We start from the raw sequence: 144,179 nt of genomic DNA on the forward strand, positions 1-144,179 counted from the left end.
GGTACATATGTTTTTCAAGACATTTGAAACTCTTTCACTTGGGAAAGGACTGTGTAAACGTTTGGGTCTGGTCAATTTAATATAGATATTTTTAAACAGTAGGACTAATGGCAATATAACACCTTTTCGTTTGGAAAGATTCTTTTGGAAGAGATGGAAAGATTAAGTGTGTAAGAAGAAACCCTGGATTTTTCAGATTTTGCTGAATATATAGCAGTATCCTTATTGTTTTCAGTGAAACTATGAACAGGAGAATGTGTAATAAAACTGCACAATTTGACAGATTTAGACAGCTGGCTCCCTCACCAGAAGTTCACATTTTGTTAATGTCACCCACGTTGAATAAGGGACGATTAGATGGTAAGGTCCATTTACAAAAATGGTTGTCAGGACATTTTTTTTTTTTAATTGTAAAACTTTCTGTGATGGAATTCAGTAAAAGGGCTATGAAGAGAAAGCAAAGGAGACAAAAGACTGCTATTAACCTCCAGATGCGGGCTACTGCAGGTTCATTGCAAGATTTGTCACACTCTTGGGCCAATGAAGTGTTAGTGTGACTAGAAGGGACCACCCCTTTTCTGGGGTAAGAGGGCAATTTGGTCTCCATGCTCATTTAATCCTGAGACTTCTTTGAATAGACTGTCAATTGAATCTAAATTGTGCAAAATTATGCATGCACTTTTTAATGCAGGCTATTGTTCACTAAGCACTGAACCAAGATTTCTCAACCCATTTCCATTTGGCATGAGGTCACTTGAAACTTAAGCAATCATATATGGAAGACAAGAACAGTGTACTTAACCAACCTTTCTACATAAATGCTCACTGTGCTTTAATTGCAAACCTCTCACTTTAAAACAATAGAGAAATACTAGTTACCCGATTTTATTCTTTTTAATTGAGGTTCATATTCCCAAAGGTAAGGAGTGGGTTTGGAAAGTCAGCCTGTGCTCATATTCTATACTAGTCTACAATTTAGATTCTGGAAGAACAGATGTTTACAGAAGGACAACCCATAGCGGGTGTGTGCACGTCACGATAGATGCTTTCTCAGTAGTGCAAAGAGGCCTTATGACTTTGTTACAATCCAAATGTGGAGAGCTGGCCTCAAAAACCAGTAAGAAAAATGTCTATCAGACTTTTTGCAGTTTTAAATTAGATCATGGCATTTCTTTAAAAACCTGAACAGAACATTTATAGAAATTTATTCATACATTAACCAAAGAGGATTTTCACTGAGGTCTTAAAAGGAACATATACATTAAAACTCATATTTGGCAAGAATTAGTATTTTAAGCTTACATAGCCAAGATTTGTTAGAAACGAGTGAGCTCTTCTCCAGTGAGTTTCATTCAGTGTGAAATCTGCAACGTTCTAATCACATATACTCTGACAGTCTTGCTATGGTGAAAAGCACTTTACATATGTTTAATGCTGGAATTTTATAAGGATTGGCTGTTTTCTTGCTTTTTCATCCGTCGTTAATGATTACATGTTGGCACAGGGGCACATTGCTAGATTAGATCCACAGCACATTAAAGACTGTTTGCTTTCTCACTCCCCTTCTTTCCAATTAAGTTGGTGAAAAATGTAACTTTAGTATTTTACAGGACAGGGCAAAGATGTTTCATCTAGGTGATGTCTATATTATAAAAATAAAATAAAAAATATAAATAGGTAACACAAACCCAGTGCCTATTGTTAGATACAATATATAATAAAAGCAGACCTTTTAGGAAGATTGATTTCAGAATATGCTGTTATGATTTAATTATAAAACGCTTGAAAACAATCTTGAGATTAAACTAGAGTAACCGGATTTCTCTGCCAATAAGAAGGTAAGTGGGTAACATTCTGTAATTGGATACATTGATACAAATGAAGATTACAATTTTATATCGTCGCCCATTTAGAAATTCATCAGGGAGTTCTGAAACATTCTCTCACATTATAATCCTTTAATATAAAAATATTGCCTTTTTTATTAGATCCATCAGATTGCACAGTAATGTTTCAAAACTCCATTAAAGTTGACTTTAGCTATTACAGACAGAAAATTCCTGGGAAGTCAGATAATCTCTTTTGGTGACATAAAAATTCCGTTATCAATTTACAATGGAATTTCTGTGTAAATTACCCCACACAAGGAAATATATATATTTAAAACCCATCTGTTATGCAACCACGCGTATAGGGGTTGTGAGTGTGTGTGTGTGTGTGTGTATGTGCATATGTGAACAAACGTGCCGACATACACACACAGGATCTGCACATTTCTGGAAATTATTTTTAAATTAATAAAAGAAAATGAAATCACAGGAAGTGTGTAGCAGGAGAACAGTCTTTCTTTTTAATGACAGGATAAAAAATAAATGCCCATTGGAAAGGAAGATTCAAACAGTCCCAGAAACTATACAATGTAACTTGTTAGATCCAGCAAATAAGATGTCATGTCAATGATCTGATCAAGAATACCTGCCCTGGTCACTCTGCGGATGTTTCTGTCCACTTGTTCACATTGAGGACCAAGATAGCCTTTTTTACAGAGGCACTTGTTCGGTCGCACACAGACACCTCCATGACGACACGCTGGCTCACATTTTGCTGGCAGAAAAAGAAAAAGCGACAAAATCACACTCTCATTCTGCATGTCAGAAACAGCACCGAGTAACGAGGACAACAAATATCTGATGAGTAAGGGAAAGGAAAGGAAGAAGGAGGTAGCCAGTCAAACAGTGATCCAAAAGACAGTAAATAACAAGAAGGGAAGAAGGTTTCCAGACCCACAGTTATGTGGAAGCCAGGACTCAGTAGAGAATGGGAGACATTTCCAGGGAAGCGGAGATCACGGGAAACCATTTCAAGCCCTTGCAGAACTGACTCTATTTAAAACGAGGATTTTAGTTCTTCAAATATGTCTGCTCCATGAGGGCATTTCCAACAGAGGGCCTTCCAAGTAACTCCGTGTTCCCATTTCTCCAGGGCAGGGCCTTAATGTGGGAAGGGCCTGGCCTGAGAGGGAGACGCGGCAGCTTCAGCATCTCCAGGGCAACATACAGGAAGGGTCAGTTCTCAGTTTTGGTCAGATGGAACAGATCCCTTAGATTCCTCCTGCCTTTAGCTCCCAGGAGGTGCACAGCATCGCTTCATCTCTGTTTACACTTTGTGGCCCTTCTGGGGCAGTGCAGCGGGCCAATCCTTTTCAGGGTGGCTCTCCACACAGAATCTCTTCATAAAAGGATTTTTACCACCACAATATAGGTGGGAAATGTAAAGATTTACTGCTAAAATGAGATGGAGAGATAAAATTGGTTTTAGAAGTTGTCTTTTACTGATGGGATAAATGTGGGCTGTGCAGCCACCGAAGATGGAAACAAATTCCTTGAACACGTGTCTTCATACTTTCAAGGGACAGGGTTATTTTAACCTTTTCAAATGCATTAATCAAAACCCAGGGGTCTGTGGTTGACAAATGGAAAAGAAACAACAAGAGAATAATGAGATGATTTTCTTTTTTACATTTGTGGTTGATGAACTATGTTAGTATATGAATAAAGTTCTCGCTTAGGTCAAAAATATCATGAATAGATTACTTTTATAAAATGGTTCTGATCTTATATATTCAAACTATTTAAACTGATAAGTGGAAAGATTAAAGTACTTTACTGAAATAAAACTTCATGTTATCTCAAAGAATGTCAATTTTCATTTACATCACTTATCATTATTTATAATGGTATGTATAATGCACCTATATTTAAAGTAATTTGTTTACCCTCAGTTTAAACATACTGTTGCTAGAAGGCACTCAGTAAATATTTGTTATCTGATAACTTGAGGTGACTTACGAGGTCAGGCAAAATGCAAAGTAAGGAATAAAACAGAATGGACACTATATAAAAGAAGCAGAGAGAATAGGTATTGTCAGGCATTAAAGGGGGGCAGAATGAAGATACATTATCAGGAATTAGAATATCTGTGCATTTGAACACTGATCCTCATTTTTTTGTCAACTAAGGAAAAAGAAGACAGAATGGGTAAATAAAATGTAAGCAGCTATTTTAACTAATGTAATTACCTAATTTCTGTAGACTTTTAACTATGATAACTCTCTCCTAGATATATAACCATGGTATTAATCAACCAGGTAGTGTTATTAGTGCTGAATCAATTTAAACTTAAATTGTACACTGCGTATGTGACTGTAAATGTGGCCTACGTTTTGTTTGACGATATATAGAGAAGTTACGGTTGAAATTTTTGGAACAAATATGTGTTTCAAATAAAGAAAAAATAACATTTACACATTAACTATAATATTAAGTATGAATTTGTAACACATTTTCATTGGCAAGAGAGGCTTTAAGATTTGAAATATTTGTAAGTAATATGTATATGCTGGTTGTTGAAAACGCATTAAAAATGCATTTGTCCTATGGAAATCTCTTCCAGTTTTACTGAGAAGTAATTGACATGTCTCACTGTAAAAGTTTCAGGTATACAGCATGATGGTTTGGTTTACATATATTGCAAAATGATTTCCCACAATAGATTTAGCTAACATCCATCATCACATATAGATAACATAAAAAGAAAAAAAAAATTCTCCCGAAAATGGATTTTCACCACATACATCCTAGACGCTAGGTATCTGAATCTATCTAATTTTCTTCACACCAAGTAGAATTTAAACATCATTGCATGTAATTGAGGAAATCCCTGGTTAAAGGATAGGGTAACCGTGGAATAAATCTCTTCTGCTGTCTCTGAGCAGCTGCATACCTAGTTGATGGTTCACAAGGGAGTGGCAAAAAGAATTAAAAAATCTCATAATGTGCCCCTAGATAATTGCGTTTTCTCCTTTTTATTTAATAACACCCACTGAAAAACCCTGTTTTTAGTGCACTGTAGCAAGAAGGCAGGCAGTAAAGTTAGGGAGGGCATTTATGGGGTGTCTGGAAAATGCTGGCACTTGGAGAGGGGCTTTGCAAACACTAGGTCATTGGCTGGTGTGAAATCTCAAACCTAGGACTGAGAGCCTGTACAGATGATCTAGTTGTGCTGTTTTCATTTTTCACCATTTGAAAGGACTCAGTTATTTCAGAGTCTTTTACATTTATGATTAACTTATATATGTGAATTGTTTACATTAAGAGAATGGGAAAGATTTCATTTGCAAGTTCAGAAACAGACTGAGCATTCACATTATAAACGGCTAAATTCTGAGCCGTAGATAATTCTAGAAGACATAGCTGATGGTAAGTTCTTGAGTTCCTAAGGACTGCCCCGTGCCCAGCCTTTCCTGGGCACAACAGATATACTGACCAATTCTGCAGAAGTGCCCTTCCCATCCTGGGGTGCAGCAACACTTGCCCGTGGGGGTACAGTAGCCGTTCCGACAGAGCCGGGAACATTCCGAAGTCAATGTCTGTGCAGGCTGTACCGTGGCTCTGCACTCCTCGGGCATCAGAGGTCTGCGTCAAAAGACAATGGATCAAAGTGTATTTGGGCTGAAAACCAGTATCAGAATGAAATCCCGCGAATTTGTAGCTTGCAAAGCATTTCTTTTCCTTTCTTTTAAGTGGGTCAGAAAGACGGACAACTTTTCTGAGAATACAAAATACATGCCAATGAAGAAACAACCTAACCAGTTCTGGACCAGAGAACATCATAATGAACATTATAAGAAATTTTGTCATGATCAAAATTCACTGATTAAAAATATAATTATATTGTATTGGTGTTTTCTATTTGGTAGCTAAACATTTCTAGCGATTAAAATTCTTAAAAAAAGACACATAGTTTAAAACTACCCCCCCCCAGGTTTACAAAAATGTTTAGGAATAACATCTGAGATAGGTTTCACTTGTTATTGGCATATTTGGCAATATCACAGGGGTGAAGGCATTCATCTAAATGGCCACTTGCAGCTCAAGAAAGCTTGGGAATCATTTTTTGTTTAATTTACATTTCTCTTGAAATACCTTTCTCAGACTGATTTTTCTTGAAGGGATATCGTGTGTGTGTGTGTGTGTGTGTGTGTACGACTGACTCAAATTTTCAACCCTTTATGCAAAAAATAAACCATATATACATAGATAGATAGATAGACATAGATAGATAGATAGATACATTTTCAGATCTTTTATTTTGTCCTGCTCTGAAGAAAAATAATGCTATTAGCAGCAAACAGAAACATCGTATCTGCTAAGTAAAAAGTCACAGACTTTGTTTTAATTGCTCTACAACTGCCATCACTTAGAGATGCCTTCAAAAGAAGATGTCTGTGGTTCTTACTGGTTCTGAAATAAGAGGCTGTCATTCAAGTCTAGAAGCATGGTCACAAGTGCTCATCACCTAATGTAGGAGAAACAGTGCACAGTGGGATTCCTCTATCAGTCACTGTTGCCTGGGTCACAGTGTGGGGAACAAGTGCTTTCCAAAAGTTCAGGAATGTAAACAAACACTCAGCACTACTCAGATCACCACCATTAGGATGGCCAAAGCAGTTGGACTCCTTAAGGACCATAACAAAGAAGGTGATAATTATAGGTCAAAGCCACCAGAAGAAGTAAATGATATAGCCTTCTAAGAGAAGCACATAATTAGGCCCTGTTGACTCCTTTTTCTTGAGACAGGTGATCTTGTTCTGTCCCTCTGGCAGTGAAAATACTTTGGGGCCTGACCTCCGGCTGTGTCTACAATGACTCAAACCATATTCAAAATACATAGTGACATCTTTCGCTTCTCTCTCCAATAAAAGTCCCACTCTATGTTGAAAGTACTGAGTTTTGCAACTAATGTGACAATTCAGAAAGCTCCCTTAACCTCTTATTTAAATCTAGAAATGTCAATTTATGTGAAAGGTCCTCAAGGCATTCCATGAGCTGGGCCTATTATCAGTCCGACAATGTGAATAATTTCCATGTGTTCCCCAAGGAAGGGAGTCTTTCTGGGAGGGAGGGCAAGGTGCGATGAGGTGGAGAAAAAATGAAATGGTTATGCCAAGGGAAGTGGGGGCATTACTTTCACCTTCCTGTTTTGTTGTTGAATACCCCAAGTCGGCTCTATTTCTTTCTCAATAAAATTCTTGGGGCAGGTGGGTGGCTCAGTCAGTTAAGCATCGGACTCTTGATTGCGGCTCAGGTCATGATCTCACGGGTTTATGATACTGAGCCCCAAGTCAGGCTCTGTGCTGAAAGCAAGGAGCCTGCTTGGGGTTCTCTCTCTTCTTCTCTCTGTCCCTCCTTCTCTCTCAAAATAAATAAATAAACTTTAAAATAAAACTCTTACTTTGTGAAACAATGGTGGCATTTTCGATCACTAGAAGAGCTGTTTTTCAACAGCCATGAAGTTCTTCTGAGTCACAGGCATTCAATAAACAGGTATTGTTCAAATTTTACTGGTAACCGAATTCTGTTTATCTAATTTCTACTGATTACTCACTCATTCAACCTCTTTCTGACTCATTCAAGAAAAAAAGACTCAGAAGTAGGGTATGTCAGGGACACCTGGGTGGCTCAGTTGGTTGAGTGTCAGATCATGATCTCACAATTCTTGAGTTCAAGCCCATGCCAGCACAGAGCCCACTTTGGATCCTCTGTCTCCCTCTCTCTCTCTGCCCCTCCCCCACTCATGTGCGCACACGCGCTCTCTCTCTCTCTCTCTCACTCTCTGTCTCTCAAAAATAAATATTAAAAAAGTAGAGTGTGTCAAAAATATATCACACATTATATATGATGCAAAATATGCAGGCATGTAGCTCCTACACTCCTTGACAATATGGTTTATGTCTGAGCAGATGAATTTAAAGAGGAAGAAAGAGGACGCTGGGGTGGCTGGGTGGCTCAGTCAGCTAAGCCTCCAACTATGGCTCAGGTCATGATCTCGAGGTTCATGAGTTTGAGCCTTGTGGGGGGCTCTCTGTTGTCAGCACAGAGCCTGCTTCGGATCCTCTGTCTCCCTCTCTCTCTCTGCCCCTCCTTGCCCTCTCTCTCTCTCTCATAAATACACATTAAAAAAAATAAAGAGAAGAGGACACCATTTACATCAAGAATATAAGTGACCAGTTAAACAACAGCCGCCAGAAGATGTTGCCCATTTAAGTCAAAGTGTTAAGCACTGATTCCATGTATACTGGGAAGAGGAATGAGGATGTGACAAAGGAGGACTGGGAATGAAACACAATTCTTCAGGGCAGAGCATCCTCTTACTGTTTCCCTGCTGATCCTCCAATTAGATGCTTTGACTATTTTTCACCATTCAAATATGTGGAAACTCAGATAGGTAGGGGGATTCTAAGTTGGTTTTTGCCAAAGATTTAGTAAATGCTTATCTTTCTGTGGATGTAATTATTTCATATGTGGGCTTGTTTGCTTTAGCTAATCTGAGACTAAGGCTGTCATATATAAACATGATTCCCTTAAGTTTTTATTTAAATATCTAGGAAAATAATCTTTTTTTTTTTCTTTTATGAAGTGGCCAACTAACATTCCTCACTTAGCATGTTAAATAAATGCTCTCTCTCTCTCTTTAAATTGTTATTCTGTTGGGGATCTTTTAATTGAAATTTACATGATGGATAGCCTATCTCTTATAGAACTTGACTTAATGAATGGGTTCTCCTATCTCCTTTTCCATCCCCATTGAAATGAAAGCTTTCTGAATGCAAAAGTGACATATTCAACCCTCTTCAACACCAGTCACTCCCTCAGGCAAGTACTGTGCTCTTCATGGGGATAAGACATAAATAAAACTGGGTTACAGTCCTCATGGAGACACCAAGGGGAAGAGAGACATTCAAACAAGTATACAAGTATACAAACAAGTATACAAGTATAATGCAGTGTGACCTTTGTTATGTTATAGGTGCATTTAAAGCCACACAGGAACACAGACAAAGAAGCAATTAGTTTAGGATTGAGGGATGTTTTAGAAAGATGATATTCAAGCCACCAAAGTATGTTATCTCCTTCAACTACTTATATACATAGGAGCTAGGAAAACACTACAGAGGCATTCAATAAGTGTTTATTGAATGCATATAGTAGAAACTTTCTCAAATGCTTTTTCTGGAATATAAATTCCATGAAGACAAATGTTTCCCTCTCTTCTTTTTGTCTCTCCAGGACCTAGAAAAATGTAAAGCACATGGAAGATTCTTAAAAATCTGTTGAATGAATGAACAAATAAGAATATGGAATTTTAAGAGAGTGTTTATTTTCTGTGCTACTGAGTAAAGACATTAGGAATATATGGGCTATTTAGGGGAGGGATATCATTTAAATCTGTTATACTTTTATATCATAAGCTTAAAACTAAGAAACACTTGCTATATTTCTCTGCATTGCCTAAATTAACTCAAATCTTACAAAATTCTTCTAAGGCATGGTTACATTCATTTTAAAAGAAACATTTTTACACTAATTATAATCATAGTAAATAAACAACAGACCATAAAGTAAGCATGACATAAAGAAATATGATTGCTTATTTCCTCTAGCTGGGAATTAAGCCAATGTATTTAAATTCATTTTTCTGGTTATATATCTGGTAAAGTGTGACAGAGAGTTTTGGTCATCCCAACCATCCCCTCCACTCACTCTTTGTTCTACTAACATTTCTTTTTTCCATTGAAAAGAATAGGGTTCCTTTACATGGAATGAAGAGAAAACAAAAGGAATAAAACAAGTAAATTTGAATTTTATTATTCATCTTGAAATAGACTATCATATGTTTACATGAATACTACATATCCCCAACTAGATGGCATCTAAACAAAATTCTAGAGTACATAGCTGTGATATGTACTTCATTTTTCATTCTTATTCTTACTGGACTGGAAACTTGGGTTTTAATGTAGGTGTGCTAAAAATTGCTTAAATAGTTTTGTTCTTCTTTTAAACAATTACTTTTGGGGCGCCTGGGTGGCGCAGTCGGTTAAGCGTCCGACTTCAGCCAGGTCACGATGTCACGGTCCGGGAGTTCGAGCCCCGCGTCAGGCTCTGGGCTGATGGCTCGGAGCCTGGAGCCTGTTTCCGATTCTGTGTCTCCCTCTCTCTCTCTGCCCCTCCCCCGTTCATGCTCTGTCTCTCTCTGTCCCAAAAATAAATAAACGTTGAAAAAAAAATTAAAACAAAAAAACAATTACTTTTTTTAACTTGTGGATCTTTACCTCTAGTGAATGAAGTCCAAGGTAGCTTTCAAAGTAGAAAACTTACCCAAAAGGATGTTTAGGTTTGTGATAAAGAATACATCAAACCCATTTGTTGATAGTTTTCTCTATAGTCTTCAAACTTAATGTAAATCAGAAAAACACACTTTATAATCTTTTTACACTTGACAATGAAACAGTAGGGCTAGTGTCAGAAAACTGCCCCAAATTCTTTAATGCATAAAGCATTGTTTCTGGAAAAACAATGGAAAAAAAAAAGAGAGAGAGAGAGAATAGCTCTGAACTTATGTACATTACATATCCTATTACAATTTTTTATTTGTACTGTATTATTTCTAGAATTCCAACTTAGGATGGATAAAGCCAATGTTCCCCCACCCCCCACCCCCGAGATATTGCTTTGGATTACTACATTTTCTATTCTGCATTTTCTTAGAAACCTACTTTGTTTGGTAGTATCATAAAGATTTAGATACTTTCCTGAAATAAAGGAAGAAGTTGAGAAGCATAAGTGATTTGTAACATAATCACATGTAATGACTTTTTGTGAGTAGCTAAGGCCAACAGTGAATGTCTCTAGGTAGTGAGATTATAGATGGTTTTAGTTTTATGATATTTAATTTAATCAATCAACCAATCAATCAATAAAGAAGTCCTCTGTGTATCTGTATGGAAGCACAACGATAAATCCTATCTGAGCAGGCCTGTTCTTCAGATTGAATATGTCAGAAATCTGTCTATTGTGTTTTTTACAAAAAGTAAGGGGACTCATTCTGAAACTTTTGTTAGCGGCCCAGATTTTAAATTCATGTTAGTGTAAAACAAGGTACATAAAATCATGAGTAATACTTATTTGTAAAATCCTGACTCATTAGAGGTTTCAGAAGAAGTAATAATTCTATAGCTTCTTTTAGTTAACAATCTGCTTAAGGGGGCAAGGTGATGTAAGAACTGTCTTATTCTTTTATCCACATTCACACTGGGACACATGGAAAAATGTTCCTTTGCAACTGTAACCTTCGCAAAACTATTTTTCTTCCATGCTTTTTCCTATTCTCATGGGAAAGGAAAAACTGATAAATCTAAGTTCTTACGACTCATAGCATGGTTCCAGACCAGAAGAACCAATGTCACCTTGGAGTTTGTTAGAAATATAGAATCTCAGGCCCCTCCCCAGACTTACTGATTCTACACTATAGCCAGCGTGTCAGGTGACACACATGTGATTTCAAGTTTGAGAAGCACTGTTCTCACTTAGGGCCATTTCCTAGCCAGTAGCAATTAATGTGGCCATGAATTAGTGTGGCCAGGAGCTTCTAAGTAAAGAATGCCTTGAAATTGTATGACTGGAGGGAGTCTTCGCCACTGCACAGGAAGGCAGTCTTTGGATGCCACCAAGGATTCTATGGTTTAATGGGTTTCCTCACTGTAAGCATTTTGATACACAGCGATAATCCATAATCATGCATCATCTCTAAGACCAATATTCAGCACTTTTAGCTAAGAAAAGCCAAGGGAATGGAAACTTCTCATAATGGGATAGATTTTACTGTTTCCCATCTGTGTAACTTGGGCACAGGCATAAGCACTAACTTAGTAGAACTGTTATCATCTTTCACATACACATTTTAGTGCTTTTCTCGAAGGTCAATATATAAATTGATTTTTTTTTTGAAGTCTGGATAATTTTTAGTCTGGATGTTGACTAAATTCTTCTTGCTCGTGTTCACATTTCTCTTTTCAGTGTCAATTTATCCACAAGGAGTAGAATTTTGTATTCCACTGGATCTATAGCATGTTTGGGGACTACACAGAGCCATTTTGTGGCAACTAGTAAGACAATACATTATACAAATTCAATTTGACTGTAAGGAATCTTATACATTCATAATGCCAGGTAAAAACATAGCCATGCAATAATGGTCTCACTGGGACTTCATGGAAGTGTAGATGGCTGAATACATTTCCTAACAGTATTTTTCAAGTACTATTTGACATGTCATTAAGGAATGCTGTCCTTGACATTATATTACATGGAGGCTGCAGAAATATCTTTTTATACATGTCTTGAGCAACCTTGATATTGGAGTAAAGGGAAAGATAATTTAAATTCAAGAATAGCTCTGAGGGCACCTGGATGGCTCAGTTGGTTAAGCATCTGACTCTTGGTATTGGCTCAGGTCATGATCTCGCAGTTTGTGAGATGGAGCTCTGCACTAACAGTATGGAGGCTGCTTGGGATTCTCTTTCTCAAGCCTCTCTGCCCCTCCCACCCCCAAATAAATAAATAAATAAACATGAAAAAGAAAGAGAATAGCTTTGAACTTATGTACATTACATATCCTATTACAATTTTTAATTTGTACTGTATATTTCTAGAATTCCAATTTAGGATGGATAAAGCCATTTTTTTTTCCCTAGACATTGCTTTGAATTGCTACTACATTTCTCTGTTCTGAAATGTGCTGAAAAAATGGGGCTGGGCCTTGGCCTTTTTCTCTGAGACTAACGTTGTCTTCATTTTGAGGTCTTGCAAGGTAAACGCTGAGCATATGCTCACTCAGAAGTCATGCTGACTGGCTTTAATACCTGGGCAGTTTGGGATTGAGTGAGCACTACATTCTAAAGGGGCAAAGGCAGTGATGATTTGGTGAAGGGAGCCACAGGTTTAGCTGCCTCGGGCTAATAAGATTATGAGAACTTCCACAAATATCACTAAATTCTGTTCTATGGTTAAAGATGCAACCATAATAAAACCAAATAATGAAGCCACTTACACTTTTCAGTAATTTCCTATTCAACTTTATCCTCATGAGGCAAGGCAAATCCTGTTATTCCCCAAATTACAGGCACAGTACATGTATAAAGAGATTAAATGGCTTTCACGCAACTAGTTACATGTAGTCTGGAACTATCTCCTAGTGTAGTGTTCTTTCCATTCAACTGGTCCTCTTAAGGAAAAAGGGAGCAAAGTACCCATATTTTAGCCCCTATTAATCTCACCATCCAAATACCACCACCACAATACACAAGTATCTATGAGGGTATATGGGTCTCCTTCATTCAACTTCTCAGATTAACTCAGTGTATATATATTTCCATGGAAAAATTGGGAAATGAAAAGTTATGTATTTCCTCAAAGGGAAAACCTAGGAGAAATAATTAATGAAACTAGATGATAATGTCATCTTTTACCGAAAAAAAAAAAGTCCAATTTTCTTAAACTGCCTGCAATGTCTATTGCATTATGTTTTCAATGTCCTAAATTCAGAAACAGGTCTACCCCAATTATCAGCGGTGAATACAGAAAAATAGGCATTTCCACTTTAATTCAACGTACACGTTCCTGAAAAATCTTCTATGGTACAAAACTGCATACTAAAAATAATAGGATTTATGTGAAGACTAGGGTTGGGGAAGATCCCTCAAGATCTGTGCAACTTTGTAACTACAGCGCTAAAAAAACAAAACCTGGAACCTTTGGGAGAGCGCTGGGACAGCTGGAGGCTGCCTCAGCTGAGATTAGGGACACACAAAAACAAAATGGTGGTGAGCTCCTGGGAAGTGCAACCTGCATGGAGCAGGGGCTGCAGGAAGCATCTCTGGGGAGGAACACCCATGCAGGCACTTATTTTTCATTTTACCTCTGAGCTGAGAAGCCTCCTCTGCCTCTGCAACAGCCAGCCTGAGGGTTTGTTCTTTTTCTTCTAATAATGGCCCTACTTGCTTGAAAAGCTACATAATTTCCATGTTATATGGTCATTGTTCTCTTTTATCTGAGAGTTAGTGTTAAAGAAAATCACAGTGTAGCAGAACGCAGAACGGACTGGGCCAGGGAGCCAAATCATGGTGAATCTTACCCATCTCAGTATCCATAGCTTTCTGGACTATTAATACTGTAAGTTACAGTGTACAATGTTCTCGCATAATTTTTTTTGTTCCAAAGTGTTATTTATCTCAGATAATATTATTTATGTTTTTGATAATGTATGTGATCTCCCAGTTTAAGGTAAAAATTAGCTCCTTAGAGGTTGGGACTAAATTCTCATTTATATCCTCCCTCTGTAGCACATAATACAACATCTTGAACACAGGAGACAGGTAAAAGATACTTGTAGATTGATTAAATCTCCTGATTTAATTCTGGAGTGTAACAGTATACTTTGATAAGATAAAAATAAAAACTGAAAAATTGGAGCACAGTGAAAAGTCAATGCCATTGCTCCCTAATATAAAGAAAGAAATCTACTCTGTTCAGAATTTTATGTTCAAAAGCAATTGTTAACTTAAAAACTTAATTTATAAAACCACAATTAATAAAAGAAATCTTAGATACTAAATAAATGTCTGTAATTGGGAAACTAGGCATTTAAAACACCTTGATTACATTATGATTCAAAAGACTTAAAAGCCTACAGTATTTTCTTTCAGAAATCACCAAAAATAAATAAATCTTTTTCTCACTTATAAAGCTGTAGAGGTATCAGTGTTTTAATTTTACATCATAGGAAGGCAGAAATTTTAAATATCACTAAACGTTTTAAATGGGAAGCAAAAATTCAACACAAGTTTCTTTCTGTTTTTAAAAGAACAGAAGAATGTCGATTTAAATTCTCTTTCAAGACCATGAGGGTGACAAATACCCAAATTTTGTTACATTTTTTGATTCATTTGTCAATGTTGACAAAAACAAGTCATGTAAGCAACAGATTTTTTTTGAATTAGTAAAAAAAAAAAAAAAAAAAAAGGCAGGGGGGAAAGGAAAAGATGCTAAGATGAAGTTTTTCCTTTAAAAAATACATCTTTCTCAGGATACCTGGCTGGCTCAGTTGGCAGAGCATGAGAATCTTGATCTTGAAGCTGTAAGTTCAAGCCCCATATTGGGTGTAGAGATTACTTAAAAATAAAATCTTAAATAAATAAATAAATAAATAAGTACACCTTCCTCTAGAAAACATCTTTTTACAAATTGATGGAACTGTTTTATGCAAGGTTAAATCTGCTTTTATCTCAATTACTGCAATATCTGATGACACATTGCCTTACAATGAAACTACAAAATATTCAGGAGATCTAATAATATCTGACTTCACCATTGCCCTAGGCAGGGGAGTAACATGGGAATTAAAAAGAAAAGCTTTTAAGAATTTTCGACTCTTGGGGCGCCTGGGTGGCTCAGTCAGTTGAACTTCCGACTTTGGTTCAGGTCATGATCTTATGGTTCATGGGTTCAAGCCCCGTGTTGGGCTCTGGGCTGACAGTTCAGAGCCTGGAGCCTGCTTCAGATTCTGTGTCTCCCTTTCTGCCCCTCCCCTGCTCATGCTCTCTCTCTCTCTCAAAAATAAATAAACATAAACAAAAAAATTAAAAAAAAAGAATTTTCTACTCAACAAAAGAGTCTTATTTTGAAGAATATATTCTTCATTATTCATATTTTTCATTTTCGGTGGCAATGAAGTCTTCATTGCAATCTGTACAATTAATTCTAGGAATTGATATTTCAACATTTCAAAACTGATAGTTTAAGAGAGACTACAATTAGTATAAAGCAGAAAATTCCCTTGAATGCTGTGGTCATATGTCACATCTCCAGGAAATAAGATACACACACACACACACACACACACACATATCACACACACACACACATATATGGATATACATATGTATATATATATGTGTGTGTGTGTGTATATATATGGAGATATATATGTGTATATATACGGAGAGAGAGAGAGACAGAGTGAAAGAGAGAGAGAGAAAGAACGCCTTATAGAAGCATTTTAAGCGACAATGATTTTTTTTCATAAATTATTAAGTAATATTTTCTATTTATTTTGAAATAGGTGGGGGTTCTAAGCAGCAGGGTGTGGCTTACCTGAGTGGGCTTAAATGTGTGTGCATATGTATCCATATGCAAATCTTAGTAAAGTATGACCAAAATTCCAGTTATTCTTAGGTCATTACCATACATTATGCATGCATGCTCCTTCATTCATAAAAGTTTTTAGTTTGATCTTATCCCATTCTTTTGTAATATTATCCTCAAAATTTCAAATGCTATACAGCAGCTTAGAAAGGATTTGTCAGTCAAAAGTGTGTTATGCATCGCAACATAAAGTATAGCTCATTAAGAATAAAATACAAGCTGGCAGATAAGAATATATCCATTTGTAGTTATCCGATATGTAGAAGAAGAATAATAACAAACATGTAAAACATGCATCCTTGTCTTTTAGACTTCAAATCCACCATGCTGAATGGATTTTTATAGGGCATATACTTGTTCATGACCTTTACTGTTAAGAAATTCTGTCATGTTTGAAAACTAGTCCCTAGTGGAGCCTGTGTCCCTGTTAATAGTTGAAAGGTCAATGGAGCTGCTAAACAGTTTGTATTACTGTCAGGGTGGCCATGAAAACACCGCCTGCGGCAAGAGGACTCGGCAGCTGGGTCAACAGGCACTGTGGGGATTTATCAACCTAGGGGGGCCACTTGCATAAAACTTTGACTGATGAATTGGGACTAGACTGGCTTATTGGGCTAAAGCCTCTCTATTATGTGTGACTTTCCTTAGGATGGCAGGGCTGCGTGCAGGCTCCCTGAGACATGCGAAGGATAAACAACTGATTTCCTCTTATGAAGTGATTTTTTTTTTAAGTATTCTTCAGCATCCAGGATAATAAGGAGTAGGATGAGGATATTAAGAAAAAAATAAACAAAAGGCAGTAAGTAGGGCCATGGAGGGGAGAAATGGGGAGGAGGCATGGGGAGCAGTTTTTGGTACTGGTCACTGCAGGAGTCTGAAGATACAACGTTTCTATAAGATGACTTCTGAAGCCTGGAATTTGCATTGTTAATTTGTAGACCTCTTAAGGGAATGGTCTTGTGTGACATGGTTGGATAACAGATAAGCACTATGTTAAAATAGAGCAAGACTGGCTACGTGGTAATTAAATCAATATGATTAGGAAGAATTTTGTTTTACAGATTCCCGGAGAAATAACCCTGGAAATGTTTCAAAATAAAAAAAAAAGGGGGGGGGGGTCATTTGGTTTCAGTTCATCTGACACAAAAATTAAAGAATCTTTGGCAGCAGTATGAAAAAAAATTAGGTTCTATAAAAATAAATCTTGGACGGTATGTAACTGTTAGAATTCTTTAATTTCCACCCCACAGGAGCATTTGTTTGGTTCTGAAAAGATTTAATTCAGAGCAAGCAACCAGGGCATGATGCTTGGACATTTGGAAACTAAGTATTAAGAGCTCTTGAAAGCTCCACCAACATCTTTACCCCAATTTGGGGAAGAGATCCTGAAAATGGAAGAGATCACCTTAAAATAATTCTTTTTTTTATATACATTTTTTTGTCTTAAGGTTTTATTTAAGTGATCTCTACACCCAACACGGGGCTCAAACTCACGACCCTGAGATCAAGGGTCGCTCGCTCTTCCGACTGAGCCAGCCAAGGGCTCCACATGAAAATAATTCTTGAATGCATAGGATGAATACCAACAATACTACAGAATTCACTATGTTCTAAATGTATTATTTAACTATCTTCAAAGGCACTCCACAGAAATGAGGAAGGGGCAGAATGATCAGCTGTACTCTCTTGATGAGCAAAGGGGCACAGTAGAGTTAAATAACTTCATGCAGGGTCCTTCGGTAAGGAAAATTCAGAGACAAGACCAGTTGACCCTGTGTCCTGACAAGATGGACTTGTTCCTAGTCTTGATTAGTCTTAGATGGCACTAAATTTTGGTGAAACTAAAATTATTGCCCACCTCTTATACTCAGTGTATTGAAATCTGTTTTCTGGAACTGTTGGCCAAAGGAGGTCCCCTAGATGGGGCAGGCAGGACCCAATATTAGAGACTTTTGGGGATCCAGTGAGTTGACTCAGGAAGCTGGGTGATTGGTATTGACTTGATCCTAACTCCACTCTGTCACAAGATGCAAGTGGTTCAACTTTGACAATATTCCTGAAGTGTGTTCAATGTTCTTTTTACTTTTTTAATGCTTATTCATTTTTGAGAGAGAGACAGAGTGCCAGCAGGGGCGGTGCAGAGATGGAGGGAGACACAGAATCTGAAGCAGGCTCTAGGCTCTGAGCTGTCAGCACAGAGACCGACGTGGGGCTCGAACTCATGGACTGAGAGATCATGACCTGAGCCGAAGTCGAACACTTAATTGACTGAGCCACCCAGGTGCCCCTCAATGTTCTAACATGAAGGAAAATTCATTCTTTCTCTACTTTTCCCTTAAATGACTCCTGAGTTCTAGTTAACGTTTAGGAAAACCTGGTTGTAGTGTTATTGAATTTGCATGTTTTTAAATGATAAATAATGAGTTTTGATTTTTCTAACAGGTTATCTTGCCATCCTTTTCTGAGAAGGATGCCCAGTGTAAAATAATTTTAAGCTTACGTAAATGCTTATGTAACAAATAGCATTAGGCCAAATTGTCCTTATAGACTGAGGTTAATGCTGTAACCTAATCTAGTTTTGCCAAAATGACTTAAGAATGTTACATATGGTTTTTAAACTCTCTCGTCTTTGTTATATGTGAGTGTGTGTGTGTGTATGTGCAGGGAAAAACAAAAAACATAAATCTTATAGTGAGTAAGAATGTAATTTCTATGACATGTAATATAGAATATAAAAATTTTATAATTTGGTGTTATTCTCTTCTAGGACCATGAGTCAAGTGCTGTTTGAAAGTAATGATTCTGAAAACATTATTGTTACAAGTCTGGGAACTCCTCCACAAGAATACAATTAACCTAAGATTTTAATTTGAGTTAGATTTTAGGTATAACAAGAAATGTCTATCTATTGTTTTCTTTAGTTCATGAGGCTCTTTCTTCAAATTCTCTCTCAAAAGTTTTGGAGAAACAATTTGGCTCTCAAGCAGACATCCTGAACAATGTTAAGCTAGTAATTAGCTCACGTTTCTAAAATAATCCCATTCACGTACACTAAAGGGTCTGCTTCTATAGAACTTCAACTCATCTAGGGAGAAATACTATAATAATAAACGTTGGCATCCAAATTGAAACAGCATGAGGCTCCCAACAAACGTTTATGAAAACATTTGTTTTCTTATAGTTGGTTTAATCTTAAAATTTATGTCCATGACTGTGTACAAGGACAGTGTGTTTGGGACTGTTACTACCCCCACCTTCTGAAAACCAAACACACATCTGAACCCTGGCCCCACACATGACAGGACTCAGCAGAAACAGGCACTGTAATGAGAAGTCAGGACTTTTCAGGTATGTCACTCTGAGACCACCCTACTAGAGGAGGCCCTCAGATCACAAAGCCAAGGTCCCTTATGGAAACCCTGCTAATTAGACACGAATAATGGATTGAAGGTGTAAAATTCACCTCAGCTCACCACCAGCAGACTAAACAATCCAGATGACGAGAGAAAGATTTTGTGAGAAGGAGGAAGAATTCATTATAAGACTACCAGGAAGCTTGTAAAAGCATATCAGCTTTGACAAACCTAATGAAATAACAATGACTATTTTGAAACGAAGGGCATTAGATCTGAGTGAAATCCCTAGACAGACACCATTATGAATCATTAGAATGCTTACTTTGTGAATTAATGTTAGCTTGATTTTTGTTCTTAATATTGCCAACTTCAACCACCACTGAAGTGCCTGTTATTTTTTTTCATTCATCACTTTGCTTTTCGCAAAGAGGACATTCGTTTCACATCCAAGGAGGAAAAGATCTACAACATATAAATAGGTGCTTCTCTTATCGTGGAAGAAAATGATACACCAAGAGACCATTTAGGACTGATCACTCCTTTTTTTTTTTTTTGTTCTGTAGTACCAATGTTAACTTACATTTTTCTCAAGAAAGTGTTTTGTGGTATGGGAAGAGGACACAACTCTCTATTTTGTTTTCTGGGGGAAAAACATACACTATAACTTACAGATAATATTTTAAAGTGTAAATTTGCTTTTAGCAAACTTTTTAGATATTGGAATTTATTCTTCTAAAAGAGACGTGAGGGACCCCTGGGTGGCTCAGGTGGTTGGGTGTCTGACTTCAGCTCAGGTCATGATCTTACAGCTTGAGGGTTCAAGCCCCATGTAGGGCTCTGTGCTGACAGCTCGGAGCCTGGAGCCTGCTTTGGATTCTGTGTCTCCCTCTCTCTCTGCCCCTCCCCGCTCACTCTCTGTCTCTCTCTCCTTCAAATATAAATAAACATTAAAAAAATTTTTTTAAAGAGATGTGAAATTTGGGAATTTAAATACGCAAATGGGCTCAGGAAGATAAGTTAATACAGAAAGATTTTGAAATTCACACCCTGGTGGAGCTAGAGTCTGGCAACAGTGCATTCAACAGTAGTGGTATTTGAGGACACCTAGGTTCTGTAACAGTTATTTCTAAACTCATGGCTAATATCTATTTGACAGTATATAATTTTATCAGCTTCTGATAGTTCCGACTTATCCATGAAATTAAGAACTGACTAATTATGATTCAAGATAACAATGTTGTGATGTGTCGGTGGAAAAGAGCAAGGGGGATAAATATGTTATTTAAAAGATTAAACATTTGGGGCACCTGGATAGCTCAGTCCAACTCTTGATTTCAGCTCAGGTCATGATCTCATGGTTCTTGAGATCCAGCCCCTTGTTAGGCTCTGCACTGACAACTTGGAGCCTGCTTGGGACTTTCTCTCTCCCTCTCTTTCTGCCCCTCTCCCACTCATATTCTCTGTCTCTCTCAAAATAAATAAATAAACATTAAAAAAATAAAAATTAGGCATGCCTGGGTGGCTCAGTCAGGTAAACATCTGACTTCGGCTCAGGTCATGATCTCGCAGTTCACAAGTTGGAGCCCCCGCGTGGGGCTCTGTGCTGACAGCTCAGAGCCTGGAGCCTACTTTAGATTCTGTCTCTCTCTGCCCCTCTCCTGCTCATGCTCTGTCTCTGTCTCTCTCTCTTTGAAAAATAAATAAACATTAAAAAAATAAAAATAGAAGATTAAACATCAAATCTTCTTCTTGCTGCAGTAAATGACAACATTTCTTTAGTTTCCATTTGTTTAGTCACATTAGCCTGCATGACAGCTGTGAGCTTCCAGATAGTTTTGAAATGAGGCTCAGATGTTGAAACTGCCAAATAGCTTATCTTGATTACCTGACAAAAAAAAATCATACTGAATAGCTATAATGTCTGCCAATATGTTTCTAGTTTTCTAGAAAGAGGAAGGTTTGTTGCTTCCAACATGAAAGCCAATACCTTTCACATTAGGGTCCTCTTCTGGCGTGTAACTGAGGATGCTGATTCCACAAATCGAATGTTGCTCTCCGATGGCAACAAGAATGACATGAGTATGTGGACACAATGGGGCTTATAAAGTTCAGCAGGGTCAAGTCTAGCCCTCATAGACTGGAGTGGAGGGTTCTCCCAGGATAGCACTTGGCATATGGACAAGGCAGAAGTGTTCATCTTTGTTGATTGCTAATTGCAATTCATCATCCTCAATGTGAAGACACTAAAACAACTTGGACAAACTACTTGACTTAAAGGAATATAAAGAGATCTCACCTTTTGGGATCTACAATTTTGTAGAGTTTTCCATTGTGAGTCTGGGTCATACTTTTACTACTTGATAGAATGTAAACTTCACCTGTGAAAAGTGAAATACAGTAAGTTAATTTACAGTATTATAAAGTCTTACTTCCTATTGTCGAAGCAGATTATTTCATATAAATAAATAGATATTTTGTTTTATTTATTTATTCAATTTGTTTAATGTTTATTTATTTTTGAGAAAAAGAGAGTGAGACAGAGTGTGAACAGGGGAGGGGCAGAGAGAGAGGGAGACACAGAGTCTGAAGCAGGCTCTGGGCTCTGAGCTGTCAGCACAGAGCCTAACATGGGGCTCACATCCACAGACCATGAGATCATGACCTGAGTCCAAGTTGGCTTAACCAACTAAGGCACCCAGATATCCCAATAAATGGATATTTTATATTTATTTTTGTATCTATTTGTACATATGTATACGTATGTATGTACATATGTATATATGTATGTGTATGTATATGTGTGTATGTGCATGCGCATGTATATGTCATGTATCTGTATCTCTCTATATATCTCCTCACAGCCTCAAGAAAATCACTTGCCTAAAGATTATGAGAGTCTCTGGGGCACGTGGGTGGCTCAGTCGGTTAAGCATCCGACTTCGGCTCAGGTCATGATCTCACAATTGGTGGGTCCGAACCCCGTACCAGGCTCTGTGCTGACAGCTTAGAGCCTGGAGCCTGCTTCAGATTCTGTCTCTCTCTCTCTCTCTCTCTGCCCCTCCCCTATTCTCTCTCTCTCTCTCTCAAAAATAAACATTAAAAAAAAAAAAAAGATTATGAGAGTCTCACAAGTCTACTTTCACAGTGCATCCAGAATTCAGTCACTTGTCTCCACATCCTACTACTATTCCAGAACAAGCAGATACCAGTGTGTCCTGGATTAGGGCAGGAGCCTCCTAACTGATCTCCCTGCTTCTCCCTTGTTCTTCCATGTTTAATTTCAATATACCATCCACAGAAAATCCTTAAAGCAAGTTACATCATTTGAGTTGGATCACGTTCCTTTGTTTCAGTACTTCCAATGGCTTCTAATCTCTCTCAGAGCAAAAGTAAGTCCTGGCAGTGGCCTATGATGCCTCCCCTTATTGCTCTGACCTCATGTGCTATGCTTCACCCTCTTGTTCACTCCTTCCTAGCCACAGTGGCCTCCTGGCTTTGTACACATGAGGCAGCACCTGTGCCAGTCTCCTGTCTAAGGAGGCCCCCCCAGTTTCAGGCTCTTCGTCAGGCTCCTGACTCAGTTCCTATCTCAGCTTCTGTTCCAGGCTCTACCTGTCACAGCATCTGTCCCAAGTTGTCCCAGCCTCCTGTCCTTCACTAGATCTCCACTAGGTTGGCTTTTCTTTCCCCCTTCAAGTCTGTACGTAAATATCATCTTTTCTGACTGCACTATTTAAAATTGCACTGCTCCCAACCCTCTTCACAATGGGACTTTTCTCCAAAGCATTTACCAGTTGACACTATATATAGATAGATATGTCTCTCTCTCTCTCTCTCTCTCTTTATACACACACACACACACACACACACACACACATACATATGTGTACACCCAACATGGGGTTCGAACCCACGACCCTGAAATCAAGAGTTGGATGCTCCTCAGGCTTTGCCAGCCAGGTGCCCTCTTAAGTAATCTCTACACCCAACATGAAGCTTGAACTCATGCCTCCGAGATCAAGAGTTGGATGCTCCCCCAACTGAGCCAGCCAGGCACCACCATAGGGCTCTTAATTAAAGCCAAAGAGTATCACATTAAGGCATAATTCAGTGAAAGCCAGTTTAATTTTAATTATAAAGTATACACGATGCTGTAGCTTTTGACAGTAAGGATTGTATATGCTTCATTTGTTAGGTCTACTCCCAACATAGTATTAAGTGCAGATAGATGTTTGGATATTTTGACCAACGGTGGTGACACTAACAGGATGACTGATGGTGAGTCATTTGCAGTAAGGTCTGGGGAACTCAGAATGATTCAGTCACAACATCTAAATATTCATTTGTAACTCTGCCACAAACAATTTAATCCTCATTTATATTTTAAAACCAGGGTTTGCCAATGAAATTTAAATTACATTACAGAGTATTTCAGTGGAAAAGGGTATCTCTTTGGTTTTTCTGAGCGGGCTAGGAGATACCAAGGGAAAATTAATTGTAAATGTTTTCAATGTCGGAACAAGAAAAAGAACAGATTGGACTTCTCTTCTTTAAATCATTGTATTCCTGTGGCTCTGAAATCCATGTTAAGTCCCTTGTTAAACTAAGTGAATGGCATAAAACTATTTACTTATGAATTCCCCATTTGATGTAATAAAACCAAAGCTGGACTTCTAGAGAAAATATTCGGATTCAGATGGGAAACACAACTCTTCTTTCTTAACACCTAAAATTCATCTCTCAGCCTGGGGGAGCATAGTAGCCATGGTTTGTTTGGGTGCTGACCTTTAAACAGTGTCATTATGAAAGCTATGTTTATCTCTATAATTTAAAATCAGTAGCATTTTTTCTCTTTGATCGCATTCCAATTTCAACTGCTATTTGCTTGTAAGTTACATACATTTTGATAAAATATGAACAAACATATTATGTGTTATCCCATAGATTGTCATTCAGAAGATCATTTTTATTCTGTTGGAAAGCAGATCTAAAACTTCAGCTTATCTTACACAAATTGCATGTCCCAATGGATTAAAAAAAATCAGAAATAGAGGATAAGGTGAGACTCAGATTGCAACAATTTTTTAAAAATTTGTTCCAAGAGACATGGAAAGGCTTTCAGATAGAGAATAGAAACAAATGACACAGCTTTACTTAAAGTTTAAGTAGATATTTAAGATTTTCTCTCTTTAGGTCTCAAAAATTCTCTTTTGTTCTTGCCTTCCATTTTCCTGCTTTGTTACTTTTATATTTCTGAAGTGGAGATAAGACTAAAAGATGCTTTTTTTAAAGAAAGCTTTTTCAAAGAGCTTTTTAAAAGAAAGCTCATTGGGAAAGAACACGTGACCGGGCCATCTCTAACCTCCACAGTGGGTCATCTTTGCTGCAGGTTACCATTGTCAGCAAATGGAGGACAAGATTGTTCTTCTTATTAAAACAAAGCCTCTTGGGCAAGGGAGTGAGAAAGCAACTTAATAGAAATGGTTTGTACAGTACCTAATTCATCTTCTCCAAATCCCAAGATGTGACCTGAAAAGTAACCTCTACAGGAACCACTGTTGCCGAGACAGAGTGGTTTTTCTTGCCATTGCTTGCTCACGGGACTTTGCTGGAGGGTTAAGAAATTCCTACAACGAAAACATACCGTAAACTTACAGTGAAAATAGGCGTTTGCTTAAAAAAATAAATAAATAAAAGGCTTAGAATAAAGTTCACAATAAATAATTGTTGTGCCATGAACCTGGCTTCTAAAAGGAAAAGTAATATAGCCCATAATGTGTGCAAATACTCTGAAATTCTCATGTAGGGAGAAAGTACTTAAAGATAATATTTTGTTTGGAGGGGGGCACTAAAAGTACCTGAGTATGAGAAAAGCCCTCCCCTTCATCCAGAGAATGATACTTCCTCTCCAGGACTAGACTCCATGCTGTGCTATTAATCAGAGAGAGGGACAGGGGGAAGATCATGGGGTCAGTACACTTTTCTAGTTCCTTTTAGTGACCAAGCATATCAGCTCTGCCATATGCCTGAATGCCAGTGACTCGGGAAACAAGGTTCTTAATTTGGGTTTCATCATAGAGTTCCTTCTAATTATCCACAATGTGACCTCTAAAAATTAGGCTAAAATGTAACTTTGTAGTATTCTTACCAATAAAGACAAACTGAGTTCTATTGTTAAAAGTCCTAAAAAGTATGGCAAAAACAAAAATTCTTAGCCTTCCAATTTCCAAATAATTTGGAAAATACTTGCACAATTCGTGTATAACAATAGTTTTCAAGTAACTCATTATCATGGTAAATTTATGTTAAGGATGAAGGGAAAAGCTTACATCATATGCAAAGTCCATATGAAGACCTCTCTGCTCTTAAAAATTATATTATGAATTTAATCAAATTTGTTTAAAAAGCATCTCTTAGGAAGTTCTTTAACAAAACCACCATAGATAATGAACTAAAAGAAAATAATAGTCTTTATGTGTGTACCTGACCTGACCCCCAAAGGGAGACAATCATTTGAATATTTTATGGCAGTTTGCCCACTAATTGATGGATATGTCATTTGATACATGAAATTATGGTACCAGGAAACCTACCCATTCCGGTCTCCAAACACATAGCTTCCATACAGTCTTTCAGACTGGCATCCTCGGTAAACAAATCCACCCACCAAGGGACCATTACTGAATGGCTTGAATTCTAAAAGTGATGGCTCACTTTCTGGAAAGAAATAAATGTAACATTAGATCAAATGAAACATATTTTTTATGAAATAAAAGTAATGTAGGCCAAGTAATACTATTATGGTCATTTATTTTACATTTGAAGTATGTTCCACAGTACACAAGCAGAACCCTTGTTGTAGATATTTAGTAGAAATAATTCCCGTTGCTTAAACCATATCAAATATTAAGACTCTCCATGTGCATCGTACTGAAACGGGAATGCTCTGTGAATGCTTTGCTGTTATAATTGTCACACATACCAAATTTTCAGTGACATTAGAATCTGGATATTTTGGAAATCATGGTTATTTACTTAAGAACCAAAGACTTTTAAAAAATTATAATTTTTTGTGTTGATTTTTTTTGTAGAAATGCTTCTACATATATGTAGTAAATTAATCCAGACTTCTGTCAAGTTATATAAAATGTTGGAGAGTTCATATTTTAACGGAAATAAAAGGTCCTTAAAACCGCATTTGTATATTTAAAAACATTATCACTCAAGTAATATCTTCATTTAAACTATTTAAAGAGTTTTGTTTATAGAGTTGTATGGTTAACAAAGTCTATTGCAGCCATTCTTTTTAAAATTACATGTGTATAGTCACATATCTCAATCTTTCCTTGCATGCCATTATATACTTGAATTCATGTACACTAATTGCAATGGAAAAGATCTAAAGCCAGTTGCAAATTAATCTGAAAATTGCTACTTATGTGCTTAATGTCAAATAAGTCACTATCAACAGGCAGTATTTTAGGCAAAAACTTTGGTGGAGAGACAGTAATTTTAAAGTAATTGTCCCTTCCCATGTAATTAGGGTGAATATATTATAAAAAGTAGGAAAGATTAAGTTTTAACTAGTGCACTGCAAGGAAGCATAACTTCCAGGTCATGAACTCTGGAGTCCATCAGCTTGGGTTTAAATCCAGGCCCTGCCACTTACGTTGTATGATAATTAACCTTTTTGTGTCTCAGTTTCCCCATCTGTACAATGTGGCCAATAATAGTGCCTATCACACGGAGTTGTTCCGTGAATGAAATGAATCAAATTTATAATGTTACTACAGGGGCTGGCATGTAGTCAGTACTGACACGTGGTTATTTTGTCCTCGTTTCTGTTTTCTGCTTTATTTAAGTAAAGATAACAAATAAAATTATAAAATATTTAAAGTATACATTGTGGTGATTTGATATATGTATACATTGTGAGGGGATTCTGTGGATGTGTTTTGAAAACATAAATATAAGGCTATCAATATTGTAGCCAGTTTCAGCTGAGGCCCAATTAATGTGATTAGAGAATTTAGTTTAATCTACAAATATAGCCAAAATTCCATCAAACTAGTGACTCATGAGATTTTTTTCCCAAACCACATTATTCTTTGGTTTGGCTTTTATAAGATGTGTGTGCGCGCACACACGAATACCTGAAAAAAAAATAAAGTAAAATAACTGAATACCACATGAACTAACACAGCTGCTTCATTCCTGGTGCTAAATAAATATCTGTATTGAATGAGTAAATAGAAGAAGCAATCAATTTAATAATCTTAATCTACTGTGTTCCCTGAATCATAATAATTTTGATATATTGCTTCCTCCAAAAAGAGTAAATAATAAAACACTGAAAAATATTAAGATTTTTGGACTTCATTATTATCCAACTTTATTTTGTATATATATCTCTAAAACATTCTAGTAATCATGTTAGTAAAAGTAATGTCTAAACATTCCATTTTCATGACGTGGGTAGATAACATGTTTTTACATGTCAATTACTTTGTTTTCTTCTACAATGGGTATCTTAAAGAAATTACATTACTATTTGAAACACAATTTTTCTAATTGTTGAGACTAGAATATTGGGGATTGAGGAATTTCTTACCTTTAACTTGTTTTTTTCCACTGTATATAAGATGTTATGACAAGTTCTGCCTTATATTAGAAGTTACTCATCTTGACTCTCAGAGGAGCAAAATATAAACAGCTAATTTTTGAAGGTCCATTAAATTTTTTGCACCTACAGAGCACAGTTTAATCCACTGGAAAGATAATTACCCAAGTGGAATTCCTGGGGCTCATAAGAGTCACTGGACCTTTAAAAACGTGTGCAATTTACTCGCTTACCACTGTTGGGTCAGTGTGTTTATGCCTTCCCAAAAGCTCATTTTGTAGAAATCCTTTTCTCTTCAATGAATATGCTAAAGTAAAACAAAGCCCGAATTAAAGCCAAATCAACAAATTATGTTCTACTTACCATAGTCTTTCCCCTTTATTATCTGTAGGATTCTGGCTGATGATCTGTTCTTTCCATTGGAGTCTGAACAAAGTATTGTTAAATTGATGTTTATATCAGTGGGATGTCGATCAACAGCACATCTGCATAACAAAAAGGAGACATCCATGAATTCCTACCAGGGTATTTTCTAAACTGAGACTGGAGATTCCTGACAGAGGAACCCCTTGGTGGGCTGGCAAGGACCCTATGGGCTATTTCCTTTGGATCCTCAGCAGAAACATCCTGATTTGTTTGTTCACTCTTTTGAAGCTAAATGATCTCTGGAGAATATTTCCTAATATTCCTTGGTATCTCTCGCTAGTATGAACATACACACTGACTTGAAACATTTGTTGGTGCTGTTATTAAGGACTATCGCATATATAATATGCTGGGAAGGTAGGAGAACCTTCAGCAGCAGCAACTCACATCTGCAATACACAAAACAGACTTCGTTTTGGTCTTTGTTTTGTGTTTTTACATGGAATGGCTATATTCTAAAGCTCAAGCTGCAAAGCGTGCACTACAATGTAAGGTATAAAATAAAGCTGGTCCCCACAACCACTGAAGTCTTTTATGTTATATTGACTGTGTCTTCATGTCACCCCCAATCTGGGGTTAGAATATTTCTATGACTTAAGCCACCAACTGTCAACTCCATTAGCGCAGGGACCCCTTCCAACTTCTTTATCACTGTGTTTCTGTTACCTAATTCAAACCCAAGAATATCAAAGGGGCTCAATATGTGTTGACTGTTTAAGTCAATGAGGGACTGGGCATGTGGAGTTTGGGTTGCGAGAAGAATGAAGCTGTATAATATAATTACTTCTGAAGTTCTCACAAATGTGGAAAACAGTGTTGCTTTGTTTTCAGGTTTCTCAACTTTGACATTCTTGACATTTTGAGTCAGACCATTCTTTGAGCGGGAAACTGGAAGGAGGAGGTTCTGTACTGAGCATGTACAACGTTTAGCAGCATGTCGGTGGCATGAACCCCTCCTCCAGAGTTGTGAAAACCAAAAATGTTTCTAGGCATTGCCAAATATTCTCTGGGGGCAAAATAATCCCATTGAGAATCACTCCTTTAGGTCAACAAAATACATTAATGACTTAACAACCAAACCAAATCTTTGGGGCTACTAAATAAACTAGAAAACAAAACAACCCGGGAGTAGGTTCTGGGGCTTAAGACATGTTAAGAGTCACACACAGCAATCATCTCAACAACAATAACAGCCACAAAATAAAAACTGTTGCATCCAAATGATCCCATTCATAATAGGGAAACTCTAAGCCTGACCTGCCAAAGATGAGTTAGTTGTTCCGTGGCAACAGTCCCTTTATTGTCTTTAATTCAACGATTCACAGAGTACAATGCCTGGCAGGGAACATGACACAGACGTGATGTGACTTAAGGTGGAACTAAATCCATGGATGGGGAGAACATTTTCCCATCTTGCCTTTCTTTTTAAGATGGAGGAACTATGACAAAAGAAGGTTTGACCACTTTCTATCAAGAAAAGAACAAATCTGGAAGAAAAGGCCAGGTCTCCCAAAGGTGGAGATGCCGGATGCCATCAGGCCTACCTCTGTCTGAATACTATGTCCACTGGGAACCACTTGACCTTTCTAACCTTTAGTTTCTTTTCAGAAAAAAAAAAAAAAAGAGGTGGGTACACATGGGTACTGGTCCTTATACATCTGTCCAAGTCCAAAGAACATACAATCCCCAGTGAACCCTAATGTAAACTTTGGACTTTGGGTGATAATGATGTGTCCATGTAGGTTCATCCATTGTAACACATGGAATACTCTGGTGGGGATGTTGCTAATGGGGAGGCTGGGCATGTGTGGGGGCAGCGGACATGTGGGAAATCTCTGTACCTTCTGCCCAATGTTGCCGTCTTTAAAATTGAAGTCTTTAAAAAAAAAAAAGAAAGAAAAAGAGTGGTATCTAATGTCAGCAGGACCTCAGAGTACTGCTAAATGTCACAAATGAGATAATGTGCGTAAGATACTGAGTTCAGCACTCTGCCCCAAGGTACTTAACACAAGTCAGCTTTACTTTTAGCCAAGAATTGTTTTACTTTCTTTTCTGCTTTATTAAAAATTTTTTTTTTTCAACGTTTATTTATTTTTGGGACAGAGAGAGACAGAGCATGAACGGGGGAGGGGCAGAGAGAGAGGGAGACACAGAATCGGAAACAGGCTCCAGGCTCTGAGCCATCAGCCCAGAGCCTGACGCGGGGCTCGAACTCCCGGACCGCGAGATTGTGACCTGGCTGAAGTCGGACGCTTAACCGACTGCGCCACCCAGGCGCCCCATCTTTTCTGCTTTATTAAATCTTTCTCTGCTTGAAATACTCTTGAAGGGAGGTGCAGTTTCCCTTAAGCTCTCTGCTGCCGGAGGAGGTAAGACTCTACAGCATAGGCATCCTGCCATATGCAAGGTCTGTAAAGTGCCTCATCCTGTGTTTTTGCACTGAGGGTCCAGGACCCCTGGAAGGTTGCACGAAAGCTCCAGTGGGATTGTGGTGACTCAGGCTGCTCAACTTCAAAGTGCTGCTTTGCGGTGGTATCTGCGAGTTCTGAGCTATAGGAATGGAATGTGACAGTTTCCTCCACATCCTGAACCCACCGTAAGTACTCCCTGTCGCACAGATTTTAAGATCTGCTGAGATGCCAAAAAGGAAATGAACTGTAGACTTGGACTTTGATGGAGGGGAGATGAAGGGCATGAGGGATTATAAAAATAAAAAGTTCGAGAAATACTCACCTTGCACATAGTGAACACTCAATAAACATTAAATAGCAATAATAACTTAGCTAGTAAATGAATGAATGTGGCCAAATATCCCATAGTATGAATAAGAGACCACAGATTGGATGAAGCTTTCATCACAGAATTGCTATATTATACTCCATAGCATTTTTTAAGTGTACCCCAAATTTCTCACTCTACATACATCTCAGTGTTCCTTTCTTTATAGTTCATTGTAGCAAACGGTCAGTATGAATTCCTTTACTACTTATAATTTTTTTTTCAGGTGGAAAAATGTGAACATTGAGCTCAACTCCTTACAAACTCATACTGCATCATCATATTTAAGTGAAGCTGTAATAAGAAACACAATTTATTTAAAACTTATCAGGTGTGTCGGGCACTCTACTTTGCTTTTTTTCTAGATTTGCACATAATCATGACAGCATCCTCAAAAGCTGTTACCACCCCCATTCAGTGCGTGTGGAAAATTTCATTTAGAGGGGTTTAAGGAGAAAAATTAAAAAGTTTATCATCTAAATCTGAAAAACGGAACTCTTAATCATTACACTAGTCCAATAGTGTTTAAAAACAACACTCTAGAACTTTAAGGCACTTTTCCTCCATGAATTTGTTCTGTTCCATATGTCTAATCTGCCGTCTCAATCTGCTTCACACATTAATAGAAGAAAGAGTACTGAGATAATGAGCTGGTGTGATTTTACAGGTGCAACCTTGGACACCACCCGTGGCTGCTCGGTGCCTGGCCCCCCTCATTCTTTTTCCAGTTCCCGAATCCCGGCCGGGCTCGGGTTTATAGCAGGTGCGGGGTGGTGGGGGAGGGGGGCAGGTCGTGTTCTTACCTGCCTGGATCGTGCAGGCCGTGCGCAAACACTTCCGGGGGCTGGTTGGTGCTGTTGAAGTGCGGATTACTTCTGGGGATGGAATAAGGCACGTTGCACATATCTGTGTCCACGTCCAGCCGCAGCACCGACCCTGTGAAATCACTGAGAAATTGGACAAAGAGGGTCAGTGTTTTCTGCTTTTGTTACATAGTTTACCTAACCTAAATGTGGGAAGGTCGCTCCACAGTCAAAAGAATCATTCCCCCATTTGAGACAAAATTATTAAAGTTATGAATTCCATATCGTGGGGAAAGGAAACCGGGGCAGTTTGGTTTCACAGAAACGGCAGCACCTTGACACAGCTGAGTAGTGGCCGAGGACTGCAGCATCAGTAGCGTGCTACATTTTGCAGCTGTTCCTTAGTTTTTGCCAATCCCTGTATTTTCTGCGCCCCCAGAAGCGCCACTGGACTTTGTGCGTTCAGCCTGTGTATTGTGCAAACCACGCAGCGCTGATGCATTCTAGAGCATCTGGGTATAGCGACTTCCAAAAATATCATCAGCATATTACTGAATTTTTCTTCATTTTACAAATGCAAACACCCATAAGAAAAGTTAAATGTTTAACCAAGGAGACATAATTCAAAGACGGTTCTTTTTTTTTTTTTTTTTTCCAAAGACAGCTCTTAACTCACCGCTCTGACCCTTTTTCCCCGTCTGACACTTAAGACATTTGAACATCAAGGGGAACGTTTTTGGTTTTGTTTTCTTTTTTACCTTAACCCATCCATTTCTTCCATATCATCCAGTGTGATCATCCCATCACCGAGAATGATGTACAAAAAGCCCTCAGGGCCAAAGAGCAGTTGCCCTCCTAGATGCTTTCTGTGGAGTTCTGCCACTTCAAGAAATACTCTGGCTGTTCTCAAATCAACTTGATGGGGATTTTTTCTACATTGGGGGAGGAAACAATACCATGATTGTTAAAGGTGTTTAGGTGAATCCACTAGAAGGTAAAAATGGTACACAAATTAGGGGAGCAAACACTTGGCACGTAAATAAGGAAACATGCTTGAAATGGAACTAATAAAAACTACTGAAAAATTACGTTATTTTCTAAGTTTCAGAAGTAGCACCTAAGCTGAAAGATAAGAGAGGAAAAGTGCCAAAGCTATCATTTTTCTCAATTCTCCTTAAGGACACATAGGGGGTTTTTAGCAAGGTGGAGATTGTGGTTTAATTACGGTCACTTTTGTTTCTAAAATAATTAGGAAGAGATAATGAGAAGATAAGATTGAAAAATATTTATGCCTCAGTGCATTGTAGTGAGTGATACCTGGATACTGTGTATTCCACAACTCGAAGAATGTGGTCATGAGGCCCGATAGCCCACCGTTCTTGGTTGGTGGTATAAGACACATACAGCTTTCCATTTTTCTTGTAATTGGGATGGAATGCGAGGCTTAGCAGACCTCTTTCATCTCCTCCCTGCAGTCAAATGAAAAACACAAAGAATTGTGAAGTTAATTATGTTCTTTATTGTGTTTCAACTGGAACCCCAAAAGAGTCTCTTTCTTTTCTTCTGGATAATCTTTGCCCAAACTCTTTTCTTCCTTGCCCACTGCACAAAAAAAGATCATGAAACATTTCACTCTGCGGAACTCTTTAAGGGTTAGAACAAGACAGTTGTCTTGTGTGGCTCTCTGTGCACAAGACCCCTACACCACTTTTGTCCAGTGATTTGTGTATGCAATCTTGGGAAGCTAGGAGGACAAGTTTAACTGTTGTGATTCTTTGCTGGGTTACTAGGTTGCTTGTAGCTCATAGAAGACAAATAAAAAGGTTCATAATCAGCAGTCACTTCTAATCCAAGTCTCCCAAACCTAAAACACAGTGTGGGCTGCCAACTCCCACTGTCTTGGCAATATGTTTAGAAAACAGTTAAATTGCTTGTGTAATATGTAAACCTTTGTTTTACCCTGGAGGCATCTACATCACTTGTCACAACGATGGTGGTCTGTTCATCATAACTAGGTAATAAGCAGCCTTGGCCTATCTACAGAGGAAGGAGGTATTTTTACACGTACCCTTTCACAGCATCGAGCTTTTCTTTACAGAAGGATGGAGAAACGGGAGGGGAGCTAAACACCAGGGCTGGGACGGGGGTGGGAGAAATGCTAGAGAGGAAAGGGGACACTAGGAAATAAAAAAAAAAAAAAATCCCAAACAACTTTCTTTGTTATTACATGAATGTCAAGGATTGTATACATTAGGCATGCCAAATGCTGTAACAATTAAAACATCATTATGTTCTTAAATAGAAAGGCATTTTATCTTTATTTTCCTGCTAATTCAGCTTGATGAAACTCAATATGGTCTTAGCATTTGCTTTATCCCACAAGTAGTCCCGGAATTTCTATAATGAAATTATAGTATCTGAAATTATCTAGATCAGAGACTTAAAAGTTCAAATTCTAGTAAGCCAGTGAGGGCTTTCTCTGTAGTCTGAGGCATTATCCAAACTGGTGAAGAATACGACACAGAAACTGAAATGAAGCAACTGCTAGGACATCACCTTACCCCCGCTACTTCATTACCTGTCTCGTCTCCTGAGGCAAACAGCTAGAAGTTACCCCTTGGAAATCTTACAGGAGGGAAATAAGTCTCGAACACTACAACTTCTTCACAAGTTTATGCTTGGTAATGGAAGCACTCTTTTGCTCTTCTCCCCCAGAAGACCATGTGTTACTACCGAAGCACAGAGCTGTGTGTGGTGGGATTCTACATGGACTGAAGAATTTAAAGTTGTGGGCATGGGGCGGGGGGTAGTGGATGGCTCAGCGGGCTGAGTGTCCGACCTCAGCTCAGGTCATGATCTAGTGGTTTGTGGGTTCGAGCCCCGCATCCAGCTCTGCACTGACAGCTCAGGGACTGGAGCCTGCCTTGGGTTCTGTCCTTCCCTCTCTCTCTGCCCCTCCCCCACTCATGCTCTGTCTCTCTGTCTCTCAAAAATAAATAAACATTAAATTTTTTTTAAGTTGTAGGTATAAAAGCTCATTTTTAATAACCATTGTTTGATTTATCTCTTGGATTAGAGAAAAACTGCTTTCAGAGAGATGCCATCCAAAGTGGAAACACTTTTAAGAGTGTATAAATAAGAAAGTGGATGCAAATATTCCAGAACTACCAAAGCATAATTGAAATGTCAAAAAAGCCAACCTCTTCATTTGTAAGCTACAATATGCTTAATATTAATTTTAATCAAAACAATCTCATTGAAGGGGATGGATCTAATGACTGTGATGAATGAAAATGAGCCTCTATTTTTCAGATGATCTTAGAGTGATTTTTTTTCTTAGAGTGATTTTAGAATTGATTTGATGTTGCTTTTTTAAATAACTTCATTAAGCAAATATCTCTTCTTATGAGATGTTGAAAGCTGGGATGCATGACTAAGAATTGATTGTAGAAAAGCACATTTAAATCTCTTTGATGGATATATAAGAAAGCTGAGGGGTGGGATTTAGTTTGTGATTAATTCCTCTTCCGAATGTATTTCACTTTAAAGCTGAAGTGCAGGGTAAGTACTTCATACCCACTTCACAAATATTTGCGTTCCACTATAAGGAGCTTTTGCTGAAAGCAGTTCTTTTATAGTTTTTAATCAAATCATCTGAGATACAATTTGAGTTGGATAGCAACATGGCTTAGAACTGTACTCACTGCTTTTCAGGAATTAGGAATGTAGAATTCATGCACTATAGAGAGATAGGGAAAGAGATTTAAACAAATCCACAAGTGACAGAAGGTAATTGTTCACTTTAAAGATTCACCTGTCACATAAATAAATGTGGGGGCATCACTGGCATTTGTTAAGGTGCCAAATATAGAAACGTAATGAGACATTTGAATTACAAGAAAATAAATGAAAAGAAAACAATTTTTTTAAAAGTCAGTAATTCTGAAGTTTTTAGGATGTAGGATTTACATTTGTTTAATTATTATATTACATATGATTTCGTATTTTATTTATTTATTTTTATTTTTTATTTTTTTAATGTTTTTATTTATTTTTGAGACAGAGAGAGACAGAGCATGAGCAGGGGAGGGGCAGAGAGAGAGGGAGACACAGAATCTGAAACAGGCTCCAGGCTCCGAGCTGTCAGCAGAGCCTGACGCGGGGCTCAAACTCACGGACTGTAAGATCATGACCTGAGCCGAAGTCGGAAGCCCAAACGACCGAGCCACCCAGGCGCCCCTATGATTTCGTATTTTAAAGTCAGCTAGTGATCTGGTTGGCTCTTAGACACATGACTAATTACTCTTAAGTTATTTCAGAGAAATACTCACTCTCTTAACGATACTGATAAAAAAATTTAATGTATGATATAAATATGCTAGTGTATCTCAAAATTAGCTTTGTAAACTATGTAGCATAACATGGCTCCTAAATGTTCAGAGATTGGGAAGAGGGGGTGTATACCACCACCGTTAGGAGATTAAAGTATCGACAGGCCAACATTTACCTTGAGTTGGCCATCAGAATTAGATCATCTGTTTAAAGTATGTTACCGACACATCATGATTTTCCTCACAAATGCAAACCTATCTTTGAGGTCTGGGTGATTTTTCAAGATCTATATGGAGAAATATGTTGATTGGGCATGAAAGGTTTAATTTTGAGGCAGGGTCTATTTGAGGCCAAAAGGCCAGAAACACCACCGGACATGGGAGGCTTCAATGATAGTCTTCACCAGGAAACTGCCCAGCCTGAGATCCTGAGCGCTGGAGCCTGGAGGCAGGGCAGACCCACAGACCAGCTGTCCAGGCTCAGGGGGAAGCCCTTGTGTGCATGTTACTGACTCTCTTCTTACTACTCCCCATCTTCTCCTCTCAATTATGTGTCGCTTTATGGAATTAAAAATCATGCACTCCTTCCAGAAATGTCAAATTATCAAGTTGTTTCTAGTGAGCATCTGGGGAGAATGAACCTCTAGTGATTAGTTCAGCCAAGCTGGCTAAAAAGGGAGAAAAACAATTAATAGAACGGCAAATGGAAGAGTCGCGGTCTAGGGAGCCATTCCTTTCAAAAACACATTGACTTCTAACCTTATACTTTTGAAAACATTCGCCAAGGTCCAAAATGCTTATCCTGACTCATGTAAAAAGCAGTGATTTATCAAAACGTTCACATTATACTTTGTACTTCATTATTAATACCGAATGCTTTATGTGCGCATTTCACTATGTGCGCACTTCCAGGAACATACACCACTGCTAGAATGCTAGAAATGGGCTCCGAGTAATTTATAAAGAACACTTCAGTGTTCCCTCTGTTTGCGTAGTGCCCTTTTTTGTTTTGTTAAAGTTAACTGCTGGAAACTTTTCATCCAAGCATCCTAGGCTACCATTGGGAACTTCCTTCCCCTTTGTTCAGCCTTCTCAAACTGCACCGACTTTGGGACAGCCCCTCACCAAGCACAGGTAGGTGAATGATTTGAAAATAATGTCCCTGTATACTTGAAAACCTTGAGATTGACCCATGTTTCAGAGTAAATCATAAAATTCTCCTAGAGACTTTAAATGAGTAGTTAACTGCCATTCTAGGTATCGTTCAGCTTTCAGAGCAATTTCACAGGGTCAACAGAAAAGAGACAAAAACTCCAAACAGAGAGTATTGACGACTTTAATGTAAATACAAGATCAGATCTAGTCCTATAGTTTTGGGACACTCTTCCCTGATGAACACATCAAAGTTCTAACCAGTTGACTAATATTCCTCTTCTTTGAAGAAAAGGGAAGTATCTACTGGAAAAAGAAAGGTAATGGTAAAATGATTATAATAGAAAGTATTTTTTCTTTTCTTTTTTTTAGAAAAAGTTTATTTTGAGAGAGAAAATGTGTATGCACGCAAGTGGGGAAGGGGCAGAGAAGGAGAGAGGGACACAGAATCCCAAGCACTGTTAGTGTGGAGCCCAATGTGGGGCTCAAACTCACAAACCACGAGATCATGACCTGAGCCAAAGTCAGATGCTTAACTGACTGAGCCACCCAGGCACCACTTTTTTTCTTTTTTAAGAGAAATGGTGGGCATGGTTTCTCATTGATTTTTAAGAAAAACAGTCCCTTCATACTTTCAATGTGGTTAAAGTTAATTTTTTCTGATTTCTATCTTTAAAATTTGCCTTAACCTTTCTCAGGGTTGTATATTTTAGGAAACAAGACTGGGTAACACTGAACTAGAAGCACCATTTCTCACTTCTGCACAGTTTTTCTTAGTGACTCTTTGGCAAGTGACTAGCTTCAAGCTTGGTAGCCTACAGAATGGCCTTATGGTATTGAGAAAGCAATGAAATGTAAATTAAACTAAATAATGCAGTGTTAAGTTCAAGATATGCCTTGTTATGTATAATCTTTGTAAAAAAAAGTCTGTATTTAACATTCATTCAACAAATATTCATTGAATACCTACTATGTGTTAGGCATTGTACTTGTCACTAGGGACAAGACTAGACGACCAATAAGAACCAATCTCTGTCCTTTGGAAGCTTACAGTATACATGAAAGCAGATAACAAAGTCAGATAACAAGGTAAGTTTTTAGCTGTTTCACTCCCACCATACTTCTTTGTGATGCTGATTTTGGGGTGCAAAGGAGACAGTTAAACACTGCTACACTATTATAAAGGTGCATGGCCCAAAAAAAACGGGTATTAAAAGGAATAAATACATATTCTGGGTAACTTTGGACACACAGGCTAATTAGTATATTAGCATCTCAGGTTTCTCCACTCTAAAACTTGGAAAGGAAAAGAAAAAAGCTTGGTTTTATGATATCTAAATTACCTGAAGAATATCAGGTAGAGTTTCTGCAAATAGTAAGACCATCTTCCAATTTATTTTATGCCCATGACACAGGTATGAATGAGGACCTCTGGTAGAATTCATGTTCTCTTAATAAGGAAGAAGTTTCTGAGAATTAACATAGGGATAGACTGAAGCTATTTTTAATTCCCTATAAAATATATACTTTTATTACAAGGCTGATCATCCCAGCTCCCTTTTTACTTGTTATTCACATGTCTACATTTTGTTGGTGCACACCAGGAAAGGAACAAGAGAACTTGGAAACCAACATGGGCCCCTCCTTTGCTTCTTTTAGACTAGAACCTTTTGCAGCTCAGAAATGAGAAATAGGTTAGTTTGAGAATTCTTCATTCAAACACAATGCCAGAAGTATTCACTTTTCATTGCTGCTGTAAAAAAATTACCACTAACTTAGTGGCTTGAAACAACACAAATCTATGATCTTAAAATCTGTAAGTTAGAATCCAACATGGGTCTCACTGGGCTAAAATAAATGTGTCCGTAGGGCTGTGCTTCCTTCTGGAACCTCTAGGGGATACTCCATTTCCTTTTGCTTTCCAGCTTCTAGAAGTCATCTGGCATTCCTTCGTTTGTCTCCTCCTTTCTCCATCTTCAAAAACCAGTTAAAGGGATGTATCTTTCTCCTATGGCGCCATGCAGACATCCTCTACTCCCTCTTACACTTTTAAGAATTTGTGATGACACCGAGCCCACCCAGGTAATCCGAGATAATCTCCCTATGTGCCATTTAGCAATTCAATTCTGTTGCAACCTTAATTCCCTTTTGTGTGTAAAGTAACATATTCTAGGGATTAGGACAAGAACACCTGTTGGTGAGGGCCATTATTCTGCCTACTACATGGATATTTTAATCAGTTTTTAAAAAAGGATCGAAAGAACTTATGACCTGACTCATCTTGGCAGTGCCCTACTGGGAACATCCTGAATGAGAAGACAAATGAAGTTCATGTACAAGTTCACAGAGATACTTAAGGAAAGGTTTATCACAGCAAGCACTCTCTCTTAGCTGTTAATAATGAAAGAACAACCAACACCCTTCAAAATGAAGTGAGAACACCTTTCACAGTTGAGGAGGAGGAAGAGAAGGGGAAGACCACCTGGTAACATGTGGGCATATATGAGCAAAACTGCTGTATTAATCACAGGATGCAAAGAAGGTAAAAATAAAATGTAGACAAACCATTTCTACTAACTAGAGGATTTTAAGCTCACTAAAACTATTATTTTGTTTTGTTCATAAGTTTTGAAACATACTGTAAAGTGTTAATTTCTTCACAACTCTTGGAAAAGATGAGAAGCATTGCTTTTCAGTAGTTTCAAAAGTCTAACTTGGTCTTATAAGAGGAATCAATTCCCTGAGGACCCTGAGTTAGCTTATGGGAAGGGTAGGCAGGGGTGTCTTTTGTTATTCACAATAAACCCTGCCAACCTTACCTGAGTCTATGCTAATGAAGGGATTCTTGGCAGGCTCTTAGATAGCTTCAGGATGAGGACTGGTAGCCAGAGGAACCAAAAACATGATTAGCAGATTGGAACCTTCAGCCCAACTGTACCAACCCCCAACCCCCACCCCAACCTCCAACCTCCAGGGAAGGGAGAGAGATGAAATTGAGTTCAAACACCACCACACAGGATCTAATCATCACACCTAATGATTTGATCAGTCATCTATAATAAATTCTCCATAAAAACCTTAAACAACAGGGTTTAGATAGCCTCTGGGTTGGTCAACATATTGAGGTGCTGGGAGGGTGGCAGGAAGCTCCACATCTCCCTCCCCCATACGTTGCCATATGAATCTCTCCCGTCTGGCTTCTCCTGAGTTGTACACTTTATAATAAACCAGCAATAGTAAGTAAAGCAATTTTTTTAGTTCTGTAAGTTATTAAGCCTGAGGGGAGGCTAATGGGAACCTCTGAATTTATAGTCAGCTGGGCAGAAATGTGGGCAGCCTAGGCACCCTATTTGCAACTGGTACCTGAAGTGGAGGAAGTCTTGTGGGACAAAGCCCTTAATCAGTACTGTCTGGGCTATTATAGCTAGCATCAGAATTGAAGTGAATTGTCGGACACCCAGTTGGTGTTGGGATGATTGGTTAGTATGAGGAAAAAATTTCTCATTTGGTGTCAGAAAACACTCCAGAAAAAATCTGGGAGGTTCTTTAGCCCATCCTCCTTGCTGGGGAGAAGGAGATCATGATCAACTCTATTGAAAATCTGAAGTTAGAGAGTAGTCAGGAAAAATTTGGTAGTCTTCCAGTCATGCAAATCTTACTTGGAAATTCACATTTTTATAAAATATCTTGTGTCATTTTATTATTCACTCTTTTGGCTTTCCTCACTTTCATTGTTCTCTGGGGATGAAACTAGCCAGAACGTGCTGAGGAACTATCACTTGTGGTATTAGTTTGCTCCTTTTCTTTAAAATTTCCTCTATTTTTTCCCCAGATTTGGCTTTTCTTTTAGGTATGTCCTTAACTCATTCCAATTATTCTCTTGGTTTCATGATAACTATATGCTCTTTGAGGCACTGTCTTGTCTCTTTGAAGCCTCATTTCTGCTTAATCATATTTACTCACTGTTCTAGTTCTCCAAGAAATTATATACAATTCTCAAATGCTTGCAGAACCCAAGCGCATCTCCGCCACACTCCCTTGACAAAGAAAACAGTCTGTCCTGTTTCAAATGAAGTTGGAGAGCTGCTGGAGGTTACCCAGCAATTCAGAGTTTTTAGGAAGTGTTTTGTGAGGTGTATGATTTCTGTTATGTAGCAATTGGTCCGTGTTGCATCTATGCTTAGGATGGTACATTTTGTCTTCTGAAGCGAATGCAAAAACAGACTAAAAAAGTACAAATGGGAGCTATTCTGGATGGAAACCACTAGACCACTAACCTTCCTCAACAATTCTCTTCCCCACTCTTTTTAAACATAAACAAAATAAATCAGTCACGCTGGGTTTAAGTTATGACCTACACAGAGGAAAGATACTAGAAATGGTTCTTTTCTAGAAATCCAGCTTCCCAGTTGCTTCTTAGTCCAAATACTAATATTCTTTTGCTGTCTCACACCTACAGGGAAAAACGTATAAAAATGCTCAATTATATACTTAAAAACTATTATGGTCATAATATTTTATTATGGATGTACATGATTTTATATAAACTTTACATCTGTCAGATGGAATGGTGTTTCATATTTCTATTTTTCCCTAAGCTTTTTACCTATTTTAACCATGATATTTGATACAGTATGGCATATTAGATAGTGGATGGACTTGGACCTTTTATTTTGTCCTGGCAGTCGTGAACTGCTGTAGAACTGGTAATATACGCTGCTCAAGAAATCCAACATGATGCCAGGGAATGGCTTGAACACTAGGGACCATTTGTCTTAATATGTGTCAAAGGATAATGGTATCTATGGTATTCCAAAGTTCAGTTTTCCAAAACAACTTTTCTAAAAGAAAAAGAAGTACTTCAATAAAATTAAATTGTGTGAAGCATCTATTTGAAATAATAGAAAAATAATAAAACTACAAAAAGTATAAATTCTTCTCAAAAACAAAATCCTAGCCCTAAATGCTTTTTAGAAAAAGGAAAATTTATAGAGATGTTGTAAACATTTAGAGAAAGCACAGCTCTTATGCTGTGTGTTTAGGCTGCATGAAAATAAATTAACAAGAGTTTGGCAAAAACTGTAATATTCATGGGAATTAAAAATGAATACAAATGATAATTTAAAAAAAATTGGAGCTATACTAAGCTTTGCTATTACAGCCTAGAGATTTAATACTTGTTAGACCTTAGATTTGAAAATGTACACATTTCTAGATCGAACTGTAAACAGATAAAATATTGGGCAGCTACCTTGTTAGACACAGCAAAATGCCAGATATGTAAATTAGGAACCAGAACAATTCTCCACTAGACTGTAAGCTTCTTGAAGGCAGGGATCTCATCTTGGTATTTCTGGTTTCTTACAAAGGATCTCATCTACAGTGGAAGCCTTGTTATAGAAGGTAACATGTACTGAATTCTTATTATGTGCCTGAGACCATGCTAAGCAATTTGCAAGCATTATCTTGTTGAAACTTGATAACAACTCTAGAGTTTAATACTATTCTATCATTGTCTTTATTTTCTGGAGAAGGACACAGAGGCATAGGGGATTTGAGTAAATTGTCCAAAATGCACAACAAGAAGTGGCAAAGCAGAGATTGTCTGTGATTGGAGGACAAATAATGTGAACTATTATGTTACATTGCCCCACCAACTATTTCCTAAATGAAGAAATGAACAAACAATGGATAGATTGTATTTTCTGTTCATGGCTTGAGGCATTATTTAAACAGCTCTACTTAAATTTCCAAAGTTTTGTAAGGGAATAAAATGAAGGTTATATCTCAGTTATTTTAACACAAAAATTAATTTAGGTTTTAGGGCAATGGGCTGATAAACTATCTGTAAAAAGAAATTCCTGATTTGTGTATATGTCCATGGTATAAGTACTCTCACCATGGCCAATTTCAAACTGGCAACTTGATGTCACTGACGGGTATGTGATGAGATGAACACAATTAGCTTTTGTAAGCCCATGACTGCCATTGTAGAATATTTCTATTCTCCTTCAAACCTCTTTTATTCTTTCTCTCCATTACTATTGTGCTCCTTTCTTTTTTCTCCTGCTTAAAAATTTTAATATACCTGTCCTTCTCAATGTTAAGCACCCAAATATTTTTGTAAGTTAAGTGGGGGGTTAAAATAACTAAATAAATCATTATTTAAACATGAGGGAGGTGGTATTTCTCACCTGTTTTTAAATGAAACATACACAAAAGCTAACATACCACCAAGAAACAGGGCAGAACACTCAAGAATCCTTTCAAAGGGGTTACTTGGTTATTTAACAGAGCAAGTGAAAACTTCTTAGTAAATTATCTTTCTGCCCTCTCGTAAGGTTGCTCAGATAATCAAAGAATGTGAAATCACTTTGTACATTCCAACATGCTAGTTGAATATAAGATAGCGATTACAGTCAATAGAGAGGTCGGAGCCATCCTCAAATTCAACTGACCTGTAAAATAGTAAGATTTTGGAAGGGAATGTAATTTTGAAATACAGCATGTGTAGTCTTAAATTTTCACCAGGTGAGGAGTACATTTAAAATATGCACAGGAAGTATTGTCTTGCTCCATATCATTCAGAGAACTTTCAGACTTCAGAAAATTGCAGGCATGGAGAGGCACATTTATACTTCTATTTAGCACCAGGCTCACCACATAGTTTTGATAAAGATCATTCCACATCTCTTCAGAAGATTTAGATGGTATCTGTTCCCAATGGCTTATTTATAAATGATTTGCAAGACTGGAGGTAATCTGAATGTATCTTAGAGTTGAAATATACATACTTGGCCACCATAGGAACATTATTATTATTATTATTATTTTAGTTAAAAAAATACATATAGTGTTCAGGTACTCTAAAGTTAACCGTGATGTAATATATTTTCTTTTCTTTTTTTTTTTTTTTTTTTTTTTTTTATTTGAGAGAGAGAGAATGCGTGCCTGTGCATGTGTGCCAGTCAGGGAGGGACAGAGGGAAAGGGAGAGAGAATCTCAAGCAGGCTCTCCTGGAGCCCAGGAGCCCAATGTGGGGCTCGATCACATGACCCTGAGATCATGACCTGAGTCAAAATCAAGAGTCAGACACTCAACTGACTGAGCCACCCAGGCGCCCCTAAAGTAATTTCTTTAGTAAACAAATCAACCCCAACATTTGAGTGTTCTCTCAGGATACCGATGCAGATCACAATGATCCTTCCTCTCTACCAAAAATAAACTCTATCTACAAATGCCCTTCTAAGATTTATGATAAAAAAAAAATATGCATTCTTGATATTGACAAACAACTGTGAAAATGACCTCGGAGCAATATTGAGTAATATAATACTTTTATATGAATAAAAGATACTGAATTTAGATTTAAATTTGGATATTAATTATAAACTAAGGAAGAATTTAAGATTATTCAAGAATGTATGAGACAATGTACATCCATTCAAAAATATACATACCCCCACAAATTAGGTGACGTTACAGAATAAAGGAAATATTTATATTTGAGGAATTTCAATTTTTCCACCTTTTACTCTCTCAAGAATTTCCTTCATAAGATCACTCTTTTGTTTTTCTTTTTTAATTTCTTTAAATGTTTACTTTTGAGAGAGAGAGAGACAGAGTGTGAGCAGGGGATGGGCAGAGAGAGAGGGAGACACAGAATCTGAAGCAGGCTCCAGGCTCCGAGCTGTCAGCACAGAGCCCGATGCGGGGCTCGAAGTCACGAACTATGAGATCATGACTTCAGCTGAAGTTGGATGCTTCACTGACTGAGCCACCCAGGTGCCCCCACAGGATCATTCTTAAAGTATATTATTTTTTTAAAATTATTAAGTTGATAAATACTGGGCAAGGCTTGTTAGTAATTTCTACAAACCCCTCCAATTTATTTTACTTAAACGAGTAGGAAAAAGAAGATGTCCTTCTATTATCATCATGCAGCTTGGAAATATCTTTCTTAGAATGACTTGGTCTATCTTAAGTATGGAGAACAAACAGAGGGTTACTGGAGGGATTGTGGGAGGGGGGATGGGCTAAATGGGTAAGGGGATTACTCCTGAAATCATTGTTGCACTATATGCTAAATACTTGGATGTAAATTAAAAAAAAAAAAGAACGACTTTGTCTATAATAAAGAAACATATTTTTTCATAGTTTATTAATAAGGGTCTTATGAAGGTTAATAATTCTAGTATTTGTAAGAATAAAAGTAAATTTTTATGGAATTATTAGGAATACAAAATTTTTAATTAGAAAACTAATTAAGTAAAATAGACTAGTAGGATTTCACTTACCATCCTTAAAACTAAAATATTTGAGGCATAATGTCTGACCATTCTGTTTTAAACATTAAACCTAGAACTATAAGGTATGTTTCCTTGAGAGTTTCATCTGATCTATACCTTTCTGGTTTGAAAAGTCTTTTTTTCTCCTGTCAGAAAAAAGAGATTCAGTGTCCTTTCAATGAAGAAAATGACAATACTGAAAATAAATGCTTAACTACAGCAAAGAGTACAAAATTGTTTTTAATGAATTTGACCTCTTGCTTTTATCAAATTTGTTGTTTATGATGTGTGGCTAATATGGTGGTCATGCAGCTAAAAGCATTATCTTCACATCATTATATAGAAATATAACACTAGTATACTTGAGTTTCGTAGCCATGTTTCACTGCTCTTTGCCATTATATATTTCCTATTGTTACTCTAAGAACTCAAATTGACTTATATGAGAACAAACATTAAACAATTAAGTAAGATTATTGCTTTGAAAAGAATCCTTTAAAAAAGAAAACCCAAACCATTTAGACCACCAAGGAGCACTAATAAATTTAAGAAAATATGAGGTTTCCTCTATGTGACTTCTCTTGAAAAGTTATGCAATATATTACGGCAACTTCAAGGTCATATAAAAATTATGGTACTTTAAAAATTATTTCTATTAGGGTTTGTATTTACAGGATTTGTATGTCAATTAAACTTGCAATTAATAAAATAGCAAAATCAAATTCTTTGCATCTTTAAAATTTTTTTAATGTTTTATTATTTATTTTTGAGAGAGAGATAGAGACAGAATATGAGCAGGGAGGGGCAGAGAGGGAGGGAGACACAGAATCCGAAGTAAGCTTCAGACTGAGCTGTCAGCATAGAGCCTGATATGGGGCTCGAACTCACAAACTGCAAGATCATGACCTGAGCTGAAGTGGGACACTTAACTATCTGAGCCACCCAGGTGTCCCATGGAATTTATAAAGAAAGATAAAAGGGAGGGCTTGGATTTCTTAAATTCAGAAAGAAAAAGGGGCGCCTGGGTGGCTCACATGATTAAGCATCCAACTCTTGATTTTGACTCAGGTCATGATCTCACGGTTCATGAGCTCAAGCTCTGCATTGGGCTTAGCACCTGATGATGCAGAGCCTGCTTGGGATTCTCTCTCTCCCTCTCTCTCTGCCCCTCCCTTGCTCATGCTCACTCTCTCAAAATAAATACATAAACTTAAAAAAAGCAGAAAGAAAAAACTCTGAGTACACATACCTTGCCTCAAATACATGAAGATTAATTATAAGGATGACAATGTCTGGCTGTTCACCTTTTCCATGGAAGTGTCACAGTAGGACAGTTTTCAATGCAAAGGAAGCTCTGTTTCTTATAATTCTTAATATTATGGAAAACTTACTTTATATATCTAGGGATGCTATAATTTGGGGCCAAAAGGCAGAATTTGGGGAACTTCTGATAATCAAATTTCATGAGATTGTGTTCTTAGTTAACCTGAGGGAAGAGCCAAAGAGTGAAAGACAGACTAGAGTTTTCTAATGTTTATAATTCAGCATATGTAGCAATTTGAACAAAACTGATGGCACACAAATGATTCCCATTTTAATGCACAGATTCACCATACAGACAAAGCGTCCTGGTTCTAAATCAAATGAAGTATTTATAAAGCATCCACTCTCTGCAACACCTGTAATGTCATTACCATTTACCTTTGCTTACTGCACATCCCTTGCTCTCAGATTCCCAGCACTCCACTCAATCATCAGGGGTAAATATGGCAAGCCAGTTGCTTCCGTGTCACTGTGCATCAAATTCCTACGCATTTATCTTTACAACCATGGGCTCAGGGGTTTAGATTGCCTGGGTTTGGAACCTGGCTCCTTCACTTGTTAGCTTTTTGATGTGGAAAAGTTACTTGGCCTCTCTGTGTCTCCATTTAATCACCTTCCAAACAGGGGCATTTCCTATCTCATAGGTTGTCCAGAAGTAGTTAAGGAGAGAGTATAGGATGGATCACGACACACCAGTGGCAGTCAATAGAAATCAGCCACTGTTATTGTACCCGATGGCTGGGGCTATTGTATTCTAGTTGCGGAAAGAGACTTGAAACAAGTGAGCCCTCCAATAAATACATAATTGAATTTTGAAAAGGGTTATAACATAAAAGAAGAGGGTATTATGGGAAAGCATATCAGAGGGAATTTAATTTAGACCAGGGGGTCAGAGAAGGCCTCTCCAAAGATGTACATTCATGCTGGGACTTTAGGCAGCCAGAGATTGAGAGGGAAGAAAATTCCAAGGAAAGAAAAATACCATCTCCCAGAAAGAAGCTTTACTGAGTATGATTCTTTGGGAAAAGAGAGATGCAAGGGAAGAGAAAAAGACTAGATATATTCTCTCCCATCTTTGCTCTCTGGCTGTGAGAGTGCTTGGTATCTGAGGGCACATGTTAATGGAGTGGAACAAATGTGGGTTCTTCAATATGAGAGCTGGGCTTGAATCCTTGCCTTGTGACTTACGGGCTGTTTGACTCTGGGAAAGTAATACAATACCCTTGAGCTTCAGGGTTTTTTTGTACTGCAAATGAATTATAACTTCTACTTTACAAGATTGCTTTTTTAATGAAAAATATACAAAATAAAGGTTCACAGTTACTAACACTCGGTAACTGTTAACTCAGTTACTAGCTAGCACATATTAGGTGCTCACCAATCAGCTCTTTTCTTCCTCAAGCTAGAGAGCAGAGGGATGGACTTGTAGTTCACGTACATGACAGAGGGCCCAGGAATCCTATCCTTAAATGTAAGGAAGGATTGGAAGTTTGAGATTATTACCAGGGATGAACAATCATTTATTCATTCATTGATTATTCTGCCAGAGCTATAACCCCAAGCTAAGATACTACCCCCAAAAAAGTATAAGGTCAGCTTCAGAAGAAAGGATAATTCAATTATTCCTCCTAAGCACTAATAATTTTTTCATTTTTGATAGGGAAAACTATTTTCTCCATTTTCATGGTTTCAAGTGGAAAACTACAGTTAGATAAAATGTTTGATTTTTCCCCCTCATTTGATGGTGTGTGTGATGAGTGACTTTAGGGGTGAGGGCCTTGAAAGGGGCACTGATAATGGCACTTAGTTTTCTCATGTGTGACATTTGCAGTAAAGCTGCCTGTTTTACTGTATATTTGTAATTATTTGAAATCAAACAAAGGAACCAATTCATAAAGGCTTTCTTATATATGAAATCTAAATCTACATAGGCTCATTCAATTATATAAATAAGGATACTTATGTTTGTATTTATATGTGATGTGTGAATATTAAAAAAGAAAACATAAACACAAATACATTAACACAAAACTATATAGATATTTCAAGAATCATCATATGGTTAGGGGCACGTGGCTGGCTCAGTCAGTTGAGTGTCAGACTTCGGCTCAGGTCATGATCTCACGGTTTGTGGGTTGGAGCCCCACGTTGCCTTGGGCTTTGCGCTGACAGCGCAGAGCCTGCTTTGGGTTCTCTGTCCCCTCTCTCTGTCCCTCCCTTGCTCATGCTCTCTCTCTCAAAAATAAATAAACATTAAAAAAAACTCATCATATGGTTAAAAAAGTAAAATTCTAGAAATAGCAACTCATCAGCCAAATTATGGACATAAATATCAGCAATATCAACAAACTGCTTTGTTCTTCTCCTTTAAAAATATTTACGGACACAAAATATATTGCCTTTTATGTTCCACCTATAAGCCTGGATTGTGGGAATCAGGGACTCAGGCAATGTGAAATTACCTATCAAGGGGCTCCTGGGTGGCTCAGTCTCTTAAGCGTCCGACTTTGGCTCAAGTCATGATCTCTAGGTTTGTGAGTTCAAGTTCCACATGGGGCTCGCTGCTGTCAATCACAAGCTCTGTCAGCACAGAGCTCACTTCGGATCCTTTGTCCCTTTCTCTCTTCCCCTCCCCTGCTTGTGCTCTCCCAAAAATAAATAAATACTAAAAAAAATTACCTATCAAAATTAATACACATTATATAAAACCTTTAAAGGATTTTTTTCCTTACATTTATAACTAAAATGTAGGGTCATGTTCATGTGAATATTAGAAATCCAGGTATCTGGAAGCCTACTTTTTATTGCTATAAAAAATGATAAAGGAAATTACTTCTTTTCTTGGAAAACTGGCAATTTTCTCAACATGTGATAAAGAGCAGACTATCACAGATACGTGTAAGATTGTCTAGAGAAATTTCAAATGTACAATGAATATTATTTTGTATAATATCACATGTCATTCCAGAATAGTCTAGAAGAAGGAAATGGCCTGAGACAGAACTGCCCTTATTAATGCTGGAGTGACTTTAGCATCTAACCACTGCACTGGTTGAAACACAGATAAAGGTTAAGTTTCCTTTGAAGTTTCCTTTAATTTTGTGATAGAAGTCAAAATGGAGTTAAGAAAAGCATGGATAGGATAAAGGACAACTCATTTTTCTTCTTTGGCTATGAGAGTTTTTTTTTTTTTTTTTTTTTTTTTCTATTTACTGTCAGATGGTTAGAACAGCCTTACCCTACTTCTTTCACACAGCTTTGTGAAAAACCTATCTGATCCTTTTACATGGCCCCCTTAAAACAATAACAAAACTTTCTGACTCTCACCACCTAAGGAATGAGTCCAAATTATTTAACAGGGAACACAAGACTGACCCATCACAAGACAGCCCTAACCTTTTTCTCCAGCCTTAACTTCTGCTGTTTGATCTCATGTTCTTGCCATTTCAGCCAGGCAACTTCCATGCCCCCTAGGCTTTCATATCCTGATGGCTTTACACTTGGATCCCTCCTCTGCTTAGAAGACCATCCCTATTTAGTTGTTCTGGAGGAATCCACTGATCTTTAAAGACCCAGATCCAGCTCTTCTGCAAAGTATTTACTCTCAGACTCCAGAGTTGAACAGGCCTCTCCTACTTAGTGCTTTCTGCATATTGCTAGGATACCACACCACTGTCATATCATTTGGTGTTGACTGTACCTACCAGTGTCCCTGCACCATAAAGAAATCTTCAATGTAAGTCAAGTCTCACTATTTTTTGACTGTACCCCAGTACTCAGCCCAATGACTGATACCTCATAGGCCTTCAACTATTGTTGAGTATATGAATAGAAAACTATAAACCCTATAGCTCTATCTCATGTATTGTGTATATGTTTATACTACACTCTTTTAAGACTTTATTTTATCAAATAAGTCGTTTAAAAGGATTTATCTAGAAAAGGTATGACTTCCCCTCGGTATTGGTAGAACAAAGGAGCATATTGCTAACATATACAATAAAATATTAGCCTAAAATTTTTTTTCGAGCTGGAGACAAAGTGATGTAGTAGTTCAGACAAAAATAAAAGGTAATTATTTCCCATTATGCAGTTTAGGAAAGTTTGTGCTTTACGACATTGTTGTTCTTCAGGATAAATGCGTAAAAGGCAACTAATGATAATATTGTAGTCCTAGAGTCACTTCCTAGGATAATGTCACTAGAAGACATAAAGCAAAGTATTAGGGAGTAACACTAGACAGTTTGTTTTTTCTTATAACTACTTGTCTAGAGCTTCAGAGCACAAACACTAATAAAAGTCAGTCATCATTATGATGTCATTCTCATAATTTCCTTAGAAATAAACTAGCAAGTACAAAAAATATTTATAATGTACGACATCATCTATGTGCCTTTCCATTGCTTAAACTTTGGGTTATATTTAGTGAGGTTTCCTGTTTGTTATAGAGAACACCTCCTGGGTGAAATAAAATACATTAAGAAAAGCTTTCTGAAGTCAAACTATTTTTTCAAACTGCGTATGTGCAGGTGTAGCTTAAACACTATGGGCTGAGACAATTGTATGGCCCAATCCGGCATACTGTGAAAAGATTTTTTTCATTTTTGCGACCCAAACTCTTTGGAAGGTATTCATCTGTCACTGAAATGGATTCAGTATCTAAAATCAGCTCCCAAAAGTCATCTGCCTATTGGTATGGCATGGGCATTAGATGACATTTATACCACCCCAAACTTCATGGAGAATGAGTGCTCTGATGACATTTATAGTTAGAGTTTTTGGTGCTCCCACTTTAAACCCATAAAATATCATATCCTTTATCCACATTCAATTTACAGGTAATTACATCTTACACAGAATTGGAGGCACAAGAGAATTGAGATTTGTGTGTATGAGAATGAATTCTCAACCCTTCCATTTTTGCATATAACGTCTTAGACGATGCATTTCCTCACTTCCCATTCTCGCAGGGTTTCATCTGGCAGAATTAATATATACCACTTTACATAGTTTCTTTGACACTTAGCATGCACCCCGTGATATGTGTCTTTTGGAGTATAAAAGAGACTTAGGAAAACAAAAGAATGAAGGAAACGCAGTCTTCTTCAAATACATTAGAAGGGCCTAACCTTTCCCCATAAGTTCTAATATTTAGACTCTCAATTTATTTTGGCAGAAAAATCAAACTTCCCACTCACCCAGGATAGGAAAGGCTTATCTCACCACAGGTGAAACTTTTCCCTAAGACCTGCATGAATAATGCATTTACACCTGTTGGCTGCGTACAACTTCAAAAAGAATCTATAATTAATTCTACAGAAGGGCACTCTGTCAACCAGTATCAAACTGGGGCTCTTCTGGCAAGCCACATATGGCTTCCTTTACAATTCATATTGCTCAAGGCCAAATCAAATGTAGCTACTTTTTCTGCTTCAACAAGTTAGTCCAAGGTTGACCCCCACTTGGAAACAGAAGCTGCCTTGAGCAGGAACTTGATGAGCTAACTTTCTATTAGTTTATTATGTAATGGTCACAGAAGATAGCCCCATTGGATATCAGTGCTGATTCTGGAACAAAATTGTTTTCAAATGTTCATAGATTGGATTCTGAATGGTTACTAGATGAACTGTGCATAATTACTGGGGTAAGACCGCATGAATCTGAATCATAGTTCTGCCGGTTACTAGACATTTATCATTCAGAAGTTAACTTAACTCTTCCGAACATGAGTTTTTTTTATCTATAAAATAAGAATAACAATGCCTGATTATAGGACTATTGCAAGGATTAAATGGATGTGTATTCTGTATCAACGCTGGAAGGTAGTGGAATTTCAAAGGCGCATCCTCTTCTCTAAACTAAAGGTATGCAGAAGACTGGCTGTATAAAGATGGCTTTGCCAGATACTATATCCGGCCCCTTGATTTGTTTGGCCAGCATCATCTGAAGGGTCACACTTTACACCGAGTGGCAGTCCTTCTTCTCTACGTCAAAGCACTCTTTTTTTTATGAAAGCAATGTTTATTGCAATGTCTCTGGGCAGGACACATGAAGGCAATATTATTAGGATATCGAAGGAGACATAAGTAGGATTATCTGCTATATTATTCAGTTGTCACCAAGGAATGACGAGGGGACTGTCTAAATATAACAATTACACAGAATGACAAAACTGTGGTATGTTACCAAAGAATAGATCACCCTTGCCCTGGCGACTTGATCGCTTATTTTAAGCCAATCTGTCATGGAGCCTAAGAAACAAAGAATAATACCTTGAAAAACAATGATTTGGAAAGAAATCCAGACTAAGCATCTTTCTTTTCAGTGTTTATGCTTTCACACATACTCTGAGAAACTTTTTGTCCCTGTGACTGTTGAGGCCGGACTAAAGACTTTGGGAAGCTCTGATAACCACCCAAGCTGCTTTGCCTAGAATGCTGTGGCCTTCTGACAAGCCCATAAACAGCTCTACAGTCTCAATCCTCTGTCCCCTTCTTTCCACTCAGAGTCATTTACATCTTTAATGGCCTTTTAATAATCTATATGAAGTCTATAACTTACTAGTCTAAGTTGTTATTAGAAATTTTATTTTTAAGCACCACTTAATTTGGATAAGCAGAGAGCAAATGCTTTCTTTTAAGAACATTTCCTAGTTTTACTTTGTTTTCACTATTTTGAATACATCTTTAATTCCCTATTTTTTCCCCATCCTAACGCCAATAGCATCTTTAATCCCAAGACCTCCTACTCTTTTAAAAGATACATTAAATGCACTCAGGATCACAGATAACAGAATTCTGCATTTTAACCAGCCTTTTTCCTTGAACAACTTTTATGTTGTTTCTACTGATTTTTTTTAAGCCTTGCAACATTTCCCCAAAGACTGCTTCTCACTAATTTCCTGGCTCTTAAAAAATTCCTTTTCTTTAAGTTTGGTGTCATAATAATACTTCTTACAGCCTCCAGGGAGGATACTGAACTTAATTATATTATGGCCACTGTAATTTGGTGGGTCAGCCACACTTACTTCCTTAACCAATTCATATGCTACTCAAGGCTAAACCAAGAGTAACCTCTCTTTATGCTTCAGCAACAAGCTGTTCCAAGAAAGCCGTTGTTTATAGTATTGAGAAACTGTTCCTCCAAGCCACATCCCAGTGTAATGTTCAGTTGGCAAAAAGAAGGTTGTATGTTGTTCAACACGGAAATCTGCCTCATTCGACCACCCAAGAGGGCAGCAAAAATAAGTCACCTAGTAAAGGTGGTCTTTTATACAAAGGTCAAACAGAACTTTACTGGAAACTTTGGGTGGACTGGAAAGTCCTGGCTGGATATAGCGAACTGCATAATTTAACATGTGCTCGAGTTTTACCATATAAGTGAAGCTTATTGCAACGTTGATGCATGCTCGATTATGTTTTTTCTTTAAGAAACAGTGATTAAAAAACAAAAAGGAAACATGATGGCTTGTACAAGATATTGCTTCCTAATTCTGACACAAGCCTGGATCAGCCCCCTTCTTACTCCTATTTTTTTCTCTTTTTCTTTTATTGGTAATGACAACCACCTGCTCTTCCTGCTTTTCTTGAAGACTGAAAGGAGAAGATAGCAGGTAAGTAGGAGAGCAGAAGAAGGAGGTTTGGCCACTGTGCTGCTTCATCAGGCACAAGGTATACTAAGTTAAAGCTAATGGATATTCTCTCAATTTTTAAAACATGTTTGCTTTCAGTCATTTTGTTGCCATGATCAAGATCATTTTTATGTCTGATCATAGTTAATGATCAGATGTGGTATAGTTAAGTACATTTTGTCACCTTAAAATTATAATTTTTTGAATGTTTATTTATTTTTGATAGAGACAGAGTGTGAGTGGGAGAGGGCAGAAAGGGAGGGAAATACAGAATCTGAAGCAGGCTCCAGGCTCTGAGCTGTCAGCGCAAAGCCCAACACAGGCCTCGAACTCATGGGCTGCAACATCATGACCTGAGCCAAAGTCGGACACTTAACCGACTGAGCCACCCAGGCGCCCCATCACTTTAAAGTTATAAAACGTAGGGTGACTATTTGTCCTAGTTTGCTTGGATGCATTTCTCATTTATGTTCTAGTAAAATCAAGAGACTTTTACTCTCAAAAGTATACCAGTTCGGATGACAAATTAAATTGTCACCCTTATTTTAATACATATTTCATCTGCTAATCATGGGCAAAGGAGGATAATTCTACAAGTACACTTTTTAGACAAAAATATCAGTTTTGTGGAGTAAATGATGTAGAAGGCTGGAATATAGGAAGATGACATCAGTATGGTCCCTGTCTTCTAGGAGCTTATGGTCTATACGGAAAGATAATGGTAGTGTAAGGTGATTAGTCTTATAATAAAGGATGTAACTCATAAAGAATGTTCTGCTATTTTGTATGGAGCAGAAGGATGGAGTTATATACATAGACAATGTTGCACTGTTAATGGTAGAAAGCAGCAGTATGTCTAGGGGGTCAAGAATGCAGTTGGGATTTGAGAGATGTATAAAAGTCCCAGGTGTGCCAATGATAGATGGAAATTCAACATAAGTCATTTAGAGGAGGAAGTTGCAGAATGCAATCAAAAGCATCTAGATTTTCTTTTTACCAGTCCCATATATAGAACTTGCAAAAACAGTTCTTGTTAATGGTGTCCTAAAAAATGTAAAACTCCAGGAAATACGAATCATAAGAAAATTAGGATTTTTTTGATAGGACTAAAATGTGCATTTAGACAAATATATTAACTCTTTAAAGACAGCCCTAATTTTGTTAAGATATTGTATAAATGATAGTCTAGTAGTCTTCAAAGATTTAAAGCAACATAACCTCGTAGAGAGGAGTGTACTGAGGATAACTAATTGACCATCTAATTTGGGGTCAGCCAACTTTTTCTTACTGGTCCAAATAGTAAATATTTAAGGTTTTGTGGGGCATATAGGGTCTCTGTGACAACTACTCAATTCCACTGTTGTAGCACAAAAGGAGCCACAGATAATATGTGAATAAATGTTGTGGCTGTGTGCCAATAAAACTTTATTTATAAAAATAGGCAGTGGGCCAGATATGGTCTGTAGTTTGCCAACCCTTAATCTAAGTGATTACCACACAGTATGTCTTAAGTATACTTTACTCTAGCCTACAAGCTATATAATATCCATGGGTGTTGAAATAGTTGGTATAATTGTTACATGCTTTAAATTCAATTATTTAACTATAATCTTAAATTTATCTTCCAAGGACCAACCACTCACTGTAACAACAGTGACCCTTTGTTAAATCTTTGACATTATTAAAACAAAAGAAAATGATGTAATTAGCTCTAGTTTTTTAACAATAGGTCACCTCATATTCAGAAACTCATAAATATACCATAGTTATTCTTTGTTTTGTCTACAAAAATGAAGAGTAAGTAAAAGCATTTGCTTTGGACATTTATCCTAAGTGAGGATTGAGATTGAAAAATATTTTATCTGTTCAATCTGATCTAAGTTCTTTATTTTAAAGAGAAAATGAGGAACATCACATTGCATACGAATAGTCTAAACAAATTAATAAGGTTTCAAAATTTTGAACGAGAATGGAAAAGCCCGTGATCTGATAATGAAGCTTAATTCTGGAAGTTAACACTTCTACCAAAGTTACTGCTTTAGAATTGCGGGCCAGATTATAAACCTAGAGATTTGTTTTCAGTGCCTAAACTCTCTCAGGTTTTACATTTCTTTGTGTTTTCCTCTTTGAACCCAAAGATCCTCAAACGTTCTTACCATCAAAATCAGCATTTGAGAAAAGAGATGATATTTGTTCTCACTACACTAAAAAGACTGGTAAGGATAAGAGTCAGTTTTATCAGGGTCATTTGCATTTTAAGCGATCAAACTAATAAAAATTTTTCTGTTGATCTTGTAAAATATATTTCATACATTCTTGCTTTTATAAAACCAATTTTAATGTCTTAGTGTCATCCTGTAAAGAAATGATCTCATCTGCATTTTGTTTCACACCTAGAGATTGTTTTCCTGGGAATAATGCTAATCATCAACAGCATTAGTAGTATACTGGTTCATGTCTCTCTTTCCTTAATAAATTCCATTTAATTGAAATATCAATGGAAAGTGAATGCAATCGTCTTTCCATCTTGATATGTGAGGATGTTTTGAAAGAAATAAATCTAACCCAAGGTGAACAGGTTGGCAACAAGTAGTGCCATGCAGACCTTCACTTTATGTTCATGGAAAAACACTGCATTTCCTTTGATGAAGTGCATCTGAACAACCAGCAGGTATTGTCATCCTGACATGAATCCATCAGTCGTGCTGTCTAGACATCAGGGTATGTTATGGCATGTTTTTTCTGCCCTGCAAATCTGCTGTTTCCTACCCTGCTATCAGTTTCCATTTCTCAGTAAGTCAGCCCTTAGCTGCCCTCTAGATTCTCCATATTTCTAATCCACTCTTCACTGTTGCTCAGAAACACGAACATTCTGGGAACGCTAATAGCAAAACATCAGACTTGTTAAATAATGAAGATTAATTTTACATATAATTCAATGTCAGTCTGACTCTGTGTGGCTAACCAACCTCAAACAAATCATTTTGTTTCTCTAGGCTCTCGTTTCCTCAACTGTAGAAGGAGAGAGCTAGGTTACATGATTCCAAAGATCTGTTCAGCTCCTAAAAGTTTCATGATTTTATGACTAAAGCACATGGTGCTTAGTGACAGCTATTTTTTTTGAAGCTCAGAAGCCATTTTTGCTTAATTTTGCTTTCCCACCTCTGTCACTAAAAGTTGAACCAACTGCCAGACAAATGAGATGCTCAAGCTCGGTATTATGATCTAGGAGGTCCGCGATCTCTTCTAGGCATTTTTGTGATCCAAAAACCTTTGAAAAGCAAAAGCTTTCTTACAAGTTTAGCGCAAACTTATTTGCCAGCAAAACTAGACCTGAACTCTTGTAAAGTTTTTATAGTCTTTTTTTTTATTCCACTCAGTTTGAATATTTGGATATTTTTCTGTATGTTATTACAAGGTGCCATCCCAGACCCCAGCAGGATTGTCAAGTGATATGTAATATGTAAATCGCCTTGATTTAGGATGAATCTGAAAATCCCAGATTTCTGAAACTCATCTTGTCTCAAGGGTTTCATGTAAAGGATGGTGAGAGGTGGCAAACCTGATATATTTCTAATGATGACCTGAGTACTACAATGTTTCAAATTCAGCATTGAGGAATAAATGATGCTTGGTATTATTTTCATGTTTTTCATTACACTTCAAGTACATTCTTTGAAAACTGATAATTTTCACCATGTGTCTTTTAAATTATTAGCTAATTAAAATATTCAGTTAATAAGAAGTTCCCATTCCCATAACAGATAAATGGAAATTTTACACATTTTAGTATTTTGCAGGTCAATATTGGGAACAATCAGACAACCTCATACCAAATAAGTGAACAAGTAAATGGGAAGATATTTGAACCTATTGAGAAAGTAACCCTGGCACACAAATTCAAAAGTCCTCATTCCCTCCATCTTGCTTTTTTTTTAAGCTTATTTATTTATTTTGAGAGAGAGAGAGAGGGAGAGAGAGCGAGCGAGTGCAAGCAGGGGAAGGGCAGAGAGGAGGAAGAGAGAGAGAATAATCCCAGGCAGGCTCCACGATGTCAGAGCAGAGCCTGAGGCAGGGCTCAAACTCAGGAACCCCAAGATCATGACCTAAGCCAAAATCAAGAGTTGGATGCCTAACTGATGGAGCCACCCAGGCGCCCCATCCATCTTTCTCTCTAATGCTACCAATCTCTATCTAAATGTTTATAATTAATTCATTGTAATCTATCAAAATACAAAGAGAGCATTTCTGGACTTTTCCCAATTCCTCTGGCTCAATCCGAAGAAATGCAATAAACATTAGCTTGATGAATGAGTCCATCAATGAATGAATGACACACTTAAAGCCATCGTCCCCATGTGGAGCTGAGCCATATTACTTTTGCAGATCTACAAGACATTCAGTAAGCTCCTGCACAAAAACTCTTCAGAAAATAGGTTATTCCTCTAAGCTGAATTCCACAGCTCTGTCAGGTTTTTGATTGAACCAAAAGTAGTTTTATTACCATCTCCCAGTTAATAATCCCCTGGCTGGATCCCACTTGGACCTTCCTAGAGTGAAAGGCCAGTTTCAAAGAAAAATGCCTTCCCATCATATGACATAACAGTGGCAGAATGAACAGTCTGACAAGGGTTCTGGGTAGTGAAATAAAGCAGAAGGGCCAAGTCATTTCAACTTTCTACATGAGCACATTAACACTGCTTTTAGAAGGAACAAATATGACTGAGAATGGTATAATATATGTTAAGGAAAACAAGTTAACCATTTAAGTGAAGGCTTATGAGAGTTTAGGCATGTTTTTAGGCCTAGAGAACAAAAAGGAAAGTCTGTCATATACTTCTGTAATAATATTCCCACTTAAAACTCAGACATATAAGATATAAACTAGGTTTTTTCCATTAAAAAGAGATTAACTGTTTTTTGAATGCTTATTGCATGCAGTTAGCATTAATATGAAAAACATGTTTAAATGTGACAAAGGCTTTCAGTGAAAAAACCAATGACTACTTTAAAGATCTTCCTAATTGTTAGAGATAAACATACACAATCATGTGTAGAGTCAGGATTTGCGCCTTTCAAACTTTCTCTCGCTTTCATTTAAGTGAATAAGCAAGAACATATTTTAATATGCATATTAAATACCTAGCAAAGTCACACTAACAGACTCATGTAAATATTCAAAGTATAAAAAAGTACAAGATCACTCTTTAAGTAGTCTACAGCACATTAATCACACTATTATGACTAAAGACAAATGAAAACATACCATACTTGGTTCCCAAGGTTAATTAAATTGCACATAATGGAGCTCAACTTCAATGGAAAGAGAATGTGAATTTTATAGCCACAGGGTGCAAGATATTCCAAAACTACATGTTATGAAAATACAAAACCTTATCATTAAATATTTCATATTCTCTAAGCATTTTGGAGACAGTTCCCTACATACATCTGATATCCTTGTAGATTTGGATGCACACTCTACAGTGACTCACCAATAAATAAGATTGATAGATGGAGTTGAAACTAAAGTTTTAAAAAAGGCTTTCGATATAAGGAGAGGCCTGTGGGTTGTGTAGATGTGTTTCATACAGAGCCTCAGCTGCCCTTTTTTCATAGCAGAGTCGTATTTTGCAGCTTGGAAGTTATTAAGTCAGTCTCTTGGACCCCGTTGTTTCTGGTAATTCAGCAATGCTTCCTGATGCATATTTTATTGGTCCATCAAATCTAGGTATCTTGGTCTATAGGTCTTAAAGATGAAGGTGGACACAAGCAAGAAACTAGTAGTATTAAGTGAGCATTGACAAAGCACCACCTAATTAGGTATATCACACCAACAGAAAGCATTAGTTGGGTTACTTTGCAACCGTTGAATGTCCCTAAAATATGACATAGATGAAAGCTCAGGACTCTGATTCAGAGCAGGCTTAGTTGGCCCAAGAGCATGAATGTCTGCTGTTTACATTGCCTAGAAGCCATGCCCTCTTCCTCTAGTAAGAACACTTGGACTTTCCCCTGGGGCTCTACCCCTTCCATGGTTGGGGTTCAGTGCTTTGGGCTACACTAATCTCTGCCTCTAGCTCCAGAGAAGGGCACATGACCTGGGCCGGGCCAGTAATAGCGGCACATGTTCTGAAACTCAAGAGTGGCATCAGTTATAAAACTTATGTTGGAACTCATAGGAAAAAAGCAGCTTGCACTCCTCTGAATTATGCTGGTGAGCCTGGGGCTGCTACAGTCTGTGCCACAGGAAGAAAGTCCGCCCAAGAATGAAGCTAACATAAGAGAAACCCATGCCAAAATAGGAGAAAGCAAAGCCAGAAGTTGTTTTGTTTTGTTTTTGGAGTAAGCCTGTTTGAGTTGCGTTTGTTTTTCCTAGGATCTTCTCCCCTTGCATGCATTTTTCAATTCTTTCTAGATTCAGTTCTTAAGCTGCCTTGCCCTCCAGACAAGGAAAAGCTCCCAAATCACCAACAAGGGAAAGTAGAGCAGTCATAGCAGCCTGAAGAAGCCAACTGGTTACAGAGAGGCCAACCACATCACTGGAAGCTGGCCATCATTGCTCTTGTCGTCTACCATAGAAAGAAACTCAGAATCTTTGGCTGAGGGTATAAGACCCTTTATGGGTCCTGTCCCTTGCCTCTAGCTTTATCTCAATCCCGACTATGTCTTCTGCATTGAAAGGCTCTTGTCTCTTTTCTGGCCATCCCCTTTAAGAGTTGTTTCCCATGTACCAGGTAATTTATTGTTTCTGCTCCCTCATTAGATTTGAGTTTCTCATATTCCTATTGCTTTTCTTGCCCACCATCCATTCCTTGTGGTCAGAGCACTCTGATTTTCCTGTGGGGAACTATCCTCCACATTCCAGGTCCTGGGTTTTGGGTTGGGTTCCAAAGATGAGTTCGGTACCTAACACATATTATAAATTGCTTCTTGGTCCAAGTTTAATGGTAATTGAATAACAAGTCTCCAGACAATGACAGTGTAAGAGCAGGCTGTACTGGCTAAAATCATCAAGATACCTTAACATAAAATTTTTGATGAAGCAAAACAAAAACAAACACACAGACAAATAAAAACCACCTGGCCATATCTCAGCAGGTGCAGACATGATGACAAACAAATGCTTTTGGTAGGATTAAAACAAACAAACAACCTAAGACAGTCTGAATACTAGTGTCTTAACACATATCATCTATTTTATTCTCACTCTAGTTTTCAAATTGGGTTCAAAATTGTGGGTTTGCCATTTTCTCAAGTAAAATCTTCTTAGGGCTATCAACAAGTTACATCTACGTTCTGCTTTACTAATTAGTCTGTTTCCCAGATCCAGAGATAAACAATTGGGGGCAGGGTGTGGGGAAGAGGACATTCTGTGCTGAAATTTTTGGAAGCACATGCATGTGTACTCTTAATGTTAGTGTCACCAATTTAATATCGTCCCCGTCATTTAAAGATTCCTGTCTGTTGACAATTCTTTTACCATGAAGTTTCTCTCCTGGGTGGCATTTAAGCTATATTTAAAACTTACATCTTGTTTATATATGCTTTTGAGCCAGAACCTTTGATTTACAGGAAGGAATTTGCTGATCTCTTTCCTTCCCCACTAAAAAATCACTGACGTTATAGTAATTACTTCTACGACTGTTATTGTTGATCTCTTCAAAGGGCTGAAATGCAAAGCTTAGACAGTTTAGCTTTGCTTGTGCTATAAGCTGAAATAAAAATTAAAAAGATCATAAAAATATTCTACATTTACTCTGTGCACTTACACTTATATACCTAAACACTGTCTGAATAAAAATTAGGTGTGTAATTTTGAGGACAAGCTTATCTTTAGCAATATTTTATCCAGCCATGCAGGGTTCTGTTGTGCGCAAGTATACGTAGAAGTATGTGTGTAAATATGTAAATACTACACATTTTTAAACCATGTAATACACTTATAGACAATAAAACTGAGCAGTGAAATACTTTTTTAAAGGGAAGAATTAAAAATACTGCCCCATTAAATGTCATCCAAAACTAATGGGAAAGGAAGGGAACTTAGACATTCATGCACATAAAACACGAACATCTGGGTCAACCAAGTTATGCCCTGATTATTAATGGACATTTCATTAATGATTACTTTGTATTTTTTATCTTGTAAAAAAGCATTATTTCCCAATGTTTTCAGTCTAATATAGCCAAATGAGGGTATATTTTTTTTAATCCAAAACTTAATCTGAATTCCTCTGTTTGATAATTTCAATGTATATTAGCATCCCAAAAAGCACAATAAAAACTTTCTCATGATGGAGACAATAAAAAAGTTGACAAGACTTGTTTTCAATAACTAAATGTTTTGTGAAAAATTAAATGTATTCTGATGCAATATCATCATTCATCTTTAATAGCTGCCATAAATTTTCAAGTGCCACAATAAATTCAAATTACCAAAATTATGGGATTAAATTTTCTACAGTGTTTTCCAAATGTCACCCAAGGCAGTCATAATTTAACTATAAGTCTGTTTTGAACTCATTTATATTTCAACTCACTAAATGTTTGGTATTAAAAATTAAATTGTTACGAATTATAGAAAGGGAAAAAATTAAATTGTAGAAATAAAAAGCTTACTGGCATGCTTCATCTGGAAGTTTAACAACAAATGTGGGGCTAACCCTATCTTGTGGGCACAAGAAAGGTCTCACTTTTCGTATGATATCCAACAATGTGACTAAATGCCTCCCAGAAATTTAGAATTAGAAATGCAAAGGTTAGATAAAGTTAAAGGTCATCCCTACAGGCAAGAGGGGGCCAGCTCCCTACCAAGTTTCTAGCAGACCTGCTTCCCTAGGGCACATCATAAAAGTAATTTACTGACAACTCACCTTACCAGGGGTCACTGGGGGCCTCAAGTCTTCTGGAATTCACTTTTAAGAAGCATGATTAAGTGGGGACAACTATTGGCCCTAAAGTATTTATGCCGAGAACAAATGTCTGTCAGAATTAAATTCTTTGTGTGTGGTGGTTTCAGACTTAAAAAAAGATGTGTGGCCTGATGAAAAGCACATATATTCTATTCACTGAATTAAATCTTAGAATGAATACTGGTTAATTGATTTATTAGGTTTTAAAAAAATACTCCAGAAATCCAAATAGACAACACAGTCTAACAAAGTGGAGAATGCATTTACCAAGTTAGCTAAATTATTTTCAATCTTTTCTAGTCCAGTTTTGTCTTATGCTGGAGGCAAAAAAACACATTCACATTATTTCAAAGAAAAATAAAAATGTCATTTAAACCGAGCCAAGAAAGTTGACTTACTTAACAATTTTTGCAAGAAAACTGATTTCCTGATTAAAACAAATCTCCTGCTTTTCGTGTTTTTGATAGTGTTGACATGAAATATTTGGTTTAATATTAAGTTGGGATGGCTTTTCCACATTTAAAAAATTACTTAAGGTTAAAAGTGTGCATTGGACAAAATTAAAGCAGATTATCTGACACTGTGTGTGGGATACAGCTCTAATCTCTACAGTGCATGGAAACGAAGCTGGTACTTTCAATTGCACAGCACACATCTCAGTAATAACAGGGGATGAGGCATACAATTTCAAGGAACACCCACAATGAAAATTATTCTTTCCAAACAGTGAATTGTTTTGGAATAAGTTAGGTTAATTGGCACCATGGGATTTCTCTCAAAGAAACACAGAGCACTGAAATCCTCACAAGTGCAAGTAAAATGATCAAGCATTACTCTCTCTCCCTTTTCAATTTCTCACATCTAGTCTATTCTATCCACAACAAAATTAACTTTTGTAGATTCACAGGCAGGTAGAAAAGGAGATCGTTTTTTTGCCAGCTGAATTTATAGTCCCAAAGACTGGTTAGTTAAATGAGGTTCAGTTGCCGACCACAAAGAAGAAATTCACTGAGTATATCTGGGAATATTCTACTTGAGAGTGAATTATGGGTATTTTATAAGTCCATTATTTTATCATTTAAATGGTTAGAAATTCCCTGCAACAACATTTGCATATCCTTCTTATTAAAGGTCCATAGTTTTGTATTCTGTCATCTCTTTAATCCTCTCTGACTTCAAGACACCTAGATTTATTTGGCTTCTTGCATGCTAAATCCAAGTGGAATTATCCTTTACACTTTTTAATGTTTACTTATTTTTGACTGGGTGGGGGGACACAGAACCCAAAGCATGATCCAGGCTCTGAGCTGTCATCACAGAGCCCCACAAGGGTCTTGAACTCACGAGCCATGAGATCATGACCTGAGCTGAAGCCAGATGCTCAACCAACTGAGCCACCCAGGCGATCCTAAGTGTAATTATCTTTTTAAAAAACAGTCATCGGACTCTTTTTCTCTACTTGAATTTGCATTTCCCAAGGAGGTATGTGTGTGCGCATGTGTGCACACATAGTTTTTGGTTGTGGTTATTATTTTCAGGAATTATCATTTACAGCTGGCAGAGTGAGCCCTCTTCTTTATATTATCACAACTGATACTTTCCTATAATTTACAACCTTTCACCGGAACCCACTGAATGCTCTACATTGTTAATGTACTGAGTTTGAAAATTAGCACTTTAAAACTATGGGAAAGAAGGTAAATTCAGTGAACACTGTGTGTAAACGTGATTACATTAAATAGGATAAATTTCTAAATATTCCTCCAAGTACTGACCCACTGGAGGTTGGAACTGAAAGGAACTAAGCCATTATCGATCTGCTCATTTATAAGTGAGGAATCGAAGCTTGAGTGCTCAATGACAGGCCACATTCACAGGAGAGCTGGTGCTAGAAGTCAGTATTCCATATCCCTGCTTCCTCTCTTGCTCTTCCTCGTCTACTGTCAACAAGGCTGCTATTGATCTTGTTTAAACAGTTTAAGTCAAATCATGTCACTCTTCTGTTCAAAACGCTCCAATGATTCCCTATTTCTCTCAGAGTAAAAGCCAAAGACCCGAGAACATGTGAGACCCTGCATTAAATAATAAATACATACTTCCTGCCCCCACCAACACACAGATGCCCAACTCTGTGACCTCATCTCCTAGAACTACTTTCTTCTTTCTTTCCCCAGCTCCAGAGTGGTCTCTTCCTCAGCCCACCTCAAGGTCAGAATAGATCTTTACCTTCAGACTTGAAGGTTTGAAAACTTAACCAGCCGTTATCCCTATACACTAAAGACATTGCCCTGCCATTATTAACTGAAACCTGAAGTCTCACTTCATGCTGAGTTATGCAGCTTTAATTGGAGTGATGATGATCATACAGAAGGTGAGGGCACTTATTGGTCAGCGTGGTAAGGTGTCCAGTAAGCTCTGCATTGGCAGACACTGATGGGGTTGCTGCATCAGGACAAAGAAGACAAAAACCAAAATAAAGCAAAGGTAGCCCCACGCTCCCTGACCCTGGGCAAGCATGAAGCTCCCAGTGCCTGAGTCACACCGACTGCTTCTCTTTACTGTAATTCCCTCAGAAACAGTTGGGAGACTTGCACTGCTTTCTATTTCACAGAATTTAGAGCTAGAAAGGACCTAAGGTATCATTTAGCCTAGTCCTCTGACTTCAAAGATGAGGACCCAGAGATCCTAGAAGGCTAAGCAGACTGCTCTAGGTCACACAACCACTGGCAAAACTGGTACCCTTGTCTTGGCAGTGGATTAGTTCTCACACATACCCAAGTGAGGCGGGATATGACAGGAATGTAACACATTAGGGATCAAAGGTGTTGGAAATTGATGCTGTCACCAAAGGTTTTACTTAGTAGTGCCTCTAATGATTATTTACAAGGGAAGAAGCTTACCTAATCAGTCATGCCCAAAAGTTTTGTTTTGTTTTTCTGCAGAAGTTTTATATGTATTGACATTTAATCAAAACTAAAATCTTAAAATAGGCACACACACCACACACCTACACACGCACATGCACGCACACACACACACACACACACACTCATACACAAGCTTCCTTGGACAAGGAGCCATTCATTGTCTTTATGTTGCAATTAAGGAGCTATGGCAGCTATTGGGTAAATCTTTTTGGAGCTAGCCGCATTACTGCAAGTCACAAAATTCTAACTAAGATCAGCCCCAGGTGACACGCACTGAGACCCTGGGTGTAAATACGTTATTAATGTCATGGGGTCAATCTGACCTTCCAAACCCCTGGAGATTTAAACAGAAGTTTGAATGGTGATTAAAAGAGGAAAAACCACAGCCGACTGCATAAGAGAGCAAATGAGCTACGTAGCTTTTTCAACCTCGGGTTACAGGCTTGAATCCAGTCTAAAATATAACTTATGACAGATGCTTAGTGACCTGTAGGTGGATGGAAGTCATTTCAAGTTTTGTTTCACCTTCTTCTGAACAGGTGTGTTCACATTTATCCAACAAAGATGTTTGAACTGTGAAAGCCTCATCATCAATTCTTTCTTAGAAAACCTAAGATTTAATGGGAATTAAATTTGGTTATCTCTTCATCCTTTTTAGAATAGTGCTTTCCTAATTTTTTTCTAACTTCAAGAGTCTTCCATTGACACTACATACACTGTCTTTTCTTTTTTTTAGGAATTTTTTTGAACAGTTTCAAACTGTTGGCTAAGGATTCTTAGAACAGATGTGTTTTCCCTATCTAGAAATAGCCTGAGGACAGATGTAATTTTATTTAAGTTTGTGATCCATTTGGATCAAAGGTGCTTTAGGATAAGAGGCTGGTTTAGAAACAGCTTATTAGAATTAAAAAACAAAGTAAAGAATTTAGCTGCTCTTAAAGAGAGCTGGAATATTGGATATTTGGATATTTGAAAGGCATACTTTTTCTCAAGAATTTTGTAACAATAAATACAGTTAATATCTTTTGTCATAATGTTTCATTTTTATATTAGCTTCAGTTTATTGGGCTCAGTTCACATCAGATTAAATAATTTCAATTGCCAGCAATGATGTAATTAATCAAATTAATTGATGTTCTCTTTTCCTACATATATATATGTATGATAGAGTAATTAGCACATATTGTATCTTTAATGATGACTTTTTACAGAATTTCTGTGATCTGAAATATAGGCCTGTGGAATTACACATTATTTATTTTTTTTATTTTATCTTTGAATTTTAAAAATTTTATTTATTTTTATTTTTTTGAAGAGAGAGAGAGAGTGCATGGGAGAAAGGGGCAGAAGGAGAGAGAGAGAGAATCTTAAGCAGGCTCCACACTCAGTGCAGAGCCCAACACGGGGCTCAATCCCACAACCCTGGGAGCATGACCTGAGTCGAAATTAAGAGTTGAACACTCAACTGACTGAGTCACCCAGGCACCCCTACACATTATTTTAAAATGAGTGAATGGATGAACTTAAAATTAAATTGTATATGTCATGCCCAGATAGAAATGGAAATTAACCTGCTAAAGGATTCAAATTTTACCTCCCTTTCGATGGTAATTTCTGAGAGCCACTGTGACAAAATGTGTTGTCACCTGGTATCAGAAAGTCATGCTGGGATAGGAAATTAGATGATTTCGAAAAAGATTTTCTGAAGCTTTTCTCATTATAATACATTACAGAATGGCCTTGATACATAGCACTTTCTTTTTCTTTTTTTAAAAAAATTTTAAATGTTTATTTGTTTTTGAGAGAGAGAGAGACAGAGAGAGACAGAGAGAGAGAGAGAGAGAGAGAGAGAGCCTGATCAAGGAAGGGGCAGAGAGAGAGGGAGATACAGAATCTGAAACAGGCTGAGCTGTCAGCACAGAGACCTACATGGAGCTTGAACTCACAAACCCGCGAAATCATGACCTGAGCTAAAGTCAGACTCAACTGACTGATCCACCCAGGCACCCCAGGACTTTATTTTTCAAAGCATATTTTGATTGCAAAGTCCAAAGCTGATTTTTATCTAGGCAGTGATCCAGTTTTTAAAAACACTTTATATATGTCCTCAGTTCTGGCCACCTTGACATTATGATAGTTCAACATAATCAGACTTTATAGACTTAAAAATAACCTAATGTCAATTGATGAATACTAGCAAGAAATAAACTAAAATGTATTATAGTAATTGATAACCTATTTATTGTAAATTATTATCATATATTATATAAATCAATCTATCTATATATCATATAAATACAAAAATTAAAGAAGTCTATTAAAAGCAAAATGCTACATAAACAAGAGGGAGATAGTTGAGGTCATTGAATTTTTATATTCCTGTACATTGATCTCTAGTACATTTCACTGATGTTTGTGGTTGCTTTTGTTTAACTTTGAAATTCTCCTTTAAAGTTCTCTCTTCCCTGACCTCATGGTAAGTTTTACTGATCTACTTTTCTTTCTTTCTTTCTTTCTTTCTTTCTTTCTTTCTTTCTTTCTTTCTTTCTCTTTCTTTCTTTCTTTCTTTCTTTCTTTCTTTCTTTCTTTCTTTTTCTTTCTTTCTGTTTATTTATTTATTTTGAGAGAGAGAGCCCAAATGGGAAAGTGGCAGAGAGAGAGAGGGACAGAGAGAATCCCAAGCAGGCTCTACACTTGGCATGGAGCCTCACTGGGGCTTGGTCCCAGGACCATGAGATCATGACCTGAGGTGAAATCAAGAGTCAGATACTTAACCAACTGAGCCACCTAGGCACCCCTGATCTACTTTTCTAAAATAAAACAAAACAAAGCAAAGCAAAGCAAAACTTTGTTGAGTAATACACTCTCTGTATCATGACATTACATGTTAACTTCATAGCGACTTTGCCCAACTGCTTCCTTTCCAAATCCTGAGATTCCACATCTGTACTTTGAGTAATAGTTGCTAGTGGGCAAAAATATGTGCCTTCTTAGTTTTCAGTCCCAGTATATTTCCTTTGCAAATCCTACAATTTATTAACTCTATGGCAGATTGACACAAACCATGTTCCAAAATAAACACACAAAAAGACCTTCATTACTATAATATCCAGGTTGAGAAAAACTACTCTGAAAGCAGGGAAATTCTGGTGAAAGGTTGCTGCTGTCCTCTTGGGTCAGCTGCTTTGTGCTTAACCATCCTTAGGCATGTGCCTTGAGGAACTCCAGAACTGGGGAATTTTGCATCGTGAGGTAGGTAGCAATGCCTTATACACCTACTATCAAGAGGCGATGCTGGGAAAATGAAGGTATGGTCTTTCCTAGTTACACACATAAATAAAAATACAGTCTAGGTTTATCTTTTTGAATTAAAGAAAACTCACACACATACATCAATACCACTTTGTTTCCACGGGGCTGCCATGGAAACAAAGTGAAATTGTGCATATAAAGTGTTAGGTGCAACCTTTTATTATCTCTGTTTTACAGATGAAGAAACTAAGACCAGAGAGATCTGCCTAAGGCCAAACAATCAGCACATGGCCCGGACCCAGTGCCTGGAACCCAAGTTTGTACGCTCCATGCTGGATCTAGGCTGTCTGCCTCCTCACTGTCCTGCCAGCCCAGTGGAGCACTACTGAGTGCCTGTCACCAATCTCTGTTTCTGGAACGCACCTCTCCGTCCTTCCTCCCACGCAGTCAGCTGACCAAAGGCACAGAGCAGGAGAGCGCTGGGGTTGAGAGCGTCGCATCAGATAGCTGCCTTGGAAATCCGGCCCTGGTGCTGGCTAGCTGTGCTATCTTGGGCAGTTTACCTAACTTCTGGGCCTCAGACTCTTCGTCTGTGAAATGGGATATTAACACATGCCTCACAGAGTTATGCCAGGATTACAGAGGTAATCTGTGTCATGGCTTAGCAAAGGAAGTGCTGGAGAAATGGCGGTTACGATTAGTAAGAATGCAGACTGCAGTATACTTGTTAACGCAGCTTGCTTGAGGACTGTAGTTTTGGGAAAGAACGCTATTGAATGTCTCTAAAAGGGAGTGCTGTGCTACTTTCTACTCTTTACAGATAGTTTGGGATGCCTGCTATTTCCTTTTCATTAGATAATGCAGCCACTAGAAAGCAATGACAGGTGGTAGCAACAATAGCTCTTCTTCCCTTTCTAGTCAGATACCGTGAGGTGGCGGCAGCCATGTTCACACAGATGCTTTCTAAGAGTGGCAGAGACCTCCTCTGGGGTCCAGATTTCTTAGTTTTTCACTTGTTTTAATGATTACCACAGACTTCTGAGATTTATAGGCTCTATTTCCTCTGCCCTTCAAGTCTTAGATAAATATAAAGACATTAATGTAAAAACTTTCCTCACCTCAGCTGTGACTTATGGGATCTAAAATGTAGGAGAAGGCAGAGCTTTCTCTGTTCAACTGGAGGGACATTACATCTGCCACTTCAGTTTCTGCTTCAGTAAAAAACATGATACATGATGGAAAATAATTTATAGATTAAACTGGCTTACACTGGCATGCACCATATATACGCTCATTTATATTTATTAAAATGTTTTATCAATAACAATGCAAATGCCAAAATAAAGAATTAAGAACATCAGAAATGAAAACCAACTTAACCAAACAAAATATTACACTGAGATTATTTCACATTACCAAGGGACTTTTTGCTTTCCGTAAAATAATTTCTCTGTGGACATTTGCAGATTTCAGATGAGATTAAACTTATAGGAAAATTAAAAACATTTTTCACAGAGTACAGGGCATTCTGATGTAAAGTGTCAGCTACACTCAATAAAAAAAAAAGAGAGTTGGGTTTAATACCATATTGTTAATTACTTACTACCTTGATATAAAAAACATAACTGAGGACCCAAATTTTACTTGCAATCTACATTTTGCTTACATTTTAACTTAATGGTTTGGAGCCAGAATGTTAAACGTCAAAAAAGGGAAGGCATTTTAAAGCTTTTGTTTGGAGGAGGACTATTTAGTTGACTCTCTACCCACTTTCAGAATGAAGTTACCTAATGGTTATTTCCACCACTATAGCAATTCTCTTTTAATGCAGTAATTTCATCAAACACTTTAAATATTAAATATCAAACACTTTTAAATTTTGTCATATATACAAAAACATTTTAGGATGGTGATTCTTCTATTGTAATATTTATCAAATATATCTTGCAGCTTTCTTTCAAGGGAACACATGCTTTCTTCCAACCTAAAGTATGCTTAAAAGCAGACTTCTAATGATTTTCTGAGGAAGTATGTGACACATGGTCCAATCACAGCCATATGCATACGTGTGCATGCTATGTTCCACTGCACTTTTGGGAAGTAAATTGCTTCTCACTTCTGCCCTCACTTATTTCACTCGAGCAAAAATATACTGACATTCCAGAGGCTGCATCAAGACAGCAAGTTAAAGGCAGAGAAAAACATGAAAGGTTAAGTCTCGGACAAACTTTCAAGAAGCAGGACATCAGCCCTGATGGGTTGACGAGCACTTGGATTTCATTAAACTTTCGATGCTCATAATTATGCGTGTGATTTACAAGCATGTGAAATCAGAGGCTGCCCCACTGGGGCTTGCCCCGGCACACCCTGCGTCCTCCTCCACATGCTCCTGTAGCTCCCCGGCGCCCGGGCCACTGTCTCTCAAGAGTCCCACCTCAATGGGCTCAGTCACCCGGACAATCAGCAGCTTTCAGCCTTATGTCCTCTCCTCCCCTGGTAAAAGGATTGCTTCGAAAAGCATCTTTTGAAATGAGGATCCAAGTAGATAGAGAGGGACAGGAGTCCAGTCACACTTGTTCCAGTGATAGACAAGTCTTTCGGCTTTGTCTGCTGCACTCTGCAAGCCAAAAGGGCTGCTGTGGGTGTGAGCCCCTCTGTCTTCTGGCCGCTCATGAGAACTGAGTGGCAGAGAAAGCTGTGTGTTAGTTTCCTTGAGGGGCCACCCTGTAGGTAACAGGTGCAGGCTTGTCCTTACTACACACACACACAAAGCTAAGGCTGACTTTCAGATCCTTGGTAGTCAGGAGAACTTTGGTAAAATTACACTAGAGTAGCTTTTGGTGTCATTTTTACAAGGGTTTATAGATATAAAAGCAAATTGCATATTTGAGGGACAGGAATGATAATGTTTTGCCAATTAGCTGAATAGCAGGGCCCAAAAGGAACAAAAACAGGAAAAATTTAATGGGCAAAGCAATTGTTCAAACAGAATTATTGAGATTTTAAATACTATTTTTCAAAACTTCAAGAATCTTACATGGCACGAAAATTAACTCCTCTCTTCACTCAAAGTGGACAAGTAATATGTATAGGCCAATTAAGTGATAAGAAGTATGGGGCAAATGACAACCAGTATTCAACCATTTGTTCTTAGTGGTCGTTTCAGTAATAGCACTTGGGCATAATCTGGGCAGAGAAAAATGTGTCTCATTCAACATGTAACTGACCCAGGGGTTTGGTTCAGTCTAGATCAGTGGCTCTCAAATTGGCTACACATTGAAATCACTTGGGAAAGCTTTAAAAACATACCCATGCCTCAGTCCCAATCCCAGACAGTGGGGGATTTAATTTGGGCAGCAGCAATTTTGAAAGCTCTCTCAGGCAATTATACTGTGCATCCATTCTTTTATTTTTTAATTTTTTTTTTTACATTTATGTATTTTTGAGAGACAGAGAGACATAGAGACAGAGTACAAGTGGGGGAGGGGCAGAGAGAGAAGGAGACACAGAATCTGAAGCAGGCTCCAGGCTCGGAGCTGTCAGCACAGAGCCCAACACGGGGCTCGAACTCACAAACCGTGACATCATGACCTGAGCTAAAGTCAGAGGCTTAACCGACTGAGCCACCCAGGCGCCCCTACTGTGCATCCATTCTTGAGAAGCACAGGTTTGTCATTTCCAAAGACTTCAGATAGATGAAGTTGGTTCTGGCACTTGCCAGATCTGATTCAGAATTCAGACAGAAGCTCAATTTAAAGATTTTAAGAGAGAGAGAGAGAGAGAGACTGAGACAGAGACTGAGCATAAGCAAGGGAGAGCAGAGAGAGAGGGACACACAGAATCTGAAGCAGGCTCCAGATTCTGAGCTGTCAGCACAGAGCCCAATGTGGGGATGGAACCCACGAACCAGGTGATCATGACCTGAGCCGAAGTCAGATGTTTAACCCACTGAGCCACCCAGGTGCCCCTCACACTACCAGTATCTTAAAGAAATTTTTACCTGGGGAGATAGAGAGTATAATTTTTTAAATTTCTCCCTTTGGGATAAAACAACAACAAACAATGCATGTGCACACATATATACATCCACAAATGATGATTTTAAAGACTGCTCACCAGCTGAACACTTGGGTCATTTTTCAGTGTCAGTATTAGTAGTTAGCTTCTACCGTGTACTATAATCAAAACTCGATCAAATCACTACATACTTTTAAAACATTTTTATGGGGCACCTGGGTGGCTTAGTTGGTTAAGTGTCTGTCTTCAGCTCAGGTCATGATCTTGTGGTCTGTGAGTTCAAGCTCCGGGTCGAGCTCTGTACTGACAGCTCAAAACCTGGAACCTGCTTCGGGTTCTGTGTCTCCCTCTCTCTCTGCCCCTCCCCCACTTGTGCTCTGTCTCTGTCTCTGTCTCTCTCTCTCAAAAATAAATAAATGTTAAAAAAAATTAAAACATTTTTCTGACTCACTCTTTATTTGGCAACGTCACAAACCCCAGTCTTCTAGGATTTGAGTTGTGAATAGAATTGTCTTTTCTCAAATAAAATGATAGTTTAAATTCATACAGCATAGAATTTATTCCATTAATCCAACTCCACAATTTATTTCCTATAGCAAAAAGAAGTCTTTAGCTTGTGTTTTGCAGTTTTGCATCTAACTTTGGTGAGACAGACAATTGTGTGTACTGAAATCTCCTGCAATATACGCAGCACAATTTGGGTTTTTAAAAATAAGACAACATATTTTTAGCTTCAGACAGGACCGTTTAGGGAAGAGTTGACTAAGTTCCCTAGATGGTTGGCTATGTGGATGGCACTTCTGTGAAGTAGTTTTAAGAATCAGAGCTGGTAAAGGTTTGAGGATATCAACCAAGTCCAACTCCTTGCCACAAAAAGGTCAGTCCATTACCAGGTGATAGAAACCCCTGTCGATTTTTACTTGACCATTAACAGAAAAGGAATTCCAGATTCCCCTCTAGCAACCCCTAGCTTCTAGAAACTCTTATAATCAGGAATTCCTCTTTATGTTTGATTTAATATACTCAGACTGGTCATCAATTACTGTCATGGAGGGATCTTCATTGTGGTTTGTCTTGTTTTCATTTCAAACATATGAAGGTTGGGGTTAGTATACATTATTAATTTCTGTGAACGGAGTATTGCAATCAATACCTTAGTTAAAACAGCTTTATGTCCTCTCTTAGAATTTTAAAATGGAAAGAACAGAGAAGTGATATACATAATAATTTTTGAGAATTCTATTTGTGTCATCTATACAAAATGATTGTTGACACAGAATACTGTCATGAACACACTAACTATTCATACATCAAGAAGCCTAAAGAAACTACTGTGAAATAGTTTGAAAATGTTTTTACTCCAGAAGTCTCTGAGGGGCAAATCACAAAAATCAGTGGTGTGACCAATTCATGAATGTGTTGGCATCTGCCCCATCATACCAACGACAGCCTCTCCTAATACTTCTAACTCATGACTCAAGATGGAAGTTTCATGGAGCCGAAGATAAAGGACAGATATAGCATCACCTACCTGAGGGAACAAGGCTGTGGTATCATTACTTACTACCCAGTACACACTCAAAAATCCATGTGATAGATTCCTATCTTACTGACATCACAAGTGCCAAACTTCAAGGGCATTCAAATATTGCACTTTAAAACATGTCATGTCATATATTCTACAAATGCAGAATAATGGATTTTGAAGTTTATATTTAAGCCCTAAAAGCCCTGGAACTATCATAAGAAAGAAGAAACAAGGGCTTCTGCAGAATTTCCAGAGGCCTGCAGAACATAGCACAGAACCATAGCACTGTCATAACCTGGCTTATACAATTTTATTGCATGATAAAATGTCTCAAAGTCAGAGAAGATAAACTTTCATTCATTACACCAACGAATGGGCACAAACTGAAACGGAGGCATTCCGAAGGAACCCTAATTAACTACCCATTCTTTAGGTAGTTAAAGTAGAAACAAGAATACCAGTTCTTTACTTCTTACAACAAAATTGAGCTCATTTCTAACATCTACATTTTACCATTCATTATCTTTTTAAATTTTTTTTTTCAACGTTTATTTATTTTTGGGACAGAGAGAGACAGAGCATGAACGGGGGAGGGGCAGAGAGAGAGGGAGACACAGAATCGGAAACAGGCTCCAGGCTCTGAGCCATCAGCCCAGAGCCTGACGCGGGGCTCGAACTCACGGACCGCGAGATCGTGACCTGGCTGAAGTCGGACGCTTAACCGACTGCGCCACCCAGGCGCCCCTCATTATCTTTTTAATACCAACATTGTTATTCAAATAATACATAAAAGCTGTATGTTATTTTTTTTTTAAATGTTTATTTATTTTTGAGAGAGAGAGGGAGACAGAGGATCTGAAGTGGGTTCTGCACTGGCAGCTCAGAGCCAATATGGGGCTTGAGCTGAGATCATGATCTGAGCCAAAGTTGGACGCTTAACTGACAGGTGCCCCTATATGTTATTCATTCAAATACTTGAAAACATATCCTACAGCCATTGGCAAGATGTGTAATGATCTATGTCCCCATCTCAGTAACGTTCTGTGACTGGATGTTAAGGAAGTCATTCATGAGCAGGTTAAATAATACATACAAGAATGATAAAGCACATTATTTACAATGATAAAAAGGAAACACTTCATAATTAGGAAATGGAATACCCGGAGGAGATAAAAACTAGGTTTTTGAGAAAAGTTCTCAAATTTGGTAATATACTCATGACATATTGTTATGTCAAAAAAAGAAGGTTAAAAAGTTGTATATATGGTTTGATTTCAAATTTATTTTAAAGCTGCTTAGGGAAAAAGCTGCAAGGAAACATATTTTTGTGTGTTTCCACATTTATTAATATGGACCTGTGTTACCTTTGTAGTCAGGATAAGTTCATCTAATTTTAATATAAAAGTTGGAGGTATATCAAAATGTAAGTAGTGATATTCTTTACCTGATGAGATGATAGGTGATGATTTTTAAAATGCAGTCCCAATTTTTTCTTTCATAGAGAGTATAACTTTCACAGTAAGAAAAATACACTGCTAGTGAGTAATGTATTTGCTGCCGTATCTTAATTCTTTGTTCTTTTAGGTACCACTGGCAGTGAATTATCAGAACACATTCCAAAAAGTATTTATTGAAGTCTTATGTGCAAAACACAAATGCTTCATTTTAAGAGACTTTTGATGATCTGCTGTGAAGTCTAATGAAAACTTTTACTGGAAGAAAGTTGAAACTACTGAGCTAAACAGGTTTTCCATATGATCTGTGTGTTGGTGCTGAAGTACTTTTCCTTAAAGGACCAAAAGTACCATAAGGTACTTCTCGTATGCAGGATGTCTTAGTGACACTGACAACACACTCTTGAAGCGGGGTGGTGTCAATGATGTGGCAATCCCTATATTCTAATGGAATCGTTCTAATGATTTTAAATGGTAGGTAATGAATTGGTGTGAGGAATATACCTATATTTTTCCCCGACTGTTTCTTCTGGTTTTGATGTTCTTACCTTTGAATAGAGCTCAACAAAGCAAGGAGGAGTTTATTTCTCTACGAGTAGAAGAGTATAAATCCTCCTTTGATTTCTTTCCCCAGGTAAGACATGACAAAGATAACCAGTTCTTCCCAAATCATACTGTTAGTTTGTTTCAACCTAACTTAGTCATGAGCTGTTGAATGTGCCTCAGTTTTAAAATGCCACAATTTGCTTTACAGCTTATACTGCCAACATTATAGCATGTCACACTCTTGTAAAACAAACTTGACAATAATTTTATTTATATGCCGCTAGATTATTTAACATGAGAATTCAATCGGAGAAGTGAGAAAGAAGGCAATATGTGCATATGTAATATAAAGATGGCTAATTATAGATTAAAACATTTGACTTACCTGCAAAAACATTATACAAGGAAGGCACAGTATAAGTAGCATTTTTTTTATGACACAGACTCACAAACAGATGCGGGAAAAGAATGGTTTGCTGTTGCCCAAATAACCAAAAGACCTCTTTGTTTCTACTAGCAAATGCTGATACACAATTCTACGCATTATGCCTGTCAAACAACATTTAAACACATACTATATAAAACCAAGACTTAGTTTAAATGTGTAAATTACATAGGGAAAGCATGTCAAGATATCAATCTCATTGCACTGCTTAATAGTCACCAAATAACATTAGACATTTAATGCCACTGTCCCAATTCAGTTGCCATAATTCTTGTTCCCTTATGTTGTCTCCTTATTTTCTCCTTAAATATTCTTTCTTTTATTGCAAATACCTCCGGTGAGAATGATAACACTAAAATAAAATTAACATAGCCAGAGCAAAGATAAATAAAATTTAAAAAGCCAACCTTTATTCCACTTTGAACAAGTTTGTGAATGTCCAAATAAGGCTCCTTGAAAATTTCTCCTTCGGGGGTAAGTATCTTCACGTAACCTTCTTTTTCCAGAATGAAGAGCCGGTGCGAGCCGTCCCCGCTGTGCAGGGCACCGACAGGCTGGCGCAGCCCATTCACCACCTCCTGGATACAGAAGCAGTTGTGTTTGTGCTTCCTAAACAAGTTAAAGAAAACCGGTAAGCTTTTCTTGAGGTGAAGGAGGCAAAGGATGCACTTAACATCCTTTTCAAAAGGTACTTCCTCTAGGAATCAATGGTTTTGAGAATCAGGAGGTTCCGTTAACCCCAAAAGTCACAACAGGACTCTTTTAAATTGCTTTCAGTGGAACACATAAAACAGCCTTCTACCAGAAAGTCCAAGAGAGAGTCAACATAAAAATGCTACATCTTTTAAAATTGCAGAAGCTCATTATCTTATCTTTGAGTGACTATAATTAAAATGAGCTTTACTCACAATAATTAAGCCTTACAGAAAGGCCCTCAGAGAGAAGGTTTTAAGATCTATTTATAAAACTCTGATTTGCTAATGATAATTGTGCTGAATATTTCCATAAGCTAACAATAAGCATAAAGTTCAAGTTTAAAACTGTAATCATTAAATTCACAGGAATCATAGAGAAGCCAAACTCATGATAATAAAAGATTAGTAGTCTAAGCATTAAACGCTTTTAAGGGAACATGATATTAGAGAAGCAAACTATCCAAAAGAAAGAAAAAAGCATCTGGAGGATATAGCTGCTGGAATCAAGCACAGAAACAGTTGATTCACTAATAAAACCGCAAGGTTTGTCAGTTGGTATTTTGTTTTTGTTTTTTTAAAATTAAAGAGCATTTATCTTTATGAACCTGCTGATCTCTTCCACTTTGTCATATTCTTCCATCTGGTCCAAGTAGTTAGATGCTGGTCCTCTGATTTGTTTTCTTGGAAAATCTGGAAAGCACAACCCACCATCTCTTCTTGCATAGTAAAAGCAAAACTCATCAGCAGTAGTTTGAAGGAAACCTTTAAAGAAATGCAAAAAGATTCATTAGAAATATTTAGTGTCACAGTAAAAATATCCTATATGAAAGATAAAATAGAGTAAGGGATTTTTTAGAAAGTATATGAATATTCTAGGAAAATAATAAAAAGAATGAAAACTAATTTTTTTTTTTGCTTGGGATTTCTATTTTTTTCAAAAAATATTTAAGAATTTCACTTAAAATGGAGTAATATTGCATTGGCTATTTTAAAAGACTCATCTGAAATACACATAATACAAATCCAGCATTAATCTTGTTATTGTTATTGACTGTTTGCAAGATTCTATGGTATGTATGTTGTACGTTTATCTGATCACTATTCAGCATTTTCCCCCAGAGCAAAAATAACTTAAGAAGAACAAATTAGAATGAAAGAAGAGATAGGCTATTAGGTGCTGATTTTGGTCATTTTACAAATTTTTTTTTGTACTGTCGCTCACATATGATTAAATAATAAATCTAATGAATATCACAAGGTCATTAGATGCTATAAGTGACTGACTGGCTCACAGTAATTGTGCTAAGAACAGAGTCTCCATTTTCAAATATGTAGGTGCCTTTTTCCTACACCTCACTTTATATAAAATAATGATTATTTTGTAAAACAAAACTATACTTAATATATCCCTTCAATCTTCTCAATCAGAAAGCTGGTATATCACCCCTCACTGAAAAAAAACAAACAAACAAGGATAACAAGCCAAAACAAAAATGCAAAATAGACTTACTTAAGGAAGTCTGAAAGAAAGCTGTTTTCTCTTTTCTTACATATTAAGAATTTTTTATCAAATAAAAACAGCTATACTTGACTAAAAAAAGAAGAGGACTTGATGACAAAAAAGAATTTTGACATTACTCTCACAATTTGAGTCATCAAGTATTGGCTTTTTTTGTGGTGAATCATAAGATTCACTTCCATACCCTGATGATTTCTGCTCTCGGAATATGATATGGCTACCAGAATCGACCTCATATGATGTCCTAACTTCTTGCTTCTGGTGTCATATCTTTATGCATAATGTTTTGATTTTTTACCTAACAAATTAGATTACTGTACACCTATCAGCTTTGTGATAAAGGCACCTTATAACTTAGCTGATATTTAGAAGTGGTTAATGGGTCCAGGTTTGCAAGGATTTCTAAAAACAAGAATTGGGGACCAATTCTTAACCAAGTGAGACTTACCAATGAAACATGAAAGACTAAAAGTTTATTTTCTATGCCCTTGACCTAGGTCCTCTCAAACCTAAAACTAATCTTATAATTCTGAGGATCTTGGTGTATGTTTTGACCTAACTTTTGAGTAAAATGTATCACCTCTAAATTTCTGAGACAGACTCTTCAAGGCCAATATCTGACTAGGCTACTAAGAAGCATCTTATCCTTGGAAACCAGGCAAGTGAGAGCAGATGTCCTTGGGAGTTGTGTGTGTATATGTGTGTGTGTATGCATGTGTGTGTGTGTATGGGGGTATGGGGGGTGAGACTGAAAGTAGGCATAGTAGCTGGGAGGGGTGCTCCACACGAGGCGCAAGGCAGCTGCAAGGAGGTTATCTTTCTTTGAAAAAATTCAGGGATTAGAAATTGGGGAGAGGAATGAAGGCTGCACAGCATTTACTCTTCTTCAGCAAGTAACTGTTTACAAAAGATAACTTTCTCCTCCATTCTTTTCTGGCTACGAATATACATGAAAACTGCCCAGTAGTGTTGAACGATCATATCTGAGGTGAAAAGAAGAGAAGGAGAATGGAGTTGTTAAATCAAACCTTTTGCAGTTTTGGGCTAGATCATTTTTTGGATACACACACACACACATACCTACACACACACACACACACACACACATACATACACACACACACAGATACATACACACACACACACACACACACAAACACACACACACACAGCTCCCATCAGGCAGCAAGATCTCCATGCCAATATTACGCACATAGGAATACTGTCATACTATGTATATACTTATAACTGAATGTGAAAATGAGAAAATTTGTTTCAACATGATGGTTGCCTGCAGGATCACCAAAAAAAAAAAAAAATTCAAAGTGTAACTGAGAAGAAATTTCAAATTTGCTTTAAAAAAAAACCCTGTATTCCAGCATCATAGTCTGCAAACCAATACCATCTTACGGAGAAATTAACAAACAATGCTGATGGCTGATTCCATTTTACAAGGAGTTATTAGCTGGGGACAAACATGCGGAAGTGAGAAATCATTTTCAAATAGAACATCTAAAGGTTAATTAAGTACAGATTCATAAACTCTATGGCTCCAGAGGTACTATGTTCTCTTACCAAATCAAAAGGAGAACAAAAACAAAACTGGGATTAACAATGAATTATTCCTAGCTTTTTATAGAATCTCAGTATACTGAACAAGTGTGAAGGAGGGAGTCAACTCAAAAGACTTTTACATAAAGATATGGGTATTTTCTCATAATTACACACATCTAACATTTTCATTAATACTTTACAATGATCTGATTTTGTGGACAGTGATGAATAAGATATATTTTGCTGTGAAGAGCTAAAAGGGACCTGGCTTCAGGACACTGGGCTTACATTTACTGCCAGGGAAGATAGAATTTACCAAATAGTACCCTTTTATTTGGAACAATACCCTGAAGAGCATTTTACTGAAGGTGGGTGTTTAGTTCAGCCTGTATCATCACAGTATCAAGTCTACTAATGATGGAAGTACACAGATTATTCCAGCAGCTGTATTTTTTTTAAACTCCTGATAATTTATCAAATGTCCTGGAGCGGGATGAATCCAGTCCTACTATACCACAAAGCACCCCATAACATGCTCATGTAAACAAATATTCTCTGTGGAGTATTCTAAGCTCTAGCTTTTCTCTCAGAATGTATGCCAGAGAAAAGTTACTTTTCCTCCTCATATATGCTGTTCAGCAAATAAAGAAAGAAATGAAACGAAACCCATTGTTAGTAAGGCCTGCAGTTGACAGCATTTTCTAATAGAGGTAGTGGATTTTGATGTATCCATCCATTCCGTCTGGCTTGCTCTCGTGGGGAAGACACATGTATAAGATATCTCCCTGGGGTCAGGAGTGGCTATGGACTAGAGAGACTCAGTGGAATCAAACCCTTGACCTTGGCCTCATTAGCAACAGGATTAAACCAATCGAACTAATTGTATACTGACATTTCACACTAAATCACCTACAGCTGAAGAGATGACAGTCTGAGAGTGATAAAAAGTGTATCATGATACTCGTGATAACAACTGTAAAGGAAGAAGCAAGGCCCATGTCTGTCCTTTTGTACACTTCCCACAGAGTGCACTATGCCATCACTGAGTGAACAGGAAAGCATCTACTCCGCTCATCACAGTGCAGCAGGAGAAAAGACGTGATGCTGAGCAAGAAGCTCCTGTGTGCGGGTTTTTTTTTTTTTTCCAAAAGCAATTTTGTTATTTTTAGAAGTTTTAAGAATTTACTTCCCTAAGTCAACTCACAACTGGTGAATATTATGATTAATAAAACACTAGGATATCCTCACTATATTAATTTTTAACTTTTCTCGTTTTCTTGAAAATAGGCACACCATGAATGTTTCTGAATTAAAGTTTCTAAAGAGTTTCTTTCAGATGTACCTGTATTCCCAAGTGACTGGTGGTGCTTTCTGAAAGTCATGAAGGTGAAGCAAAGGGGTAGATCATTTATGTATTTATTTCTTTACGTTCTGGGCAATGGAGGGAAATGAAGACATCTCAGAAATTATTTTTCCTCTCTCTCAACCCCTTTTAGCATTTGCCTTAGGGTTGCATTTTTAAGTTTCTGATTTGCAGAAAGATGAGGCTGTTCATTAGAATAGTCAAATATATCGACTTCTTATAAGAAAGAATCACAAAGTAGCTATTTTTTGCAACTTTGAACTCCAGAGAAAAGTTACACTATGTCATTAAGTAAACTTGAGAAGGTGAAAATATTAAAAATTTGCTTTGAGAGCAATTTCTGAAAGATAATTGTTCTAGAATTGTAAAGAGCCTTCTGTGTTGGGGCAAGGGCTGAGGGGAGGATTACCATCTTCTCTATCTATCATACTTCAGAAAATGGTCAACTGTGTGCCAAGGATCAGTCTGGCTAACAAATTGATTAACATAAATTAACACAAAGAATGTGTTATTACAACTCACTTTTGCGACAAGTATTCAGGATGATTATTAGCATTTGACAGAGGCAGGAGAAGCCCTCCCCCCTGCTTGTTGCTACAGCCTGTAGCCTGTCCCTGGGAAGCACCCTTGCTGCTCTCTCTACCACTGGAGTAGAGCTTTCATCTGGTTATCTTTCAAGGCAGCCTGGGTGGCCACCAAAAGCACTTGACATCTTGATGCACTTCAGCAGTTTTACATATATACAAACTTTGTAGAAAAATAAATTTGTCATTCGTCACCACATATGTTGATCTGGGGAGCGAGGTGCTTGCAGTTCTGGCTCCTGAGCTGTTTGCTACACTCTTTCTTCTGCTGGATATTGCTTTTTGTTGTTTGTTTTGGAAGCTAAAATAACTTCACATAGATGGAGACTTTCTGGGTGAGTCTTTAAATACAGCATAGTTGTATTTATCTCCAGTAGATAAAGGTAGAGGAAAATGGGAAGTGTCGGTGTTCTTTTCAACTTACATTGGTAGAGGCAAACCTTCAAGACTTGAAATTTGCAGCAAACCTTTATGGTACCTAATCTGTTATCGCTTCTCGGCAGGCCTTCTATGCAACCGTGACCTATTCTACTTTGCTTTTGGGGAACGTGATAAAGAGGAAGAAACAGCTGGTTTAGGAAAAGCCTTACAAACATGGTTGTGGTTTATAAAGACAATAATAATATTTTCACATGAATGGGTTTAGATACATGTTATGGTACACCAAAGGAAGCAAGCAATCCTAGTCAAAATGTTTTCTTAGGTTATTGCAAGAGCTCTATAAAAAAAAAATCCACACTTTTCTGGGTCAGAGAAAAATGTAAAATATGCATAGCAGTTAAAAAGTTCTCCAAGGGCATCCTACAGTTCTTAAAGCTTGTCTTTTCCTTCAATGCCATTTAGTTTTATAAACTGTTAGCTTCAGTAGATTTGTTTGTGTGTGACTTTGCTTAACTAAACAGAATCTGTGTCGTTAAATTCTTTTGTATCTCTATGTTGATTCTTCCAACTAAAGCAGTAACAACCAAAGTTTATAAACTTTTGATGGTAAAATTAATCCATGTCCAAGAATCTATATGTTTATTAGGGTCCAAAATATGGTAGTGAGCAGGTATATTCGTGACACTGTCAACCTAAGAACTTCTTAATCTATTCTATCACTTCCTCACTGCACAACTTTGGTTAAGGCATTTAACTTCTCCTCAGGCTCAGTTATCGTCATCTGTCAAATGGGGATGACTCCACTTTTCCTACCTGCAGCATTGAGTTTTTGAAGAGCAAATTAGTCATTACATGTAAAGGTGCTTTGTAAGGTGTTACTTTTCTTGGATTTCTAGTGATACTTTAATTAAGGGAATACTACCTTAAAAGTCCATGGACAATCTGCACTTGCATATCAGCTATGTAGAAGAGGAGGCTGTCTTGATATGGATGCTAATGGATGAAGAAGACACCAACAAGAAACTTGTACTGATAATCCAATGTGTGTAGATTACCAACTGTAGTGTTGATTTAACAAGAACTGTAAAACATCCCATCAAAACCAACATACTGTGTGCAGACTGAAATGATAGTAATCCTTTTAGCAGCAATGAAAGGTTACAAATTTGTAAAGGTTAATTGTGAGGCAAAAGTAGGTATTTTGGAAGGTGAAATAAATTTTACACTCTCAGAAGCAAACATTTAAGATCAGATATCTTGTGAGGATATGCTGCAGTAGTTTATTTAATTTATCAAAATTTTTTTTTTTTTTTTACCTGGAATATGGCCTCGGCAAGTATAAAAGAATTCTTTGCAATAGTCTTTGCAGAGCAGGGGAAGTACAAGGTCTCTTTCCAAGGCTTCTCTTTCAGGTGAGTTGAACAGGCTCTGAGAATGTGGAGAGCAAAGTGCACACTTGATTTCCTCCAGTAACTTCCCACATTCTGTGTTGTTGGTAACAGAAAATATCTGAAAGCCATAAATCAGAAACAAACTTCCTTTTATTCATGTGAAGCTAGGTCTAGTTATGTTTTTTGTAATCATATAAGTAGAATAGTATAACTTAGCCAGTGCAGTTGTCTGAAAAGAATTATCATATCAGAAACACGGGATGCTTTTAATAAGGCTAGAAGTACAGTCTCTTGGGCTGGGCTGGGGGAGCGGAGGGTAAGGATGCACAAAAGTCCTTCTTACTCTTGCAGATCAAAGCCTGTTTATCTTTTGGGTATGAAAAATTAAATGACACCTATATTGAGACCCTTTAACCCTTTACCATGTTACTCTGCATCAGAGTGCATAGCGATATTTGCATAGTGCATAGTGATATTTGACTCTAAAATTCTAAATACCTTTATCCAACTGTATGTAAAGTAGAATTTTTTAAGATATGATCATTTCTGTCTTAGGTAAAAATGTATTTCACTCTTGAAATTCGTGATAGGATATTCTCAAAGATACTACTTTAATTACATTTTTCTAGTTTCAGTTCATTTTCAATCTACAGGTTGCATCGGGAAAGTTTCCTAAAGTGGGGGGAATATTGCCTTTTCATGTTGTAGAAAAATAATATCTGAAGCTGAAACTGGTTTCAGACCAATTTTTATTATTCATTTTATCTTAGCCAGGAAAAACTTTCTAACCAGCTCCTCAGGTATGTTATATGTGTGAATAAACACAGGAGTTTAATAAAAGTGCTTTTGTATAGGATTGAGTGAGTTTTAATAAAAAAAATACTTTTATCTTTATTTATACAGTATTATGTCTTTTTTTTTCAATAAGACCAATTTGGGAGTTACTGATTCACTGAAGTTAGTAATTTGTAGATAAAATAGGTCTTGGTGTCCAGTACTAACTTTAAAAAACTGACTTCAGGAGCTCCTCTAATAAATATAGAAGACAATACCAGCACAATATTTGAGACGTAAAATGTAGTGCTGTCTAAATCATTCATTGATTTTTTATAATAAAAAACACAATAATGGGAATGAATTTTATACCTTTTCTCAGTTTATATAACTAAATTTATACTTAACTATTTAGAACTAGGAACTGAAAATAACATTTGAAACTCTAAATCATTGTTCAAAGCAAATACTTCATTCATGAGTTGAGGTTCTAATTTGAGTAAATGGCATGGCTTCTATTTTTTAGGATAAAGATATTCTAGGTGATAACAAAATTTGGACCTGAAAGAACAAAGCAGCTAAAAAAAAAAAAATCACTGAATACAAGCATGCTGAAATTTTAGCATGCAGTAATTAAAAGCTCTATAGAAGTTACCATATATATATATATACGTACCTATATATAGATATAGATATAGATATAGATATAGATATAGATACACACACACTCTGTGTTGTCACTACCTATAACATTCAGAAGAGTTATTATTAATCACAGTTATATTTACACGTTGATTTTTATCAATTTATTTAAATGACAATTGCTTAAATGGTTAAATTTTCTAAAAGGAAACATATGCCAGACACTTAGAATTTGCATTCCAAGAATGTTTTAAATGTCTTTTATTGTCCATACTCTGGCAGACCTCACCAGATCTATTCAATATTAATACTGTTCAACTTTGTTCTGTTTGTTTATCGTACAGCAGTCCCCTAAGAACAAAACAACTGCAGGATGCTGAAGCCACCTTTTTTGCTGGCTGGAAAACTGGAATGTAATTACCTTTAGTTTTATGGAGAATATGCATACTTCCATTTTTTATAGCTGAAACAAACTGATCCCCATGTACTCTCCCAGCTGCTATCCAGGAAGAGCCTGATTTTAGTGCCTAAAGAATTTTGTCTTTTACAATTTTTGGAATGTGTCCTGGCCACAAGATCTCTCATCAAAAGTTTCAGAAATAGGATTCAATAAATTATCTGAAATCGAGTATAATATTATTCTTTGTAAAGTTTCACGCTGTTCCGGCCCAGCAGGATGGTAACATTTTGCTCTGTGTGAGGTCTGCAGTGTAAATACCTATTTGAAGATAGATAGAGCCATCATTCTGGCTTTGGTTTCAATGAACCAATAGTCTTACTGAAGTCAATTAAACTGACTCAGCCCAAGCTGCAACACTGTTTTAGACAGATGAGTACTGGTGTGTGTAGGGTATTTTTTTCTTCCTTTTTGCCTATGTGCTTGTGTCTATATAGGTCCTTAACTTTATGCCTGACAATGTCATCCATCTGAAGAAGAAATTTAAGCTAATTTCCTGTTTCGATTTTTAAAAGCCATATATGAAACCATCAAATTATAGTGGTTTAAACTAAATATACTTTGAAAGTCATGTAAAACTTCGAGACATTATTACAGCATGCCTAGTAATGACCGTGGCTGTTGCTGACTAATTTATAACATCTGGAAGGTCATCCTTTAATCTTTGGCCACAAGAAAGTAAAATCCACGGAAGAAAGGTAAGATGAACACCGTAGTACACAGTGAAGTGTGGCCCAGAACTATAGCTTATCAACAAATAGTAAAATGGGTGACAGAGACCTTCTGTATTTCTCTTTATTTATCAAGTAACTAAACAAAGAGGATAAAAAGGCACCCACGTGGTTTTGATGAGCAGACAACAGGAGAAATACATGACAGCATATTAAGATGTCGCCTTAAGATCAGTGGGTACACAAAAAGTTATTTCTAAAAATCATATGCCTACAAGGCTGTTCAGCTGTTGGGTGGAACACATGCGTCTCGGCACTATAGTGCTGGATTATGTCATTAAAGAGTTCAGTTTCAATTTTAGGCTAATATGTAAATAGATCATTGTACTCAGGCAGCTGTTAAAGGGACCCCAGGATGAGTTATTTGTTTAGTTGGATGTGTTCAACAATAGCCTTTGTCCCTGAAAGAGCCAGAGCAAACAAATGATTGTAAAAGGGCACACTTGAAAACAATTACTTTTCACCCATTCCTTGACAGCTTTGGCTGTGAAACCACCCAAGGTAGAGAGAGCTTCTATGCCTCTGTGGCTACAAGTTTTAGAAATGGGGGTATTTCAGTTGGCTGCGGATTCAATTTGGCTAATGGGAATGAGGTCCTTTTAGCATGTTGTATTTAGGAACTGCAAAAATATTGCCAAGACAATAGAACTTCCTAAATTTTGGCAGTATTTGTTTATAACGGCAGTTAACAATCTTGTTACAATACACAAAATTATTAAAATGTACAAAAAATTAAAACATAAAAGCATAATACCATTATGAAAAATTGAACTCAATGCCAGTTCATTACATTAAAGAATTGAACTCAATGCCAGTTCACTACAGTAAAGAAAACGTGTTAGTTTGGAGTCTGGATTTAACTGCACAGCTGAGCATGCTCAAATATTCCTACCTATTTTGCTACTGTCTATGAAGTTTCTTCCTATAGGAGAAAGATGTGCCTGTAGTTTCTTGAAAAGTTGCAGAAATCTTTCTGGGGATTTTTTTTTTTCCATAAACAAAAACGGGCCCTTTCAAACAGCCATCATCTCTCCTGTACACACGTTATGAAATAAGACCCTAACATATATTATAAGCCAGGAAGGCTTAGGGGAAAACAAGGAAACACTGAAGTTTATTATAAAATAACATGTTTTAAAAACTATTAAAACTTGAGAGCTAACATAGGTCAAGAATGCACATGCATAGCTATATCACTTCTCTGTTTTGAACAATTTGAGTATTGTTGGTTTATAAAGCACTTGTAATGGAACTAGCAAAGTCTAGTGTACCGAATTTAATTCAGACACATTTTCCAAATGAGTAGGGGTTTGTTGGAGATTGGAAGCACGTAAAACGGAAAGGAATGTGGATAGCTAACGTGGCAGATTTCTTCCTAAAGAATGATTTCTTAAAAAAAAAAATTTTTTTTATATAACGCCTCTTAAGGGCTATAACTCCCCTCAGTTCTGCCCCCCGCCCCTCCAACTCCCCACTCTATTCAGTTAAAGTTTTCATTCCTCATGTTCCTGGTAGAGTTCAGCATTGCAGGGGTCTGGAGATCACTGGTGTAGTCATAGTGTACATTGCACACAGGGAGACTTAATGGCAGATATTTCTAAACCTTTCTCTGAAGCTCCTGGTAAAACCCTGCAGATGATGTGAATGTAGCTTTTCTGATTTAATTCAATTACCACACAGGAGCTTAATGACATTGTTTTGAATAAAATGCTGGAATATCTGTTCCCTGAATCGCAGACTACTGCTGCATATGGTAAGAATAAAGAGAGAGTTGCAGCTGAAAACCTGCAGCAAGACGGTTCTCACTCATCTGGGAATAGAGGGAGTTGGACAAATGCTCCCTCAAAAGGCATGAACATTTGGACAGAGCTGGGGACTGAAAGAGAATGATGTTCTCTAGTTTCACCCATTAGTGAACCAACTAACAAACACAATGGTGTTGTTGTTATTCTTTTGCCATAAGCAACAGGACTCTGTGTGTGGGCAGCAGTTTAGTGGGGAGGAGGATAAGTCGACCCCTTTTTGTCCTATTGATTTTTTCCTATTTGCATGACTTGAGCAAATTAAATGATGCAATATGGCTTTTTGTTACAAAACAAAGTGAGAGATACCACCCAGACACATATGTTGATTCGTAGGAGCTGTTTACATGAGAATAGAGTGAAATCTACCGTGAACTGAGCATAAAAATTAGATTCAGCCTGGGTATTTTTTTTTTTTTTTTAATGCCTGGGCCAGCAAGACTGAAGCACAAGTTTTCCAAGAGTCTCTCAGACCTTGACAACTGCAGTGTTGTAACAGAGGAATTCTTAATTAAACCTAAAATGGGGAACGGGAGGGGGAGCGAAGACACCTGATTGTTTATTTCACGTGCAGTGATTGTTAATGACGGGATCCCCCCTTCCCTTTTGCAGTACAGTAGATAGCCCACGTTGCTGCGTCCCATGACAAGAAAGATGTTGGAAACTCAAAAAAATAAGTTTGCCTTCACACTCAATCGACACTATCTCATATTCGTTTAAACTCAAGAACACAAGGGAAGTGTAAATGCCATTAGTCCTAAAACAAGTTTCTAGAGAAGATCTTCCTGGACAACTAACTGCCATTTGAAAGCCTGAATTTACAATGTTTCAAAACATTACAAACTGGGGCGGAGAACGGTCTCGGTTTTAGGTGACAAATACGCCCCAGCAAAATCTCTGGCCAGCTTTTCGGGTTCTCAACTGGAGTACCAGGAGTTCCTTTTCGCAGCTTAACTATTGTAATGCAAGACAACCCCCTCTGACGGGGCTGGGGATCATAAACCAACCATGCTTCAACATCCTTTACGATTCAATCCTCTCCCTCACCGAGCACGTGGAGAAAACTGCACAAATCTTGTTACCCTAGAAAAATAAACCGGAAACCACATCCACCTTAATTTACAGTTTCACCGCAGCCAATGCCCGATTCGACCCAAAACACACTGTTAATCGCGATTCTTTTAAAATATTTACCCAGCCCAGAATGCGGGTACCACAGAAGCTTCTCTTTTCTGACACAGGCAGTTGTGCACAGCATCCCGACCACGGACTCGTGGGGGCGGGAGAGCTATCTGCGCACCCCAGAAGAACGCACCACCGAATCACGCTAGCACTTCAGCCAAAGTTATCAGACAGAACTCTCCAAACAAGTTTTCTCCCTTCTCACGGCCACTAGCAGTCCTGGAGCCCCAGGGAGCCCCCACCTAGCCAGCATGTCACTCTCGCATCTGTGAGGCGGGTGCGTGCTTACCTTGTTATCCAGGCGCCCCAACCCTGGGCTGTCACTCCGCAGACAGCAGGACAGCCGAGGGTAGAAGCCACCGCACAGCATCTCTCCCCCACTCAGCAGCTCCAGCTGGGACATCATCCGCCTATCTCTCCTTTTCAGGCGCTTCGGGGGGTTCCCATTCAGGCACCTTCTCCTCCGCGCTCCGCTCCCTTCGATTCTTTCCCCAAACTTAGCATCTCCCTCAAAGAAGCCCAGAGCCACGGCCAGGAGCAGCAGCTTAAAGGAGAGCATCTTCAGCATCGTCTGCCCCGAGCGGCAGGGGCTCGGCGCGGGAGGCTGGGGGGGGAACGCCACTGCCCACCAGGGGCACTAGGGCGCAGCTCCAGGAGGAGGCTGCGGGGGACACTCGAGAGGCAGAGAGTGGTGCCGGGGGCGGAAATATGTAAAGCGATGCAACTTTGCGAAAAATAAAAGACAAGGCGATGGGTCCAGTGCCTTAGGGGAGTCCGAGGACCGAGACAGGGTTGTGCAGATGACACCGTTTGCAGTTGTGCCAGGGTCAGTTGGGTTAGGGGCTTCCTGCTGCGGCTGGGAAGTGGGAGGAGGAGAAAGAGTTGGAAGAGGAGGAGGAAGAAGAGGAGGAGAAGACGGCCACAGAGGTTCACTTGTCCGTGTAACGGGAGTTGTTTAGGTGAGACAGTAGCAGGAACAGAAAAGGCGGCGGCGGCGGCGGCGGCGGGGCAGACGCAGGCAGGGCCAGCGCTGGGCTCTAGATGATGCTGAGGTCTCCTCTGCCGGCGGCTGCAGCTTCTCACACAGCCTCTCATGTTTCGCTCCCTCTTTTCTTCTTCTTTTTAACTAGCGCGCGGGGAGGTGCTGCCACCGCGCGCCCCTTGACGTCACCGCTCCTCGCGCGCCCCCGCCCGGGCCGAGGTGGGGGTGGAGGGGAGGGGGCGGCCCCGGCGCGAGCGCGTCCCCCGGGCCCGACGGCCTCGCGGCTGCGGCGGGGAGGGGCCACAGGCCGCGGCGGCGGACGGAGGGGGAGGGCCTGGAGGAGCCCTCGGAGCCAGCCTCGAAGGCGCGGGACGGAGCGCGCCCGCCTCGCTAGGGCGCCCGGCTGGGGGCGTCCCTGGCCCCGGCCCGCGGGCGCGCAGAGATGGCCGGCTGGTTCCCCTCTCTTCCCCACAGCCCCTCCGCACTACCCCTGGCTAAAGGCGGCCCGGCCGAGGCTCCGAGAGCAAGTGAGTAAAAAAGGGGCGTCTTCTAGCCCCCCCCCCGCCCCCGCAAACTAGGCCGGGGAGTGGGGGCGGAATGAACCGAGTGGGCTGGAGTTGGCGGGAGGGAGCTTTTCGTCCCTTTCCCTCTCCTGGCCGCACGGCCTCCCCCTGCTCGCCGGTGACTTGCAACGCGAAGCTCAAGTCGATAAAGATCTTCCTTGGGGTCTGATTTAGAGGCCGGGGTACAACCCAGATCTTGCGAGCCGCCGAGTAGGTTAAGGTGGTCCGAAGACTGTTCGAGAAGAAGTATCCATCCTTGCTTAAGGTGCCGCGCCCTGCTGAGGTGACACAAGTGCGTCTGCATGCATGCGGTGGGGTGTCGGGGCCCCCAGTCCTGCGGGCAGGGCCCGGACGCCCCTTCCGAGGTCCGACCTGTGCCCTGGAACCCAGTTGGACCCCGCCCGCACCTTCCCGGAACGCCAGAGCGCACCCCTCCTCAGGTGGAGGACAGAGGAAGTTGGCCGCAGAATCAGCGTTCATTTTAAATGAAAAAAAAAAAAAAAAAAAAAAATCCTGGGGAGATTTCCCAGGTGGTGTAAATACAGAGGCTACCGAAGCATTAGTTCTGGAGGAAGAATTCGTAGCAGGTTTGCGGGAGTCCCGAAGCTGGATGCCCTATGAACCCGATGTACCTAGATAATAACCTTTCCCCCAGCTAGTCGAAGTCTGTGTACAAGTGTTTCGAAAAAGATCTGTACCTCTTCAAGAGTGGTGACCTGACGCTTACGCGAAGCCCGCAATTTGGCGTGAGGGTGAGCCGATGCAGGGTTGCACACAAAATGTGCCTTGTGCCCATTGGAGTAAGAGAGTGGCAGACTTTCTGGTAGATGGGATTTTGAAGAAGAGATAAGGCAGTTTTCCCATTTGGGCGATGGAAGAATGTTCCCCATATTTGGATTTGCTTCACTTCTAGTACATAAGCTTCGCCAAACTAACGTGAAAGTCGACGATGGTGGAAGTGGACAGGGGATTAAGCTAATTGCTGTTAAAGTGACCTCAGTGGCCAGATAGGGCTTCTGCCCCTTTCAGTTTCTGGACCTGGATTTACTGGTGGAGGTAGGTTTTTCTCCCCGGAGAGGTGACCGCTTCAAATACCTGAAAAAAATCTGCTGCGATATTTGGTCCGGTACTCAGCTCAGTGTAGGTCTGGGATGGTATCCTTAACATTTCTCCCAGGGCCTGTTGTATGTACATGAGTTCTTTCTATGTGTGATCACAAATGCTACTTCTGATCCCACAGACTGCTTTATCTGACATGCTTCCTACATCAAGGACTTTTAATATAAAATAAATCATAGAACTATAAGGACTTAAGACTTTAAACTCTCATTTAATAAACAGGAGAAAACAGACATTCCATCAAGATTAAATCATCATCTTACAATCTCATCTAACTAGGTAGCTTAAAAAAACAGGATTTAGGGGCCCAATCTAGGTTGGTTTCCACTATCCAATCCTTTACTCCCAAATAACCAGTTTTATGTTCTATTTCCAAAACAAAACAAAAAAAAAAAAAACCTTTTAAAATTATATTTCAGTGGCTTGAGCTCCGACTCCAAGTGATGAATTCATCTTAGTAGTTTTGGAACAGGCCTTCCTTATGGTTTGTACTTCAAGACTAAGGACACTTAAAAGGTAAATTAATTTTGGTAAAAAAAATTATGTGGCTGTTATAATCTGTGACCCTGTGTTTTAAGAAATAGTTTATAAAAGATTACTGAAATGAGACACACATTTTCTTTCTTGTTACATGGGAGCTAGAATTGATCCCATGTATTGTTAGTCATGACGAGTCAATAAATCGGGTCACTGATGATATAACTCAGCTTATTTATTCTCAGTGTCACTGGTATAGTCACTAAGCAGTTTTATACAAGTAAAGTCACTTCTGATACTTTTTTTTTTCTTCCGCAGAGGGAAGTTGCATAGTTCACCTGTAGCCAACTTGACAGCATAATTTTTAGGAGTCAAGAATCGACATTGGGTTATTTCTTAAGATTGAGCCTTGAAAGTCCACTTGGATGTGACGCAGCTCTGTGCACACTTGCACATGAAAATGATCTTCCATCAAGGAGCTCTCCCTCTTCAGCTAAATCAACAGCAGTCGTTCAAAGAAGAAGGGACCCCCTATCTGACCAAACTCAGCCAGACTAATCAAATAAGTCTTTGTGAGCAAGGAATAAAGCTGCACTAGGGTGGCCCCATCACACCTTTCTTGAGCAGCTCCCTCTAAGATTGCCACCTACATGCAGGTCATACCCTGTACGAAGGATGGATGGAAGATTCTTGTGAACAGATTAGGTTTATTGTAAAAGATGAAATATTTGACCAAAATTGAAGTTAATTTCATGGATAAAGTTCAAAACATTACTGTAGATATGAATTATGTTTGTATGTATTTATATATGTATGTATATATAGTTGTGTGGTTACATGTTTCTATGTATCAGAAATTAGCACAACTTAAACTTAGTAAATGTTGAAAATAAAACTATTTTGGATATTGGAATCAGTTTTACGTATGGATTTCTAGCCTTTGCAGAAACATATGCACTATTACATTTCAACAAGTATATACTGAGTACCAGCCACTGGGCTGTGCAATATACGTGCAGTAATGACCCTGTTTCTAAGTAGTTTATTATCTAGCAAGGAGGATAAATGATAAGGTCATAAATTAACCCACAATTATAAATTGTGGTAAGGGGTGTGAGAGACATGCTATGATGGAGAATAACAAGGCACACTTAGTTCAGACTGAGTCACTGAAAAGTCTCTCTGTGAAAATGACATTTCAGTTGAGACCTGTGAGGTGAGTTGGAAAGAGTTTATTTAAAGTTTAGAAACTACCATTTAAAGTTTAAAAACATTTGAAGTTTAGAAACATGTGAATTCAGAATAGAATCGGAGACATTTAAGCAGAGGCACAGAATGAAGAGGTAACTAAGAAAGGAGAGAGGTTAAATTTATAGTGTAGTTTATAAACTCTAGGAAACTAATGAAGTTATATTCATGTATGTGTCATTTCCTTTTGCAGGTACCTAATCCTCATTTGTCTTTGTCTCTTTCTTTAAATCCTGGATTTTTACTCAACATCGAGGGATTATTGTAGTTTGAATGACCCTTCAGCCTGTTGCATCTTATCTAACCAGCACTTATGTGTTATGTTTTCTTTGTTTTCATTTGTGCATTGGTGATAACTGTTGAGATTTTTTTTCTTCGTGGGAGTTAAATATCCATGAGACTTTGAGCTCTATGAGGGTAGGATTGCATTTCCTTCTTGTTGGGCCATCCCAGGGAGGAATCTCATCGTACAGTGTCCTACATCTCATACTCTTTAATCATCCTACTCATACAGTGTCATACACCTGTCTCATACAGTGGCCAGTCTCTTCAGAAATTCTTCTGGCTGACCAGTCTTATTCAACTTAATACTTTTTTTTTAAATTTTACTTACTTATTTTGAAAAAGAGAGAAAGCATGCAGTAGAGGGGCCAAGAGAAGAAGAGAGAGAATCCCAAGTAGGCTCTGCACTGTCAGCGCAGAGCCCGATGGAGGGCTTGATCTCACAAACAGTGAGATCATGACCTGAGCCAAGATCAAGAGTCGGACACTTAACCATCAGAGCCACCCAGGTGCTCCTCAAATTAATACTTTTAAATGTTGGAAAATGGAGAAAATATTTGCATTATAAAAAATCTAAATTGTTAAACAAAAGGGAACATGCAACTTAAAGTGCACTATCATTAAAGAATTTCAAGAGATGCTATTATAAAGTACAGTTCCACAGAGGAAAGGCAGCCAACAAAGCCAAAGAATAATCACACATCTTTTAAAAATTAAAGATTCGTTACAGGTCAAGCACACTGACACAAGGGTAGGTCTGCTGATGAGTATTTTTCTACAGTTACTCAGTCGTCCTTTCAAAAGTTGGCACTTGCTGTGTGCCAGACTCTGCTCTGGGCACTGGGGACACAGCAGCGAACAGTGATTCTCTCATGGATCTTGCAGTCTACTAGGGAAGGCAGTAGATAACATGGATATGACATTCGCCAGAAGGGGATGCTTGCTATAGAGGAAGGGGGTTATGGGGAAAGAGAAGGCAGGGGTTGAGAGAAATAATTTTGTACACATTGTTAAGAAAGATGTCTCCAGAGGTATGGGCAGAGACTTGAAGTAGGGAGCCACATGCATGCAGATATCCACAAGCATAGGGAACAGCAAGTCAAAGGCCATGAAGCAAGCATGCTTAGTACGTCTAAGGATTTGTAAAGACATCAGTGTGGCTGTGACCAAGGAAATGATGAGAAAAGCAGGCCGAGAAGTAGCCAGCAGCAGGGCACAGATTGCATAGGATTTTATAAGCTAGGTTTCCAACTTTGGCTTTTACTCTGAATGAATGATGAACTCAGGGTTCTTACCAGAAGTGAAGAAACTGTGCTAGCTATTTCCTATATCCACAGCGTGAATTAAGTATAAGGCGTGTGTTAAATGGGTGTCAGGAAACTGAAAAAACAAAAGGAACACCAAAGTAAAACAGTAACTGCTAGGAGCTGCTCCCATCCTTACGGACTGAGGAACAAAGGAAGAATGGGGGTTAACAGAACCCAGAAGCTGACTGAGCCCTGATGGCCTCACAGAGACAGGGCTGCACCCCAGCGCTTGCAGGTACTCCCCAGGGTGGTGGAATGAAATAGATTATGGCAGTGCTGGAAGGAAGCTAGAGACTGGAACCACCTGCCACTGATAGGATATATTTGTTTCTAAGATGGCCATAACGAAGTACCACAAACTAGGTAGTTTAAAACAATAGAGAGGTTATTCCCTCACAGCTCTAGAGAATGCATGTCTGAAATCAAAGTGCCAGCAGGCTTGGTTCCTTCTGAGCGATATGAGAGAATCTGTTCTGTGCCTTTCTCCTAGTTCTGGTAGGCTCAGGGGTTCTTTTCCTTGGTTTGTAAATTGACTTCCCTTTATATCTTCGTATCATATCCCTATGTCCATATCTGTCTATGTGTCCATATTTCCTCTTTGTGTATAAACCCAGTCCTTGGGTTAAAGTCCACCTCCTCTTAACTTGATCATCTACAAAGACTTGACTTTCAAATAAGTTCACATTCATAGGTACTAGGGGTTAGGACTATAATATCATTGTGGGGCAGAGACACAATTTAATCCCTAACACAAGATAAGGGGTTGATGCCAGAGTGATGCAGGCAGGAAAAGCAAGGTAAGAGGAAGAACAAGTCCCTTCTGTCATCCTTTTGCCTTCCATCCTCTTTGGCAGTTGAATATCCATGTGTAATGTCTGACTCCCCCCAAACTTGACTACTAATAGCCCATTGTTGATTGGAAGCCTTACCGATAACATATTCGATTAGCAGGGGTGCCTGGGTGGCTCAGTTGGTTGAGTATCTGGCTCTTGATTTTTGCTCAGGTCATGATCTTATGATAGTGAGACTGAGACCCCATGTCAGACTCTGCACTGAGCATGGAGCCTACTTGAGATTCTCTCTCCCTCTGCCTCTCTCCCCCACTTCCTTGATCCCTCTCTAAAATAATAAGACAAAAAACCTTCAATTAGCACATATTTTGTATGTTATATGTATTATATGCTGTATTCTTATGATAAATTGAGCTAGTGAAAAGAAAATGTTACTAAGAAAATAAGTAAGAGAAAATACAGTACTATATTATATTTATTGAAAAAAAATCCACATATAAGTGAACCTGCACAATATCAACCCAGGTTGTTCAAGGGTCAACTGTATTGCCTTGTTAGCCTTTTATTCTATAGAATCTGTAGTAATGTCACCTCTCTCATTTCTGATATTGATTGTGTCTTCTGTTTTGCTTCTTGATCAATATGAGTGAGAATTTATCAGTTTTGTTGCTTTTCTCAACAAGATTTTGATTTCACTGATGTTTTTCTATTGTTTTTTTTTTAATTTATTTATTTTAAGAAAGAGAGAGAGGGAGAGAGAGAGAGAGAGGAAGTGGGGGAGGGGCAGAGAGAGAATCCCAGGCAGGCTCCGCACCATCAGTACAGAGCCCAATGTAGAGCTTGAACTCACAGACCATGAAATGACCGGAGCCAAAGTCAGACGCTCACCCAACGGAGCCATCCAGGCGCCCCTGTGTTGTTTTTGTTTTTTATTTAATTGATTTCCCCTTTGATCTTTATTGTTTACTCTCTTTTGTTTACTTTGGATTCCATTTGCTATGATTTTACTAGTTGCCTAAGATGGAACCTGAGGTCATTAATTTGAGACCTCTCTCTTTTTCTAATGTAGGCACTTAGCACTATACATCTTCCCCTTCATACTGGTTTAGCCATGTGCTACAAATTTTAAAATGCTGTATTTTCAGTTTCAATCAGTTCAAAATACTTTCTAATTTTCCCTTTGAGTTCTTTGACTTATATGTTAATTGAAGGTGTTTTAATTATTTTCCAAATACTTGGGTATATTTTTGAGGCCTTTCTGTTGATTCTAATTCAATTTCATTGTAGTCAAAGAGTATAATGTGTATGAACAGATTCTTTTAAAACATTTTTGAGACTTTTTTATGAATAGAAAAATGGTCTATCTTGGTAAACCTTCTGTGTAAAATTGAAAAGAATGTATATATTTTGGGTGGAGTGTTCCCTAAATGTTGATCAGGTTGATTTGGCAGATAGTGTTGTTCAGTCTTCTGTTTCCTTACTAAATTTCTGTCTACTTGTCAATTATTGAGAGACAGAGAAATATTGACATCTTTGACTATGGTGAGGATTTTTCTGTTTCTTCTTACAGTTCTGTCAGTCTTTGTTTCATATATTTTCAAGCTCTGTTAATTGAGTGTATAAACATTTAGGATGGCTATATCTTCCTATCAAATTATCTCTTTTGTCATTATGAAATGTCCTTCTTTATCATTGGGAATGATCTTTGCTCTAATATCTATTTTGTTATTAATACAAGCACTCTTTTTTTTTCTTTTGAATAGTGTTAACAGATTTTTTCCATCCTATTATTTTTAATTTATTTCTGTCTTTATATTTAAAGTGCATTTATTATAGGCAGCATATAGTTGAGTTTTGTTTATTTTTGCCAATATGACAACCTGTGAGTTGAAAAGAAAATTTTTTAAGTTTATTTATTTATTTTGAGAGAGTGAGAGAGAGAAAGCTCACATGTGAGTGTGAATGGGGGGAGGGGATGCTCCAAGTGATGTCAGCGCAAAGCCTGATACAGGGCTAAAAACGATGAACCATGAGCCTTGACCTGAGTCTAAATCAAGAGTCAGATGCTTAACCATCTGAGCCACCCAGGTGTCCCAACAACCTATGACTTGTAATTGAGGTATTTAGACCCTTCATATTTGGTGTAAGTACTGATCCAGTTTGGTTTAAAATCCTTTTTCCTTATTATTTGCTTTTTATTTGTTCTGTCTATTCTCTATTTGCTTTCTATTTTTTTTTCCTTTTTTAGATTGAGTATTTTTATTTATTCAACTTTGTCTCTGTTATTGGCTTCTTAGCTATAACTTTTTCTTTTTTCTTTTGTGTTTACTCTAGTGTTTGGAGTATCTTTAGCTTATCATAGTGTATCTTCAGTTAGTATTATACCCCTTTATGTATAATTTAAGAAACTTAACAGTAGGGGTGCCTGGGTGGCTCAGTTAGTTAAGGCTCTGACTCTTGAGTTAAGCTCAGGTCTTGATCTCATGATTAGTGAGTTTGAGCCCCACATTGGGCTCTGCGCTGACAGTGTGGGGCCTGCTTAGGATTCTCTCTCTCCTCTCCTCTCTCTACTCTCTCTCTGCCCCTCCCTCACTTGTGCTCATGCATGTGATTTCTCTCTCTCTTTCTCTCAAAATAAGTAAGTAAATAAATAAATAACAGTATACACATATTTCCCCTTCTCAGCCTGTATACATATGCTCTCTATGTATTCTAAGTTTCAGTATATATTATTATTTTTCTTTATACAGATATCTATTTTTTAAGAGAAATTTGAAAAAAATAATAAAAGACTTCCATTTCCATGCACATACCATTTCTGCTGCTCTTCATTCCTTAGTAGAGATCCAGATTTTTATCTGTTATGATTTTCCTTGTGCCTGAAAAACATGTGTTAATAGTTTTTATAATAAGGGTCTGACTGTGATGATTTTTTCATTTTAGGATGTCTGGAAGAGTCTTTTTCCTTGGTTTTTTGAGATATATTTTTCCTGGGTATAAAATTTTAGGTTGACAGTTTCATCCCCCACCACCAGTACTTTAAAGATGTTGCTCTGCTGTCTTAATTATATTTTTCCAACAAGAACTTGTTCTCATTCTTATTTTTATTTTTATTTTTTTATTTATTTGTATATTATGTGCCTTTTTTCTCTGGTTGCTTGTCACATTTTCCTTTTATCAGTGGATTTAAGCCATTTAAATCGAATATACCTTGGTGTGGTTTTCTTCACGGTTCTGGTGTTTGGGGTTTGTTGAGATTGTTGGATTTGTGGTCTATAGATTTCATTAAATTTGGAGATATTTTTGTCTATTATGTCTTCAATATCTGCGCCTCAGATATTGGGGATTTTAGTTACATGTATATTAGGCCAGTTGTGTTCTATAGCTCATTGAAGCTTTCTTCATTTTATTTTGTAGTCTTTATTTTCTCTGTATTTTATTTTAGATAGTTTCGATATATTTAAGTTGAATAGTCTTTAATTCTTCAATGTCTAAACTGCTGTTTATCCCATCCCAGGTATATTTTATTTCAAGCATTTCATTTTTCATCTCAAAACGTTTAATTGGGGCCTTTTAAAAAAAATCTTTCAAGTTTGTATTCTACCTGTTCCATCTTTCCTCTACCTTTCTTGAACCTGTAGAATATAGTCACAATAACTGTTTTGATGGCCTTGTTTGGACAGTTCTATCATCTGTGCCAGTTCTGGGACTGTGTTTATTTATTGATTTTTCTCTCTATTATGGTTAATATTATCCTACTTCTTTGCATGCCTGGTAGTTTTTAATTTGATTCCAAACATTGTGATCTTTACCTTGTTAGAAGCTTAATATCCCTATAAATATTCTTGAGATTTGTCTGAAGTGCAGTTAAATGACTTGGTAAGAGTTTGATCTTTTTAAGCTTGCTATTAAACCTTGTTAGGTGAAACAAGAATTACTTTTAATCTAAGGGTAATTTTCTCCACTACTGAAGTGATACCATTGTACCTGCTCTTCCTCATTGTCCTTTCATTATGAGGTTTTCCTCTGTGGCTGTTTGGAACATGAACTATTCTTGGACCTGTCTGAGTTCTATGTATCTGTTCCTTTCAAGTAGTTCTTTCCCTTTCCTTGAGCAATTTCTCCATAGTCGTATGCTACTAAAAACTCAGCTGAAAACTTTAGGAGTATCTCTGTGGATCTCCACAGCTCTCTTTCTGTGTAGCTGTCTCCTCTCCAGCACTTGGCTTTTTGAACTCCACCTCTTGGCCTCTCTAGACTCCATGTATCTCTTCTGTCAACTCAAGGTTACTGCCTGGTTCTGTTTAGATTCCCTTCCCTGCACCGCAGCCTGGAAAATCTGTCTGGGCAGTGTGCTGGGACAGTCACGGGGCTCACCTTGCTTGTTTTCCCTCTCTTAGGGATCAACATTCTCTGCTTACTGAGATGATATACGATGCCTGAATATCTTGTCCGGTGTTTTAGTTTTCATGGTTATGACATTATAATATTAACTGCTTAGTTGTTTCAGGCAGCATGGTGAATCTGGTCGCTGTTACTCCATTTCAGCTAGGAGCAGATGTCTTACAGCATTTTTTTTTTTTTTTTTTTGGGAAAGTTTTTGATAACCAAATGAATTTCTTTAAGGATTTAGAAAATAACGGTAACCAAGTACATGGGAGATTCATTTCAGTTTCTTATTTTCAGCCAGTGTTCATGCCTTTCTGCCTCATTAGACCTATAGCATCATATAACCTATACCCTCTTGAAGTAGTTGTCAAGAGTTTGTTTCAGTCTTTTTTTCCATTTTTGCTCTTCGTTATAAGTAGTGATCCTAACTACATTTCCCCTTCTTATATGAAGTCCTTTTAACACTGTCTACCACCTTTTGTTTTCAGCCCATGCCAGGCCTTCTTCCCAGCTCTGCTATTACCCTGGGGAAGCTTGACTCTCAGAATGTTTTTCCCTCATGCTCCAACAGCAACAGTTACTTATTTTGTTTATGCTAAACCATGTGTTAAATTTATTTAGAAAAGGCACACACAAAACCTTCTCCTTTTTTTTTTTTTTTTTTTTTTTTTTTTGCTTAGAGGTTAACACCTGGCTGTTGTGTATTCTGAATACAAGGATGGGGAAAGAGCAGCAGACTTTGAATGCATGCTTCTGTTTTCAGCCCTGTGTTGTACTCTGCTGCCCATCACACCTGGCATCTTGAGTCAATAATCTCCCCTAAGTTCTGAAAGGCAGAATGGCTCCCTCCTTGGCTGCAGCCTCTTCATATCTATTCTCGGCTGTGTCTTTTCCTAGCCTGCTTCACCTCTCCTCTCAATTTCTACCTTCCAGAACTGTGTTAAAATAGTTCATCCATTGATAAACTCCCTCATGTCCTTTTTCCTGCTCTGTGTTTACTTCTTTTCTTTTAAACTGGTATATTCTTACTCTAATGGGAGCTGAGGGATGAGCGGAAATTAATCCATATGCTCAGTTTGTAATCTTGAACTGGCACTGATTGCTATTTAGTTACTAAAGCTAAGGATTATTTTGTTTCTGTAACTTACACTTAATTCTTTAATTCACACTACTGACCGATTCCTTTCCCGAAAGCTGTGTCTTTCCTTATTTCAGCAAGTCCAGTCTCAGCCGATTTTCCTCTTATTGATCTGGATACTACTCCTCAGTCTTCACTTCCTTTCTACATCCCTTTACATGTTTTTATACCCTAGACTTACATTCTTGACTTTCTTCTCTGTTTAATATACGTAATGAATACTTTCATTTTGTTTATTTTTTATTTTTTATTTTTTATTATTTTTTTTGAATTTTATTTTTTATTTTTTTTCAATATATGAAGTTTATTGTCAAATTGGTTTCCATACAACACCCAGTGCTCATCCCAAAAGGTGCCCCCCTCAATACCCATCCCCCACCCTCCCCTCCCTCCCACCCCCCATCAACCCTCAGTTTGTTCTCAGTTTTTAACAGTCTCTTATGCTTTGGCTCTCTCCCACTCTAACCTCTTTTTTTTTTTTTTTCCTTCCCCTCCCCCATGGGTTTCTGTTAAGTTTCTCAGGATCCACATAAGAGTGAAACCATATGGTATCTGTCTTTCTCTGTATGGCTTATTTCACTTAGCATCACACTCTCCAGTTCCATCCATGTTGCTACAAAGGGCCATATTTCATTCTTTCTCATTGCCACGTAGTACTCCATTGTGTATATAAACCACAATTTCTTCATCCATTCATCAGTTGATGGACATTTAGGCTCTTTCCATAATTTGGCTATTGTTGAGAGTGCTGCTATAAACATTGGGGTACAAGTGCCCCTATGCATCAGTATTCCTTGAATACTTTCATTTTGATATAGACCTGGTATTTCAAACTCAGCACACCCCAAACCAGACTTGTCAATTTCACTTCGAAATCTGCTTCTCACCTGTACCTCCTGCCCTGATGAACAATACTTCCATACCTCTAATCACCAAGCCAGAAGTTTAGAAGCCATCTGTCTTCCCCTTTTCAGATACAATTGGCTGTCGTGTCCTGCTTGTAACATCTCTTAAGTATTGCTCAAACATACTCTCTTCTTTCCCATCCTCTCAGCTTCTGCCTCTTTTATTTCTATTATTATTAATTTTTTATTATAGGAAACTTTAAACAAAGTAAAATGTACCTATCACTCAGTTTCAACAATTATCAACATTTGGCTAATCTTGTTTCATCTCTAGTCCTTTCTTATTTTGTCCTTTCACTGGATTATTTTAAAACAAGTTCCAGGTGGGGCATCTGGGTGGCTCAGTTGAGTGCCTGACTCTTGATTTCAGCTCAGGTCACGATCCCAGGGTTGTGGGATCAAGTCCTGTCTCTGGCTCTGCACTGAACATGGAGTCTGTTTAAGATATTCTCTCTCTCTCTCTCTCTCTCTCTCTGGCCTGCTTGCACTCTCTCTTTCTCTAAACAAACAAACAAACAAACAAACAAACAAAGTTCCAGGTGTTATATCATCCATCAGTAAAAACATCAGTATTAATTTCTAAAAGGAAGAGATTTTTTTAAACATAGTCATAGCACCTTTATCATCACAAAATAATAGCATTTCTTTAAATATATTTATATATCTAGTAAGAGATTTTTTTTAAACATAGGCACAGCACCTTTATCATCAGGTTTTATTTATTTAAAAAATAATAACACTTTTTATAATATATATCCAGTAAGTGTTTATATTTCCTTGGTTGCATCATAATTTCTTGTTTTTACAGTAGATTGGTTCAAATCTGGAACTAAAGCAAGAACCACACATTACATTTGGTTGATATTACTTTACTCAGTCTTATTTAGTCTAGAGATTCCTTCTTCCTTTTGTTTTTCCTTCCATGTGTTTGCTGAATGAATCAGGTGATTTGTCCTATAGAATTTCCCACACTGTGGATTTTCCTGATTATATCCTCACGGTGTCTTTAAGGTGTTTCTCTATCTCTGTATTTTCTATAAACTCATATTTAGATCTGGAAGCTTGATTACAATTTTTGTAAGAATGCTCTGTAGATGGCTTCTATTTCATCATTTCAGGGGGCATATAATATACCAGTTTTCAGTGGGTTAGTGTGTTATCATAATAATCCATCCATTAAAAAATTCCCAATAACCTTTCATCTAATGGTTTTAACAGCTATTGATGAGTATTGCCTAGGTCTATTATTTATTAGGAACCTATCATTTCTTAACAGATTTATAGCAACAATTTCTTAAGGTCTTCACACTTGTAATTTCTTTTCCCCAACTTGACACCATTATACCTACTGCCACTAAATGGATGTTTGTATGCTACAAATCATGTCATGTGACTCCCTGGATAAAGTTCTTCAGTGGATTTTAGTGAATTCAGAATAAAATATAAAATCTGTGGTAAAGATATACAAACTCATGTTTAACTCCTGTTCCTATTCCCTTTATATTCCATTTATATTTAATTTATTCATAATTCATTGTAATTATTTTGCTGTATATAATTTATCATAAAACAGCTTTTAAAAACCACACATTAATTAGGCTTTATTTCTTACTCATTACACATTATATTTATTTATTCAATTCAACTGAATAAAATTTTAATGTTTTTAATTTAAATTTTAATTAGCTAACATACAGTGCAATATTGGTTTCAGGAGTGGAATTCAGTGATTCATCGCTTACATACAACACCCAGTGCTCATCACAGCAAGTGCCCTCCTTAATGCCCATCACTATCTAGCCCATCTCCCATCCACCTCCTTCCATTAACCCTTAGTTTGTTCTCTATTGTTAAGAGACTCTTGTGGTTTGTTTCCCTCTCTTCCCTCCCCCATCTTCCCATATGTTCATCTGTTTTGTTTCTTAAATTCCACATATTAGTGAAATCATATGGTATTTTTCTTTCTCTGACTTATTTCGCTTAGCATAATATATTCTAACTCCATCCACATCATTGCAAATGACAAGATTTCATTCTTTTTGATGGCTGAGTAATATTCCATTGTATATGTATACCACATCTTTATGTATTCATCAGTCGATGGACATTTGTACTCTCCCCATACTTTGGCTATTGCCGATAATGCTGCTAGAAACATTGGGGTCCCCAATGCATATACCCCTTTGAATCTGTATTTTTGTATCCTTTGGGTAAATACCAATCATGTGATTGGTAGATTGTAGGGTAGTTCTAATTTTAGTTTTTTGAGGAACCTCCATACTGTTCTCCAGAGTGGCTGCATGAGTTTGCATTCTCACCAGCAGTGCAAGAGGGTTTCCCTTTCTCCACATCCTCGTCAACACCTGCCATTTCTTGTGTTGTTCATTTTAGTCATTCTGACAGGTGTGAGGTGGTATCTCATCATGGTTTGATTTGTATTTCCCTGATGATGAGCAATGTTGAGCATCTTTTCATGTGTCTATTAGCTATCTGTATGTCTTCCTTGAAAAAATGTCTAATCATGTCTTCTGCACATTTCTTAACTGGGTTATTTGTTTCTTAGGTGTTCAGTTTGATAAGTTCTTTATAGACTTTGGATACTAAACCTTTATCAGATATGTCATTTTCAAATATGTTCTCCCATTATGTAGGCTGCTTTTTAGTTTTGTTGCTTGTTTCCTTCACCGTGCAGAAACTTATCTTGGTAAAGTCCCAATAGTTCATGTTTGCTTTTGTTTCCCTTGCCTTTGGCAATGTGTCTAGTAAGAAGTTGCTGTAGCTGAGGTCAAAGAGGTTGCTGCCTGTGTCTCTTCTATGATTTTGATGGTTTCCTGTCTCACATTTAGGTCTTTTATCCATTTTGAATTTATTTTTCTAATAAATGTAGAATGTAAGAAAGTGGTCCAGTTTTATTCTTCGGCATGTTGCCATCCAGTTTTCCCAACACCATTTGTTGAAGAGACTGTCTTTTTTCCATTGGATATTCTTTCCTGCTTTGTTGAAGGTGGTTGCCCATATAGTTGTGGGTCCTCAACTGAATAAAATTTTATTGCTATATATAAATTCCCTAAGGGCAGAAACACCAATTAGCAGATGACGTTTACATGAATTTCTTTACAGATAGTTGGCCTTTTCTAAATATGTACAACTGGTCTGTTATCATGTCCAAATCATTGACGGAATGGTGGAATCGTGTCGGAATCAGATGGAGTCTATCCGCAACATTCACTGCACTTGGCCACAGCAGCAGGGACTGTGGCCTGCCATTATTGTCTAGCCTCTTTTGTGTGGCCAGCTCCACATCTAATATGTGTCTTTGAGGCTCCAAGACTTTGCTGATGTGCCATTGAAAATCCTGGACTCAATGATTTGGTCTCTGCTCATTAACTGGAGGTCTCAGTGAGAGGGACTAAATTAGAATGGAGACCCCTGGGTGCCTGCAACAGGAGTCTTTTGTGTAGATTTCTCATGATGGCTAGAAGTTGTGTCTCTCAGAATTGAGTGTTGTCAATTCAAACTTAAATTTTTTTAACGTTTATTTTTGAGACAGAGAGACAGAGTGTGAGCGGGGGAGGGGCAGAGAGAGAGAGAGAGAGAGACAGAGAGAGACTCAGAATCCAAGCAGGCTCCAGGCTCTGAGCTGTCAGCACAGAGCCTGACGCAGGGCTCAAACTCATCAACCTCAAGATCATGACCTGAGCTGAAGTCAGACACTCAACTGCCTAAGCCACCCAGGTGCTCCAATTCAAAATTACTTTTTAAAAAGTTTTGTTCAATGGTAGTGACTTAAACTGTTATTTTTATAGTATATGCTAGAGTTTTTCTTTAGTAAATGTCAATTGCTTATAATACCTGAATCAGCTGCAGTGGTATAATTTGCTAATACATTTTCCTTTGATGGAAATGGAAGGGCGAGCTAATGGGACCAGAGGGTGTTCAGAAATGGTACTTAATTATAAAATAATGGAAAACAGTCTACATCATGAAATTACCTCATAAACAAAATGATTGCAACTGAGATGATTCAGTAATTAATGATTACATCAAGTAAATTAACTCATTTGTATCTCAGCCCTACATAAATGATGTGACAAAGTGTAATACCTTAACTATCTAAACAATCAATAAAATATGGAAGACATTATAAATTCAGAGAATTGAAAGCCCACACAGCTATAGAATTAATTATTTTAGTGTGCATTAGGTGTTTTGGAAACTGAGCATTAATTTTCTGGCTTGACTCATATCAAGACCACCCTGTAGGAAAGTTTAATTCCTCAATGAGTATCTATTTATCATTTAACTAAATGTTTGGCAACTAAGCCACCAAAACAACATATGCAAATCAACATGTACTAGTGATTGAATGAAAACATGCTCTGTTTTTAGATGTGTTTAATTCAAGAGTAATGTAAAAATACTAAGATTTATTTATTCAAAACAGGCTACTTTAATCAAGATGAAGAACTAATCCTCAAAGATACTAGGCTATGTACAATTTTGACAATTTGACAATCTGGCAAAAACATTTCTTTGAAAATATGAAAGATAGGTACAATATGAATCTAATTAAATCAAACTTAAATATGTGATCATTTAAACATTTTCAAATAAACATTTAAAACATTATTTACCTTATAAATAATTTTCCTGGAGAAAATTTATGTTATAGAACCCTTTCTCGTGTAGTTTGAAGTGTGGATTTGCAGTAGCCTTGTGGTTATTGGTCTGGACAGGGACAAATATATCTGTAAAAGAATGTTCTGACTAAACCAAAAACTTAGCATTTAAATTTTAGGGCCAAAAAATCATTACATCTAAGGCAACAATATATCAAAATCTGATAGAATGTGATATAGTTAAAAAATTATTTGTGTGGGGTGGTTTGAGACCACAAATTTGGCCTTATTCTAAAACTCATGAATTGCACGTATCCTTTTATTTTCAGAATGAGTGGTTTACTCATCAAAGAAATTCTACAGTTCTTTTGTTGGAAATATGTCTAAATTTTATGTCCTGGCCAAGGGCATGAAGTTCTGCAAACATTTTCATGTATTAATAATTATAAACACCTGGGCATTTTGTAGACATTACAGATATTTTTACATGCATAAATTTAGAATAAATGTTGGATAAAAAAGAAAGCTTTTCAACTTTAAAATCTATTTGTATTTCTTAAGACCATAGATTCCACAAGATTCAATCTTTTGGTGTTTTGGTTTGCTTACCTTACATAAAATGTGATTTTTCTATTTAAAATATCTGAAATATATATATGCTCAAATATCCACGAGTTTTTGAAATATGTTTGGATAGTTTAAGTGTAAATTAACCCAAATGTCAGGATATCATATCCTTTAAAACAGATGAGTTTTTTTTTTTTTTTTCTCTTTTGGTAAAGGAATGGAGAGTTGTGGGTTTATTCTTGGGAGCATGAATTCAAAACATACTGAGCTAGACCTTATTTTCCTATGAAAAATAATTCTATTTTAATCATCAAAATGTACATTATTTATTGTTTAAATGGTAGGTTAACATGACTGATGTGTACCCGAGGAAGAATAATTTTATTTTCATCCTGAGAAAGTGAGAGTCTCTGTAGGTGGAACCAACACAAAGTCCAGCACTACAGATGGCGGTAGTCCTCATATGAAGTCATCACTCACATTAGGAAAAGACACTTTTAAAAATGTGTTCATCTTGTGAAGTATGGATATTGATTTAGTGTCTCTTCAGGAAAAATTTAGATCGTATTTCTGAAGTTCAGCATTGCATTCTGTAAATTAAAAATTTTTTATGTGCATGTAGTTTTTGAGAGAGAGAGAGAGAGAGAGAGACAGAGCACGAGTGGGGGAAGGGCAGAGAGAGGCAGGGGGGAGACACAGAATCTGAAGCAGGCTCCATGTGCTGAGCTGGCAGCACAGAGCCTGACACAGGGCTCAGACTCGCGGACCATGAGATCATGACCCAAACCGAAGTCAGACACTCAACCAACTGAGCCACCCAGGGTCCCCACGTTCTGTGAATTTTTAATCCAGCCTTATCTCATGTCTTTAAAAAAATTTTTTTTTCAACGTTTTTTATTTATTTTTGGGACAGAGAGAGACAGAGCATGAACGGGGGAGGGGCAGAGAGAGAGGGAGACACAGAATGGGAAACAGGCTCCAGGCTCTGAGCCATCAGCCCAGAGCCCGACGCGGGGCTCGAACTCACGGACCGCGAGATCGTGACCTGGCTGAAGTCAGACGCTTAACCGACTGCGCCACCCAGGCGCCCCCTCATGTCTTTAAAAAGTAGGATTTTCCTCTTCGTCTCTGCTGGGATGTAATGATTTTTTCAATTCCTTTTGTGCTAATCTACTTATACAGATGAGTGGCTATTTTTTTCATATTGTTTTTTTTCTAAGCTTTCTCTCCTCAACCACCTATGTGACATTGCTCTCTAGCCTTTGAATCCATTTGGTCAATTACTTTCGTGAAATGAAAGTTTCTTGAATGGAAGAGCTGTATTTGAGTCCTTACTTTATACCAGGTGCAGCAATAAGTGTTTTGCATCATCACCTCATTTAATCATTGTAGCAACCCTGCACTGAAATAAATACATTTTACATAAAAGAAAAACTCAGCTGGGGAAAAATTTCCCATGGCTGCATAGCTACTAAATCACAGAGCTATGGTACAAACACAAACACGTCCAAAGACAATCTTCAGTCAGTTTACTATGGTCCTTCCAAAAGAGCTGGCCAGGGATGATCATTTTATCCTAAACACAGATGTCCTAGTATGGTGCTTATCTTCTCATTATTAATCTGAGACCGCATCTCTCTGTATGTGCACTCCTAAGAGTTCTCGGTCCTTGCTTACATCATGTATCTTTAAAGTCTGAAGCCCATTGCATATGTTCTTAGTCATTGTGGAACAAATAACACAACCTGTTTCTCTAATTCTCCTTATTTCCACTCACCTCTTCCTTCACTTCACCTTTATCTTCTCCTGAGATGACACCTTGTGCTTTGTCATCATCTCTGGTTTGATATTTCTCTATTTGACTACATCCTCTCTATTAATTATATATGCTTTGTAACAATATCACTACAAACTTGGCAGCTTAAAACAAAACACACTTATTATCTCACATTTTAATGGGTTAAGAGTACAGGCGTGGCTTTAGCGTCTCTCAGTGCTGCTATAAAGGTGTTGACTGGGGCTCCAGTCTCAACTAAGTCAAGACTGGGGAAGGATCTGTTTTCAAGCTCAGGTGGTTGTTGGCAGATTTCAGTTTCTTTCTTTCTTTTTTAAGCCACTCTATTGACGAATGATTGACATACAAAAAGCTATACATATTTCATGTGCACAACTTGGTGAGTTTAAGATGCAGCTGTTTCCTTTTGTTTGTTTTTAATTTAAATCCAAGTTAGCATATAGTGCAACAATGATTTCAGGAGTAGATTCCTAATGCCCCTTACCCATTTAGCCCATCTCTCCTCCCACAACTACTCCAGCAACCCTCTGTTTGTTATCCATATTAAGAGTCTCTTATGTTTTGTCCCCCTCCCTGTTTTTATATTATTTTTGCTTCCCTTCCCTTATGTTCATATGCTTTGTATCTTTTTTTTTTAAACGTTTATTCCTTTTTGAAAGAGATAGACAGACAGATCATGAGCAGGGGAGGGGCAGAGAGAGAGGGAGACTCAGAATCTGAACAGGCCCTGAGCTGTCAGCACAGAGCCTGACATGGGACTCGAACTCACCGACCGTGAGATTATGACCTGAGCCGAAGTCGGTCGTCCAACCGACTGAGCCACCCAGGCACTCCATTATCTGTTTTGTATCTTAAAGTGCTCTTATAAGTGAAGTCATACGATATTTGTCTCTCTCTGACTGACGGATTTTGCTTAGCATAATACCCTCTAGTTCCACCCACGTAGTTGCAAATGGCAAGTTTTCATTCTTTTTGATTGCCAAGTAATACTCCATTGTATATATATATACCACATCTTCTTTTCCATTCATCCATTGGTGGACATTTGGGCTCTTTCCATACTTTGGCCATTGTTGGTAGTGCTGCTATAAACATTGGGGTGCATGTGCCCCTTTCAAAACAGCATACCTGTATCTCTTGGATAAATACAGGGATTTATCCCATTTACAGGGACCCTGCTGGGTCGTGGGGTAGTTCTATTTTTAAGGTTTTTTTTAATGTTTATTTTTGAGGAGGGGGGAGAGAGAGAGAGAGAGAGGTAGAGAGAAAAGGAAACACAGAATCCGAAGCAGGCTACAGGCTCTGAGCTGTCAGCACAGAGCCCGATACAGGGCATGAACTCACAAAGAGTGAGAACATGACCTGAGCCAAAGTCGGACACTCAACCAACTGAGCCACCCAGGTGCCCCTCTATTTTTAAGTTTTTGAGGAACCTTCATACTGTTTTGCAGAGTGGCTGCACCAGTTTGCATTCCCATCAGCAGTGCAAAAGAGATCCTCTTTTTCCGCATCCTTGCCAACATCTGTTGTTGCCTGAGTTATTAATTTAGTCATTCTGACAGGTATAAGGTGGTATCTCATTGTGGTTTTGATTTGTGTTTCCCTGATGATGAGTGATGTTGAGCATTTTTTCATGTGTCGGTTGGCCATCTGGATGTCTTCTTTGGAGAAGTGGACTCATGTTTTTTGCCCATTTCTTGACTGGATTATTTGTTTTCTGGGGGTTGAGTTTGAGAAGTTCTTTATACATTTTGCATACTAACCCTTTCTCTGATATGCAGTTTGCAAATATCTTCTCCTATTCTGTCGGTTCCCTTTTAATTTTGCTGATTGTTTCCTTCACTGTGCAGAAGCTTTTTATTTTAATGAGGTCCCAATAGTTCATTTTTGCTTTTGTTTCCCTTGCCTCTGGAGACATGTTGAGTAAGAAGTTGCTGCAGCCAAGGTCAAAGAGGTTTTTGCCTGCTTTCTCCTCAAGGATTTTGATGGCTTCCTGTATTACATTTAAGTCTTTCATCCACTTTGAGTTTATTTTTGTGTATAAGAAATTTTGTGTATAAGAAATTAATTTTGTGTAAGAAAGTGGTTCAGGTTCATTTTTCTGCATGTTGCTGTCCAGTGTTCCCAGCATCACTTGCTGAAGAGACTATCTTTAATCCATTGGATATTGTTTCCTGCTTTGTCAAAGATTAGTTGGCCATACATTTGTGAGTCCATTTCTGGGTTCTCTATTCTGTTCCATTGATCTGAGTGTCTGTTCTTGTGCCAGTACCATACTGTCTTGATGATTACAGCTTTGTAGTATAGCTTGAAGTCTGGGATTGTGATGCCTCCTGCTTTGGTTTTCTTTTTCAAGATTGCTTTGGCTATTCGGGGTCTTTTCTGGTTCCATACAAATTTTAGGATTATTTGTTCTAGCTCTGTGAAGAATGCTGGTGTTATTTTGATAGATATTACATTGAATATGTAGATTGCTTTGGCATTTTATTGGCATATAATCACTCATAATATTCTCTTATGTTTGTATTTCTGCTGTGTTGGTTGTGATCTCTCTTCTTTCATTCTTGATTTTATTTACTTGGGTCCTTTCCTTTTTCTTTTTTATCAAACTGGCTAGGAGTTTATAATTTTGTTCATTCTTTCAAAGAATCAGCTTATGGTTTCATTGATCTGTTCTACTGTTTGTTTGTTTGTTTGTTTTTTGGTTTTGATAACATTGATTTATGCTCTAATTTTTATTATTTCCTGTCTTCTGCTAGTTTGGGGTTTTATTTGCTGTTCTTTTTCCAGCTCTTCAAGGTGTAAGGTTAGGTTGTGTATCTGAGACCTTTTTCCTTCTTTAGGAAGGGCTGGATTGGTATATACTTTCCTCTTATGACTGCCTTTGCTGCATCCCAGAGGTTTTGGGCTGTGGTGTTATCATTTTCATTGGCTTCCATGTACTTTTTAATTTCCTCTTTAACTTCTGGATTAGTGCATTCATTCTTTAGTAGGATGGCCTTTACTCTCCAAGTATTTGTTATCTTTCCACATTTTTTCTTGTGGTTGATTTCGAGTTTCATAGCGTTGTGGTCTGAAAATATGCATGGTATGATCTCAATCTTTTTGTACTTGTTGAGGGCTGATTTGTGTCCCAGTATGTGATCTATTCTGGAGAACGTTCCATGTGCACTGGAGAAGAATGTGTATTCTGCTGCTTTAGGATGAATTGTTCTGAATATATCTGTTAAGTTCATCTGGTCCAGTGTGTCATTCAAAGCCATTGTTTCCTTGTTGATTTTCTGTTTAGATGATCTGTCCATTGTTGCAAATGGAGTGTTGAAGTCCCCTACTATTATGGTATTATTATCAATTAGTTTCTTTATGTTTGTGATTAATTCATTTATATATTTGGGTGCTATCACACTTGGAGCACAAATGTTTGCAATTGTTAGGTCTTCTTGGGGGATAGAACCCTTAATATGATATAATGCCCTTCTTCATCTCTTAATACAGTCTTTATTTTAAAATCTAGATTGTCTGATATAAGTATGGCTACTCCAGCTTTCTTTTGTTGACCATTAGCATGATAGATGGTTCTCTAGCCCCTTACTTTCAATCTGAAGGTGTCTTTAGGTCTAAAGTGAGTCTCCTGTAAACAGCATATACATAGATCTTGTTTTCTTATCCATTCTGTTACATAATGTCTTTTGATTGGAGCATTTAGTCCCTTGACATTTAGAGTGAGTACTGAAAGATATGAATTTATTGTCATTATGTTGCCTGTAGAGTTGGAGTTTCTGGTGGTGTTCTCTGGTCCTTTCTAGTCTTTGTTGCTTTTGGTTTTTTTTTTTTTTTTCTGTCTTTTCTCCCCTCAGAGAGTCCCCCTTAAAATTTCTTGTAGGGCTAGTTTAGTGGTCACAAACTCCTTTAATTTTTGTTTGTCTGGAAACTTTTTATCTCTCCTATTTTGAATGACAGCTTTGCTGGATAAAGAATTCTTGGCTGCATATTTTTCCAATTCAGCACATTGAATATATCCTGCCACTCCTTTCTGGCCTACCAAGTTTCTGTGGATAGGTCTGCTGCCGATCTGATCTGTCTTACCTTGTAGGTTAAGGACTTTTTTTCCCTTGCTGCTTTCATGATTGTTTTCTTACCTGAGTATTTTGTGAATTTGACTATGATATGCCTTGTTGATGGTTGGTTTTTGTTGAATCTAATGGGAGTCCTCTGTATTTCCTGGATTTTGATGTCTGTATCTTTCCCCAGGTTAGGAAAGTTTTCAGCTATGATTTACTTACATAACACTACTACCTCTTTTTTTCTCTCTTCATCTTCTGGGACCCCTATGTTTCTGATGCTGTTCATTTTTAATGAGCCACCGATTTTTCTAATTCTTAAATCATGTTCTTTTGCCTTAGTCTCCCTCTTTTTTTCTGCTTCTTTGTTCTCCATAAGTTTTTCCTCTATATCACTGATTCACTGATCTGCCTCATCCATCTGTGCTGCCATGGCAGCCATTCGAGATTGCTGCTCAGTTATAGCAGTTTTTATTTCATCCTGACTAAGCTTTTGCTTCTTCTATCCCCACAGAAAGGGATTCTAATCTATTTTCAACCCCAGCTAGTATTCTTGTTACTGTGATTCTAAATTCTGGTTCAGACATCTTGCTTCTATCTGTGTTGATTAAGTCCCTGGCTGTCGTTTCTTCCCGCTCTTTCTTTTGGCGTGAATTCCTTAATTTCATCATTTTGAAGGAAGAAAAGGAATTAATAAAGTAAAAAAAATTAAATTAAAACATTAAAAACAACACACACAAAAAAGTCAAATAATTGATGCTAGATCCTAGGTGTTTTTTGGTCTGGTTGTTGAAAGGAGCTTGATAGATTAGAGAAAAAAAGAAAAGATAAAAAAAGAAGAAAGGAAAAAAAAAGGAAAAAATGGAAAACGTTTGGAAATTTGAAAAAATGAATACAATGAAATAGAATAAAGTGAAATGATGGAAGTAAAATATAATTTGGAAATTTTACAAAAATTAAAAAACACAGTAGAAAAAGATTAAAGAAAAGTTTTTTTTTTTTTTTTTTTAAATTTTTTTTTCAACGTTTATTTATTTTTGGGACAGAGCGAGACAGAGCATGAACGGGGGAGGGGCAGAGAGAGAGGGAGACACAGAATGGGAAACAGGCTCCAGGCTCTGAGCCATCAGCCCAGAGCCCGACGCGGGGCTCGAACTCACGGACCGCGAGATCGTGACCTGGCTGAAGTCAGACGCTTAACCGACTGCGCCACCCAGGCGCCCCTAAAGAAAAGTATTTTTAATAAAAATTGAAGATATAAATAATTTTTTTTCTTTCTGTATTCACGAGAAAGAAAAGAAAATAAAAAGAAAAAAAATTGAATAGATGGGCCAGCGAATAGACTGAAATACGATTGAAATTACATCAGTTTCCCCTAGGAGTCAAACTGTGAAGCACTTTATAGTCTGTAAACTAAGCAGGTGGAGAAACTTGTGGTGTTCCTGTAGAGCGAGGTTGGCTCAGTTGGTCGGCACTTAGTGTAACAGCACCATTCTCACTAGATAGAGCTGCTTAGCTTACCGGGACGAATTGTTATGGTGCTTGTAGGTGCATATGTGCATGTGCGGGAGGGGTGAAAATGCCCTCACCCAGCTACCCAGTCTCTAGTATCGGAATTCTGTTCTTCCCGATTAGCAATCGCACACCCGTCCTTTGTCTCCAGCTTTTGTTCACTCCCTGCTTTTACATTGTCTGTGACCAAGATGTCAGGTTGCCAGGCGGCACCTCCCACCTGAGTTTTATCTCAGATGTGGCTGTGTTTCCTAACCCCTCACTTCTGAGGGACTGTGGCTTTGACCCACTCAGACTTTCTGGGGGAGGGTCTCACCGAGCAATGGCCAGGTGCTGGCCACGCCCAGGAACTTTTGTGGGACTGTGCTGCCGCTGATGCCCAGAGACTGCAGCTGGGTGCCAGCCCGCCCCAGACAAATTTCATGTGATTGTGTAGCAGCAGCGTTTCAGGGATTATGGAAAATCACAACACACATCTGGTACTACCCTTAACATCCTTGTTCCAGCACCAGTGAATGTAGTTGTTTTCCAGGGTCTGCTAGGACCTTTGCCTGTGGGGTGTGTGCACAGCCTCTACCAAATATACTCCCAGCAGGGTAACTGCCTCTGCCTGTGACCCAAGGACGCTGAGGACCTCGTTCTCTGGTCCTGGGGACTCGCCCTTCCTACCAGAGCACCACCAGGTATCAAGCTTCAGAGTTTCAGACTCTGCACTGCCCCTGTTTATAGAGTCTTAATGGAATTTAAACCCTCTCCTTCCTCCTTTCTCCTTGTTTTGTTCAGTCCTTGATGCTGTTTCCACTTTTCCCCTTTTCTCTCCAGCTGCTTTGGAGAGGGGTGCTTTTCCCGTAGTCTCCCCTGCTATCCTCTCTCTGCAAGCAAAAACAGCTCCCTGCCCTCCACAGCTTCTCTCTGCCCCAGTTCACCTCTCTGTGCCAAGTACCTGCTGAGTTCTGTGGCTCAGGTTGTGAAGATTGTTGTGTTAATCATCAAGTCAGTTCTCTAGGTGTGCAGGATGGTCGATCTGGCTGTTAGTGTTGATATGGCTGTATTTCATGGACAAGAGATGCAAAAGAAAAAAAAAAAGAAAAAAGAACCTTCCATGCTGTTCCACCATCTTGGCCACTCATCCAGATTTCAGTTTCTTATAGGTTGTTGGACTGAAAGCCTCAGTTTCTTGTTAACTGATGGCCAGAGGACACTTTCAGTTACTTACCACATGGACCTTGATGTGGGTACATGGTTCAGCTCACAACATGGCAGCTTGCTTCTTCAAAGCCAGCAAGGGAAAGAGGGTGTCCTCTTAAGATAGCCATTACAGTCCTGTGTAATGTAATCATGTACATTTAATCATGTACATTTTGTCACCTTTGCTGTTTTCTGTTGGGTTAGAAGGAAGACATAGGTCCTACTCACTCTCAAGGGAAGAGAATCACACAAAAAACGTGAGTACTGGAAGGTGGGCATCGTGGGGGTCACCCTAATGTCTGCCTGTCCTTCTATCCTCAAGGCTTCCTGCTTACATATTTCTGCATTGCCTGTTTTACCTCATTTGGCTTTCTAAGCCATTGGTCTCTCTTCTTTCTCTTGATGTATCAGTTTCCTCCTATTTTCTCTCATTGTCCTACTCAGATTAGATTCCTTGCTCCCATAGTTCAACTACTGTCTTGCTAATGATTCCCTTGACCCTTTGCCTATTGGCTGCAGTTACCAGAAGAGACTTTAACCCTAGGTAATCCCAATAATCCTTCTCCCCTGAGTCTAAACTCAAATGGCACTACTATAAATTCATGCTCACAAATTCAACTTGGCTCTCAACAACACTCAGTGATTTTATCAGGTTTTCCAACTCAGTTTGCTTTCCCACTTTCCACAATAACTATTCCAAACATTCTTCACTCTCCTCAGATCTCCAAGCCCCAACTTCCCAGCCTCTTTATTATCAGCATAAGAATTTGTCTTTTATATTCTGCCCCTTAAAACGAGAAACCATCATATGGGATTTCTCTTGACTTCCTGCCACCAAATTTACAAATCTTCCTGTATCTGCTGCCATCTCTTCCTTTTTCCCCACTCTCACTGGACCAAGTGTTTTATGTTCTATAAAAAATCATATCCTCGGGGCGCCTGGGTGGCTCAGTCGGTTAAGTGACCGACTTCGGCTCAGGTCATGATCTTGCGGTCCGTGAGTTCAAGCCCTGCGTCGGGCTCTGTGCTGACAGCTCAGAGCCTGGAGCCTGTTTCAGATTCTGTGTCTCCCTCTCTCTGACCCTCCCCCGTTCATGCTCTGTCTCTGTTTCAAAAATTAATAAACGTTAAAAAAATAAAAAAAAAATCATATCCTCCACCTGAATCTCATTCCTACTTTAACATATAGCTTCAACCTCTTCATCTTTATTGGCTTCTTCTCATCGATACTTAAATATGTAAATATTTAAGCTATTCCTTGACCCATGTTTCCCTTTGCAGCCACATTCTTGTCTTTCTTCTCCTCCTCACAGCATGACTTCTTGACAGAGTTGTGTACACTGTCACCTTTACCTTATTTTCCATTAGCTTCCTGCTCCATTCCATTCTGGCTTCCAACTCCAGTCTGCCTTTGAAGTGGTTTCTGCCAATCTTATCCATGGCCTTCCAGTTATTAAATCTAAATAATGTTTCAGTCCTCAGTTAATTTAACCACTCAACAACACTCATTAGAGTTGACCATTCTTTTCTTAAAAATAAAATCTTTCTTTTTGTCACATGAGGACACATTCCAGCTTCCCATTCTGGCTATTTCTTTGCACTTTTTAAAGCTAAATTCTCTTTCTCTGTTAAACCATTAAGTGTTGTCATTCCTCCAAATTCTGTCCAAAGTCCTCCATTCTTCTCATTTTCACTGTCCACTCTGTACACAATCTCATCTATTCCTGTGAGTTAATTTCCATTACTATGCCAAATAATCCCAAATTTATATGTGTAGATTGGGTGTCTCATGTCACTCTAGAATTACATATGTGCCTTTTTTTACATTTCTAATTTAATATTTCACGAGCATTTCAAATCCAAATTCACAATCTTTATTACATAGACCTTCCCTACTTGTCACATTCTGTACCCCAGTAAATGGCACTATATTTCCTGATGACTTGCTCAAGCTAGAAACCTGTTTTATCCTAGCTACCCTATCCTTTTCCCTCACTCCATATTTTTAATCAGTTACCAAATCCTGTCCTTTCTATGTCTTAAGTAACTAATCTCTCTTCTCTATGTCTACTGGTATTATCTTAGTGTAGGTCACAATTAATTATTCCTTGCCCGGCTATTGCATCGGCATCCTAAGTAATCTTTCAGTGTATGTAGTTACTCTTTTGAATCCATTCTCCACATTGTAACTAGAGCAATCTTTGTGTGTGTGTGTATTTTTTAATGCTTATTTATTTTTGAGAGAGAGAGAGGTAGAGAGAGTGTGTGTGCAAGTGGGGGAGGGGCAGAGAGAGGGGGACAGAGGATCTGAAGTGGGCTCTGTGCTGACAGCAGTAAGCCTTATCTGGGGCTCAAACTCACCAACCACAAGATCGTGACCTAGCTGAAGTCAGATGCTCCAACCGACTGAGGCACCCAGGTGCCCTAGAGCAATCTTTTAAAAATTCAAATCGAATCAATTAGCCCTGGCTTTAAAGACTTTTAATAGTTTTTTTTTTTTTATTGTCCTTATGATAAATCAAATTCCTTACCATGGTCAATAAGCTTCATGAGGGCAGAGACCTTGTGTCTTGGACACTGGTACATTTCCAGTGCCTATTTAGCACACTACCTGATACATAGGTAGTGCTTAATAAATTTTGGATGAATGAATAATAAACGAAAGAGCCCACATATTCTGTACTCTGTATACTTGTATCAGTTAGTTTTTGCTATGTAATAAACCATCCCAAAACATAGCAGCTTAAAATATTTTATTTGCCCATAATTCTGTAGGTTAGTTAGGCATTTCTATTCTGGGATATTTTGGCACATCTTTGAGGTCATCTTGCAGCTTTACTGGGGGTTAGATACAGCCTCACATACATGTCTGGCCATTACTGGTGGGTTGGTATAACTAAGGGGGCTCAGCTGGGACCATACATTTCTGCTCCACATGGTCTCATCCTCCGGCAGGCTACCCCCATACTTGTTCATAGGTCGTGGTCTCAGGGTTCAAAGAGAAACATAAGAGAGAAAACTTAATGCATAAGCACTTTTTAAGGCTTTGCTAACATTTTTTGGTGCTGTCCAGTGAGCCAAGACAAATCACATAGTTAGGCTTAGATGAATACCCATAGGCATAAACAAATTTGTGGTCATTTCTACAACAATCTGCTGTGACACTTTTGTAACCTCATCTTGACAAATCTACCCCTTTCTATTTCTTCTATACCAATCATGTTGAACAATTTTAGTTTCTTGAATGGGTTCTGCATTATTGTCCATTTGCTTAGAATGCTGTCCTCTTCTGGTTTACTTTGCCTGTTTCAAGATAGTATTAATATATATGTCCAACTGTGTGTAATAGAGAACAAAAATAACAGTGGTTTAGATAAGACTGAATTTTATTTCTAAGTTGATATGGCTGCTACACTCTGAATATCATCAGAGATCCTACTCATATTTCCTCTTTTCTTGTTATTTTACTATCCCCATAGAATTTTCCTTACTCACATTCTCCAGGATGTCTTGTCCCATTGTCATATTCCAGACAGCAGAACATGAGGGAAATAAAAGTAAGATCATATACTTTTCCCATTAAGGGTGCAAAACAGAAGTTCCATACATTGTTTCTACTCATATTTTCTTTGCCAGAAATTGGTAATTTGACTTCATTTAGCCGCATAGAAAGTAATGAGTCTTTATTCTGAATCTCTAGGTATCCAGGTAAAGTCCTATAACGGTGGAATAAAGAGAAAACAAATATTGGAAGACAACTACCATTAGCTCTCAGCTTAAATGTAATTTCCTCCAGAGAACCTTTTCTAAAATCCCAGTCAATGTGAATTCTCCCTTATGAGATTTCATATTATCAGGCACTTCTTCATTGAACCTGTTATTTTTGGTTGTTATTGGTCAAGTAGCAGTCATTCCTCTTATATGAGAAGTGGGCATGAGATAATATTCTTCTTAGTCATACCGATATTTGCTTAGTGTAGAGTATAGTGTTTGACACGTTGTAGGCAATTGATGGATATTGGTTGTAGAATGAATAATTGTGGCCAGAGCCAAAACAATTACAAACAGGTTCAGGAGAAAGGAAAGCTGGTTGCTTTTATAATTTTATTGTCCATATTAATTTTCTGAAATTTAAATGAACAGAAACTAACATTAAAACTTGAATTAAAAATAAAAATTTGGTTAACAGAAAATAAGAAGTTGTTGCCAAAAAATGGTATACCGTAGTAATTAGCTGTAATTAAAAGTAATTCTTAGAGATGTGACTTGATGGGACATAATAGAATGGCTTTGACCACATGTTTGGCATATAAAACAAAGCAAAACATTTTAAACAATTTCCATAAAAAGTCTGAAGTAGAGATCACCTCTAAACTACAGAGTAAGTCTGTATAAATTCAATTCCCACATCTTTTGGAAGCAATTTCATAATGAAATAGATCTTTTTATCCATAGAAATTAAAAGCAAATTTTTAGCATTATAGACATTCTCAATAAAGTGATTATTGTACCATTCATTCAAATGTAAATTTCTACAATGTTTTAAAATACTAAAACATATAACCTATCAAAGCAGGAAGAAATAGAAAATTTGAACAGATAAATTACTGGCAATGAAATGGAATCAGTAAAAAAACAAAAAACAAAAAACAAAAAACCTCCCAGCAAACAAAAGTTCAGGACCAGATGGCTTCACAGGGGAATTTTATCAAACATTTAAAGATGAGTTAATACCTATTCTTCTCAAACTATTCCAAAAAAATAAAAGAGAAAGGAAAACTTCCAAATTCATTCTATGGGGCCAGCACTACCATGATACAAAGTACAATAATCCATTCATGATAAAAGCCTCAATGAAGTAGGTTAAGAAGGAACATACCTCAACATAATAAAAGTCTTATATAGAAAACCCTCAGCGAACATCATGCTCAATGGGGGAAAAACTAAGAGCTTTTCCCCTAAGGTCAGGAGCAAGAAAAGGATGTCCATTCTTACCATTTTTATTCAACAAAGTACTGGAAGTCTTAGCTACAGCAATCAGACAACAAAAAGAAATAAAAGGCATCCAAACTGGTAAGGGAGAAGTAAGACTTTACTATTTGCAGATGATATGATACCATGTATAGAAACCCCTAAAGATTCCATGAAAAAATGACCAGAAATGACAAATGAATTTTGTAAAGTCACAGGATACAAAACCTATGTACAGAAGTCTGTTGCATTTCTATACACTAATAATGTAGCAGCAGAAAGAGAAATTAAGAAAAAAATCTCATTTACAATTGCACCAAAAATAGTAACATACCTGGGAATAAACTTAACCAAAGAGGTGAAAACCTGCATTCCAAAAACTATAAAACATTGATGAAAGAAACTGAGGATGACAAAAAGAAATGGAAAGACATTCCATGCTCATGGATTGGAAGAACAAATATAGTTAAAATGTCTGCACTACCCAAAGCAACCTACAGATTTAATGCACTCCCTATCAAAATACCAACAGCAATTTTCACAGAACTAGGACAAATAATCCTAAAATTTGTATAGAACCACAAAAGTCTTCAAATAGCTAAAGCAGTCTTGAAGAAGAAGGAAAAACAAAACTGGAGGTTTTATAGACTTCACATTATATTACAAAGCTATAGTAATCAAAACAGAATGCTACTGGCACAAAATACAGATACATAGATTAATGAAATAAGATAGAGAGCCCAGAAATAAACCCACACTTATATGGTCAATTAATCTATGACAAAGGAGGCAAGAATATTCAAAGGGGCAAAGGCAGTTTCTTTAACAAATGGCATTGGGAAAACTGGAAAGCTACATGCAAAAGAGTAAAACTGGACCACTTTCTTACATCATACTCAAAAATATACTAAAAGTGGATTAAAGGCCTAAATGTGAGACTTGAAATCACAACACTCCTAAAAGAAGACATAGGCATAATCTCTTGGAACATTTTTTTTTTTCTGAATATGTCTCCTTAGGCAAGAGAAACAAAAGCAAATATCAACTATTGGGACTACATCAAAATGAAAAGCTTTTGCATAGCAAAGGAAACCATCAACAAAACAAAAAGGCAACCTATTGAATGGAGAAGATATTTGCAAATGGCATATCTGATGGGGTTAATATACAAAATATATAAAGAACTCATACAAGTCAACATAAACAAAACAAATAATCCAACTAAAAAATGGATAGAAGACATGAACAGACATGTATCCAAAGAAAACATACAGATGGCCAACAGACACATGAAAAGATGCTCAACATCACACATTATCAGGGAAATGCAAATCAAAACCATGAGACCTGCACCTGTTAGAATGGCTAAATTCAAAAACTCAAGAAACAAGTGTTGGTGAGGATGTGGAGAATAAGGAACCCTTGTGTGTTGTTAGTGGAAATGAAAACTGGTGCAGCCACTGTGGAAGACCGTATGGATTTAATTTCAAAAAATTAAAATCTACCCTATAATCCAGCAATTGCGCTATTGGGTATTTACACAATAATTACAAAAACACTAATTCAAAGGGATATATGCACCCTTATGTTTATTGCAGCATTGTTTACAATAGCCAAACTGTGGAAGCAGCCCAAGTGTCCACTGATAGATGAATGGATAAGGAAGATGCAATATATATATGTATATGTATATGTGTATATATGCATATGTATATATGTATATACATATATATGCATATGTATTGTATATATACAATAAAATATTATTCAGCCATAAAGAAAGAATGAAATCTTGCAATTTGCAACAACATGGATGAATCTAAAAAGTATAATGCTAAGTGAAATAAGCCAGTCAGAAAAAGTCAGATACCATATGATTTTACTCATATATGGAATTTAAGAAACAAAACAAAGGAAAAAAAGGGAAAGACATACCAAAAAACAGATTCTTAACGATAGAGAACAAAGTGATGGTTACCAGAGAGGGGGTAGTTAGAGAACTGGGTGAAATAGGTGAAGGGAATTAAGAGTACATTTATCTTGATGAACACTGAGTAATATTTGGAACTGTTGAATCACTATATTGTATACCTGAAACTATTATAACACTGTATGTTAACTACACTGGAATTTAAATTAAAAAAAATTTAAATGCTTTTGGAAGTTATCTTTCCTTTTTTTTAAAAAAAAATGTACTTTTTAAAAAATGTACTTTTAGCCACTTGCGTGGCTCAGTCAGTTAAGCATCTGACTTTGGCTCAGGTCATGATCTCATGGTTGGTGGGTTCCAGCCCTGCATCAGGCACTGTGCAGACAGTTCAGAGCCTGGAGCCTGCTTTGGATTCTGTGTCTCCCTCTCTTTCTACCCCTGCCCCCCAGCACCCCACTCACGCTCTGTCTCTCTCTCTCTTTCAAAGTTAAACATTAAAAAAATTTTTAAATGTACTTTTCTTTGAAGAACCAAGAGATTTGTGAGTCTGTGTACATGTCTTCTTTTTTTTATACCTACAAAGTAGTATCATAATAATTAGAAATTATTTTTAAAATATATGAACTGAAAGAAAGACATATTTTGGGTCCCTTGATAAGGATCCAGAGAAAAGTGAACATAACAATACTGTCTTAATATATGTTGTGAATTGGCAATGGTTTCATATTCCCTGATAACTTTCTGTTAAATGATCTCTGGTGTGCTTGTGGGTAATGTTATTTGCTGGCAGAAATCTGCTATAACTCCAGGGACAAGATTTCCTGTAAGGCAGAGAGGTAGATTGGGGTATGGGATGTAGGTTACAAACCCTTAGAATGTAAACATGCTTTTTGGTAATCCCTTCATGAATAGATTGGTCTGAACTTACTAGGAACTGGACAGCCTCTTCAGGACCAAGTGGAGCATTTCCTATGTTTCTGTGTTGGCCTGGAGGACAAGGCAAGACCCTTCTCATAGACTACCACAACGAGGTTCTGCTGTCAGTGTGCATACAGCTCACCCAGAGAAGCACAAGGCTTCTAATGGCTGAGGGAAGTCTTTTGGCTCCTTTTTCTTTTGGTGACTAGGAAATTGTTTCTAAAATCAGTGATGCTATGGATTAATAACAACAACAAAATCCCATCAGAACCTTGAGCACTCCAACTAAACCAAAGGAATGATTTTGAGGAATTCTGTATTTTAGTTGTTGTTGTTGTTTATTTATTTATTTTGAGAGAGAGAGAGAGAGAGCGAGCATGCAAGCACAGGAGCAGAGGAGGGGTATAGAGAGAGGGAGAGAGAAAATCCTAATTTCCTAAGCAGGCTCTATACCATCAGCACAGAGCCATATAAGGGGTTCAAACTCACAAAATGTGAGATCAAGGCCCGAGCCAGAATCAAGAGTCAAATGCTTAACAGATTGACTCACACAGGTTCCCCAGAACTCTGTTTTCTTAACTTGTATTAACTCTTTCATAAAGAAATGGTACCCCAGTGGCTGTATTTTACCTTACCTTCATGTTTTGCATATGGATATTTACCTCTAGATAACAATATCCATGAATAGAAATGTAGTGAAGTGAGACAACCTTGAAATTTTTGCAAAATAAAAGATACCCCTGGCTGCTAATATTTTCTTAACTGATGCCATTTCATACTTGCTGTTTAAATGGAGGTTAATATCCATGTACCTAAAGAAAATGAAATCGATGTGAGTTGCCTTAAAGCATACAGTCAGGTAAAGCTCACAGCTATTGTCTGATCCAAAGCCAAATGGAAAGATGTTCATTACTGAATTAATATCCACTGGCAAAATCGGATTTTCATATCTAGTTTAGTGTCGTGATGATAATAACAACACGTATCAGAGGGCAAAATATAAATTCTATCTTTAAAGAAATAGTGCTCATTGATTTCTTAATAACAGTTCCTTATAGAACTGAGAGAAAAACTATAGAAATCAAAAGAATCTGTTAACTTTCCTTCATCAATATATGACAGTTAAATCAGGTCTTTATTGTTACTTGAACCAGCAGAGTAATGTCAACAGAAATAAAGAGGAAAGCCTTCTTATTGTATTCTATTATTAGTCCTCCAAAAAGTTGGGATTTTAATTACACTACAAACATGTAAAATAATTTTTAACTTAAAGAGAACCTTACAAAAACTAAAAACAAAAAAACAAAACAAAAAACAGGAGAGGCTTGCCCATGTCCAAGTTGGACAAGTAACATTATCCTAAATGAGAAGAGCAAATGAATGGGTAAAACCTTTCTATTTTCTCAAATGCTTTGTGTTATGAAAACCCCCTGCATGCTTTTTCTCTAAATGAAATCCTCCTTAATTTAAACCTACTGGCATTTTAAGGAAAATGTAATAAACAAATGCTTTCCTGGCCTGAAAGAATTCTGTGCTATGCAAACAATGAAGAAACCATGACAGAGGATGCTGAGTGCCTGCTGAGCCAGGTTTTAGTTCCATTCCCTAGATAGCTTGTTCACATACAGAACTCCTTGGAAGTCAATGAGAGGAAATTAATGTGCCACCCAGAGCAGAGAACATTGAAATGTGCTGAATTAATATCTTGGATCATAAAACCCACTCAAAGAAAATTCTTTCAATAGGGTGCCAACCAGAGTCTGGTTATATAATTCTTATATAAACCTTATTTTTTTCTTATAAAAGGAAATTTTGGTTTTTCTCAGAAAGAATAATGGTCCTGCTCCACACCCCCTGCCCCCCGAGTACAGTGTGAATAAGCTTACTTGTAAATAATTCGTAATTGTTTCCTGATTGTAAAAGAAATACATTCTCAATGTAGAAAATGTGGAAAATACAGAGAACCACAAAGGAAACAAAAATCATGATAATCCTACTCTATTCCCTAACCTGAGATAAAAATGGATACCTTTTGGTATATTTTTAAATATTGTATTTCTTTAAAGCTAATAAAGTTGGCACCTATTATTATTGAAACGTGAGTATATTTTATCTGAATGATGGGTATCTGTATAACCGTTAAATAACAGAATCAACTTTTTTCAACAGACAACTCAAAAAAAGAAGGCAGCATAAAGAGAAGATAGCACTGTACCCTTGAAAATTGTCATCTTGGGAAACTAGACACGTAAATCTACTTATGTTTCCTTAGCTCCAGCATTTTAACATCTCTTTCTTGGAGTTGTTTTCAGAATCAGTTTATGAACCATAAGGCAAAATAACCTTGTAATTTTATAAACTAAGTGCTTCTTTAAAAACCGTTCTTTTTCTTTTCTTTTTTGCTTGTTTTATTTTTTAAGTCATCTTTATCTGGAGAAGCAAAGCAGAGTTGCTTGTAAATCATTTGTGGGAAGCAAATGGTTTTGATTAAATTATTATAGCTTTTATAAGTGTATTTAAGGTAGGTTCAACCTCAGATATTTCTGCTAATGTGAAGTGACATCTTGTATAAATCTCATATTAGTCATTGGTTTCAAACTGTGCAATGTATCTGTTCCTATCACATTTGCTGAAGAGCAGTTAAGCAGTTTCAACACTGACAAGTTTAGAGTTTAGTTTTCAGTGATATACAGATGGAGGCAAACTCAAACTCCTTTAGAGCTTAGTCGTTTCAAACATAGAAGTTGCAAGACCTCTGGAAAAGACTGAGGACACAAGAGATTGCATTAGTATGTCTCAGCTAACAACCATGATGGCATCTAGCTGTGGCTGTGAGGTATAAAGACCTGATATGTATGGTTGAATTGTAGGAGGTATCTATTTATAATCCCACTATGTACCAAGTGACCAACGGATATGGTGGTTGGGTGATGGAGAGTTTTAAACTCCAGAGTTTTCTTCTAATGGAGGAGATAGGGCTGGGAGATACAAAAGAGACAAGAGCACTCTGGGAAAAGAAACCACGAGTAAAATCAGCGTTGCAAACTTTTGATGACTGCTGTCCTGAAAGTCACCTTCTTGGGTGTTTTGTGGGTCATCACATTCAAATTCTTTTCTTATTTCTCTGATTACATACAAATAGATTTTATTCCACGGATCAAGAATTTTCTGCTGGTTTTCCTGAGGAGTGTTAACTACTCAGTCATGTCTCTACCTCATAAAAAGCACTGTGCCATGTTGTTTTTCTTCTGTGTTTGGTGGGTGTGGCTATAGGAAGAACAGTGATGTTAAAGGACAGAGGACTGGAGATGAGAACTACCACTTTACTTGCTAACCAGGAAACTGCTGCCTTGCCTACTAATAAAATTACCTCAACCACTCCACAGTTATTAACAGAAAAATGTTCACTTTGAGAATAGTAGGTAGACCTGATTGAGACTCAATTTCACCTAAGGGACCGTCACCTTTACCACCACAAATGTCTCGGGGGTACAGAGATGGACATATGATTCCTCTTTGCTCTCTGCAACTCAGCACTGAGAAAGGAACAACATATTTAGCTAAGATGTTGAAGGCTGGGGTTGAGTGAGGACAAAAGGGAAAACAAACAAACCCAGAGAATACCATGAATTGAGATGGTAATGATTACAAAATGTTTTTTCTCCTCTGGGGCTGGTTGACCCCATCCCATCTGAGCTCCTGGTCAGCCAGTTTGTGGTGGGCATGCTCTACATCAATCATCAGGAGTCTCCATCCTCTTTGAAGAATAGGATCAAGACAGTGAAGCCCCAAAGAACAAGAGTTCCTTCTCCTGCAGGCTGAAAGCAAAAGTTCTGGTTCTTGTTTAGGGACTTGTTTCTTTTCCAGTTTGACTCTGGCAAGGCCGTGCCCATCAAGAGAGATCACGACAACCCATGGTCTTATCTGGCCTTCAGTATCTTAGCTCTATCTAAACAGCACAATAACCCAATGACCTTGTAAGAGGGAAAATATCAGGAAAGCTGCCTTATTACTGGGACTGTGACACTTGAACTTGCTGATCCATTGGATCCTCATCTGTAAAAGATAACAACAACACCAACTTCTCAGATTGACTGTCAGGATTAAATGAGACTATGCCAGCAAAAAATTCTGTATGCTACTGTATCCTGTTTATGTATATCTTTATTATCCTGTAAAGAAATGCTTTCCTTACTACTGTTGGTAAGCTTACCCAAGGTTTTGTTTTGCAAATTTTTATGGCTATGGCTTGTCTTTGGAACTGGTTTACCGGTTTCTGGAAGACCGAAAGATATTTTATAACCCTGCATTTGGTGCCACACATGATAAATACTTGGCACATCGTTGTCCATTGCTTTTCCCTGATTAACTTTGCCATTACCGTTAGGAAAGGACCTGCATTTATAATTTATAATTACTGCTACTCGAACTGTGCTGGGGCATCTGGAGAAATGATAATCTGCTGCAGTAGCTTTTCATTCCCCCTTTACTGTATGACTCAATCCTGTGCTGTCATCATTCCCATTAGTATCCACTCCACATGACTCAAAGGGAGACATGGAAATGAGTTCCACTCAAGACAACATAAAAGCAAAGATAATATAATAAATTAAGACTTCTGCTAAAACAACAAAGGAAAAGTGGTGGTTCTGAGACACATAGATGTTAAGTTCTTCGCAATGTATCCAAAGCATTCTCTCAGCCCTATCACTCATACCTTTTTTTCCTTACAGAAGCTGTTTCCTGAATGAAAAGGTGGAGGTACCAGGATACTTTTAGTGAGTGATGGCTGTGGAGCCTGTCATGATGATAATGTCGCTGCTACGTGTGTGTCTTTTGGAGTGTCCTTTGGAAATTATGATGCTATTTGCCAAGAATCTCCTACTAATGCAAGAATGTCATGTTTGGGGCGGGTCATCTTGTTTAAATTAGCAACACCCTGACAAAACTAAATTACTTTATGAACGAAATTATTGCCAAGCGCAAGTATTTCTGGTTAACTTACACATACCTCATTCAAACGATGTATCATTAAATTTTTAAATTAAATGTACCAAAAAATTATCTATCAATTTAAACTTGGAGAGAATACTAGCAATCATGTGCTTTACCAAGGCTAAGTCTTAATTGTTTTCTTTTCCATAAGTTTCTTTAATATACAAAGAGAAAATTCAGTCTTGCAGTCACAAGTAACATTCTAGAGAAGCCATTTTATTTAATTATGTTTAATTTTGTTTGCTTGAACTTTTTAGTATTTAGCCACAAAATACCAAGAACTGCTACTCTCCCTTTGCTACTTTCTAAGGATAATGGTTTTAAAAAAAGTGTATTAAGGTGAGTTGGTGATTTTTCTCCTTTTGTGCTGTCACTTTTCCTACATGATTGTGTTTCTTACAGTGTTTTACAATTTTTTTGTTCTTTTTGTCACTGTTTCATCACTCTACAGGGGAGTGGTCATATTTTATGCTTCTTCTATAAGCAATGGCTGGTAGAGTCCCTGTCATTTTTCACCTGAAACCACCTGTAACAAGTTAGAGGGAAAGAAAATGCCAGCCTCCTTCAATGCCTGGAGTTGAGGCAGGAGGTTCAGGGTTTTGTTAAGAACTTACTATAATACGTGTAGACTATAATCAAGGATTTGGAAGAAGGAACTGTGGAAAACCTAACTCAGGACTTGAAGACTGTACTCCTTCCACCCCATGATGAATTACTCAGAGAACTCATGGGGAAGGAGTTCAAAAGACCACAGACTTTCACAGGTTTGGGGTGAGGATGGAGAAGTAAAAAACTTTGGTATACTTGCACGGATTATAATAACCCTATTCCCTCAGAATTCGACGTGATCTCACACCCACAGAAGTGTGCTGCAGTGCTTCTTTAAGTCAGCCAAGTTTGGTTAATTGGAGGAGGCAGGTGAGGAGAAGGGAAGGAAGAGGAATATATCTAACCTCAGTTGGACCAATTCATTTCTCTATCACAGGAGTCTGGCATTTGGATTCAGAGGCAGCAGTGTTAGTCTCTGAAGGGGCTGGAAGTGGGGTGATGTAAACTAGGGAGGTGTCTGGGGCAGCCATCTTCTGCATACTGACAGGCAGAGACAGCATGTAGGCATGGAGCACAATATGAGTATGTGAAGAGAGTTGAGAGACTGAGAGAACAAACACTTCCTTGGATTCGGAACACTTTCTGTTTCCTGGTTTCAGCCCTTTAAGAAGCCCCACTACTCATGGGTTCTGAAAGATATGCCTGTCTCATTTCAGGAAGTTGTCTTTTTGGATTATGCTATTTTAAGCTGGTGTTTGGATTAAGAAAAGGTAAAGCATTCAGGGCCCCTATATAACCTCTGCAGAACTGAAGGACTGCTAGCTAATCCTTCCTTATGGTTTTTGTTTTCTTTCAGTTCTCTATTCTACATTGATTTAGGATTCATAAAGTCAATTCATAGCCTGCCATTTTTGCATTTGTTGTTTCCATAACTTTTCAAGCCACTGTCTATTACATTGGTATCTTCTAGAATATTGCATGTCGAGTACACAATTCAAGTCCTTAGAGTTTATTTCAAGCTCATTAGTTACCCCAGGGGGCTGGAGTCTACTGCTGCTACTGCAGTGAGGTCTCCTGTTATGTGTAAGAAGCTCAGGTTTATAAGAATGCTGAAGCAGAGATGAGTTTAGAATCCCATCCCAAACCTGCTCCTTTCCCCAGAAGTCTAGTTGGAGACAATGTTTGGCAGGACTGAATCCTGTTTGTCTGTCTATGAACTGAGCTAGAGGCAGTGGTAAATGATTACTTCTTTGTAAGGATAAATGCAGATCAGATCCCATGAATTAGTGTTGGGATGAATTATTTAATTTTCTTCCTTTTTAAAAATTTTTTTTAATTTTTTTATTTTTTTTTAATTTTTTAATTTTTTTTTTAATTTTCTTCCTTTTAATGATGTGGAAGAAAATTAGAGTACATGAGGAGACCTCCAACTTTTTAGATGACACAAAATTCATTTAGACAAGAAGTGGCAAATTGGAACACTGCAGACTTCAGGTCTGTAGGTTATAGTGTGGTAATATATTTGGGAGTACATAGCTTTCTCAATTCTGAGGCTCTGAGCTCTCAGTTACCACTCAGGAAGGACCTAGAAATGTTTGGTCCTGAATGGAATTTGGCACTCTCCTAAACTGGTGCTCAAATTTGCCTATTTTTTTTTATGTTAGAAGCTAAATAGTTCATTCTTATTCTATGCCAGGCTGTGTACTAAATGCCTTCAATACATAATCTCATTTAATTCATGAAACTATCCAGTGAATCAGGTGCAACTGTCCCTATTTTATTCAGAAAGGTTAATCAGGGGTGCCTGGGTGGCTCAGTCGGTTGAGTGTCTGACTTTGACTCCGGTCATAATCAGTGTCTGACTTTGACTCTCGCTGCCCCCCGCCCCCGCTTGCGTGCACATGACATTTCTCTCTCCCTCTCTCAAAAATAAACATTAAAAAAAAAAACAAAAATGAAAGAGTAATTAACTTGTGTGAGCTTTCATGGTCTGTATGTGTTAAGAGACACAAAGACTTAAAGCCAAGTAAAGGATACTATATTCAACTTGTTCGTCATTTAGTAAATTTGAGTGCCCACTATGTAATAGATATAGTCTGTACTTGATACTTGAATACATTAATGAACAAAATGAAAAAAAAACTCTGTCCTCATGTAGCTTATACTTTAATGAAAAGAGACAGAAAACAAATAACAGATACATTATAAATTATATGGCATATTGGGAGATATAAGTGCTATGGAAAAAGAAAAAAAAAAAAACATAGAGCAGGTAAGGAGGAACAAGAGAGTGAAGGTGGTGGGAATGTGAGTAGCCATTCTTAGATTGGGTGGTCAGAGTAGGTCTTGACCAAAAGTAACATTTACTCAAAGATTTAAAGTGGGAGTTGCCCAGGTAGATGTCTGGGGGAATAGCAAGTCAGGCATGAGTGAAAACAGTGCCAAGGCTCCAAGGCAAAAAATGTACATTGTTTGTTCAAGGAAAAACAAAGATGTAGGTGGGGCTGGGCTGGAATGAAGTCAGAGAGCTAGGGGTTGAGTAGGTGCAGATCATGGCATTTCCTGAAGGCTATTATATGGCTTTTTGGTTATACTTTCAGTAAAATGGAGAGGTCGCTGCAAAGCCTTACAATTCTGATTTTCTGCTTCAAATATTCTTTTCTAATATTGTGGTGATGCAAACAGAGAGAGAACCAGGTTGAAAGAAAGAGTGTGACACAGAACAATGGAAATCCTCCTTCCCATCTTCACCTACCCTATGTCTCCACCTTAGAAACATTTTTTTCCTCTTGTTTCAACAATTAGAAGCTTATTTGGGATTATAAATCATCTTGAAATGTACCATCTTGGCACTCACTATCAGTTTTGATGTCTTTTTGTGAATCACTTACATAATAAGATTGGTCCCCTTTTCAATATGTAGCTGAGATGTACTCTTTTTTTTTTTTTTTTTTTTTTAAATCCCATCCTTTATTACTAGTAGCTCTGTTACAGGAGTGATTATCCTTGAAGGATAATATCTGATCCAGGAGTGTCTTGTCTCTGCTAGCAACCATGGCAGGACAACTTGTTAGCTTACAAGTAGGGTAAAATGTCAGAGCCTTCACACTTCTTAGAGAGAACAATGGGAGAGGGGCAGAGAGAGGGAGAGAGAAAATCCTAAGCAGGCTCTGTGCTATCTGTGCTAATAGCACAGAGCCTGATGAGGGCTCAAACTTACGAACTGTGAGATCATGACCTGAGCCAAAATCAAGAGTTGGATGCTTAACCGACTGAGCCACCCAGGCGTCCCATCAGAGCCTTCACACTTCTTGACATTGATTTTTCATGAAAATTACAATATGAAAAAACCTTAATTCATTTCAGAAGCATCATACATATGCTTCATTTACTGTGTGAAAGGAGGTAAAAATGTCTACGTAATGAAAGTAAGCAGTTTCTTTCCATTTTTTATTTATTTTAGAGAGACAGAAAGAGGGAAAGCAAGCGGGGGAGAGAGGCAGAGGGAGAGATGGAATCTTAAGCAGGCTCCATGCTTAGCCTGATGCAGAGCTGGATCTCATGACCCTATGATCATGACCTGAGCAGAAACCAAGAGTCAGACACTTAACTGACTGAGACACCCAGGTGCCCCGGTTGGCAATTTCTCTTTTAGACCAACTCCTCCCTCATAATAGGTGTATTAGTTGCACCTCTTGGTTGCAGGTGTTAGAAACTAAATCAGAGAAAAAATTATTTATTTATATATCAAAGAAAGATATGTCTAGGAAAGATATTGGGATTGGTCCTGTAGGAATCAACAGTTGAAGGACTAGAACTGAGCATGTGGCAACTGAGCATGTATCATGCCAGAATTTTCTGTGTCTCTCCTTAGTTTAACTCTGGTTATCTTTCTTTGTTGGTGCAATGCTCTCCTCCTTTCTATGGCAGGAGGAACATTTTCAATGGTAGCATTAGCTTAGAGACCTGAGTAAAAAGAGTATTTGTTCACATTGATCTCTGGACATGTTGTAATGTGCATTCCTGTAGCCAGGCCAGGCCATTAGAAATATGTGAAACACTAGAGCTGTAACTCACTGAAGGAAGAGATGCTGAGCAGACAAAATAATGTATGTTCACTGCAAGAGTGGGTTTACTTCCTGTGAGTTAGATGCAGTTGAACTTTGTAGAAATGTCTACGTAGAACCTAAGAGCCTTGTATGCTAGCAATTGCAAGTCATTTGAGAATGATAAAGGACCTCAAGGCGTTGAGATGTCATCCATAGCATTAATATAGTCATTTACTATGCAAGGTTTTTTATTTTAGCGTTCAAAGTGTAGTGTCTAATTTTTGACAACTTCCTAATTAGGAAGGGCAGCAGATAAATACTCTTATGTCTATTTTATTTTATGGATAAATTATCTGAATTATAAAGAATTTAGCGACCCATAAAAAGACCACACAGAAAGCCAGAGAAAAACAGGATGAATATCCATAATTGCTAGTTTGTGATGCTGTCCTTGTTCAATTAGGCCAGAAATCTTTGGCTTTAAAATGCTGAAGCTTAAGAACAGAATCTCAGAAAACCATATAGTGCCTCTTCTTTCCTGGGATAGTAATTTATTATTATTATTATCATTTACAGCATTAGTAGTATATGGTGAACATAATAAAAACAAGAATTCAATTATTTCATATGTCATTTTCATGCAAGGTAGATGACTAGAAAATCCATTTAACTATGTGAGACTGATGATAAGCTTTTGAATTTTGTACTTGGTTTTATAGAAGTTTTGTCATTATCATCCTGTAATACATTTGCATTAATGCATGCTAGTGATGGCTGAAGTGCTGTAAATTAATCTTCCCATGTTACTTACCATATTAGTGTGAGGATTAACATGTAAGACAATTCCAATTGCTATAGCATGTTTTTTTATTTTCAGCTGTACATTTGACTTGGCTTTTTTTCTTCCAATCTGGCTTTGTGTAAATACTTAAATCTCAATGGCTGCGGACTTCATTGTAGAGACAAAAAGGGAAAACTGGTCAAGTGACTTTGTGATATATCCTGAAAATATGGGAACACAGAGAAGGCTTCAGTGGTGTTCTGGAGCCAGTGCTTACTGACTCGTGAACCAATCATTAGCATCTCCTTCCGTGGTGGTAGGCAGAATAATAGACCTTCAAAGATGTGCATGTCCTAATTCCTGGAATCCATGAATATGTTACCTTATATGTTAATAAGCAAAGGACTTTGCAGATACAATTAAGGTAAAGGACCTTGATTTGGGGAGATTATCATGGATTATCCAGGTAAATCCAATATAATCATATGAATCCTTAAAAGTGGAGAATCTTTCCTGGTTGAGTGTTAGAGAGGGATATGGTGATGGAAGGAAGGTCATAGGGATACAATGTGGAAAATACTTGACCCTCCATTGCTGGTTTTGAAGACAAAGGAAGGGGGCCATGAGCCAAGGATGTGGCTGGTTTCTAAAAGCTAGTAAAGTCAAGGGAATAGATTCTGTCCTAGAGATTCCAGAAAATAATGCAGCCCTGGTGACACTGATTTTAACCTGGTGAGGCCTGGGGTCAGACTCTCAAGCTACAGAACTGTAAAATAATAAACTTGTGTTGTTTTAAGCTACTATGTTTGTGCTAATGTTTTGACGGCTGTGGTAGAAAACTGTCGCATCTCCCCACTCTACATTCAGTGACATCATGCTGGTATATTGAAAATAGCCATAATGGGAATCATTACATTGCCAGAATTGGCAAATACTACAAAATAGCGATTTATTTCTTCAGAGAGCCAGTTGTTCAACATTTTATGGCCCACACCTGGAAATAATTGCTCTTCATGAAAGTTACCCAAGCAAAGTGAAATGAGTAGAACAAGTATCCAATGAACTCAATCATTTTAAGAAATCAATGTGTAATTTGAGGATATAATCACTGTTCCTTAATACAGCAATATATGACAGTGGTGAGGGAGCATCTTGCAGGCTCGGGTAGGAGGTGGGTAGGAGAGCGGTGACAGGTCAGAAAAGGATACTTACACTTCATTTTACTCCTGTTAGGAAGGCTTAAAAGATGTGAACCCATCCTCATTTTAAATAACTTGTACAAAACTGGGAGCAAAATAGTCTTGGAAAAGCCAAGATGATGTGGGATTGACCAGTAAGTAGATTTCCCAGGAAGATGCACTGGTCATGTTACACATTTGATGTTTGGATTTCTCACCAAATGTCTTGCTGTACTTTACTTAACACCTTAAGTGACTAGAAACCAAGTATTTGTTTGTTTGTTTATTTTATAGCCATCCACATATTTGAACAGCTGTTATTTCTAGTTTTGATTTATACTGAGCTATAATCTGATATGCTTTAACTAAGCAATTCCAAGCCATGTGTGAATTCTGGAAATATTTTGGCTTACAATTCTCCAGTAATTTGTTTTTTACCTAGAGCTTATTTTTAACTGGCGTTGTGGAGTTTCATCCTCCACATGCACATATCTAACCAAAGACTCAAGATATCCCTGTACAGATTTGTGGAGCTTTTTCTCTATGGAGTCTCAACTAGAACTGTTTTTCCAGTTGTAGTTGATTCTGCTGTCCTGAGCTCCTATGTCTGCCCCCTCAACTCAGCAATACTGCCAGTTGGCTTATCCTCCCTGTGCCATGGTCCGAAAATTGTCTTCGGTTGGAAAGCTGTTTATAATCAAAGGGGTAACTTCACTGTTTTTTCTTCTCTTTGTGATCAGGGTCCTATGTTGCCTATATTACAATATCTGAAACTGTTGTTTCATATATATTGCTCATTTTTCTAGCTGTTTTTGGTGGAAGAAATTTGGGCTATGTAATCATCTCACAACTAGAAGCAGAATCTTCTAAGAGAGTAATATTTTAAAGAATTAAATATAATTTAGGAACCTAACTATATTCCTGCTAATTGTTATATACTGGGGTCTTCAGATGAGATCGTAAAAATACAAACAAAGGTAGCCACACATTTTTTTCTTTTAGAAACTTTTCTTTCAGGTTTTTGTAATCACAAGAGTATACATTTTCTAAAGATGATCCTTAGCTCTTTAGCATATTTTTCAATCCATAATTACATAAGTGACATATTTCCAAAAGTAAGAAATCACAGGAATAAGTGGTTAAAATTTTGAATTTTATTTAAAAATTTAAACTTATAACCTAGGATAGGTTTTGGAAAGGTTTCACATCCTATTGAAATTATTATACATTTTACATTATGAATATAGAATTATAGAAAGTAAGTTTTGGTTTTTATAAATATTGTCAAGTTTCCTTAGACTATAATTGTAAGATATTTTTCTGTGTAAAAGCCTTGGAAAAATTCATCAGTAGTCTGAAATTTATGTGGAAATCAAAGATAAAAAAGACTGTTTTGCTTCATACATATTTTCTTTCCTTTGCATGTTTGTTCTTATTTTGCAGTGGCAGTTTTTGAGGTTATCATTTGGAAGAACTGACTATAGTTTTAGAAATCATAAAATATAAGTTTAAATAGATTCTGTTCATCTTTGAGACTTCTTTTATAATGATATATCTAGTACTAAGATCAGCATACTTGTATAGGATACAAATTTCAACCTACAAACAAATGCATCAAATGTATGCAAAAATATAACCTTTATTTTCCATAACTTAATGTTTATTTTGGACTCTCATTCTGTAGGACTGAATACATTCTCAGTAAATTTAGGATTGCTAAGATGTCAAAGCAGTGAGTATATCCAGTTCATGGTGGCATTTTCAGCTGATCCATCTGTCCGTGAAGACTGCTGTGTCACATTCATACATCAGTGTCCATCTTGGGGGGCAGTGAAAACATTGTGTTACTCTAGTGTTTTGTTGAACCATGGAGACTCAGTGTCACCTCTGTGCTGTTCTCAGGTGTTTAGGATCACAACACTGTGAGGCTCTCTTAGACCCTTCTGTGTCAACACATGACTCAGCAACCACAATTCTGGGACAAGGGACAGACCTCTGTTTTATTGATTCCCCTACCCTAACTGGGGTTTCTGGCATTTTCTTGTCTTACTACTCCACTCTCTTGTCCAACAGTTAATTTAGGATGGAAAATAGAGTACAGCGCAAGGGAATTCTTTCGTTTCTGTTTTTTCGTCCAGTCTAGGAAATAGTATCTTGATTTGGGGGATGGGAAGGTTTGCTATACTTTCTCACATATTCCAAATCTCTTTCTATACACTAGCAGTTAACGTTTGCTGTGTTGAATACCACCTCAGAATTCAATGGCTTAAAGCGATAACTGTTTCTTATCACTCTCATGTCTGAGGATTGGCTGATATAAACTGGGCTCAGCTGGGATTGCTCAGCAAGATGGCTTTGTGCCATGTTTCTCTAATTCTCTTCCTTAGACCTGTGGGATGGCCAGATGTGTACTTGTTATGGTGATAGCAGGAACAGAAGAGGTCAAGAAGAAACACACAAAGCCGCCTAAGGCTTTAGACTTGTAAACATACTTGTAATTCTGCCTCATTCTATTGGTCAAAGAAAGTGAAATGTTTGAGCCCAAAGTCAAGTGATGGGGAAATAGATAGGAGGTACTTCAAAGTCATGACAAATTACATGGATATGGTGAGTGGGGAGAATTCGGGTCAATAATGCCACTCACTCCACCAGAATCTTGTTTGTTGTCTAGGCTTTGGAATGAAAAAGGTAGAGGTAGCTCCATTTTCCTGTTTGTGCTGTCTCATCCCTTCCTTTAGGTAGTATAGTTAAAACTACTTTTCCTGAATGGTGGAAGGGCCAATGTGTAGAAATTCTGAGAATTAATGTTTCAGAATGCTTTCCCCATTGTATTCACTGTCTCTCTGCAGAGTTCTAGGATAGGCAATGGGAGAATCCATGGTCTATAAGTTCCATGTAATTCATCTTACAAGGAAAATCTAACTGTGTGTGATACAGTGGATGAGCATAGCCCTAGAATCAGAAGATGTAGGATGGAGTCACCTCTGCCTTCGGTGTCACTTAGCCTTGGGAATGTCACTTAGCTTCTAGTTAGAATAAGTTACGTAAACTCTCTATGCCTCAGTTTTCTGTAAAATGAAGATAAAATAGTCCCTTCCTCATATTGTTGTCGGGAGTTAATGTATGTAAAATATTTAGAACAGTGCTTATTCTAATGAGTCCCCCATGTGTTACATATTTTTATCATTATTTGGAGTCTTATTCATTTATCAAATGAGGATAAATAATAAAGCCTCATTTGTCTATCCCATATTAAATATATTCTTATTTGTCAAATCTTATACACATGCACACACACTTCTTGGAAAATATAATTCTAAATGTATATAAATATATAGTATAAAATATAAATAAATAAATATATATATACACATATATATTTTTTACACAATATTAAACTTGTCAGATTCATCCAAGCTGTTTCTTACAGTAGTGGTTTGCTCACCTCCATTGCTACATAGCATTCCAATATATGAACTTAATATTATTTATTGATTGACTCTACTCTTGGTGGACATTTAGATTCTTTCCAGTTTTAGCTATTCTAAATGATGCTGCTATGGATATTCTTGTACATGTCTTTTTGCATCCATATATGTGACTTCTATTTGGTATATACTAAAATTGAATCCCTGGGTTATAGGGTATGGGTATGTTCATTCAGCTTTAGTAAATATTGCTGAACTGTTTTCTAAGGTGATTATACCAATTTATACTATTCAGTGTGTGAGAGTTTAAGTTGTTTTTCATCATTACCAATTTTTGGTTCTGTTATGAAGTTTTAATTTGCTCCCAATGACTTATAAGTCCCTTTCATGATTATTGGGCATTTAGATATTTTTGTGTGAATTTGCTGTTCAAAACTACATTTCATGTTTCTGTTGAATTATCTATCTTTTTCAAACTGATTTGGACTTCTTTATATATTCTAGATATAAGTTGTTTGTATATTGTAAATTACTTCTCCCATTATGTGGAATATCTTTTCCTTGTATTAATGATGTCTTTTGATGAAGAAGAGTTCTTAATTTTAATGAGATCCAATGCCTCAATATTTTCTTTTACGGTCAAGATGGATAAAAAAATCTTACTGGGTAAGAGTAAGAGAGGTAGAGTTGTGATCTAATTGATGACGGTTTGGAACACCATACTAAGCAATTCCTTGACATAGCCATAAACAATAGCAAACTTTCAAAGATTTTAAAGATTATACTGGTAATGATATATACAATGGGTTGAAATACGGAAGAGGAAACTCTAGTCTTGAATACAAGTTAGAATTTCTTAAAGTAGTCAGGAGCGAACAGTAAGATCCTGAACTAGGTTGATTATAGGAGAAATAGGAGTGAGTGTTAAGGTGTATTTCACAGGAACAACAGAAACTACTTGATTAATGATACCAGTTGCACAGATCTGAATATGGAGTTCCTGGATACTTCCATTTTTCTTACCTGTTACATCTAATCAGTCATCATATCCTGTCAGTTCTACATGCTAAAGAGCTCTTGAATCCCTACACTTCTTCTTCCTTCCTCATTATCTTTGGCTAGACTACTTCAATGGCATCCTCGCTGGTCCCCCCTCTACCTCTTCTTTCAAACCATTGTCACACTACTAACTGGTCTTGTTTTTCTAAAATACAAATCAAATTATCCCATTTCTCTGCTTAAATTTCTTCAGTAGCTCTTTATCATTAAAAAGTCAAGTTTATACTTCTTATATGATTTATAAGACCGCTTAGATCTACGCTCCAGATTATCTAGTATACTCATTGTCCATCCTACATGCAATAGGTTTTCTAGTTAAACCAGGAATTGAAATTCTCCAAATACCTCATGCACTTCTACTTTGCCATACCTGACCAATGCTTATTCACCTTAAAGTCTTAATTCAAATCACTGAAGCATTTCCAGACACACCTGAAAACTCCAGCATTTTATTCTTTGTACATTTTTTCCATTGATGAATGAAAGTTACTGTGTTATTATATCCTGGAAGCTTACATGATCTAGAACACTGGTTGAGCCATTTACAAAAATATAAAAGTCAGGAAGATCTGCTTCAATTTCAGCTGTGTTGGGTTTGAAATTCTGAAAGGGCATCTAGGCAGAGATGTATAATAGGCAGTTGTAAAGAGGGAGTATAGGTGAGATACTGAATTCAAGGATGCTAATTTTGTATTTGGACACGTTTAAAATTATAGGGATGGGTGACCTTATCAGAGTAAGAATATAAAAGAGAAGAGGTTGAACAATATCTATGTATTTGTCACTTTGAATAGAACTTGTATATATGTACTTATAGTCTGCAATAATCTTTACATGTTTATTTATTTATTTTTAAAATATTTATTTGAGAGAGAGGGAGAGCTCATGCATGCACCGGGGAGGGGTAGTGAGAGAGAAGGAGAGAGAGAGAATCCCAAGCAAGCTCTGTGCTGTCAGCATGGAGCTTGATATGCAGGGCTTGAACTCATGAACGTTGACATCTTGACCTGAGCCGAAATCAAGTCAGACGCTTAACTGACTGAGCTACCCAGGTACTCCATGCAATAATCTTTACATTTTAACATATTTTTTTAACATATTTTTTTGACATATTTTTTTTCCCTAATCCTTTTGCTAAGTAAATAGATTTTTTTATTTCAAAGTTAGGATCACTGTGCTCCAAACTTGTTATATCCCGATTTTTGTTTTGATCAGAGGTGCAGAGTTGAATTATTTTATGTCTTAGTATATGGCTTACTGTGAACATTGACCTGTGAAAGTGTTCCTTATGTTTCTTATCTATAACTATCATCTATTATCTATCTATCTATCTATCTATCTATCTATCTACCTACCTACACTTCTACCTACCTGTCTACACATCCATTCATGTAGCCCATCATCTTCTCCTTAATTCCTTACTATTCTCTTCCTAGCACAGACAGCCATGCTAACATATGTGACATACACTATTTTTTGTATGTGTTCTTTGAAAAATGTGCATTTTGTGTATATGTGTACATTTAACTTTTACTCTGAAATAATTATATATTGACAGTAAGTTGCAAAAAATTGTAGATGAATCCTTTACCCAGCCTCTACAATGCCATTATACACTATAGCCATAGTACACTATACCCATAGCACACCATCTAAACCAGGAAATTGACAGAGTTTATTCAGATTTCCCAAGTTTTATAAGCACATGTTTGCATGTATGTGTGCTTAAAGCTCTATCCATTTTATCAGCTGTGTAGCTTGACATAACCACTTCTGCATTCCAGGTCCTGAATTATTCTATCACCGTCACCATAAGGGTTTCCTCCTGCTACCTCTTTATAGCGACTCCACACCCTGCCCTACCCATCCCCAAGCTCTGATAACCACTAACTCTTCCCATTTCTATAATTTTAGAGAGTGTTATGTAAATAAATTGATATGATATGTAACATTCCAGGTTGGCTTTTTTCACTCAACATAATTCCCCTGAGATCCATCTAAGTTGTTGCATGAATCAGTAGTTTATTCCTTTTTATTACTGAGTAATATTCCATTGTATGGATATACCACAAGTTTGTGTATTTTACATTTACATAATGGTATTTTTTTGTATAGAAATCATTCTCTCAATTATTTTTCCCCCTCAACATTATATTTTTAAGACCCTTGCAGGTTGCTGTGCATTCTTCTAATCTTTTCATTTTTTAAAATTTTATTTATTTATTTTGAAAGCAGGGGAGAGGCAGAGGCAGAAGGAGAGAATCCCAAGCAGTCTCCACACTATCAGCATGAAGCCCAGCACGGTGCCAAACATGGACCAGACACCACAAACTGTGACATCATGCCCTGAGGCAAAATCAAGAGTCGAAGGCTTAACTGACTGAGCCACTCAGGTGCCCCTAATCTTTC

The 144,179-nt window shown here is 37.7% G+C and overlaps 1 protein-coding gene and 1 long non-coding RNA gene across 6 annotated transcripts; one reads left to right on the top strand and one right to left on the bottom strand.

Moving 5' to 3' along the window:
• Positions 1-1,022: 1,022 nt before the first annotated feature.
• LOC115512202 (hedgehog interacting protein) lies at positions 1,023-92,064 on the bottom strand. 2 transcript variants are annotated; one of them, XM_030312998.1, is made up of 14 exons: positions 91,259-91,553; positions 85,307-85,499; positions 79,195-79,351; positions 78,302-78,503; positions 33,404-33,555; positions 32,845-33,018; positions 32,087-32,230; positions 28,443-28,564; positions 26,053-26,176; positions 24,956-25,086; positions 21,756-21,837; positions 5,326-5,474; positions 2,476-2,604; positions 1,023-1,642 (listed from the first exon to the last, which is right to left on the bottom strand). In XM_030312998.1, the coding sequence occupies exons 1-14, from the start codon at positions 91,535-91,537 to the stop codon at positions 1,632-1,634; spliced, it is 2,049 nt and encodes a 682-aa protein (XP_030168858.1). In that variant the 5' UTR covers positions 91,538-91,553; the 3' UTR covers positions 1,023-1,631. The 2 variants fall into 2 exon arrangements, with proteins under 2 accessions (XP_030168858.1, XP_030168857.1); XM_030312997.2 differs by lacking the exon at positions 1,023-1,642 and having other exon boundaries at positions 1,742-2,604; positions 91,259-92,064.
• A 314-nt stretch (positions 92,065-92,378) lies between these two features.
• LOC115511530 lies at positions 92,379-95,017 on the top strand. Of its 4 annotated transcripts, none has more exons than XR_004343574.1 (5): positions 92,379-92,478; positions 92,689-92,806; positions 93,428-93,570; positions 94,053-94,149; positions 94,429-95,017. It is a non-coding gene; the product is annotated as an uncharacterized LOC115511530 (long non-coding RNA). The 4 variants fall into 4 exon arrangements; XR_004343575.1 differs by having other exon boundaries at positions 92,689-92,797; XR_004343573.1 differs by lacking the exons at positions 92,689-92,806; positions 93,428-93,570.
• Positions 95,018-144,179: the final 49,162 nt, after the last annotated feature.

This window comes from Lynx canadensis, chromosome B1 (genome assembly GCF_007474595.2).
Source record: "Lynx canadensis isolate LIC74 chromosome B1, mLynCan4.pri.v2, whole genome shotgun sequence".
Taxonomy (NCBI): Eukaryota; Metazoa; Chordata; class Mammalia; order Carnivora; family Felidae; genus Lynx; species Lynx canadensis.

Excerpts from the sequence above, each read along its gene's own strand:
- LOC115512202 (XM_030312997.2), bottom strand. The coding sequence starts at position 91,537 with ATGCTGAAGATGCTCTCCTTTAAGCTGCTGCTCCTGGCCGTGGCTCTG. Across the intron at positions 32,231-32,844 it reads GAAGAAATGGATGGGTTAAG|TGATTTCACAGGGTCGGTGC; the intron begins GTAAAAAAGAAA and ends CCAATTTCTCAG. Across the intron at positions 2,605-5,325 it reads AGGGCACTTCTGCAGAATTG|CAAAATGTGAGCCAGCGTGT; the intron begins GTCAGTATATCT and ends TTTTTCTGCCAG.